Genomic DNA, 139,414 nt, shown 5'->3' with positions numbered 1-139,414 from the left:
CGTGGCTACTGCACGAGGACCTTGTTCGTCCCCCTCTTCCAGAGTAACAACCACCCTTCTGTACACAGAGCTCCCCCCAAGCTCCCAAAAGTCCCTGCTCCTTCTTGGCCCAGAGTGGCCTTTCTGTCCGTGCTCAATGCTGCAAAGATGTGCTTCACCGCAAGAGAAACAGGAAGAGCTTTGGAGCGTTACCCAGAGAGGCAAGAGGATTCCCCCGGGAAGGGTTCACCCTTCACTGCCCAGTGCTGCCCCAGTGCTGCCCAGTGCTCTCCAGGGCCCTGCCCTGCACCCTGCTTGGCGTGCAAAGGGGAACTGCAGCTGCAGTTTCAGACACCTCATTTCAGCTTACAAATTAAACAAATAAATGCAATCCAGGAAAAGCTACAGAAGGCTCATTTTTACATTATTTGTAAGTTTTCAACAAAACAAGTTTCCAGGCACCGCTCCTCAGCACGCAGCCCGTCTCTCCTGGCCCAGCCAGCGGCGCTGGGGACAGGGCTGTTCTGCAGAGCCTGCACCCCGCAGGCTGCTCCGAAAGCACCCACCCCGGCACGGACCCTGCCCCGGCACGGACCCTGCTCCGGCACAGCTCCAGCCACCGCCGAGCCACAGTGGTGGGGACACTGCAGGGGACAGCCAGGTACAGCCAGCCCTGCTCAGCACAGGGGAACAAGCCAGGGACAGCCAGCCCTGCTCAGCGCAGGGGGACAGCCAGGTACAGCCAGCCCTGCTCAGCACAGGGGGACAGCCAGGTACAGCCAGCCCTGCTCAGCACAGGGGGACAGCCAGGTACAGCCAGCCCTGCTCAGCGCAGGGGGACAGCCAGGTACAGCCAGCCCTGCTCAGCGCAGGGGGACAAGCCAGGGACAGCCAGCCCTGCTCAGCGCAGGGGGACAAGCCAGGGACAGCCAGCCCTGCTCAGCACAGGGGGACAGCCAGCCCTGCTCGGCACAGGGGGACACCAAGCCCTGCTCGGCACAGGGGGACAGCCAGCCCTGCTCGGCACAGGGGGACAGCCAGCCCTGCTCGGCACAGGGGGACACCAAGCCCTGCTCGGCACAGGGGGACACCAAGCCCTGCTCGGCACAGGGGGACAGCCAGCCCTGCTCGGCACAGGGGGACACCAAGCCCTGCTCGGCACAGGGGGACAAGCCAGGGACAGCCAGCCCTGCTCGGCGCAGGGGGACAGGCCAGCCCTGCTCGGCGTGGGCACGCTGGGCCAGCACAACCTGCAGATGCCCATGGCAGCAGGTGGGGCTGGGACACCGCCAGGCCGCAGAGCAGCTCGCTGTGCTTCCCAGGGAGCTGCTAAGCCCCTCGGCTCACACAAATCTCCTTCGGCAGCTGAAGTTACAGCTCACGTAAGCAGATTGCGTTCTTGGGCATCTGCGCAGCTCGTGTGCAGTTAGAAATAGCACAATGTATGGCCTGCTGGCATTTCCAAAAAACACGCCAGGGAACAGAGAGACAACATACAGCACAAACAGGGAGAAACGGCGCGGATCGAGGTGTCTCCAAAGGCAGTCGCAGCGGTCACAAGCCAAAAGCGCAGGCGTCCTCGGGGACAGGGAGATGCCCCAGTGCAGTTCCAGCGCCCAGCGCTGGGGCACACAAGCATGCAGCGCCGTCTGCTTTGGACTCGTTCTCCCACTTTGCATTCGTATGCAGAGACGCTGACTCCAAGCTGTTTGGAGGAAGACTGAGAAACAGTAATTAAGCTGGATGCTTGGTTTTAGTTGACTGAACCATCTAGAAACCACGCCAAGAAAAATCTCAAGCATTCATCTCCTGGGCTGACATAGTTCACGTGACCTGGCAGGTGTTTTTAAAGATTTAGCTATCACAGCAATCAACACCACAACTTCATATAAAGTTATATAACGTCTTTGTGCCACTGGTACAAGAGGTAAAAGGAAAAAGAAGAGTGATTTATGTTGCTTCATAAACTGCTGGCAAGCGGTACCGGCTACATGCACATACAAAGCCCTGAACATCTTTGGAGATGAAGTCATAACCCGGTGTTCCAGGTTTTACGTTAGAGCTTACTATATATAGCAAGCAAGCAATAAGCTTTGATTTTGCTGTACATAGTAGCAGTGTGCTTTTTGTGATGAATGGCTAAGTGTACTGATACTGAGGGGCTATTAAGCTAACAGCAGTAAAATTAAACCTTCAAAAGCCAGCATTTTCAAGTTTAATGGCTCTGCAGCCACGGCTTGGAGGTAGATGGGATAAAGAGAGAGAAGACGAAAGGATTTTCCAGACTGAAAAAGCAAATGAATATACATATTGTAAACTTGTTTCATGCAGGGACGTATATGAAAATGTACGAGCAGTTTTTATAGGAAGTTTTAGTGCATGGAAGGGCTGTGGGCATGGAGGGGCAATGTGCCATGAGGAGCCATCCAGCAGGATCGGAGAGCAGAACAGACCCGTCCCCGGCAGCGCGGGGCTCGCCAGCCTGCCCAGGGCCCGGCCCCGCACACACGGCGCTCAGCATGCAGCAGCGCCGCTGAAAATGCCCCATCCCGCCATGCGCTGTGCTCCTGGAGCAGGGACAGGGCAGCCTGGCGAACACAGCTGTCCTTCCCTCCAGCACTGGAGCTGCAGCCCTGTCCCGCTTCTCCCCAGCGCCCCGTGTGTGACACCAGCCCTGTGCGGGGTCCCCTCCGGACCAGCAGCACACTCAGCACGCCGCATCGCTCACCCTTCCACGGCACCTCCGGCAGCCGCACGCAACGCCCGGGTGTGCCAGAGACCCTGCCACAAAACCAGAAATGAGCTGGGGTGCCCCTCGCTGCAAGGGACGAGGGAAGAGTAGTTGCTTGGCTCCAGGAGTTTTAAGTTCATGCAGCTTCAAGTTTAAATATGACACGATCATGGAAGTGAACACAAAGCAAAATGCAAAAGCACCTGAGATGTTCTTGTTCCCAAGAACAAAAGATAGGGTGGGAGCACGGGACACTGCGGGACCAGCACTGGGGACGGGACCAATGCTGGGGACAGGCCCTGCACACGGCTCCTGGCCCTGCCCAGATACCTGTGGCACCGCGGGTAGCCCGCACTGGGACACGCTGCTGGGGACAGGCCATGTGCGCAGCTCCTGGCCCTGCCCAGACACCGGTGGCACCACGGGCAGCTGGCGCTGGGCCACGCTGCTGGGGACAGGCCCTGTGCGCAGCTCCTGGCCCTGCCCAGACGCCGGTGGCATCGCGGGCAGCCCGCGCTGGGACACGCTGCTGGGGACAGGCCCTGTGCGCAGCTCCTGGCCCTGCCCAGACGCCGGTGGCATCGCGGGCAGCCCGTGCTGGGACACGCTGCTGACCCCGGAGCCGCCTGCAGACAGGGGACCTGAGGCCACGGCGGGTGACGGACGATGAGCGTTGGTACCCGGGCACGGGACACTGCAGGACGAGGGGCAGCAAACCCCCAGAACCCAATGTGGGGCCGCGGCTGGTCACAGCTCCTGCTGCCAGCAGCAGAACCACAACAGCACCGCGAGCGAAGGTGAGACAGCGTCTGGTGCTGTAACACCAGGTGGGCATCACCGGCGCGGCATGGCAGCGTGTGCAGGCATGGCAGCGTGTGCAGGCACGGCAGCGTGCGCAGGCACGGCAGCGTGCGCAGGCTCCGTGCGGGACACAGCCGCAAAGCAGAGGAAGACGATGCTCGGTGGGCGTCATTCTCCTGACACTCCTCTAAACCAAGCATCTTACAAATGTTACTTCTGGTCTGCCTGTTGTTTTTCCAGAAACCTCGTTTTACCAAGCAGTTAATGACGGGGTTTTAATAAAGTATTTTCATTGCTAAAAAAAAACATATAAGGACAGAATAATAAAACCATAAAATGCTCATGGTAGCTTTTCCAGCCCAAACCAAGCTGGTTTTTTTAAATGCAATTGCTTCCAGTTTCACATACATTCACAAATTACCTGAATTGTTTGCACCGTTTTTCCAGTAACTCCCCTCCATGCTTTGCAGAACAGTGTCACTTGCCAGGAAACAGAAAGGGACAACGGTCACATCCTGCTGCTGTGCCCAGGACCAGCACAGCCAAGTGCTGCCGCTGCCGGCACCTCCTGGGCTCTGCTCTGGGTCTGCGGGTGACAACGAGCCCTCGTGCGGCTCCCCGCGAAGTCACCGCACCGGGGTTTCACAGCGGCAGCGCTACCAGCGCCTGCTCTTACAAACTGCTCCAACAGATAGAAGGTTGTTCTGCCTCGAAAAGGCCTCCAAGCTTTCAGGTATTTAGCTACAGCTCAAGTGCCACTGTGGCCCTAGGACTCGGGAATCACGAACATGAGTGAAAACTTGAGTTGCACCCTTCAGGAAAGAACGGTCCATGAGCAACCGCTCACAATGTTTCGGTTCCACCTTAGGAGAATTCAAGGAAAGCAATACAATTAATTCCTCCTGAGAGCATTAGATACAGGGCAAGTCTCTGAAACAACAAATTGTTTTAGAAAGGCCGTACCAAAACACCAGACATGCTGGTCTGCCAGGGAATCTCAGTAAATGTGACACAAGGAACACGGGAAGTTTTGGGCAAGCGCAGTTGTTTATCCAGCTATTATAACACGTCCAGTCGGGCGGGCGGGGCTGGCAGCTCAGCTTAAACACCTAAGGCAGACAATCACCCGGGGACAGCCAGCTGAAGGTCAATGGAATGGCCATACACCTAAATATATCTATACAGCCATACACACACGCAGAGGTCTGGCCAGGGAGTGCAGAGGGAAGGAAGGGTCTGACCTAATCCAGCCTGTCCCATCATTTTCTTCTTCTCATTCTCAACAGTTCCTTCTTTCCCCCGGTTTCCAGGCCTGCTCCATCCCATCTGTATGTGCAGTTCAGACACCAGCAGGTCTGCGGCAGCCTGCGCTACAGCCGCCCCGGGCTGTGCACACAACACCGCGCACACAACACCGCGCACACAACACCGCGCACACAACACCGCGCACACAACACCGCGCACGGCGGGGAGGAAGCTCTGCTGCTCCTCTAAATAGAACACACTTGGTCCAGGAGCGACGAATGGTGACCACGGCTCTTCCACTGCGTATTCTGGGCACCAGGTTTATTTATACTCAGATCTAGCTAACAGAAATTTGGGTCCAATCCAAATGCTCTTGACATACTAAAGTCTTTAGCCAGGGTTAAGTAGCATTTGAAGGGGCGAGATCAAGGATGAAGCTTAAATGCTGCTGCTGCAGTTTTATGTTTCTACTTGAACAAGCGTCTGGCCATGCAGACACCCCGAGCACCAGGGCAAACATGCCATGCTCCATTAGTGCCTCCAGCCAGGCTTGCTGAGATGGAGCAGCCCAGCAAAGCGAGCCCTTTGGCACGCTGCAGCCACCGGCAAGTCCCGTGACAGAGGGCACAGAAAGCATCACACGGGCACCGAGCATCGCCGGCCTGTGCAGAACCGCTCGGACGGAGGGGAACAGCCCGTCTGCAGCAGTGGTGTTGGCTGGAAGGTTGGGAAATGGTTCTACAGCTTATTCCAGCTGCTGGACTTTCCCATGGACTCAGCTGAGGGCAGTGGGGTGGGAAGCACCAGCTGAAATTGCAGGTGCAATTGCTCTTCCCAGCCACACCACATCCTGTATTTTTAGGTACTAAACTTTCCTCCTGGGCAAAGTTGTTTGCAACCAGCAAAAGCAAAATGTGGAGGAGTTACAAAGAACCAGCTCCCACGTTTATGTTCCCACCTGTCTTCCAACAAAGGGGTTGCGGGTGAAACCCAGAATCATTTCATTTGATGAGCCAGGCCATTCCCCAGCATCACACTGACACCTCGGACACGCGCCAAGCCCCGAGCGCTGGGAGGAATGTCGCAACACGGGTCCCCAGTTAAAGTCAGTTTTTGATACCATCATTTTGCAAGTGACTTTCTAAGAAATCCGTAGCAGAGGGGTCAGAGGAACTGCAGGGGGGCAAAGGTCCTCCAAAGCCCTTCGCTGCCATGGGTGACTGCTGGCCATCGGCACCCAGATACAACAATCTCAGTTCCAAGAAAAGTTTTAGTTCTCCGAAACAAAAGATATCTCAAAGTAACTCGAAGTCTAGGAGCCATTAGCTCTGCAGTCACACAGGATCAGCTTTGACGCAAGCGAAGTGCCCTCAACACTTGCCACATCCTCGCTGTAAACGGCGCAAATACGCAACTACCATTTTATTAGCTCTTGGAACAAGTGGGGCTTGTTTCCTCACGATGTCAACTGCTTTGTACTCCCCTGGGAGCAGAGGCTCCATTCCCATGGTGCCCGCCGAGATCTGGAAATAAAGGTTCTCACCACCTCCGAAATTACCACCACCACCACCAGCCAGCGACTTTGCTTTTGTGGAAAAACAAATGCAAACAAGCAGTGGATTGTAGCTTAAAAAGCACAAGGAGTTTTCTCATGGGAAGCATTAGTCCAGCAAGCACTCACCTGATACCGGAGGCAAAGTTATGTCTCAAACTGCGTTAAGAGATCTCTTATTTCTGGAGTCAGGTGCTCTACTGCCTTTGCAGCTTCTGTGATCGCTTTCCGATACATCCCTTTCTTCTTGCGATTAAACCTCAGTTTGAAAAATTCAGAGAAAGGAGCGAGTTTTGAAACAGACAAGAACGAAGTCGTTGGAGAGCCAAACCAGGACACTTTAGCTTCTCGCCACGAAGGCTCCCCGTTCTCCTTCTGGCTGAGGTTTATGTCAAGAACGCGTGCTGGCCACCACGGAAAACCATGAATTTTACCCCAAACTATGTCCCCCACCGAAACAGTTCTTCCATCTTCCGTGACACACTTAGACACGCTCTGGGTATGCAGTCTAACTGTTAGCGGTGGCACAATTTTACGCTCATCTTTTGAAGACGAAGAGACGGACGCATCATCACCAGGCAAAAAGTCACATATTTCTGGTGATGTTACTTCTGAACTAGAAGACTTGGATTCGTCTAGACTGTCATTACTACACACCGATAAACTAGAAGAATCTGCTTTTCTTTTTCGATAATTCATAAGGAAAGCCAAGTTATCATGTCCATCTTTACCTTGGGGAAACCGTTTAAAGTCCTCATCTTCACCTGAACTCCCTGAAGATATCTCAGCTAAACTTCTGTCCGTGGATTCGTCATTGTAAAACGCGCCGGGATTGGGCTCCCTGCTGTTCTGAAGGACATTGATCTCATCAATAAGTTCTGCCTTATAAATTGAAACACTCTGACCATCGTTTATGCGATGAGGCTTCAGCCGTATCTTTGGGGGCGGGACGTCCGCGCTGGAATGCAGGGGCCGCGTGAGCTTCAGTTTGGGAATGGAGGCGAGCTGGGGGCCCGCGGACTTGTCCAGCGGACACCGGGGCTCCCGGCAGCGCTCCGAGTCCCCGGCCTCCTCTTGGTCCTCCCCTCCGTTCTGCAGCGCTCGCTCCGCACAGAACGGTTTGACCGAGCCGTGCACCCGGGAAGGGATTTTTACCACTTCGCCCTTCCCCTGCGGAGTACTGTAGGATATTTTTATAACTGGCGTTCGATGCACTAGTTCCCCAGCAAACCTGTCATCCTCTCTCTTTTCTCTTTTGTTCCTCTTCTCTGCGTAGTCAGCGTCGCTGTGCTTTTTCTGCTCCTTGTCCTGAATGCTCAGCTTCCTCCTGGTTTTAGCGTTCTGCCGAGCGGCGCCGGCATCCTCGGGGTTCAGCGTGTTCTTACACTTCTCGCAGAGCACCTGCCGCGGCCGCAGCCTGATGGTGCTCATGATGAGCCTGCCCGGGTCCCGGTTCCGCGCCAGACGCCTCCTCGTCCTCTTTATAGTCCGTGGCGGCGGCTGCGGGACCCACTGGTGGTAGGTGTGCCGGAGCCAGAGCGGCTGCGGGAAGGGAGCGCCCTCGAAGTACGGGGGGTAGGGGGGCAGGCTGCCGGGCGGGGGCGCCGGCAGCAGGGGCGGCACGGGCTCGTCGCCGTGTCCCTTGGCGGGCTGGTCACCGCGCAGCTCCGGCTCGCCCACGGCGGCAGCTCCAGCGGCGGCAGCTCCAGCGGCGGCAGCTCCAGCGGCGGCAGCTCCGTTGGCACAGACCTGGGCAGGAGGGTCCTCGTGCTTGGGGAGCGAGGGCGGGAGGCAGAACAACCCGGATCTGTAACGGGGCGAGAAGGACAGGGAAGAGAACGTCAGGAGGTTTGAAAGGAGCCTCTCTGGCAAGACACTGTGCAACAAACCTGCTGGTTTCTTCAAAACAAAGAAAACCCAAAACACACAACCAAAAAACCAAACTAAACAGCCCCCCGCCCCCCACTTCCACAACTGCCACATACTAAGAACACAACGTTTTCCCTTCACTTCTAAGGCAAGGTAGCATTTCAAAACTGACGAAAAGCGTCCTACTCTTCTGCCAGAAAAGGCACAGAGATCAAAACCTCTATTTCCATGAACTCTGTGCGCTAAGTTTTGCTCTAAGAACTTTTAAGTTTTATCGCGCAAAGCACTTTATTTTGTTGACAGGCTGGCAAAGGCAGGAGGGCTGCGACACGGGCCACACGAGCCTCCCGGAGCCGCGAAACCGCCCTTCCGTGTGCTGTCCTGGCCTGGCCCGGCTGAGCGCTCGGCGGCTCCTCTGCATCCCAACGACCCCAGCTGGCGGGTAACCCCACGTTTGAGCGCAGGGTCACCCGTACGCAGCTCTGCTCCCCTCGGCTCTCCCTGCACAAGGAATACACCACTACTTGGGAACAGCAGGATCACGAATGACGATGTACTACTGCTCAGTGCCAACTCTCAGGCAACCAAAGTCTGCACACAGTATCTTGCAGAGATATTGGCAAAAGCAGATCCACCGTAACACTGGAACTCACAACTGCAATTCACGTCTCCGGGTTTCTGCACCAGAATTTATGCCCTTGGCCTGACATAGAAATATTATGCTAACACAGCACTTGGACAAATATTTGCCCTGAACCAGTGACTCAGAACGCGTGGTGCTCGCTGTCTTCACTCTGCAGAGACACCTCTGTGGAGAGCGCACCAGCAGTGAAGCCTCGGCGCTTGTAATGACAAAATGCTGTACGGGTGAGCCGTGAAGAACCCACAAAGAGATGCAGAGTGGTTACAGACCAAACCCCAGTTTTAGTTTCGGATCCTGCATTCCCCATTGCCCTCCCCAGCAGCCCGGTTCTCTCTCCAGGCCTGGGGAGGCTGGAGCGAGGGAGGAGTTTGCTGGTGGAGCTGCAGAGCAGGACCCAAGGAACCCTCGTGCAGGGCTCAGGAACCGTCCGAGACCACACAGAGGAAAGAACGGAGCTTTCTGAGCATCTCACAGGAGAACGGGGAACACGGATGTCATTTAACACGCTCTGAGCCACCGGCTTCATCCCCTCATCTCAGACAACCAGTCTGCACCCCACTTACCCATTTCCACGAAGGCTCCCACCGAGTTTAGAAGGAAAGCTTGCAAAAACTAAGCAAGGAATTTGGCTGATTCTGGTACCAAGTCCCTGCCCTTCTCTGAAATCAAAAGAGCCACTGAGCTACCTGGACTCTGAAAAGTCCTTTCCCGCTATTCAGAGTAAGAGGGCAAGAACTTGGTGTTCAGATGGCACTTTAGTTTAACTGGGAAGCTCTAGGTTCAAATGTTAGTGAGTCAAGAGGATTAAGCTGCTGAAACCACATAATTTGGAACAAAATGTTTATGTTCCAAGAGTTATTTTTTTCACTTTAAACAGACAACTGAGGATGTAGGTGTCTTTCGAACGACAACCAAAGCCAGCACAGTCTGTACAGCCAAAGACGTCAGCATCATCCACAGAACAACTCAAAGCGGTATCACTTCCAAAGCTCTGGCTATGAATTGTGGTTATCGTATGCAGTGAGATGTGGGCCGGGGTCACCGGGAGCGTCCCCGGGGACACCGTCTGCAGGGACACGGGGCAGCTCCTGACAGGGCTCCCGACAAGCGCCGGGGCCGCGGAGCCACGCACCCAGCGGCGCTCAGACGTGCCGCAAAACCACCCCGGTGCTCGCCCGCCCAGCCTGCAGCTCCTCCTAAGAGGATTTGGCTCCCGTCTTTCCACCCTCTGCAGCAGGAGAAATGTCCACCGGACACACTGCACCGCCAGGAGCAGCTCGCTTCTGCCATGAGGAGAGAGATCAATTTCAGCAGCCCTCCCCACATCCCCCAGGCTTTTTTCCACAAATCTGGATGTAGTTAATCTATTTCTTCTATCCACTTACTGTCAGGACTGACTCTGCATATTTAAACCCGTGCAACTAAGATGAAGGTGCCGGAGCTCCTGGGCTGGGGCATGAGCCCATACGCAGGTATTACAAGCATCAGGAAATACTGCAGAATAAAATTTCACCCTGTTCGTAATCCCCCTTTCTGGGGCAGATGTAGCCAAATGGACCAAGTTACCTCTATCCAGCCTCTGTCTGGAACAGAAGACACCATCCTCTGGTTTCTGCTCACGCATAATTAAAGAACAACTAATTATAAGTTCAGCTGCAACAAAATTGCCAAGTCTTATTATCAAAAACACCGTAACTGCAGTCAAAATGCATTTAAATCTCCTCATCAGCATGGATGCCACGTAGCTTACTGCCCAGAGAGTGAATTCACTAGAAGCAAGTAACGGCCAGTCACTGGACACCCAGCGCTGGTGCTCGGGCAGAGCGGGACGGCTGCAGGAACCCAGCAACACGTCCTTCGGACCTTCCACGGCTGCTGGGAAAGACGGGCACGTGTCTGACCACATCCCCGGCTCCCGCAGGCAGGGGCAGGCAGGGGGCACTCAAGCACCTGTCCCCAGCCACTCCTGCCTGCAGGCCCAGCCCCTGCAAACCCAGGCAGGTGGGTCTGGGTTCAAACCTGCGGCTGCTTCTTTGTGCCTCGAGTAACATCAGTCCAAGGGTGGCAGGTGGACAAAGGGATCCCCTGGCCCGCCTCCTGCCCAGCGCCCCACAGGAGCTGCTACAGTTTTGGAAAAGCAAAACAGAGTTGTGCTGTAGGTAACACTAAAACCAGTTTAACACACAAAAGAAAGCTGAAGAGACCCATACAGGCTTCCCTTCCTTTTAGTGTTCCCCCTCCTTCTGTGCAGACACAATCACCTCCTCCAGCTGCTCCTCTCCCGCCAGTCCCATCCCACCACCCCGCATGTCCCCTCTCCGGCGGGCTGGCACACTCAGAGCACACGGTGACCACCGTCCCATCACAGCAGCAGGGACATGGGGAGGAGCAAGGAAAACATCTGCCACGTCTCTGGTTTGAGGCCTTCAAAGTTCAGCACCAAGCTGACAAATTCCTACTGCCTTCGGGACACATCTCGGCCTTTACCTTCCAACCATCAGCAGAACAACTCCCGTTAACGTGGTGGGAAAATCCCCTCTTCCCTCTACATCCCACATTCGGGGTGGCTGCAGCGGAGGGGGTGCTTCCAGCCTGCTCCCCATGCTCCCTGAAGCCACCAAGGTCCACCAGGAGCCAGGCGCTACCCTCACATGTGACACTTCCTTCCTCTTGACCAGCCACGAGTCGGTCACCACGTCACAGGCTCCCTGTGGTCACCGTGGGCCAGCCTGCGCTGCGGATGGGGCCCCAGTTGCTCTGCGCAGCACCTGAAGGAGGAGCCCCCTGGCCCCCGCACTGTGGGGACTCACGGGAGCCCAGCTGGCCCCCAGGAGCCCAGCCGGCCCCTGCAGGCTCCTGCAGCGGCGTGCTCCCCGCAGCCAGGCCTGCCGCGCTCTGCCAGGTGGCACACGGAAGCCAAACTGCTTTTCTTTGCGTTTCCCCACCCAAAGCAGCACTGCCACCCCACCAACGCGCTACGGACCTGTCCTGCTCGCAGATCTGAGCCTCTTCTAAGGCAACGAGAGGGAGCAGCAATGCCACCCTGCGTGACCTCAGCGGAAAGCTGAGCCCATTCCAAGGCTTGCCTTCCGCCACAGGAAAGCCTGACCACCAGAGTCAACAGACGCTGGGGCAGACGGGAGGAGACAGGGGCACCTGTCCCACTCACCAGCTACATCACACCAGCAAACCCCTGCTTTCTGCCCTCCCCACTGCACGTGAAGCCAGAGAGGAGGACGCTGCCTCAGCATCCCCAGCCACAGATCTCTCGGGTGATGGGACAGCAGCGGAAGGGGCACCCAACCCTGGTGACAACCGGGGCCACTGCAGAGATGAGTGTCACCTGCAGCAGAGCCAGGGCAGCAATGGGCTCCAGAAGCCTGGGAGGAAACACCCGTCTGGCTGTTTCTATGATGATCCACTGGGGAGGGGAGACAAAAAGTCATGGAGAAAGGCTGGGGGGAAAAAGAAGGGTAAAAAAAGTGTACGGTGTCACTAATGAGGAAGAGAACTGGAATGTGAAAAGATAGGAACAGCTGGTTTTCTGAACTGGCTGAAGAGATGCCGACCGCTCACTGTTTTGGCTGGAACTAGACACCAAGAGAGGTTTATAGACTCTTAATAGAGTTAGATGCCTGAATACTTCTGAAAATCTGTCTCCAATTTTCTGGGGTAGCCATGTGAAACTAAATAAACGACGAAAATTAAGTTCAGAAGTCTCGCTTCGTACGTCTCCTAAGAAGAACCAGAGAGGTGAAGCTGCCTGCGCTGCTCCCCAGCTCTGACCTGACAATTCACCTATTGAGCAGACAGAAACCAAACCCCGCTCAACTCTAAGCTGCAGAGAGCAGCCGGCCGGCTTTGTTAGTCCTGGGAGGGCAGAACCCGCCAGCAGCGCCTTTAAAAACGCCTTAAAAGTTTAAAACGCTCCGAAGCAAAGCGCTCGGGGCACCGACGCTCCCCTGCCCTTGAGAACAGGCCTCTCATGCCCTTCATCAGAGGGGACCGCGACCTCTGCGGAGCCGCTCGCACCCCCGGGACACCGAATGAAGCGACATCCCCAATGCCCCCCGGGCTGCGGCGGCGGGACGGACCCGAAAAAGCGACCGAACCGGTGCCGCCCCCCCCCCGCCCCGGGCCGCTTTGTTCCCATCGGGCGAACAAAGGGCGAGCGGGGGCAGCGGGGTCGGCCGGGGGGGCGCCGCGGCCCGGCCGGGCCGCGGCGCCCCCCCGGCCGACCCCGCTGCCCCCTGCGAGCCCCCGCCGCGCTCCCGTTCACCCCCCCCCGTACTTCTTGGTGCAGTCCAGCAGGACGCCGGTGAAGCGGCGCTCCCCGCAGCTCAGCGTCACCACCAGCGTGTCGTTCACCATCTGCTCCACCAGCACCGGCAGCCACGCTCCCACCCGCGGCGACTCCTCCGCCGCCTCGGCCATGCTGCTCCTGCTGCCGCCGCCGCCGCCGCCCCCCGCCGGGCCGCGCCGCGCGATGACCTCACGGAGCGTGCGCCCGCCGCCGCCGCCGTCGGTAAGTGACGTCACGGCACCGCCCCCCCCTCCGCCCCGCCCCACCGGCACCGGGGCGGGGCCCGCGGGACCGGACGCGACGCGCCGAGCCCGCCCCGTCCGCCCCCTGGCGGCCGCGCCGGGCGCAGCCCCGTGGGCACGCCCCTTTCGCCGGGCCACGCCCCTTTCGCCAAGCCCCGCCCACCGCGCTGGGTTTTAAACCCGAACGCGGTTTAGCGCGGAGTGGCGCTGGAATGTTACACGCGTGGGAGGTTATTGGTGCGGTTGGTAATCCCAGGATGTCAGGGTTGGAGGGCCCTGGAAAGCTCATCCAGTGCAATCCCCCCATGGAGCAGGAACACCCAGCTGAGGTTCCACAGGAAGGGGTCCAGGCGGGTTTGAATGTCTGCACAGAAGGAGACTCCACAACCTCCCTGGGCAGCCTGGGCCAGGCTCTGACACCCTCACCATGAAAAAGTTTCTTCTCAAATTTAAGTGGAACCTCCTGTGTTCCAGTTTGCACCCACTGCCCCTTGTCCTAGCATTGGTTGTCACCCAGAAGAGCCTGGCTCCATCCTCCTGACACTGCCCCTTTCCATATTGATCCCCATGAATGAGTCCCCCCTCAGTCTCCTCTTCTCCAGCTCCAGAGCCCCAGCTCCCTCAGCCTTTCCTCACACGGGAGATGCTCCACTCCCTTCAGCATCTTGGTGGCTGCGCTGGACTCTCTCCAGCAGTTCCCTGTCCTTCTGGAGCTGAGGGGCCACAGCTGGACACAATATTCCAGGTATGGTCTCCCCAGGGCAGAGCAGAGGGGCAGGAGAACCTCTCTGACCTACTGACCACCCCTTTCTAACCCACCCCAGGTACCATTGGCCTTCCTGGCCACAAGGGCTGGCTCATGGTCACCCTGCTGTCCCCAGGACCCCCAGGTCCCTTTCCCCTACACCACTCTCTAAGTGGAACTAAGGACACATCCAAGAGCTGTGTTGCCCGAAAGGGGGGAATGGACATGGCAGGGCAGAGCGGCTGGGGGACATGGAGACGCTGAGGGGAGACACAGGGGGCTGGGGGACACAGGGACACAGGGGAGCTGGTTTCAAGTAGAGACTTGCCAAAAAGGGCTAGTAAATGTTCACTCACATGAATAGTACTACTTGTTATTTTCTCTGTTAACCTGGACAGAAAAGTAAACCCCAAAGCCCTGAATTGGTATGTGGTATTATTTATGATGGAAAGTTTTAATGTTGCAATCGCAGTGTCTCGAGGACGGGACAAGCTGCAGTTCAGAGGCAGCCTTGACTTTCTGCAAAACCTTGGAAATACATTGAGAGGAACACGTAAGTGTAAAGCTCTGGAGTCATCAAGGACAGAGAAATCGGCACTAATTTTCAGAAGGAAAATGACTTTTTGAAGCATCATCCGGAACATTTCACAGCAAGCGTACCTGCCGAACTGTGCGGAAATCAATGAGGCAGCTTCTGCTGCCACACGCGCTCACTAAACCCAGCGCCATGCACGTGCCGACATTTAAATACGTGTATGTTTAAAATACCTGAAAACGGGGGGGTTAATCCCATTACTGCAAACACACACATCAAGCAGTTTGTAGGTCCGGAAGCATTAAAGCTCCACAGATTTTTGAAAGCAATAGACAGTAATTACATGTACTGCTAAACTTATTGCTAATAAATATATTTGTGAATAGTCTCAACTATATATGTACTTTTTACCAGATTAAAACTCATGTTCATTCACTTAGGTATTTCACAAAGTTGTATTAAATTGAAAGCTGATGTAAATTCAGTAAAACTCTTCCAGTCTTCATGAAAACATCCTGCTTTTTAAAAATACAGCCAGAGAGTTTAAAACATTCTCTCTCTTGTTATTCGGTATACGCAACGCAATACGGTCTTGTTCGAAACACAGTAGCCCTGGGGGTTCCAGGGTACCGGGAAGGCATCATGGCACGTTCCATACGCAAAGCTCGCGGTGCAGCCCGTGATCTCCACCGGCTCTGGCTCCTGACAGCCCGTCCCACCGCCTGTTCTACAACAACCTGACAGAAATGAGCACAGTCAGGCAATAGAATGGGCGGCGTGTGGTGTGTGCCCGGCAGGCTCTGCCAGCTCGAGGCTCGGTGCACTCACGGCACACCGCGGCTGGCACTCACTCAGCTTTGGGGCATTTGGGGTCTCCTGGGTAGCCCCAAGGCTCCCAAACGTCTGCTTGGGCAGGCAAGAGGCACCCAGCCCATCCTGATGGGGCTGGGACAGCAGCATCACCCTCCCCGAGTGACGTGGGACAGACACACAGAGCACAGGGAGTCCCCTCTGGACGTGGGGTGACATTGTCATGCGTGACCCTCATACCTGGCTCGAGGAACCAGCTCCATGGGGAGCGCAGCTGGCACGGTGCTGAGCGCGACGCTGTGGAACGAGGGGGACACGGTCATGTCAGAACCGTGTCACGCGTCCCTGGCGCGGGGACAGACATTTGGGTCCGTGTGTCACCTGGTGGCCCTGCTCTCCATGGCAGGGGTTGTGCTTCCAGCACATTGCATCACTCCGGTTTGGAGGGCAAAAGATGCTTGAGCGGAATCAGGGTTTCTTTTCTTGGAAAGCACCCGTGCTGTAAAGTGCTGCAAACACCACAAATACATAAGGCCATGAAATGAACAGTGTTGACGCGGTCAGTTCACACAGCGACAGCCACGTGTGGCTGCCGGGACCCCCAGGACCCCGGCAGGGTCCGGGCTCAGGGTGGGTGGCTGCAGCAGCCACACGTTGTCACCACCGCACGGGGAGCAGCTGCAGGGGAACGGTGTTCGATGGACCGCTGCTCCTCTTTGAGCAAGCAAAGCGTTTTGGAACCATTTCATATTCCCTCTGCATTATAGAAGGGGTTTGTTTATCACTACAGCATAGTTCTTTACTGGGAAAAGGCTTTACCGAGTTTAGTACCATCAGCAGTACCTCAGCACCTCATTGAAGGTGATTTCTTGCTTCATGAGAATGCACAATACCTTCCCAATGTGCCGTGCATTCTAACACCCACACAGACCGTTCACACTTGCTCTGCCCTCAGGAAACGTATTTCTAAGGCACTTTGCTGTTGTGGATCTGCCCCACGGTCACTTGAGCCCTGGCAGAGCGGGCGGCAGAGAGCGGAGAGGGGACGGCGGCTGAGCCGTGGGCGCGCTGACCGGCGCCTGCGAGGGGCAGACACAGCCCGGCTCCGCGCCCACCGCTCGCTCCCCAGACCTGCTCCTGGCACCCGGGGCAGGCGTGGGCCCTTTCTCAGAGCTTCCACCAAAAGCCATGCAAAGTGTTGGTTTTGTTCTGCCAGGTTGGACGCCTTTAAAAACTGAAAAGTATCCTGTGAAGCCGCAGTGTTTCCCAGACAAAGCGTCTTACCTGTGCTTCCAGTTAATACATTGCCAAGGTTTTGCACCAAGAAAAATTATTGCAGCAGATTTGAAATATTTTACAGGCACTTCATTTTTCTCGGTGCAAAAGTCCAAACTGGCTTACAATAAAACTGCCTGTTACATTTTAATAGTATTGCCTATGGCTACGCTTCTGTAACCACATTGCTGCAAAGAAAGCCAATTTATCGACTAACAGAAGGAGGACCATGGAACAATCCCATCCGCAGGCTGTGCCGGTGCCGCTCCCCCAGCGCAGAGGTGACACGGCACGGCACGGTGACCTGGCGCACCGGCACAGGACGAGTGTGTGCTCTGGGGAAAGCCAGGTGTGCAACGGCAACCACGAGCAGCCGTTACTCACCTATCCGTGCCTCTATCAGCGCCAGCCAAAACGGCGGTGCTAAATAGAAGACAATCCCAGAATTTAAGGAAAAATATTCCCTTAAGGAAGGGTAGCTGCCCTGTGTTTTCCCTCTCCCCTTTCCCCCTTCCAACAAGAGCTATTTCAAAACTAAAATCCTTAGGGTTCAATAAAGGAGTATTGTCTCTGCCACCCATGATGCTGGGCTGCCACCTCCTGTCAGGTGCCAGCTCACAGCTCACAGCCTGCACAGCCCGCACAGCTCAAACAGCACAGCCTGCACAGCCCACACAGCTCAAACAGCACAGCCCGCACAGACCGCACAGCTCAAACAGCACAGCCTGCACAGCCTGCACAGCCCGCACAGCTCAAACAGCACAGCCCGCACAGCCCGCACAGCCCCCACAGCCCCCACAGCCCCCACAGCCCCCACAGCCCAAACAGCCCCCACAGCCTGCACAGCCCGCACAGCCCAAACAGCCCGCACAGCCCCCACAGCCCCCATAGCCCGCACAGCCCGCACAGCCCGCACAGCCCACAGACCTCGCTGGGATGCACAGACTGACCAGAACCTCCGCTGCACCAGGCAACCTCTGCTGCACCGAGCAATCTCCACTGCACTGAGCAACCTCCGCTGCACCGAGCAACCTCCACACAGCCCAAACAGTCCGCACAGCCCGCACAGCCCACACAGCCCGCACAGCCCACACAGCCCGCACAGCCCACACAGCCTGCATACATCGAGCAATCTCCGCTGCACCGAGCAACCTCTGCTACACCGAGCAACCTCCGCTGCACCAGGCAACCTGCACTGCACCGAGCAATCTCTGCTGCACTGAGCAACCTCCACTGCACTGGGCAACCTCCACTGCACTGGGCAACCTCCACTGCACTGCTGCACTGGGTCTGCACACACATCGGCAGTGCATTGCACTCCTGGATTTGTTCAACTTCCATGACAATACCGGCCAGCAATGAATACTCACAGCCTAAGAAAATCAAGTTAAAAGTCTGGGAGCTGAAGTGCAGGTAACAACTCTGCTGAAGACGCACAAGTGGAATAAAATCCTGCATGTTTCGCTTTGATAGCCGTCGGTTCCACATCATATATAGTATTGCACAGAAAAAAATCTGTTTAAATCACACTGTCTCTTCTGCTAAAGCAACCAAACTGAGTTTCGCACGGCGCTGGCTGGGAGGAGAGGGACTGTCCCCATTAGAGTTCTGCTGTCAGGCCCAGAAATACCATTGAACTGGTGGAAAACGTCCCACTCAGGTGAGCAGGAAGGAGAAAGAGGGCTGTATCAGCCAGAAAGAGGGTTGTATCAGCCAGAAAGAGGGCTGTATCAGCCAGAAAGAGGGCTATATCAGCCAGAAAGAGGGTTGTATCAGCCAGAAAGAGGGCTGTATCAGCCAGAAAGAGGGTTGTATCAGTGGAACAAACTGCCCGCGTGAGCAGTTTGGGCTCTGCAGGGCCAGGGGACACGGAACGTGGTTCAGACCCCTGATGTGAGGTGCCGCTGTCACCCCCGACACCCCCGGCAGTGCCTCTGGGCTGTAAACCTGTGCAACCCCTGCTTGACAGGCTGCAGGGCAGAAAGGTGCTTCTCCAGCACTGGTGCGTTTAGGAACACAATGTGGCCTCATTCCAAAAATCTGAGGTTAAAAAACCCACCACCAAAACCCCACGACAACAAAAAACCTACTAAGGTGGAAGCGTGGCTGCTTTGGGTTTGTTTCTAAAATAGATACAAGAAGTTGTTTGGTTGTGTCAGATGTTGAGTTGCACATTTTCCTGCATTTCTGGAAAAGCTGTAACCTGTAATGCAAGGGTCCTTCTTTATTGTTAGAGCACCAGCTGTTGCCAAGCAGCTACGAATGAAATTTAACAGTAAACCTGGACAATTTCCCTCTCTATCACTGAAGGATATAATTCAACTTAAAAGCGGCCGAGGTTTCAGACAAAAGTGGGTTTACTTCCACATTGCGAGGGGTGTGTACTTTGGGAAAAACCCTTTCTGGGCGCCTCACACACACCAAGAGACCCAGGAGCCAGCTCCCTCCTTCGCTCACCAGCGCCTACAAACCCTGGAGGACCCAGAACATCCAGCCCACTGCAGATTCGGTTTGGCAGAGGTCACATCTCATACTGGAGCCACTCAATAATTCCAAAGCCCGTATTTCAGCACAGCCATAATAAAAGTGAATGTTACCCCTCCTGTTCACACGTTCAGCCATTGGCAGCTGAACCAGATGTGATGCTCATCAAACCCAGCAACTGCTAATAAAGAGAAACAAACCACCAGGGGCCTCTTCATAAACAGGAACTTACCGAAGGAAGACAAGAACTGCAGAGACTCGGTTCCCACTTCAGTGCAGGGAAACAGCAGCAAAGAGCCGGACACAGATTCACCCAAAAGCCAAGCAGAGTAATCAAGCTGCTGGGAGGACTGGTGATGAGCTCCATGGTTCACCTCGGGACTGCAGTTCAAACTCAGCACGTTTAGACACTGAGTCAACGCGAGTGAACACGAAGAATCGGACAGCCCTGCCACATCGCACTGGATAACATCACCTGACCTGTTGCGTGTCTCAGGTTCATCAATGGAGCTCACATTGGGATGATATCCACTCCGATTCTGAGTGTCTGCAGTGATTCTCCAGCTCTTCTCTCCTTCGGTCCCAAGTTTCAGGCTATTTCTCCTTGCACTGCCCTCGTCTGGCACAGAAACAGAGCACTGCTCTCCATTTCCACTGAGTCTTGAGGAATACCTGTCAGCAATAATGATGCCTAATAAATGAATGCTTTAATAAACAACAGGCATTGTCCCCAGTCTCCTGTTGGGGACACTATCCTGACGTCTCCTAGTGTTTTCCTCCTGCTCTTTACGTTCCGTAGCAGGTCACACAGGTACAGAGCGCTCGGAGCACACGTCTCGGTGTCTCACCGGGGAATGGGGGCGTCACAACTCAGAGCCCCGTCCCCGGTGCCGGTGTGCGGAAGGGTGGCTGCGCCCCGGGGCCGCGCTGTCACCGCGCGCGAGAACGGGCACGGACAGCGGCTCCTTCTGCGGGCAGGGCTGGGTCAGTGCGTGACTGCCACCGCACATCGCAGCTCACGGCATGTGCAGTTTGCCCTCTAGCTGCGAACTGCCGGCAGCGGAGGCAAACCGAAGTGTGCACACGAGGTATGAACCAGCTGCAAAGGGTTTATTTCCCGCTCAGTTCATGCAGTTCCATGGCCGAGTCGGTGAGCAGCGTGGGAATTCACCTTGCCCGTTTCCTTGGATCACTGGATTTTGTGAAGTAAAGCACTCTTTGTATTTCCTCTTGTAGCGCAAAATGTGTGAAACTACTTCTTTCCTTATAAACAACAAACTGGACAATCTAATAAGAAGCTAAGTAACGACTTCTAAAAGACAACGACATTGTAATACCTGATCTTTCCTTTCTCCAAATAGAGCTTGTTCCTCTCGCAGCTCCTTTGCTGCTGCTGATGTGCACTTTTCATCTCACTTTGCCTGGATTGTCCCATCATAGGATAGAAACTCATTACATCTGCTTCTGTGTAGAGATCCCCCTTTAAAAACGGACATTCTGATATTGTTAATTAAATACTACATAGGAAACTAAGCACATTCAATGATGAACACACTCAGAATCTATTAACTATGATCCTGCATATGAGCAGTCTGGTTTATCTCAATGTATTCAAATATTTCAAGGAAAAAACCACGTTAAATTTACCAAGTGAATTACTTCACAAAACCCACTGCAAGCCAAGGCTGTCTTGTGAGGACAAAACCTAAGCATAAACCAGGGATTCTACAGGATTTATTTCTATATTCAAACAAACGAAACAACCAAAGCAAACAAATGTGAGAGTATCAATATCAAACCCTATGCAATATATTCCATAAAATGCAGAGAATAGTTTTTTATCATATTGCATATACTAGAAATGAAAAACCAAGTTACCTGCAGAATTCTACAGTCCTTACTTGTTCTGTATTCTAGAATTCCATTGGTTTTCAGTTGAATTAATCTGGGCATTCAATTATCAAAATAGGAATATAAAAGTAAGTACATGAGAAAATAGAGAAGATTGATGGTGCGTTTTAATTTTGGAGAAAACTACTTAAACCAATAGAACATACAACGGTTATTTTGTGATCTATATACTTATGTCAAAAACACCATTTATCCATCAAACACGCGTTCGCCAACGAAGACGATGATCCGCACTGAGACGATTTGTGGTTTCCTGCAGCAGTGCTGGGTCCCACAGCCCCGGCGGGGTCCCCGCGGCGAGTGGTGTGTGCCGCGGTCATCCCCGCGGTGAGCGGCGTGTGCCGGTGTCATCCCCGTGGCGAGTGGCGTGTGCCGGTGTCATCCCCGCGGCGAGCGGCGTGTGCCGGTGTCATCCCCGCGGCGAGCAGCATGTGCTGGTGTCATCCGTGCGGCAAGCAGCATGTGCCGGTGTCATCCGTGCGGCAAGCAGCATGTGCCGGTGTCATCCGTGCGGCAAGCAGCATGTGCCGGTGTCACCAGGGCGGCCGGGCCGGGCTGGTGCTGCACTGCTCCCCGCGCTGCGTCCCCACCACGGGCCATGTCCCGTCCCCACCGCGGGCCGTGTCCCCACCGCGGGCCGTGTCCCCTGCAGCGCTGCTCCGCTCGGCCTCTCCAGGCTCGGCTCTTCCTCTTCGTTGGGCCACTCGCCCGACAAATCCAAACCGCACTGCAGCAGCTCGCTCCAGTTCAGCTGTCCAACAGCTGCCGTTCCTGTTGGACGGGAGGGAAGGGAGACTCTGTCATCCTGCACACCAATTGAGTTGGATTTTTTCCTAAGCAAAGAACAGGATTTAGATAACATCAATCGATCAATCAGTCTAACAGAGTGGGATTTGTTGGGCTCTTTTTCTTTTAATACATGTTTTATTCTCAAGGATTTTTCACAAGTTTTAAGCAATCTGTGTTCTGGAAGAAACCACCTGTCTGTTGATGAATATGAACACAACAGCGGTTTGATAATCCACATATCTCATAATGTGGTCACCCTCCACCCAGCTTTTGATCAATTCCACCATGCAGAAGCCAGTTCAACGTTACGCTCACCCCTGCTCACGCTCAGTCCCTCGGAGGCACCCCGAGCGTGAGAGCCGCGCGTCCTCGCCAGCCAGCAGCCCCCGTGGCCTCGCTCTCTGAAGGTCCCTGTCCCTGTCACGGGTGGAGGGACCCAGGAGCGCGGCCCCGTGCCGCTGCCGGGGCCACCGAGCCCTGCGGCGCCGGCCCAGCACCGAGCGGCTGAGCGCAGCGTCCACGCGGTGGCGCAGGTTTGGACGCGGCCGTGACGAGTGCTGGGGGAACAAGGGTGGTCTGAAACAGGACACGCCAGTGGAAAATCCCGGCTCAGACTGGGATCTCTGCTCCGAGGGAAAAAATACATTGGAAATTCAGACTCGTAACGCACACACATCTAAGGATTGAGTTAAGGCTGGATATAACCCTCACTTCTTCTCTCACTTCATTTTTATAGCCTGCCAATGTGCGTTTGGGTATAAATAAGTATTACATGAGCTGCATATGACTGAATTAGAGTTCTCTGCATGATGCATAGGAGTTAAAAATATGTGCCATACATTGGAGGAAGTAAAAACCCAAAGCAAAGAGATACAATAATCATTAACATACTACAAGTGCCCAAACGCAATCTGTGAGTCAAAACAGGAAAGCTCTTCTAACATAATCAATCTAAATATGCAATGTAACGCGATGACTAAGACCGAAGTACTGATGAGAGCTTCAGCACACCTTGGGTTTCATCCCAGCTGGCATCTTAGGTTAAACACACCTAGTGTTAGCTCAGATTACATCTTTATAGGTATTAATCTTCACGTGGAACTGAACTTTGGTATTTGCGCGAAGCACGGGGAACACGTGCACCCTGCTCACCTTCCGCCGCGTGCGGACCGTGAGACGCACAGGGGTTTGGCTCCGTATAAGCGACAGATTCGGGAGGTTCCCCGACTCCTGCAGAAGAAACGCACTGGGTTTCATTTCCCCCTTCTCACACATGAGAAAAACCCCCACATCATTCCAGGGTACATCCTGTCATCCTCTCCGCGTGGCGTGCGCAGCGCTCCCGACACGCTGCTCTGCCCAGCACAGCAGATGGGCCACGGGGGAGGGAGCGCAGAGCTCCTGCGCGTTACAGAAGGTTCCCAAACTTCACGTGCAAGCCCACAGATACTAAATATTAAAGCCCATGGAATTATTTTTCTTTAAATACACCACTCTCTAAATTAACATTAAACATGGCAACACGATTAAGTTACAACACTGTTCCAGAGCATAATTTATAATGGTTTTGTTGATGCAATCTATTGTGTTTGAATTAAGCAGGACAGAATGCAATCCCACATTCTTCTGCAGACAAAAATCAGCAGAGAAAAGGCTTTTGATTAGCGGTTTTGCAGAATACTGACCAAATCCTCAAAATGTTCAAGACTGCGGATCCTGAACAGTTTAACTCCCCAGCCCACCGAGCTACTCGATCTCTCTAACGCATCGTGCGAATCTGCAGATTGCACAGACAGATTTCTCTTGCAAGTATGAAAGCCAAGCTGGGAGGACAACACAGGCGCTGCCTGAGATCCTGATGACTCAAAACGTTAAGTAAGCAGATTTTCACATACTATGTGTGCTAAAATAAATGTCCACTAATATGGAAACAATTATATAAACATGAAGCACTAGTAATGCAGCTAAATCTTGGCTATATAGAAAAATGCACTGCTCGCTCTCAAGTCATGCCAAAACGTGACATTGGAAGGTAAACAGCGGTAATTAAACAACACTACTGGGATATAATTTGTCACAAACTATAAACAAGGCCTTAAAACATGAAGATAATAATTGCATGAAGTTCTGGAAACGCATGGTTCCCTTTAAGGACATCATACATGGAACTGATATTAATTAAAAAAATCTAGTCATTATCTTTACACCCATATTTTGAGTTCATTTCCAGGGTCACGGCATCTTGAGCTGATATTTTCACATTCCACCATACAGCATTGCGTGTGGCTCATTCGTACTCTGAATCTACTGCGTTCCCGTTAATGAGCTCACGTTCGCCATCCCTGGCCCCGTCTGATACTCATGGTACCCACGCTAATTCGCCTTCATTGCAGCAAAGCATAAGCACGAGGAGAGTTCTTCTGCGGGAGCGTGCCCAGTATTCCTGTTATTAATGACTTCTGGATCTATTGGACCATAAGTAACGCAAGTTGTGTTGCATCATTTCCCCTCTGCTGACAACTCCTTAATTTTACCCTCTTAATGTAAATTTATAACTACAATACTGTGGGAAAAAAAAGAAGAAAGTGTGATAAAGAGCAAATTGTGTTTGGAGAACGAGAGCTCAAACGCAACATGGAAACACAAGCAAACGCTGTCATGCTTTGGGTAGGCGGATGAACAGTATCGAGCAGCTTGCAGAACTCAGCTCTGGTGTATGGTGTATCCAGAGCATGCTGAATCTATCAGAAGCAGCGGGTCTGTGCTTCGGGTGCTCGAGCCGGCCGGTGAGGTCCCCACGGGCAGGCAGAAGCAGCTCCCCCCGTACCCGGTGCCGTTTCCTCGGTGTCTGCAGCGCTGTGAGACCCGAACCGCTCTGTGGCCCCAGGCAGGAGCTTCGCTGACCATCTGGACTTGTTTCAGCTCCGCTTTTTTCCTGCAAGCCTGGTGCTGCGTTTCCATTGTTTGCCCACAGTCTTCTGCTAATTGAATGTCCTCTTTCATTTCCCAAACATCTCAGCTTCCCCAATATCCCTTAAAAAACCTCATCTGCCTGGGTGCTCACCCCTCCACTGCTCGTACAAGCGTCCGGCCCCTCCACGAGCCGGTTTCCCCTTAACGAAACAGCCCAGCCTTCCGCTCACGCTGCTGCTCCGCTCATCCTAAACAGCCCCTGCTGAAACTCCGTCTTCTGCTCGAACCACATCACGCCTAATTAAGGCTCCTCTCACACAAATACAACCTCTTCTCCACTCGGCGGTTTCAGGTTCGCGGTTTGATTTTCTATCACTACACTGGAGCATTTCTTTCTCCTCGTTTACCCCTTCAGACGCGCGGCTGGACAAGCCTGTTGGTGAGAGGCTCGCCAGGAAAGCCGCCCTTGGCCCGCACCGTTTCGGAACAGACCCCAGCGTACCCGGGGCGTCCGCGCCGCGCGGAGCAGCCTCCCGCGCCCAGCGCCCCGCAGGATGGGCCTGAGTCCCCTCCGCACCACGGCTTTCGGTGGAAACTCAAGGGGACAGTGTCTCAGGTTCAAGGCGGTCAGCGAAGTTACGTTTCCTGTGAAAACAGCACATTAATGATTTAGCAAACAGAACCACAGAACAGCCCAGGCTGGAAAGGACCTTGAAAGGCCATCGAGTCCAACTCTCCAGCGTTTTGAAAGGCGGGGATTTTCGGAGATATCGAGCAGCCGAGTCAGGTGAATGACTGGTATTTAGTGTGTTCTTGATTTCTATGATAATTACTATTATTAAATACGCAAATACTCTATACTCTTGTATTTCTCCCCCCGCTCGGGCTGAGTCTGCACACCCTGCCAGGCCAGGACTCGCTGGCAGCCCCCGCTCGCTGCTGAGAGGGGAACGCAGCGCAGAGCAGCCCAGACGGCTTCGGGAATCAGGTTTATGGTGGTTATTTGTATTTATAAATATTTATTATTTATGTTTCATAGAAGTAAAAATTAAATTTACAATTTTCTCTTCCTAACTAGATTTGTAGAATTAAGCAATGCTTTCAGTCAGTTTTGATTCAAACAAAAGCACAACGGTTGAAATCCATTAAATCTCTCAAAAAATAAATATATCGAGTCTCTAGAAGAAAGGTAATATCACATTTTGTCCTAACACATCTTTTCGATTGACACACGGTTTGCAATAACGTATTGAAGAAGCGCAGCACTGAAAACCACATGGAGAAGCTGGTAAATCAGAATATATGTGTCGCGTTGTACTGCTGGGGTCAGATTTCAGCCTCCACTCACAGCCCGACCGTGCAGGCTGTGCAGGTTCATCTCCCTCCCTGTGTCCGCCTGCTTCACGCAGCACGGTGTGAAAACGGTGTGCTTGCTCTTTAACGTGTTCTTGTCAAACCCCACCTGCAGAAATGGCAAAGACAATACTGATAGCACAGCTGCTGTTTGATTTTAAATTACCAGGAATTAAAGCTGAAAGGAATGTTACTAAACAAATCTTACAATGTGATTAATGACTCCATTTGGTGTAGCTTGTCTAGAAGTCGCAGCTCCAGCAGTGCTGACAAATAACTGATCAGCAGGTCAGGAAATCGGGTGTTGCCATCCCAACACCCACGAGATAAGGAAAACTCAGCTCGAATCTCAGAACCATTCTACACTTCTTTCCTCACAGACCACGGCCGGAACTCACTCTGATGTTTTAATCAGAACTATTGCTTTGCAGTCCGCTAAGGCTGAACTCAGACTGGGAACCCACGAAAGGCAGGACTGCTGGGATCGTTATTCTGAAATCGCACTGGAATTGCAGCTGAGGTGATTTAGAGAGACTGAGCAGGGGTGGGATGGAGCCACGATGTGCTGGAAGCCCTGGGGACGCATCCAGATGAAAGCGTAACCGCGCCACACGTGCGCCGCACGCCGGCTGCACACCGGACGTGGCCTTGTTTGGCTGGCAGTTCAGTGTATGAGGGAGCAATGCGGAACCAGCCCAGCAGCAGCGCCTGCAAGGACGAGAGCTCTGAGATCAGAAACAGGAGTTACGTGGTGCCACGGATCAACAGAAGCATCCCAGACAAACTACGTAGGACTAAGAAATGTGCATCAAACTGAAAATCCATGCGCAGAGACCACCTGTGCTGCTGTGCAACGATTGCTGCTGGTTCTGTGGGGAATCTGTCCAGCCAGCTCCCCCACACCGGGTGTCCGTCCAAGCAGAGCAGAGCAGAGCAGCCCCGCGCTGAACCGCCCTCTGATGGCTGCACCGCGGCCCTGACGAGCAGGAACCCCAAGACCTGGAGCAAACTGTCTGTGTTCTAGCCATCCGAATCCAAACCATTGCTACAGTTACCAGAATGCCTTCTCATACAGTCGTGATTCACAAATCAGAAAATTACTTCACACAATCGCAAAATGCAAACGCAGAAATGGAAGGACTACATTATTAACAAGAAGAAATGGCTTTGAAAATGCGCCTTGGAAAGAACTATTTGGGAATACAATTAGATTTAAAATAGTTTAGTGTGAAGAAATGGAATCTATTTTTAAGCAGAAATGATCAAAATGAATCACACAGATGACTTCAGGACTGGCAAAATGAAATCTCTTTTTGTCTCGCTGCAGAGCACTGGGGTTTGCAGCCGACGGAGGCAGCGGGGAGCCAGCCAAGCACGCAGCTCGGGCACCGCGCCGGCCGGCCCGGGGACAGCAACCGCGCCGGGGTCGTCCTCCGCAGCATCGCTTGCTTACGTTCAAACCACATCGCCACTGAGATCCCTCGGGCTTTAGCACTGCTCCTAAACCACTCTTAGGTAGGTGCAGCAATGGCTGGCGTGGGCAGCCGGGTGACCCACACTGAGCCCTGGCAGCACACAGCGTGTCCCACGGCCCCGCAGCGAGCGCACAGCACGCTGAGTCTGAGAGCACTGCTGCAAACACGGCGACTGGCAAGGAGCTCTTCATCTTCAGTAACGAAATTCAGCACACACGATAAGTGTACACAGATCAGGTGAACCAGTGTAAACACCGCAGGAACAGACACAGGTGAATAACAAAGCTGGTTTGTTACCATTCAGACTTCTGCTTCCCTTCCGAAGATTTTTCATTCATTGAACAAGCAGCTTTTAACAACAACAAAAAATAAATCCATGAATGAAGGCAAACACTGCAAATTCATTCCAGGCCTCAGTGAAAAACACACCCAAGAAAGGAAGACCAACAGTTGAGCTCAAGTTATCACAGATCATCCTCCAAACTCATCCCGGTTTACATGACAAACTTTCTGTTTGGTATTGGTGATACCGGCATCACGACCCTGGTGTTCTAATGAACGCTGCGGAGAGCAGACAAAGGACGCTGGAGCGGTCACTGCAGGATGGTGGCTCCAGCGCGCGGTGGTGCTGGCGCTGCCAGCATCACCTTCTCCTCTGGTTTTTGATGCAGGTGCTCAGGATGGCAAGTGTATGGATGAGAGAGCGATGGGGAAGGGTGGGAGGATGAGTGGGCTGGGAATTAGCTCATGAAACATGATTTTGTCAGGAAAAGCTGTCTTGTCAAAACATGAGTGTTTTGTAAAGATATATGAGATTTTGACAACCCCTTGCTGTGTCACAGCACAACTCCCAGGCTTTCTCCTGGCTTACTGGGGGGACCCCTCGCTCATCTCCCCAGGTCCCCGTGACCGAGAAGCCTGTGCTGCCTGGGACATGCAAGGGACGGTTCCACGCAGGGAAAGGAGACGCCTCTGGTACCCTGGATTAAGGCAATCCCTGCGTTGGCTCTGCGTGCTGCAGCTACAGCTCAAATCACTGCGCTGGTCCAAGTCTCACGCTGTCCACCATGGCGGGAGTCAGGTCCAAAGCAGCTCAGCTGCTGTGAGGCAGAGAGTTGTGCACGGCTCTGCACATCAGATGTGTGTACGTATACATATACACATACACACACGCATCTGTCTATATTTATTACACAATTGTGTACATGTAACTCTAGGTGGCAATGTCACGGACATACAGGCTGTGTCAAAGGAACAGACAATCCAAAGTAGGGCAGACGGCAGGACAGCATCGCGCCAGCACAACCACGCTGCCAGCCCCGTCCGGATACCTACGACTGTTAGGAACGCTGAAGTGGATGCGTGTGAGTGATGAAGGCAAACAACGCTGCGAGCCACGGCAGCAGAGCTGGCGGAGCGACGGGCCTGGCTCGGGCCAGCCCCGCAGTCCGGGCATTGCTGCGGCCGCGCTGGCGAGCGCGTGCAGGACTCGGGCAGCCGCTGCCTCCGGCCATCTGTCAGTGCTGCCCAGCAAACCCACCCGCAGCCCTGCTGCTGCGGCTGCAACAGGACCCGCAGCACTGCAGGAACCAGTGCTGCCCAGCAAACCCATCCCACAACCCTGCCGCGCTCCTGCGGCTGGAACAGGACCTGCAGCACTGCAGGAACCAGCGCTGCCCAGCAAACCCATCCCACAACCCTGCCGCGCTCCTGCGGCTGGAACAGGACCTGCAGCACTGCAGGAACCAGCGCTGCCCAGCAAACCCATCCCACAACCCTGCCGCGCTCCTGCGGCTGGAACAGGACCTGCAGCACTGCAGGAACCAGCGCTGCCCAGCAAACCCATCCCACAACCCTGCCGCGCTCCTGCGGCTGGAACAGGACCTGCAGCACTGCAGGAACCAGCGCTGCCCAGCAAACCCATCCCACGACCCTGCCGCGCTCCTGCGGCTGGAACAGGACCTGCAGCACTACAGGAACGCTGGCATCCTTTTTTGGTACCTGTCATCCATAGAGCCAGGAGAAATGGATAAGTGTCACATATGGCAGGAATTCCCTCATCTCAATACCAAGCTGGAAACCTGTAACAATCAAACTATTATGGTATAAGAGAGCCCTGATCTGTCCAGAAAACCGCAACAGATTGAACACATTTTGCTGCAGGAAGGCCACCAGTGGCCCACTCTGCTTCGAGAGACACAAGGATATTTAAATCAGCACACAATATTGTTTTGATGCAGTCACCACTGAGCTCGGGGTACGAAGAGCAGAGTTATCCCAGGAGCAGGCTGCCTATGTGAAGCACCAACTGCTGCCCTCTGTCCTTCCCTGCCTGGGCCACCAGCCATGCCTCTCCAGCAGCCGCACAGGCAACAGCGGGGCTGCCGGGGCCGCCAGCCCAGCTCCAGTTCAAGGCCACTTCCCTGCACTTTTACATGCTCTGATCCCCTGTTCAAAGCTCTCCTTCAAATAAGTTTCCTAGGAGATAGACTCCCCGTGAATGAGCCCCGTGCCAGGACGCAACCACGAGCTGAGGAGCAGGGCAGGGCTGGCAGCGCGGGTGAACTGAGGCTGAGTTGGCAGCGCCTGGACCGCAGGCGGTTCTTCCTCCCTGGCACGTACGAAGGCATCGCAGGCGTGCGGTGCACGGCACGCGGGCTGCAGGTGACCCAGCGCAGGGCTGGGAAAGGCCACAGGGATCCTGGCCTGAGCAACATGGGACCCCGAGAGCTGGAGGGGGCAGCTCTGCATGGGGAGCTGCTGGGAGCCTCACAGGGACCAGTCCAGGCTGCCCTAAAATAACCGCTAGGCAGAGAGCAAGAGGGGCAGCGTTATGGCAGCAACGCTTTCTGCAAAACCCGAGCCACGGCTCAGAGCTGGCACGGCTGCGGTGCAGCGATACCACAGCACGGAGCTTCGCAGCTCAGGCAACACCCAACGGGGATTGAAAACCCAACACTGAAGCATCCCAGGAATCCATTCTACCTGCTGTGTCTTCCTCAGCAACATTTGGTTTGGAAACACATATTATTTCAAAATACTAAAGGAGTTAGCGAAATGAAGTTACAAACTGCAAAGACAACCTCAACTGTAAGAAACTGCTGTACAAGTTCTCAGCTCTAATCATTGTTCATTATTTACGTGTTACTGCGCAGATGCCTGAGACATCTGACATTTGAGAGGTATTTTTTACTTCAGCCTTACTCAGCAGAACCATATTGAACGCTACAGGCATTTTAATAACATTTGCCCCTCTTATCAAATAATATAAGTAATTTTTCCCCCCCGTCATGGCACATTTGTGGTAAATTAAAACCGTTCTTTAGATTAATATCAAGGTATTTTAAAGTCTAACCACAGAAGTAAGCAGTAAGAGCCAAAATATATCTTTGATACCTTCAAAAAAGCAGCGAGTACTTACCAAGCTCTGCGGGCAGCTCTTTTACGGGATTCTTCTCTAAAAGCAGTGTTTTCAATTGCCTTTTCAATAAAACAGAAAAGAGTAGCAACTGTACGAGCAAAGTTCATTTATTCAAGTAGAAACACAAGAATACTTTTTCTTGCTCGTGTTTCCTGCTGCAGAACAGACCCCACAGCCCAGCCCACGCTTCCCACCGCTAACACCGCCGCTGGGAAACTGCACAGCCCAGAGCTTCTGGTACGGCAGCCTGAAGTTCGCATTTATGCCATTTATTGTACCCTGCATCAACAGTCAGTGTTTGATCTCCTTTGCAAAGCCTGCTCTCGCTTTAAAGTCTGATACGGACTGTTCCAATTATAAACACATCATCTTCAGCTGGTTATAATTTTGCTGAGCTTCAGCTGTTTGGGTCGTTGAGCACATCCCTCAGACTAAATTTGAGCTCAAACTGCTCAGCCGTTTTTGATAATGAGATGAGGAGGAAACATACCCTATTTGTATTTAATTTTGTCAACCTGTTTTTTTTAAAGCTCCAGTGTTCCTGCCATTGCAAGCAGCGCAGCAGCTTGGCATGGGTCACACACCACATTTATGTCACATAGGAGATCATTTGTTTCAATGTATATGAAGATCTCCTAACATTTAGACAAATCGCAAGCTCCTGAGCAAATATCAGTATGGCCATGGCCAGAAAACCCCTGGCATTGGTTAGTGAGCAAAACACCCAGCGCCGCTGCACGTGCTGCTGTTGGTGGGAACCACCGGGCTGTGTGTGCAGGGTCAGGGAACCCCCGGGCTCTGTGTTCAGGGTCAGGGAACCCCTAGGCTCTGTGTGCAGGGTCAGGGAACCCCCGGGCTCTGTGTGCAGGGTCAGGGAACCCCTGGGCTCTGTGTGCGGGGTCAGGGAACCCCCGGGCTCTGTGTGCAGGGTCAGGGAACCCCTGGGCTCTGTGTTCAGGGTCAGGGAACCCCCAGGCTCTGTGTGCAGGGTCAGGGAACCCCTGGGCTCTGTGTGCAGGGTCAGGGAACCCCCAGGCTCTGTGTGCAGGGTCAGGGAACCCCTCGGCTCTGTGTGTGCAGGATGAGGGAACCCCTGGGCTCTGTGTTCAGGATCAGGGAACCCCCGGGCTCTGTGTGTGCAGGATCAGGGAACCCCTGGGCTCTGTGTGTGCAGGATCAGCGAACCCCCGGGCTCTGTGTGCAGGATCAGGGAAACCCCAGGCTGTGTGTGCAGGATCAGGGAACCCCCGGGCTCTGTGTGCAGGATCAGGAAACCTCCGGGCTCTGTGTTCAGGATCAGGGAACCCCCGGGCTCTGTGTTCAGGATCGGGGACACTTTGCCCAAGCGCAGGGAGGTTCCTGTGTCCCCACTGCACACACAGCTCTGAGATGGAGACGAGGCAGCCACCACCCTTCACCTGGTTCCTAATGTCTGACTGTCTGGCAGTCTTTGAAATAGCTTTTAATATCCAGCAACACACCAGGTCAAACGGTATTCTAGAGATAAGGTGCTGGTTTTATTTACTGGTGTTGCAATTTGACTTGATTCCTGTTAAATTTCAAAGAAAACCCAAACAAACAAGGGGAAAGCTTGTTGGTTTCTGTCATAATATTTCTCTACCTCTAGGAAAGCAAACAAACTCAACGTTTTGGCAGCTGCTCAACACCGGATTAACATTTGTGGCAATATTCTAAAACATTTCAATGCAGTCAAAAACTGAAAGCAGCGTATTCATGTTCCCATTTTCGAAGTGGAGCATTGAATCGCATTTAGAGCAAAAAGAACGAACTGAAAGTCAGAGGCAAAAGCTTGTTCTTGCCAGCTTGTGCCCCAATGCACTGTCTGCAGCAGAGAAGCGTTAGTGGTACCTTCACTCCCTATAGGGAGAAGTGTTAGTGGTACCTTCGCTCCCTATAGAGAGAAGCGTTAGTGGTACCTTCACTCCCTATAGGGAGAAGCGTTAGTGGTACCTTCACTCCCTATAGAGAGAAGCGTTAGTGGTACCTTCGCTCCCTAGAGAGAGAAGCGTTAATGGTACCTTCGCTCCCTATAGGGAGAAGTGTTAGTGGTACCTTCGCTCCCTATAGAGAGAAGCGTTAGTGGTACCTTCACTCCCTATAGAGAGAAGCGTTAGTGGTACCTTCGCTCCCTATAGAGAGAAGCATTAGTGATACCTTCACTCCCTATAGAGAGAAGCGTTAGTGGTACCTTCACTCCCTATAGAGAGAAGCGTTAGTGGTACCTTCACTCCCTATAGAGAGAAGCGTTAGTGGTACCTTCACTCCCTATAGGGAGAAGCGTTAGTGGTACCTTCACTTCCTATAGAGAGAAGCGTTAGTGGTACCTTCACTCCCTATAGGGAGAAGCATTAGTGGTACCTTCACTTCCTATAGAGAGAAGCGTTAGTGGTACCTTCGCTCCCTATAGAGAGAAGCGTTAATGGTACCTTCGCTCCCTATAGGGAGAAGTGTTAGTGGTACCTTCGCTCCCTATAGAGAGAAGCGTTGGTGGTACCTTCACTCCCTATAGAGAGAAGCGTTAGTGGTACCTTCGCTCCCTATAGGGAGAAGTGTTAGTGGTACCTTCGCTCCCTATAGAGAGAAGCGTTGGTGGTACCTTCACTCCCTATAGAGAGAAGCGTTAGTGGTACCTTCGCTCCCTATAGGGAGAAGTGTTAGTGGTACCTTCGCTCCCTATAGAGAGAAGCGTTGGTGGTACCTTCACTCCCTATAGAGAGAAGCGTTAGTGGTACCTTCGCTCCCTATAGGGAGAAGCGTTAGTGGTACCTTCACTCCCTATAGAGAGAAGCGTTGGTGGTACCTTCACTCCCTATAGAGAGAAGCGTTAATGGTACCTTCGCTCCCTATAGGGAGAAGTGTTAGTGGTACCTTCGCTCCCTATAGAGAGAAGCGTTGGTGGTACCTTCACTCCCTATAGAGAGAAGCGTTAGTGGTACCTTCACTCCCTATAGAGAGAAGCGTTAGTGGTACCTTCGCTCCCTGTACAGAGAAGTGTTAGTGGTACCTTCGCTCCCTATAGAGAGTAGCATTAGTGGTACCTTCGCTCCCTATAGAGAGAAGCGTTAGTGGTACCTTCGCTCCCTAGAGAGAGAAGCATTAGTGGTACCTTCGCTCCCTATAGAGAGTAGCATTAGTGGTACCTTCGCTCCCTATAGAGAGTAGCATTAGTGGTACCTTCGCTCCCTATAGAGAGAAGCATTAGTGGTACCCCCGCTCCCCGCGCACCGTGTCCACACTGAGGCAATGCTTTCGTTTGAGCTGGAGACGCTCTAATCAGAATAGCTATTAAAATCAGTGGAGGTTCATGAATGGCTTGCTCACCCCATCTACCCTCCAGCTAGCACTGTACTTCATTGAGTCTCTGCTTTCGATAAAAACTGACACTTTCGGATGCTTCTAGAAAATAATACCCAGAAAATTCCCAACCATCATAAAATTCAGCTTATTCCCCGACATGTAATAAGGATAAAATTAAACTAAGTAGTATTCAGTGGCTATTTCTGATGGGCATTTTCCAAAAGCTGAGCTGCTGTTTGAAGCGGAAAATCACAAACGAGATAAAGCAGAATACAGGCAGGGACTAAGGACCGACACATTTTGAGGCAGATACACACAGGGAATGTCTCAATCTCGAGGGATTTCAACCGCTTATAGAATGGTGATCATATAGTTACAAACCATACTAAAATACTATTGGTCCTGTCCAATTTAAAAATAATTTGCGGATTTGATTTGAGAACATCATTAAACTTGACATTTTTTGGCTGTTTTTAGAGGCATAAACTTCATTTACTGTATTTTTCTATGTCATGATTCACAAACAAGGGATCTTAAAACACCTTTAAGTACCTCGTTCAAGCACACGATGCCATGACGTTGTTCTTGTTTTGATTGGGGAAAATCCTGTCGCCTATGCCGTTCAAGGCGGCCTCCTCTTCCTCCTCATGGAAAGGGTTCTTCTAGAACCACAGCCACCAGCAGACTGTCCCGTGCTGCTCTGGTTTTCCTCCCAGTAACAAAATCCTTTTCTTTGTTGCTGTTGATTACCATGCATTGTGATTCTTGGGCTTCCGGAGTGAGAAGCAAGGAATTGTCCAAGGGCAATAAAAAACCTGGTGAGACGTTGGTTCTGGTGATCGTGGCCAGAGCCCCTCTCAGGGTCACAGCGATTCGGGTACGTTCTTGGACTAAACCGCCCTCCGTTGTCACGCAGGAGCGACAGGAGCTTTGCAACTGCAGGTCCCCGCTTTCACCTCACCCACAGCACTGCAGAAGTCATCTACAGCCATTGCACCCAAAACGGTGCGGAACTCGTGGAAAGAATAACAGGTCCTACATCTCTAAGTGTGAGAGAGTTCAGAAATTCGCCATGCAATATTAATTGGAACTTTCGGTTCATCTGAGCTCTAGTAAACAAAACTAAGCTTATTTACCTCTGTCCTGCACTGAGGTCGACATGAAACAAAAGCTTACAGAACTCTCGCTGCTATAATGAAATTACAGTAAGACAAATAGGAGACAAATACGATTGTTATTAAATTATCTGCATGGGCAGTGATCTTACCTGTGGTGCCCCGTTCCAGGAGGAAGAGCTGTAATCTTGTTATACCGCAGATCCAGCCAGACGAGATGCGGCAGCTTTTGAAATAAATCCTGGGAATCGTTGATATGACATTTCTTTCCAGATGAAAGTACTGAGAGAGAAAAACACAAACGTCTTCTAAACCCAGAAAGACAAGGGCCATTCCTTGCAGTGCGAAATGTCTGATGTGAACACTGGAAACTGCTCTGTGTTTGTGGAGAGGACACTGTTAAAGGGGATTAAGGAGCACGACTCCATAAATTACAAAAGGAAGTGATTTATTGAAGTTTTTCTTAAAAACCAAACAGGGATGAAAGCTCACAGCCGAGAACCTGTGTCTTTTCCACGCACTGACAGAGCAGCGAGCCCGCCCTGCCCGGCGCGGTGCTCAGGACCACTCGGAACAAGTGCCTCACCTTTATGCTGGGCTGTCTATAGATTTCCTCAGTAAGATGCTTAATATTTTTCCTGCTGACATCGAGAGTGCTTGAAGATGACAACAGACACTGTGCAACAGCTTTCCTGATCTCTCCTGGTGAACTGGAACCCGGCGGGTTTCCCTTCTCGAGGTGTTCACCCCTGAAGTTGTCCCCGTGGGCGCTGAGCCCCTCAGAGCCGCTGTCACCCATCGCTCAGCACCCCCAAACAGCCCGAACTCCAGCCGGCGGGCTGCAGGCTGGAGCTGAGAAATACGGCAGTGTGCTCTGGAAAGGGAACACGCACACAGCAAGCCTCTCGTGTAGATCAGACATTTGCAGATTATCCCCGGTGACCAGCATTTTCATATGATGCAGCCCGGGTGCTCGGCTGTTCTGCTCGCCTGCAGGCCCGGGAGCACACACCGCTCCACCGAGCCCCCCCGGCGGCTCCGCGGCTCCGGCTGCCCGGGCGGGAGCGGCTGCGGGGGGCGCCCCGGCTGGCGGCGGCTGCGGGCTCGCCCCGGCCCCGGCGGCCTCGCACGGAGGCGCCGCCCCGGCCCCGCACAGCGCCCGTGCGGCCCGGGGCCGCGGTGAGCTCCTGGGGCAGGCCGGGCCGCCGCGGGCTGCGGGCGGCTGGAGGCGCCGCTCGCCGGGCCGCGTCCCTATGGCAACGGGCAGGGCCGCGTCTCCATGGCAACGGGCAAACGGGCAGGGCCGCGTCTCCATGGCAACGGGCAAACGGGCAGGGCCGCGTCTCCATGGCAGCGGGCAGGGGGCAGCGGGCAGGGGGCAGCGGGCAGGGGGCAGCGGACAGGGCGGCAGCCGTCAAGGGGCAGCGGACAGGGCGGCAGTGGGCAGGGGGCAGCGGGCAGGGGGCAGCGGGCAGGGCGGCAGCGGGCAGGGCCGCTCCCCGGCCGTGCTGCATTCCGGGTACGGGCACCGGGTTCCAGCGCTCCCGCGCACGGCCAGCGTGCCCCGGTACCCAGCCCGTGTCCGGGGAGTCTCCAGGCAGGGACGGGCTGTCGGGGAAGGAGCAGCCCGGGGCACCCCCCGCTCTGGAGCCGGGGCGCTCTTTGTGCCTGCTGGGATGCAAACCGGCGCTGGCTGCAAGGGCAGTGCGGGATCTCCCGCCCAGCCAACCAACCAAACACGAACCGAAATCCTTGTATTCTTCCAGAGCTCGCCCGAGCCCTTTGTCCCCAGCCCGCGCTCCCCGCGTCGCTGTGGCCGCCCCCTCCAGAGCTGCCGTGCCGGGCAGCCCCACCGCAGCCTGCCCGCTTCCTACAGGCTGCTTCTGGACGGTTTTCCCCCGTCTCCCATTGTGGCTCGGTGTCGGTCTCCAGGGCCCATGTCCCCCGCATCCCTCAGCCCAGTCCAGCTGCCTCTCTGCGGGTTTCCCTGCTCGGGGAGCCCGGGCGCAGCTGGTGAGCGGCACAGCAGCGTGAAATGAAACGTTCTTGGTGAGCATGCTGGTAGAAATCCATTTCTGGGACATGAAGAGTACTTCACTTTACAAATCCAGATAATTTCGTTGCCAGTGACGTGAAGTTGGATCAGCATGCTATTAGGGTGTAAAACACATGACGTTAATTTCAGAGTTCAGATACATGATTTTTTTTTGCTGACTTACACCATACTTATTAAATTAAATGAGAAAACAAAGCTATTTTATTGGCAATCCTTTAGGAGCTATTTCCTTACAGCAGCATTTTTTTAATTTGTAGAAGAGGAACCGATGTTTTATCTCAGTCTGTAACCTCAAACGCATATTGCACTCTGTAGGAAAGAATATCTCGCTAACTGTAAGAACTGTTCCATGGCAAATACACAGCCTTGGCAACAATATTTTGAGGCAAATGGGCAAACTTTTTGTTAGATCCTGTGCATATACAGTGGCTTTTGTAGCAAGTACAGCTGGAGGCTGGAACGTCTCGAACTGCCGGAGATACTGCACTAGTGCAAAGCTTTGGTTCTGGTTTAGAATCACCTTACCTCGGCTCACTTGAACAACCCCCGTGGTTAGGAACCTCTGACCTCCAAACAGCAGAGCATGTTGAACCTCGAAAACTTCAGTTTTATAGGAAATCTCCAAATTCTGAAAGAAAAAACCTGCTGTTTGCATGAAGACGGTTGGCTGAACCGCACAACTATGTAGGCCTAAGTCTGCTCGTTGGTTTTGTTACAGGGCCACAGGCTTTGGAAAACACACCATTCCCTGGGCTGAATCGGACCAAGCACCTATTGCTCAGCTCGAATGCGTCTCCTCTTTGAAAACACGGGTTCTACTAATTAGGCTATCACTGCTGATTTTAAGAAAAAGCAGGTATGACCAGTAATTGGATTATACTGCTCCTGAAATAGATTTTCTCTGGGGCTGCTTAGGTGATTAAATCCTAATTATGAGCAATACTTGCAAGCCAGAAGGCAAAATTTATGAAAATTAAGACTGGATTGATGACAAAGCTGTACTGAAAGGAGGATTGCTGTGCATTTGTTCATGCAAAACATAAACTATTTTAGGATAATTTTATTTAAGGTGACATAAGAAAAAAACATTAGGATTGAAACCAATAACATAATTCCATTAATTAAAGAGGGGATTGTTTCTGCTGGCTTTGATCTCAGGACTCTCTGTAGAATCCTATGACACAATGGTGATGGAGAAAGACATTGAAAGGAGAATTTCCCGCAGGTGCTGGGGTGCGTTTTTCAGTCCGTCAGCTGCAGCAGCACTAACGCAGTTTACAGTGGACCAAAGCGACCGTCGGACCATCTCCAGAGCCACGCACGTCCCTGCTCCTGGGCTCGGCTGTTCTGCTGTGTCAAGCGTTTCATTTGATCGAGTCACAAGACGTTTTCCCCGTTCTTCTTTCAAAGGATGCCCATGTCTGACAAGATGGAGCGAGGGCACTGAGCTTCTCTGCCCAGCCACTCGCTTGGGTTGGCAGACACCCATGTTACGTGGGCTTCACTTGCGTTTGACTTCAGATGAGTTAGGAAGCAAAGTTTTTCTCATCTTTCTAAGGTAAGAGACATTGAAGAATACAATAAAAGACATTGATTTCTATATAAAACTACTCTCTATAGCTTTATGTAGATTTTTTTAAATACTCCCATAACTGAAAGAACTAGATGGGTGTATTCTAAGAATGAGTCTTATTAAAATATAGTAACATATGTTCTTAATTCGTTAGCGAAACATTTGGTTAACCTAAATAAATAGACAACATAGGCAGAAAAGTGAACAGACACACAGATGAAAGGAAACCAAAGGAAATGAAAGGCGGCAGAAGGGCAGAATTTAAAGGGTTGATTTGCTCAAATAGTACCAGAAATAAAAATCACTTTTTCACGGGATTAAGCAAGAGAAAGCGTGATGGTGTGCAGAAAATGAAGCAAGATCTATATTTTATGCCGTAAAAGGCTAAACCAAAACAAGAGAGCAGTGTAGGGGAAAGGGACCTGGGGGTCCTGGGGACAGCAGGGTGACCATGAGCCAGCACTGGGCCCTTGTGGCCAGGAAGCCAATGGTACCTGGGGTGGGTTAGAAGGGGGTGGTCAGTAGGTCAGAGAGGTTCTCCTGCCCCTCTGCTCTGCCCTGGGGAGACCACACCTGGAATATTGTGTCCAGTTGTGGCCCCTCAGCTCCAGAAGGACAGGGAACTGCTGGAGAGGGTCCAGCGCAGCCACCAAGATGCTGAAGGGAGTGGAGCATCTCCCGTGTGAGGAAAGGCTGAGGGAGCTGGGGCTCTGGAGCTGGAGAAGAGGAGACTGAGGGGGGACTCATTCATGGGGATCAATATGGAAAGGGGCAGTGTCAGGAGGGTGGAGCCAGGCTCTTCTGGGTGACAACCAGTGACAGGACAAGGGGCAATGGGTGCAAACTGGAACACAGGAGGTTCCTCTTAAATTTGAGAAGCAACTTGTTGGGGGTGAGGGTGTCAGAGCCTGGCCCAGGCTGCCCAGGGAGGTTGTGGAGTCTCCTTCTGTGCAGACATTCAAACCCGCCTGGACACCTTCCTGTGGAACCTCAGCTGGGTGTTCCTGCTCCGGGGGAATTGCACTGGATGAGCTTTCCAGGTCCCTTCAACCCCTGACACTCTGGGATTCTGTGATCGTGTGAAGCAGCCGAAGCAGCACCAGCTCCCGGCGCAGGAGCAGCAGCCGGGGCAGCGGGCGCAGGAGCAGCAGCCGGGGCAGTGGGCGCAGGAGCAGCAGCCGGAGCAGCGGGCGCTCTGCCAGCCGCGGGTGCTGGGGAGCGCAGGGGACCCCGCGGTGCCGCCGCTGCCTGGGGGGACCCGTAGCCTGTGCCCCCAGCCGCTGGCGGGCTTTCTAAAAGCTGCATCAGAGCCCTTACTATCAGCATCCGTAAAAATAGAATTGGCACTGTTTACAGAAGCACCGATGATGGGAAAACGTGTGAAGTTTCCCCCCTATGTAATGTTTACTGAAAGAATTCTGTGTTCTTTCAGGGGAACTTTTAAAAATAAACATAGGCTTTTCCCTGTAGGCTTGAATGCATGTGAATTTTAGGAATCACAGTAATATTCCCTTCATCATCTTAAACATGTTGCATTTATAGCCATTATATTTAGTAAAGGGCTTTTAACAGCACTGCAGTATCATGGTGTATTGCCCCCCTGGTTTCTATGCCTCAATTAGAAGTGTCTTATAATATTTGCCTCCTTTGCAGTTTTATGGTAATTGGTAGTGGTTTTGTTTCGAAACCATTCTCATCAGCTCACTGAGAAGAGAGAACCGTAAAGAATGCAATGCTGCTTCAGGCAGCTCCATTTCCATTTGTGCTGGTTTTACTCAGGATGACTTCATTGACACCAGGGAACTTGATCCTGATTTCCACTGATGAAGGAAGAAAACGATCACTGTTCATACAGCCAGCAAAAGACAGGAAGGAACGGTAAGTGACAGCTGCCAGTAGAGAAGAGCATAAAGAGGTGAACCGCAGGATCCATTCTGCTCAACCGAAGCGTGAGATTAACAAACAAAAATTGAAACATTATCTCTGGTTTCCCTCATACTAATTTGACACAATATAAAATACACAGCTCACAATGCTTGGGAGTGAGCGTGATCAGCCATTCCCCAAAGGACACCCATTCACTCGCAGAACCGAGGCATCGGAGAACAACTGAATGAAGTAATTCCTGATACAAATCCTTTGATTAAAGTAATAATCCTGGGATTTCATAAAGAATTTATTTGTCCTGTTCCAGACTAGAACAGGTATCACCTCTCCCAGCTAAATTAATGCTTGTAGGCTTTGCCTCTTGAATGTCAGTGAAGTTTGATGAGACATAACATAGGTTGTATTGACTATAAGAGAACCTGATACGTTTGGTTCAGCATATGTAATTCTGTAACATCAGAGATGATTTCATGAATCATGAACCGGTGAAATGAAAGAAAACTCCAGCCTCTTGAGCTCCATGAGAAAAGAGAGAGCATGCACAAGCAGCCACGGAGGGGAGAAGACAAGAAGTGTCCGCTCTCCGTTTGCAGGTGTCCCCTCGCCTGGCGCAGGTCCCTGCACGCCGGTGACACCGTCCCGCCAGGCTCCTGGCTCTGAGGCTGCAGCAGGGCTGTCGGGAGGCAGCTTCTCACCTGGCGCCTTGTCAGTACTCGCATGTATGGTTTGCCACTGCCTTGAAGTGCTAGGCTCACACCTCTGAGCTCACACTGCTGAGCACACATCACTGAGCACACACCACTGAGCTCACACTGCTGAGCACACACCAGTGAGCACACACCACTGAGCTCACACCGCTGAGCTCACACTGCTGAGCACACACCACTGAGCTCACACCGCTGAGCTCACACCTCTGAACACACACCGCTGAGCTCACACCTCTGAGCACACACCTCTGAGCACACACCTCTGAGCTCACACCTCTGAGCGCACACTTCTGAGCTCACACACACACCTCTGAGCTCACACACACACACCTCTGAGCTCACACACACACCTCTGAGCTCACACACACACCTCTGAGCTCACACACACACCTCTGAGCTCACACACACACCTCTGAGCTCACACACACACACCTCTGAGCTCACACACACACCTCTGAGCTCACACCTCTGAGCTCACACACACACCTCTGAGCTCACACACACACACCTCTGAGTGCACACCAGTGAGCACACACTTCTGAGTTCACACCTCTGAGCTCACACACCTCTGAGCTCACACACACACACCTCTGAGCTCACACACACACACCTCTGAGCTCACACACCTCTGAGCTCACACACACACCTCTGAGCTCACACACACACACCTCTGAGCTCACACACACACCTCTGAGCTCACACACACACACCTCTGAGCTCACACACACACCTCTGAGCTCACACACACACCTCTGAGCTCACACACCTCTGAGCGCACACCTCTGAGCTCACACACACATCTCTGAGCTCACACCTGCTCCGGGTGGGACCCTCGCTGCCCGCTTCCCCGCCCGCTCTTCCTGCGCTGCCTCTTCAAACCTCTCAAAGACTCTGGTTCTGTGCTGTGGATTTGATTGTCCGAATATGAGTGGGGAATGCGGCAGAAATGACAACGGGTGGCAGATGGGCTGGAGCCGTGCGACGGCACCGTGCAGCCTCCCTGCGGGGTGTGAAGGCAGGAGAACGGGAGCGGAAGCTGATAGCTCAGGGATTTGCACCGTATTTAAAAACAACCTATCCCTAAACAAAGCAAAAATTACTGTCTTGTAGAACAGTGTTCTTTGTACTTCAGAGCGAGTCTTTCTGATTTCTCACAGAAATTTTCTTTAAGAACTATTGTTTGCCCTTGGAAAACTGTTCTTAAATTACATCCTCCCATTGTAACGCTTCTACAAGTTTCAGGCTCTTTAAATAATGACTAACTCCTAGCAAATTTTCTGTGAAGAGTACAATAACTAACATATCCATTTCAAAACATGCTAGGAAAGAAAACAGCATAAATTTTAAATTAAACCTTAGGAAGCAGCATCTCAGAAATCATAAAAGTACTTGCTGATGGCATAGCAGATACAAGGTAATGGCTAAAGACTCGTGTCTCGCCTTGACATTTCCGATGTCGTCTGGTAGCGGTGCAAGTTATTTCTGAGAAATGCATTCAATTAGACGTTCCACGAGACATCTCAGTTCAACAAGCCATAAAAAACGGCGTCACGAGCACGTTCCAGCTCAGCATCCTGAGCATGTTCCAGCTCAGCATCCTGCAAAGCCTGGAGCGACTCGGGATGAATTCTGCCCTGAGGAGCTCTGCAGCAATCCCGAGTTATCACTGACAGAGAGCAGAACTCTAGAGCTAGAGACACTCGCACCGGTTGTTTAGGCAATGCGGCTTTTCCCTTGCGTGGTGCTGCACAGAACAAAACTGCAGCACACGGCTCCCCGTCAGAGCTCGCTCTGCTTGTGTGCTGGCAGCTCCTGCCGCCGAAGGAGCTGGTGCAGGTTGCTGTTGGTGTGCAGGCAGGCGCTGTGGCAGCGGCTCTGGGCCGCACATCTCTCCTGAGTGCTCCAGATAAGGTCATGGGCCCAGCAGTTTACGGGGAAAGCAGAGATCTGGACGTGCTGCTGGGGAAACAAGGCATCGGGTACCGCTGGGTTAAAGCGGTGGAGCAAGGCTCATGGGCTTCAACCCGTGGAGCAAGGGATGGGGCAGTGTGGCAGGAGCAGCGGTTTTCGGGGTGGTGGAACATCTGGTTCTGTCTCTGCTCCTCCTGGGCTCCCTTGGTGGCTGCTTCCCGGCAGAGCCTGGCGGTGGGGGGTCCCCAGCTCTGTCCCAGCGGTGGGGGGTCCCCAGCTCTGTCCCGGTGGGGGGTCCCCAGCTCTGTCCCGGCAGTGAGGTCCCCAGCTCTGTCCCGGTGGGGGGTCCCCAGCTCTGTCCCAGCAGTGAGGTCCCCAGCTCTGTCCCGGTGGGGGGTCCCCAGCTCTGTCCTGGCAGTGAGGTCCCCAGCTCTGTCCCGGTGGGGGTTCCCCAGCTCTGTCCTGGCAGTGAGGTCCCCAGCTCTATCTCAGCAGTGGGGGCTCCCCAGCTCTGTCCTGGCAGTGAGGTCCCCAGCTCTATCTCAGCAGTGGTGGGTCCCCAGCTCTGTCCTGGTAGTGAGGTCCCCAGCTCTATCTCAGCAGTGGGGGGTCCCCAGCTCTGTCCTGGCAGTGAGGTCCCCAGCTCTATCTCAGCAGTGGGGGGTCCCCAGCTCTGTCCTGGCAGTGAGGTCCCCAGCTCTGTCCCGGTGGGGGTTCCCCAGCTCTGTCCTGGCAGTGAGGTCCCCAGCTCTATCTCAGCAGTGGGGGCTCCCCAGCTCTGTCCTGGTAGTGAGGTCCCCAGCTCTATCTCAGCAGTGGGGGGTCCCCAGCTCTGTCCTGGCAGTGAGGTCCCCAGCTCTATCTCAGCAGTGGGGGGTCCCCAGCTCTGTCCTGGCAGTGAGGTCCCCAGCTCTATCTCAGCAGTGGGGGGTCCCCAGCTCTGTCCTGCTAGTGAGGTCCCCAGCTCTATCTCAGCAGTGGTGGGTCCCCAGCTCTGTCCTGGCAGTGAGGTCCCCAGCTCTATCTCAGCAGTGGGGGCTCCCCAGCTCTGTCCTGGCAGTGAGGTCCCCAGCTCTATCTCAGCAGTGGGGGGTGCCCAGCTCTGTCCCGGCTGGGCTGACCCCGCTGCGGGGGACCCGCAGGGACCAGCCCCGGCCGCGCTGCTGAGCATCTGTCCCGGGCATTGGGCTGGATGGGGTGACCATGTCCTGGAGAAACCTGGGGACTCCATCTGCACCTGTGTCAAGGGCTCACGTTCTACCTGAGGAAAAGATGGAGGTTCAGACACTAATGGTTTTTGTAATTTTGTTTGGTTTCTTGCATGGCACCCATCGCAGTGATCAGTGAGAACCAGCGTTTCAGGCCTAAATTACCAACCTCAGGCTTGTTTTTCTTCTCTGTACCGAAACCTCCCATATAACATCTTCAGACACAGCGCAATAAAGATCTCCATGGCGAGGGAGCTTCTGAAACGCTGGGGAATCTCTATACAAGAAAAAACATTGATTTTCCAAGTGGCTCACTAATTTAAATAAAGTCCTTATTATATTACAATAGCTGAATAAAAATCAATGTGGCTGTCTTCACATTAATAAGATTAAAAATCAGTAGCGAGTACTAGTGACTAATTTAAGATGAGCTACTTGCGCTTTCATAAATAACAACCGAATGCTGGTAAAAGACTTGGCCATAATACAACCTGATTGCCTTTCATAGCGGCTGCGATGTTTATGTATGAGGTTAAAAATAACGGAACCGTGCGGGATCGCTGCTGGCGGCCGAGAAGCCCCGGACGGAGCGGCGGCCGTGGGTGCCGGGGCAGGGCCGGACCGGCCGCGGGGCACCGGGCAGCGCGGGGCGCAGCGCGGGGCTCAGCGCGGTCCCAGCCCCGGTGGCTCCGCAGAGACCCGCGCTGTGCGCGGAGCTGGGGGAGCGGGGACCGGCCCTCCCGGAGACACCCCGCTCCGCGGCCCCGGGCCGGGCTCAGGCGCAGCGGGACCCGGCGGGACCCGGCCCGTTCGCACCTGCGGGCGGCGGCGCCGCTGCCCTCCCGCCCCCGCAGGGGGCGCTGCGCAGGGGGCGGTGCTGCCCGCCCCGCCCCGCCCCGCCTCCCGCCGCTGCGGCCGCACGGTCCCCGCGCTCCGCCGGGCTCCGCTCTCGTTCCCTCCGTTCCCGTTCCCTCCACTCCGCTCCGCTCGGCTCCGCTCCGCCGCGGCAGGCGCCGCGGGCGGGAGGACGGGAGGCGGCGGCCCCGGGCGCTGCCATGCGGGCGGGCGGCTCCGGGGCGCGGGGCGGGTGAGGGCGGCGGCGGGCGCTGGCGGCGGCTCGCAGCGGCTCCAGCGCCTGGTCCCGCCCGCGGGAGCCGCCGGGCCGGCGGGGAGCGGCGCGCAGGGCATGCCATCCGCCTCGCCCCAATGTTTCACTGGGGCAAGTGGAAGAAGAGGATGGGAGCGAGCGCCTCCTCCTCCAAGAGACCCGTCTTCGACGAGCGGGAGGACGGTGAGTGCGGGCCGGGGTGCGCCGGGATGCCGTTCCCCGGGATGACGTGCTCAGGGATGCCCAGCCCCGGGGTGCCCAGCCCCGCAGCTGCTGAGCGCCGCTCCGCTCGGCGGGGCCGCCCACCGGCCGGGTGCGCGGTGCGGGTCCCGAGGGAGCGGCAGGGGCTCTGCGGGCAGCGGGGGCTCTGCGGGCAGCGGGCGCGGGCCCGGGGTGCGGGTTTGCCGGCCGGGTGGTGCCTCCCGCGGGGCGCAGGGGCCGCGCAGCCCCGGCCGTGCCCTGCCCGGCGGGCAGCCCCGCAGGAACGGGGCGGCTGTCGTTACCCGAACGGGTTCAGAGGCGGGCAGCGAGGGGACGGTTTAGCAGTGAGGTTGTCGATCTGTGCAAGGAAATACCTGGTTTTAACAAATAAAGATCGAGTGCAGCTGGCCATCGAACTTCTAAAACTACTTGTCTTTGCAAAAAACGCTGCCCTTTTTTTTTTCCCCTAAAATTCAAGGGTTTTTGTAGAAATACACTATGAAGTGCCACAACTGCATTAGACTTCTCAGATGCAGATGACTTTGATCCTGGCTGGGGCAAGTCTCAGGACGGGCAGCAGACCGGCAGCCGGTGCTGGGCGGCCGGGGCTCTCCCGACATACGGACAATGCTGTGTTAGCCTTGGGACACCAGCCCAGCGCTGGCACAAATCCCCGGGTGCTCGGCGTGCTGCACCAGATAAACTGGGAGTGAAATCTGTGTGTGAAACTGGGAGTGAAATCTGTATGTTAATTTGAGTCTTCAAGGCATCGTGATGCTCTGGTTTACATGACACCTGGGTGAGGGTGACCCAGGCTGAGCCGGTCTGTGCTGTGCTGGCAGCTGAGGGGCGTTAGAGCAGCTGAACCTTTACTGGAGTAGCTAGGATATCACCAACAAGTGTTTATTAGCAATTCAGAGTATAACATTGAATTGTTAACCCTTGCATCTTCCACTACAGAAGTGTGGAGAAAATGTGTGAGAGGGACGCCTCACTGGCCAAGGGGCATCCGTGGTGGGACTGAAACACAAAACTAAATTGCTGTTGGAAAGAACTGCAGAATCCCTCCAGACCCGTGTCCCTTTACCCTGCGGGTGTGCGTGAGGTTGGGACAGTGTGACTGCTGGCTGCAGAGGGGAAAGCGCGTTTCGTCTTGGATGTGGTGGGTCGGCAGGCGAGACAAGTAAAAAAAGCTTAAACTGGAGGCTTTACTCCATCATTCAGAACACATTCCGTTCTGAACTGAGCCTGTAGACAGCCAGTATAGGGAAACTGAGCTTTGCAGGTGAGTGGCCGTTGACTAAACCCAGATAACATCTCATAAGGTATTTGCAAGCAGCGCTTTTGCAATAGTGGAGACTTAGGACATTACTTTCTTAATACTGCCTGCTTTTTCATCAGTGCTTGTTAGTGTGTGCTCAGAGCAATTACAGTGTTGTTCTGGTGAACTCGTATTTACTGGCACAGCATGGTTGCTATGGAGATCTTAAGACATTCCAATAACTTCCTTACATAAAGAAGCCGGTTAATACTTTGGTTTTGTGTGTGACATAATGTGGAAGAATTACTAGTGCTGCCAGTTAGAAGGTAAATAAATTTATAAAACCGGAAAAAGATAGGTTAGCATGTGAAATTTTACCCCTAGGTGGTTCGCAGTGGTGGATGTACAAGAATGAGCTGGACTGTCTAAATCCAATGGTTAATCCCTTTTAGTTGTGACAGGTGTATGTAAACAGAAGGTTAGCATTTATTCTAGTAGCACAAGGCCCAGTATTTACTCACACAAATCAAACTCCCGATATGTAGATCCGAAGGTGTCTTGCTGACTGTCCTGGGCCGGGTGTCGGGCTTTGCTGGGCTGCTGCTCCAGCCTGGGCGCTGTGGCCGAGCGGAGCGTGGCGGGTCCCCGGCGGGCAGCGGCGTGTCTGCCCTGCCTGTAAACACCCGCACGAGGAGGATGATCTGCTTTTAACCTTGCGGTCAGAAACTGCCCTTTCCCTCCGGTCTGCGCCTGTCCAGCCTCAGCTCCCCGCTGTTGGAGCTCAGCTTGATGGGCTCCTGCTGCCAGCCCTGCCTGCTGTAGCGTGGGCCGGGGTCACGTCCTCGTTGGGGATGCCTGACTGCGAGGGTACACTTCCTATTCCTGAGTGTGTCCTCTGGATCTTCTCTCGGCTCTCTCTGTTTCAGCGTGGTTTTTGTTAGCACGGGAAGTGGGCTCATTGCTGAGCGGGGGTGGGCGGGTGCTGGTGCACCCATGTGCAGCGCTGGCTCCTGGTCCATCCGGGGACAGGATGGTGTGGAGCTGTGCCACGGACAGTCCTGCCGAGGAACAGTGATCCTGTGCCCTCCTCGCTTCCTTCCTGGGTGCTGCGTTGTCCTCTGTCCCCCCAGCTTCCCCCAGGTCAGATAACTGCTCTTGACCGGGAAACCGGCGCAAGCCAAGTGCGACTGCTCCGTCGTGTCTCACCTGCGCTGCAGGGCGGACGGTGCATCTCTGACACCCTCGGAGCTGTGCTCGGCTGCAGCGTGCGCGTCCTGCTGCCTCACGTGTGCTGATACAACCTCCGAAATATGTCTGAGCGTTTAGCAGTTGGGATTCAACTGATAGAAAAGCTGACTTTGGAAGGAGCGTGTCTGCGTGTTTTGTGTGTGCTTCCAGAGAGCAGCGGTGCGCGAGGGACTGGTTCCCCTCGCGCTGGGAGCTTCGGCTTCAGCTGGTTCCACTGACACAGGAAACCTGGCGTGTTCGTAGCTGCTGCATACGCGTCACTTGGCCAGCTAGAGATGCTGCCTAGTGATGGCTTTTCGGCAGTTTTTGGCGAGATTTGTTGTACTCTGTTTCTGAACAGAGAAAGTTAATGGATGAGCAAGGGGATGATGAAGAAAAGTAAAGGGAACATTAAAAAGGAGGAGCAGGGCGCAGGGCTGAGCGCTCCCAGGGTTTCGGTGGCCTCGGGAAGCTGCAGGGAATCCAGTGGGCTTGGAGACGTGTCAGTGTCACCGTGTGCTGGTTGCCATCGGGAGAAACAGGCCTTTGTCTGTAAGGGCTTTTTAGGGCTTCTTATTTGTACCTGTAGGAACCTTTTCAGACCACCTCACTTGGCGGGGTCTGTTTGCTGGGGGCAGGACGGGTGCCACGAGGAGGGCTGGGACATGGCCAAGCAAGTTCTATTGACACCCCCCTCCTTTGTTTATGTATTTTAGTTATTATACCGAGTAAGGAAAACCCCTCATTGTGAAGCCAAGGGGGCCATTTCAACCCAAACATTTAAAGTGTTCAGCAGAGTTGCCAGGACTTGGGGAACAGGGCTGAGTAACAGGGGGTACAAGGCCCTCCTGCACTCAGTGCCGCCAGCGGTGCCCGCGGGTGTGTCGGGGGGACGGGGAAGCGCAGCGTGATGGGTCTTTGTATGGGTCTTTGTATGGGTCTTTGTACCCAAAGAGGAATTTCAGGAGCGCGTGTTGGTTGTGGCTTCTCCTGAATCAAAGTGGCTTACTAAAAAAGTGTATGAAAATAGACATGAGAATATGTAAAGCCATCTGCTGCTTTCTGTGGAGCTATTGCTTCCTTCGCTTACAGCGAGGTGAGCGGTCCGAGGGCTTTCTACCTCTTTCCTAACAATACATTAGATTTCCAGCTGATTTACAAGATTTTAATGCTGCAGCCCGGTTATTTTCATTGTGATTTCATCTTAATCGCTTGTTTGCCCATCCCTTGTTTGACTCTGGTAGAATGCAGATGGCTTTTGGCAAGGGGGCAAGCGCAGTCTCCTGGGTTTATCCTACTTCAATCAAAATCAGCTTGTTACAATAAGTTTCCAGCCCACGGGCGCAGCTCTCCCAGTGAACCAGCCCGACTCACAGCAGCGTGTGCTGGGGCTTTGGGCCAGGTGAAGTGACCACGGGTGGTTTTGTGTCCCCTCTTGGGGAACAGCCTGTGTTCCAGACTCTGGCTCAGGTGGTAGCGGGAGGAGGCACCGGGCTGGGCTCTGGGGAGCAAAGCCCCGGTGCAAGGGCAGGGACAGTGCTGGGGGGCCGTGCAGGAGGAGGGGAGCCCCGTGTGGGGTTCGGGGGCCATGGGGTAGGTGTGTGCTGCTCAATGCCTCCCGCTGGCGTGGGCACGTCCGGAGCCCGGCCCGCGATGCCCGTGTCTGCCGGGCTGGTCTCTCCTGTGACCTGCACACATCGGTGTATGTGGGTCCAAAGCTTCCTAAAGAGCTGCTCTGCGAATGCCCGCTGCGAGTTTCCGAGCTGAGAATCACTACTTTGTAGAAACGCCTTTCCGTGGTGAGGCAGGAAAGCTGCTACACGTCTTGAAGCTGTTCCGCAGCCGCTGGGTTTGCTGGAGTGCTGCAGCCTCAGGGTGCGCTGGACCGGGGGTCTCGGCGCCGCACGGTGCTGGGGGGCGGTCCCCGCTCTGCATCCCCGCCGGCCTCATCCTCGGGGATGCGGGAGGCTGGAGAGCCTGGCAGCTGCTCGGCACAGCGCCCGTCCCCATGACAACGGGCGAGAAGCTGCAAAACCTGGGGGAGCGTGCTGAAAATAATCCCCATTTTACTTTCAAACCCAGGGCTGGCAGGCTGCGGGGTTACACGCGCAGCAGAGCGCGTGTCCCTCTGCCTCGCCCCATGTGTCTGGTGAGTAAAACCCCAGTGCTTCATCCCTGGGCTCTTGGTACAGGGAGCGAACCGAGTGTGCTGTGCTGAGCCTGTCCCCACACCGACCTGTCACCTGCACACCTTCCACCAGGGCTGGGGGACTGAGGGGCTGCGGGGGCCGGCTGCCTCCACAGCAGCTTTGGGGAGCACTCCCAGCCCCACGTGTCATAGAATCGTAGAATCATTTTGGTTGAAGTCATGGAGTCCACCCATAACCCACCCCTGGCACTGCCCCCTGTCCTGAGAACCTCATGTCCGTCTGTCCAACCCTCCAGGGATGGTGACTCCAGCACTGCCCTGGGCAGCCTGTTCCAATGCCCCACAGCCCTTTGGGGAAGAAATTGTTCCCAGATCCAACCTCAACCTCCCCTGGGCAACTTGAGGCCGTTTCCTCTGCTCCTGGCGCTTGTTCCTGGGGAGCAGAGCCCGAGATTGCGAGGCAAAGTTGTTTCATCGCCTGACTCTTATGTGACTGTGGGTTGAGAGCACAGATGCCTTTCCCTGTTATTTAAAAACAAGAGAAAAAAGCCTTTATGTACTACCAAAGTGGTAGCTAAGTAAGTGAGCAGAGAAGGGAGTGGGAATAAAAGGAGGTGTCAGAAAAGCTGTGTTTAGTGTTGTCAGCAGCGCTTTGTTTTCCCCCGGCCCCGCGGCTGTCGTGCGCGCTCTGCCCGCTCTGCTGCCCAGCCCGGCCGTCCGGAGCTCCGTGTGCCCCCCGACACAGGAGCAGGGGACAGCCAGGGAACCTGGCAGCTGCAGTCGTGACAGTGTGCGTGATAAGTGCGACATTTGGGTTACCATCTCTTTTTCTCCTTTAGAAATAATTAATAGCATTGCTGTCACTCTCCACGCTGAAGTCCGTGGTTTGTTCTCAATGGCACTGGGAGAAATCTGAAGAAAACCCGTTTGGGATTGTGCTGGTGAAGGGACAAAATGTCTCCTTCGAACAGGGAAAATTGCAGCTATGGAAAACCACTGCTATTGCTCACCTAAAAACATGCTGTACCTTTCACTCGTGTTGGCTTAAGAACATACATTTTTGCTTAAATATTCTCATTTACAACTATTTGCAAAACTAAACTGCCTTTCATAGGGAGAATGCAGCGAGACTGGAAATGTTACGTTTCCAGCATTTCATTGTGTGTCTCGTTCTTTCAAGTTTTTGCGGTGTTCTCACGTTGCCGTTTCTGGGGGTGAGGATGGTGATGCTCTCGTTGGGGGCTCCCAGGGTGGGTGTTTGAGCACCACTGGGTGGGGATGTCACGTCCTTCCTCCTGCAGCATCCCCCCATGTCTTCTGGAGGTGGGAGGAGAGGTCCCATGAGGCCCCCAGGGCTCACGTCTCTGTGGGGGGTCTAGGGAGAGGAGATGGGGTAAAATAGACCCTGAGGGCAGCTGAGGATGTTTGCAGGGAGCTAAGTAAGAAACAATGAGCAAACCCACCAGGATGCTTGGCCGATAGGGAGGGAAAGAGGCAATCAAGAAAAAGTGATTTGGAATAGAGTTCAATGAAATGTGAGACCAGATTAATACTTGGTCTGTCTGTGAAGGGCACAGTCTTCATAACTGAATTGAAACAGGCTTTCTGTGAGTTCTGATTAATGTGCGAGAGCGCAGGGATCTGAACAACTGAGTGACCGCGTCCCCGCTCTGCTGGTGTGACCGCGTCCCCGCTCTGCTGGTGTGACCGCGTCCCCGCTCTGCTGGTGTGACCGCGTCCCCGCTCTGCTGGTGTGACCGCGTCCCCGCTCTGCTGGCGTGACCGCGTCCCCGGTGCTGGTGTGACCATCCCTGCTCTGCTGGCGTGACCGCGTCCCCGGTGCTGGTGTGACCATCCCTGCTCTGCTGGCGTGACCGCGTCTCCAGTGCTGGCGTGACCGCGTCTCCAGTGCTGGCGTGACCGCGTCCCCGCTGTGTTGGTGTGACCGCGTCCCCGCTGTGTTGGTGTGACCGTCCCCGCTGTGTTGGTGTGACCGTCCCCGCTGTGTTGGTGTGACCGTGTCCCCGCTGTGTTGGTGTGACCGTGTCCCCGCTGTGTTGGTGTGACCGTGTCCCCGCTGTGTTGGTGTGACCGTGTCCCCGCTGTGTTGGTGTGACCGTGTCCCCGCTGTGTTGGTGTGACCACGTCCCCGGTGCTGGTGTGACTGCATCCCTGGTGATGGCGTGATCGTCCCTGCTCTGCTGGTGTTCCCACCCATGGGACACACGTGTGTGTGCTGGGGAAGGTGGTGGAGCAGATCCTCCCTGCCCAGGGTCCGCATGTGGGCTTTCTGCTCACCGTGGTCTGGAGCGAGTCCCCGTCAGGGTGTCCCGTCGGATGTACCCAGGCAGGGGACAGTGCTGAGCCCCTCGTTCCCGGTCAGCCCCGGGGATGTAAAAGCAGGTGCGACTTTTCCCATTGCTTTCCCAGGGACCTGCTCCCCGGCCACGGTTTCAAACACTTTGTCATTCACCAGAGTCTATGAAACACCTTAAAGCCGTGTGCTTGTTAGCATGTGCTTCCTACCACCTCATCCCAGGATCCCGTATTGAGGCACCTACATGAATGCTGAATAATCTCTCGTGTGGATGACAGGCTCCAAGTTGTAGGGTCGTAACGCGGGGCGCGGTGTGCAAATCCGCGTGCAAAAGCTGGAGCACCGGTCCGTGTGCGGGAGGGCGAGCAGCGGCGGCTCAGCTCCATTTGGCATTTGTCTCCCCGGGCACGGAGAGGCGGGATAGCTCGCGAGCGGCTTAGCTGCTCCTAACGAGCAGATAAATGTCAGTGTCCTCTTTCCCTCTCCCACTGTTCCTCAGGAATTAAATTGCTTTAGGTGACAGTTATGGAAAATTAAAAGTGCTTAGGATGTGTGGGAATAGACGGCTCTGAATGCAGCTAAGCAATGAGATATGACAGTGTGTGAATGCTGATGTGCTCATTTACATCCAGGCTGTTGTTCAGGGTCTTTTCCAATACTCAGGACTAATGAAGAGATGCAGGCACCAAACGATGTTCTGAGGTCGGTGGCTCACGGATTTGACGCTGTGCACTCCGTCCTTACAGGCTGATGGTTCGCCGTGCCGTGTAATTAAATTAAACGTCGATGTAATGTGTTTACAGCTCAGCTGACAGTTCTGGAAGCTGATAATTTCCATTTCTTGTTTCAAAACTGACACTATTTGGTTCTAGTGGTACCAGCAGAGAGCTGATGCGCTTGTGAGGCCGGTGATGCTCCAAGCAGCTTTGGGGTTAACGTGCAACAGGCTGTTCCACCATAGAAAGTTACCTCATTGGCCAAGGTTTTCGTTTTGTTACAGCCTGGCTGTCCAAAGATTTCGGTGATCGTTTGCATTGATGTGAGTAATGTGCTGGTTACAGCGCAGTGGAGCGCTGGAGAGGTGCAGCAAGCAGCTCCGAACCAGGGGCCGAGGATGAGGGTGAGGAGGGCACAGCAGGACCCGTAGCTGCTGCGTTGCGCTGGGTCTCCTGTTTCTGCACGATCTGTACGGGGGAAAATACCGCTGCCTTTGCTCAGAAAACATATTGATTTCTGCCTTTCATCATTTCAGGTTAAATCCTGATCAAAAAAACCAGACAAAAACCTCCTAACAACAACAACCAACCCCAAATGAAACCCCCAGCTAAACAAAAGTTGGCATCACTCCTGAAAATACCGGCTGGTAATTCGTGTGAATTCAGAGGAGTTACCTGGTGGCTACACAAGGCCATCGTGTGTGTATTTCAAATACGTGGAGGGGGGAAAGGAGGAAGGGAGCGGGGAAACTTGGGACTAAATGGGAAGAAACTTGGATTGAAGAGAACCCGTCACTGTGTGTGGGAAGTGACCAGCCACGACACCTGTAGCATCACCACTTCATGGGATTGGCGTGTAGGCAGGATGCTGCGTGCAAGAGCGTGCGGAAAGTACTGACACAGATCCCCTTTTGTGGTAGTTTGAAGAATTACCGGTGTGTTTTTAACCCTAGTACCTGAGTGTACTGTCAGAAGTTGGAAGGAAGGGGCTCGGAAGGGCTTGTGCCGTGGCTCAGGTTCCTCCTCGAGCAGCAGCTCTGCCGAGGATGAGGTGCAGGCTGCAGCCGCGGTTACCAAACCACGCAGTAAACGGTACGGTTGGGAAATCTCCTCCGTTAGGTGCCAGGTGATCGTCCAGGAGACCAGCAGGGTCAGTCACGGTCCTTCCAAATCTGCTTTCCATGGGCTGCAGGAGTGGCACGGTAGGTGTGCACAGCTCGGGGGGCTCCGGGTGCCGGGCTGTGCGTCCCCGGCTGTGCCGGTGCCACGGTGCAGCTGGCTGTGCGTCCCCGGCCGTGCCGGTGCCACGGTGCAGCCGGCTGTGCATCCCCGGCCGTGCCGGTGCCACGGTGCAGCCGGCTGTGCGTCCCCGGCCGTGCCGGTGCCACGGTGCAGCCGGCTGTGCGTCCCCGGCCGTGCCGGTGCCACGGTGCAGGATATTGCATCTCTTCTGAAAGGCGTTTTTTAGAACTGTGGTGTGTAGCGTGCTAAATGACCTTGTAAAACAAATGTCATGTAATGTACTGGAAAGCTGTGTTCTGCACTCTGGCTTTGTGTTATACTGGTTCCCCAGTCTTCATGGAAACTCACAGGCAAGACCAGAAAGTAGGAAACACAGAAAGTTATATATATTAGACTTGGATTGTTTGCACTGTAGGAGAAGGTGCTTTATGCTTTGCAGAAAATAAGGTCCCAAAAAATTTGCACTTTAAAGGCTCAGTGCCGCACGTTGTAATCAGATGAATAATTCATACACATTCCAGCAGTCCCCATAACTTCATATTTAAGCCTGATTCTAGGTTTGCTCAGAACTGCGGTCGGTGAGGAGCTCCTCCAGCACAGCAGCTCGGCAGGACCGTCAGCGGGGTGTGACAGTGACGATGACAATGGCAATGTGAGGAGCTGGTGCTCGTGTGTCTCAGTACGGGCCGGGAGCGTCCCCGTCCCTCCGCTCGGGCGCTTCCTGGGTCTGACCTTGACTCAGTGTTGTTTGTTTATTTGTTTTGCTGTCCCTGCATGGCAAATGGTGCTGGTGCCAGAAATGGTGCGGTGGGGAGCGGTGCAGTGCAAAGCAGTGCGGGGCAGCACGTGAGGGCATCACGCTGCACTCGGCTGTCCCCTCCAACACCAGTGAGCCACTGGGGTTCTGGGGTGACCCCAAGCCCTGGGGTTTCAGCACAGCTGTGCAGACGATGTGGGCAGGCGGCTGGGTGGAGCTGGTGGGCCAGGAGAGGGTCCCGTGGGGATGCTGGTGGTGGTGCCACGCGGCCCTGCTCGGGCATTGCGGCCGCCCACGGCTCTTTCACGGGTTAGATCCACCAGCGATCTGGAAGCTGCCCCAGGTCGCCGGTTATCGGTGGGACACAAACGCGCTGGGGGTCTGTGAGAGTCCCTTGTAGCTCCATAAACCCCACGGCAGCTCCGCTGTGACCCTGGACGGTGTGTGCGGCGCGGGGCGAGCGCCGGGGCACTCGCCATCACTGCTCCTTTTGTTCGGTTGGGTTCTATTGCACGTTGAACGCCACAGCAGGGAAATTGCAGGCAGGTGTCAAAACAAGCACAGTTGTGACGAGGAGAACTTAAGGACTGATTAATGAATGTTTTGAGCGTGTTGTATATTTTTCTACATGGCTTTCTGATGTAAAGATCAACGTGTGAAATCATTTAAAAAAATAACAGGTTTCTTTTAACTAGAACAAATTGCTTCTGTTTAACAAAATGTTGAGTGACATCAACAAACAATTAAATCACTGATTGCCCCTCAGTAATACTTCAGAAATAATTTTATTTAGCGTCTCTTCTAGGCTCGGTTTGGAGGTTTCTGTGCACGTAGTTCGGCGTCTCCAAAGGTCCCCCTGCCTTGTCCCCAGGGAAGCCTCTGTCCTGCTCTCCTCCCTGCTCTGCCCGGGGTCTGTTCCTCCTGCCCCGTCCACCACTGCCGCAGACACGAGGTTTCCCTCTTCCTTGTGTTTTCAGTCTGTGTCAGGAGATGTTGTCTTTCCAGAGTGAGCTGGTACGTAACCATGTCCGTGAGAGTTTCTTATCACAGAACTAGGATGTCTGCTTTCCCCAGATGGGTTAAACTCGGTGAATAACTCTGTCTGACATCCCCACTGCCTATGAATTTGGGTTTGCTCCCTTGTTGTTGTGCTGAGATGAATCTTGAGCAGTTGTGGTCGTCGTGGGCAGGCAGGGTCCCCGCGGTGCTGGGCTCGCTCGGGTGTGTCGGTGTAGCCTGTCTGTTCTGACACCTCCAAAACACAGAACAGGTTTGTTGTTGGCTTCAGGGAAGACCGACGGGGATTGCTGCTCCTGCCCGGCGTCAGGCCTACCCGGCAAAAATATCCTCAAGTATTCATGAATCCTCTTGTGGCTCTTTTTTCCCTTTCCAGATTTATCTGTCTCCCAAGCCTGTGTGACTAACAGCCGCTCATTTACACCATCTCGGTCCTCATTTTTCTTCCTTTGCAAAAAAAAAGCCCTTTCCATCACCAGAGCTTGCGGAACACCTTGTTCAACTCCATGTGTGTCAGAGCCCAGGGGGTGTGCGGGGACACCGGCAGTCGCAGGGACACCGACGACCAGCTGCAGGAGCGAGCCCTGTCCTGCCGGTGCCCTGTGCCTTCACCAAACGGACCATGACACCCGGGCTGGTGTCCATGGGGCTGGTGCCTCCTGGCGCCCTGTGCTGCTGGCCTGGTGTCCGTGTGGCTGGCAGGTCCCGGTGCCCTGTGCTGCTGGGCTGGTGTCCATGGGGCTGGCAGGTCCCGGTGCCCTGTGCTGCTGGGCTGGTGTCCATGGGGCTGGCAGGTCCCGGTGCCCTGTGCTGCCGGGCTGGTGTCCATGGGGCTGGCAGGTCCTGGTGCCCTGTGCTGCCGGGCTGGTGTCCATGGGGCTGGTGCCTCCCGGCGCCCTGTGCTGCCGGGCTGGTGTCCATGGGGCTGGTGCCTCCGGGTGCCCTGTGCTGCCGGGCTGGTGTCCATGGGGCTGGTGCCTCCCAGCGCCCTGTGCTGCCGGGCTGGTGTCCATGGGGCTGGTGCTTCCCAGCGCCCTGTGCTGCTGGGCTGGTGCCCATGGAGCTGATGCCTCCCGGTGCCCTGTGCTGCTGGGCTGGTGTCCATGGGGCTGGCAGGTCCCGGTGCCCTGTGCTGCTGGGCTGATGTCCATGGGGCTGGTGCCTCCCAGTGCCCTGTGCTGCTGGGCTGATGTCCATGGGGCTGGTGCTTCCCGGTGCCCTGTGCTGCTGGGATTGTGTCTGTGGGACTGGCAGGTCCTGATGCCCTGTGCTGCTGGGCTGGTGTCCATGGAGCTGATGCCTCCTGGTGCCCTGTGCTGCTGGGCTGGTGTCCATGGAGCTGATGCCTCCCGGTGCCCTGTGCTGCTGGGCTGGTGTCCATGGGGCTGGCAGGTCCTGGTGCCCTGTGCTGCCGGGCTGGTGTCCATGGGGCTGGCAGGTCCTGGTGCCCTGTGCTGCTGGGCTGGTGTCCATGGGGCTGGCAGGTCCTGGTGCCCTGTGCTGCCATGCTGGTGTCCATGGAGCCGGTGGCTGTCACACAGCGTGGGGCAGCCGTGTTTCCCGTGGGCATTGCGAGTGCTGCCCCTGAGCCTTGGGACAGAGACGGGGCCCTGAAATAGCGCCCTGGAGCCACGTGCGCGGTGCAAACCCCGCAGCGGCTGCTCTCCTCTCGGGAAGGAAATCCAGAGTTTGTTGTCACGTCGTCATGGCTGTGTTGACAGGGCTGTCGCGGGGAAAGCGATCTCCCTGGGAATGTGTACATTAACTCCAAGCATGAGGTACACACGTGGGTACTGCACGCTGCTCACAGAGCAATGTAAGTAAGGGACTCGTTAGCTTTTAGATCTCTAGATAACGTCCTGCCTCGCTGTGGTGTCACTCAGGACACGCTCCTGTCCCCAAGGCACCGCCCGCCCGCCCCAGCCTGAAGAACCAACCCCAAACCACGCATCCACTGGGTTCCCATGGTGCTGATCCAGCCAGTTGCCAAGAAATGAATGTAGCTGACATCTCCAGCCCTTTGTCATGAGGGTTTGTTTGTTTGCTTTTTCCTGTTCGATTTTGTTTATGGTACTCAAGTGAAAGGAAATGCCAAAGCAGAGACCACCCTTAAGTGCTGTAATTGTGATGTAAGCAGCAGCACTAGGCTTACCTATATGTGCTAAAAAGCAAGAAAACTGCATTTCATTTTGCAGTGTATCCTCCACTGCAGCTCTTGCAAATGAAATGTTTCTTACACCCACAGATGATAGAGCGTATCTGTTAATGGAGCTGCTGCTGGGCTACGGGCTCCTTACCTTCCCGCAACAGCCAGAGGATTTGCGCCGTGACCTGACAGGTTCACTGCTGCGCTGGAGAAGCAGACAGACCGACCTAGCCGGTGCATGAACACTTTTCCTTGGTCTATGTTCCCAGTGTTCCGATAGTCGCTACCAGCCGTGGTGGGACGGCAGGAGAACAAGACCGTCTTTCATGGCCCGCAGTGGATTTGCTGGCGTGGCAGGCAGTGAGAGCCTCTTTTGATAGAAACCAGAAGCAGCTGATGGTAGGAAATATTCTTGGAGACCTGTCGTTACAAAGAGTTCTTGTCTCGGGGCTGTGGCACAGAGTCCGCAGGAAGCTAACGTTTCTGGGTTTATTTGGAAAAAGCAATGATAGTCAGGAAACAAAACAAATAATAGGATGTGTGATATTGAACAGAATAGTGAAGGTTGTTCTGCAAAAGACCCGTTTTTTCAGTGTCAGACCTCTTAAAGGCTCTCTTGTAATTTAAATAACTGATGGTAATGCTGAATTCGGTCTTGTTCTCAGCTATTTTTGAGTTCTTGCTTGAAACCCAAATGCTCCCTGTGCTCATCGGGGGTGTAATAACGGGTGGGAAAGGAGGGAGCGTTGGAGGAAGGACACGAGGGGTGACTGAAGAGCCACCAACACAACTTGAGTGGTGTGGTCGAGTTATGGCAAGGCCAGGGAAGCCTGGCTGAAATGGGAGAGAATTGTGCAAAGAGAGACGATTGCGGTTCAACAGACATGAGGGAGCAGAGGAAACAGGTGCTGTTCTGGTGAAACTGGTGGAAAGTGAGCAGAGCACCAGGGGACTGGAGACAACATCCCTTGGGCAGGGGACCCCAGCGCTGCGGGGGCTGCAGGGGCGCGGTGCGACCTGCGGCCCTGGGACGGGGATTGGAGCCCCAGGATGGGAATTACAGCCCTGGGATGGGGATCGTGACCCAGGGACGGGGATTACAGCCCCGGGATGGGGATTGGAGCCCCGAGATGGGAATTACAGCCCTGGGACGGGGATCGTGGCCCTGGGACGGGGATTGGAGCCCTGAGATGGGAATTACAGCCCTGGGATGGGGATCGTGGCCCCGGGATGGGGATTACAGCCCTGGGATGGGGATCGCGGCCCCGGGATGGGGATTGGAGCCCCGAGATGGGGATTACAGCCCTGGGACGGGGATCGTGGCCCTGGGACGGGGATTACAGCCCCGGGATGGGGATTGGAGCCCCGAGATGGGAATTACAGCCCTGGGACGGGGATCGTGGCCCCAGGATGGGGATTACAGCCCTGGGATGGGAATTACAGCCCTGTGACGGGGATCACGGCCCCGGCATGGGGATTACAGCCCCAGGATGGAGATTACGGCCCCGGGATGCTGTGGGGGCTCCGGGGCTGGTTCTGCTCTCGCCGGCCTCGTGTGCGTGCAGCACAGGGCTGGCGGGGAGCGGCAACTCCCACAGCACCAACTGCCGCAGGGCTCTTTATCCTCAAAATACAGGGGGCTTGTCCTGCTCGCCTGTGATCAGTCACACACCAGTTGCTGCTGTGAGCCCAATAATTTTTTCACAAAGCCTCAGCGTTAGTTTCTGCATAAAACATGAGGTTAAACAAGAAGTAGGTAGCTGCTTTTCTGTTCTGCTCGGAGCAGCCTTTGTTGCTCTCCCTAGGTACACAGGAAAAATATGCCAAGTCTGAGGACTTCAATTACCTACAGTTACTGGAGTTAATGTGGCTCGCTCTTTCTTGGAAAAGCATTGTTAATTATGAATATTGCTAATTTTCCTATTAATTAATGTTTAAAATCTTCTAAATGTGGTGCCTTTCCAAGTGATGTGGTACTAAGATTAGTGATCGTCTGTCTACTTTGAATATTCTTGTAAGCCTTTTCCCTCATCTTTTAATACAAAGCATCGAGTCTTTTTTGTGTTGGTGGTTTAGGTTTTGTTTTCCGATTCCAAAATGGCTTCGTGTCTCCGGGATGTGTTTGTGTGGTTGCGTGTCAGGAGCTGGGGTCTCGTTGCAGCCTGGTGGAGTCGCTGGGTGCCACGTTAGCAGCTGGCGCACCCCTGCCATGACCCTTGTGCTCACCCGTGTCTGCACAGCACGGCCGCGCTGGCCCTGGCGGGAGCGCCGGGCGGTCCAGCCCGCTCCTGGGGAGTGGGGCTCTCTGCGTCCAGCAGAGCTCCATCAGAACTCTTCCCGTCTTCTAAAAAGCTACTGAAACTTTAATTTTCCTCATTTTTCTTAGCCAGATAGCAGCGCTGCTTGACTTTCCGTGTGGTTGCTACTCCAAATCGGAGCTGTGAGCCACCCGGATGACCCATCCCTACGCGTGGCCGCAGCAGCAGCGGCTGCAGGAGCCCAGAATTGTTCCTGCCCTTCCCCGTGCGCCGTGACAGAGACGTGCGGGCGTCCCTGTCGCGCTCAGCCCGTCAGCCTGGTAGTGGTAACGCGACCTGACAGCCCTTAACAAAAACCCGACCGGAAAATCTGTTGTGCTGCAGTCTCGAGGCGCTGCTTTCCACAGGTTGGCTGTTGCTATATAAAGAAACAGTCTGTTGTTTCTAAATTTACTCTGTTAATGTCACAGAGCATAAAGAAAAATATCAAGAATACGTTGACATTTCCGGCGAGGAGCGATCCAGGAGCAGGCCGGTTGCGGCCGTTCCCGTCTGGCTGGGTGCTGCCCCTTTCTCTGTTTGGTGGCTCCGGTCCCTGCCGCAGCCGGCGCTCCCCGGCACTGGGAGCACAGCGGCATCGCCCTGGCTGCGCCGGACTGTGCGGCCACTGCGTGGGAAATAGACGGGGAAGGAATAGCCAGAACAGGGAATGATACCTGATTCTTCTGCTGTCTGGAGCTTCTGTGTCTTGTGCACCTAGCAGTGGTTATCCCTGTTGGTTTGGCTCCTTCCCCGGTGCAGTGCCTGTCACCAGCCGTCACCCCAGCCCTTGCGGTTTCACTTGTGTTTTGGGGACCAGCGTGCCCGAGCGAGGCGGCACACACAAATCCTCCTTCTATTTTCTGTGCTCCCTGTCTGTGCCCGGCAGCTGTGCCGGTGCCGTGGGTGCCGCGTCTCGCCCGGCCGGGATCAGCAGTGATTAAAACGCCCGGCGTTTGGAGGGGAGCAAGGAGCCGTTTGCAGGCACTGTGCTGAGGATGCTGGGGTGGTGCTGATGGCTGGCGGTTGGTTACAAAGCGAGTCAGAGGAAGGCTCTGTCGGGGCCTGGCGCAGGGGTGACAGCTCCTTCGCTGTGCCATGGTTCTGGTGTCACTGCGCTGGGGCTCGTCCATCTCAGATCATCGCCCCTCCTCCCGTCCACCTCCACCCGACACCTTCATTTCTCTGTTTCTGCTGCGAATCTATATCAGCAAATGAGCAAAATAAATGTTGCTTGTTTGTTTTGACAATTACAGTACAGATTTAATTACGATCCCTCTTCCGCATATACTGCTGAATGTTATGTGGTATGTTTGGCGTAAACAAAGATGTTCTGCTAATGCGAGATGCGGTTATTAAAGACGCGCTGTTGCTCTGAAACCGAATCGCTGAAACCCGAGTGAGCCAGAGCGGAACCAGAGCGTGTGCATCTTCATTTCTACAGCCGGCGTGCTGGGGGTGCCGGGTGTGCGGGGGTACCGGGTGTGCGGGGGTACCGGGGGTGCTGCGTGCCGTGCGGGTGCTGTGTGCCATGCAGGTGCTGCGTGCCGTGCGGGTGCTGCGTGCCGTGCGGACACAGCCGAGCGCGGCCATGGGCCTTTGGGAAGCGAGCCGAGGAAACCGGGAGGGAGATAAGACAAGAGAGAGAGAAAACCACTTCCGTGTCTTCATTTATTTTGAGTTTGCAGCTTCAGATATTAGAGCAGAAACACAATATTGAATCTCGGAGTGAGTTCTCTGCTCAAAACAGAGGGTATCTTCAATTGTCACTTACCATGAAAAGGGCCTGATTTTCCTGCTAATCACTTACCGCCTTTGAAGGATCCTTTTTAAAGCCTGAACCTATTGTGTCGATATGAAAGCAGCTGTAACATTGTCTTGTGATGGTAAATTGGCAATGACTTTGCGCTTCGTAATTAGTTAACAAGGCATCGCTTAGGATGTACGTGTCTTTCAAAATACCATTGAAATCTGCAGCACGCATTTGACACGCTATTAATTAAGAGAAGGCTTTGCAAAGCCCTGGGGCGGCAGCTCCCCGTCCCCTCCGCAGCTGCTCCATGCACAGAGGTGGGGATGGACTGAGCCAGGGGCTTGCATTTCTCTCTGAAAACCGCTGTGGGACTCAGGGTGATTAAGGGGGGTTTAATATCCCCCTGACCGCATCTGGGGTACCCCGGGTGACACCCCGGGGGTGTTCGGTCCCCAGGGCCCTGTGAGCTCCTCCGTTACCGTGAAGGTCGTTCTCTCCATTATGTTGTGTCAGAAAACCTCTCAAGGAGCTGATTCGAGGGAGAAATTATTTCTAGAGATTCCTGTCAAATTACAGAGAGTCTTTAATTAAATGAGTGTCCATTACTTAATGGCAATTATGGAGAGAAAATCCTTCCTTCTGAAAGAGGCAAATCTCCACTTTCCTAACAAATACTCGCTTTTAAAAATAATAAGATGAAAGTAGCTTATCCTGCTCCAGAGCGGAAGCCTTAGAGAAATTAATGTCTATCCTTGGAGGGATTTAATTTGGAAGGTGAAAAGCGTTCGTGTTCGCTTTCTGCACACGTGTGCTGTGGAAGAGGTGGTGGCCACGGGGCGAGTTTGTGCCTGGCTCGCTTGGATGCTGGTTCATCGGCCTCTGTGTTCTGGGGGCGCCCACCTGTTCTGGGGGTCCCACTTCTTCCCCTCATGCCCCCGGCGTTCTCCTGCTGGCCTTCAGACCGGCGGTGTCACTGAGGGCGGGATGCAGAGCGGGGGACACAGCGCTGTCCCTGTCCCTGTGCGGGCTGGGGGGCCGTGTCCCTCGGGGCTGCCCCCACCTCGTGTCCCATCGCAGGCTTCGGGTGGGCACGAGCGGGAGGACACGGCGCGACCCGTCCGGTTCAGGACCAAACGAGCGTTTTTGAAACCTGCCTTTCGTCTTTTGGGTATTTTTATCTTCTGCCTCATTCTCCCGGTCTGGTCTGAGTCATCTCATCCCTGGTTTAGATGTTTGTTCCTTGCTGCGCCTGCTCCCCCGGCCTGGCTGCGGGGCCGGGCCGATTCAGTCGTGTGGGCGCTGGACTGGGGAGTTAGGAATACTGATATATTTTATTTAGCAGCCTTCTGAATTGAATGAGTGTCCATAATACAGTAATTCATAATTTATCATAAATAAAGACAACAAATCAGGGTGCAATTTAATTATTGCCTGTTCTTGTAGCTGTTGTGGGTTTCGCGCGGCAAAAGACGTACAGGAAAAGCGACCCTTCTGAAAGTAAGTGCAGCCCTTCTGGAAGTAAAGTACGGCCCTTCTGGAAGTAAAGTACGACCCTTCTGAAAGTGCAGCCCTTCCTTTGGCAGCGCCCTGGTGCTCCGGGAGGAACGCCTTTGCTCCAGGAGGGTTGCGGGGTGTTCGGGTTCCCGTGCGCATGGCAGCGCTGTTACCGCTCACCCCGTGGCCGCGGGCTGTCCGTGCGCTGCTCTCCTTCCACAGCCACTCGGTTTCTGCTTGTTCCCTGAACAAAGACCCCTCCGAGCGGGGACAACGGCCAGCTGTACTGCTCGGTTTATTCCAAATGGTGAGTATTGTATTGATGGCAGAGAGCTCCAAATATGGTCCATCTGTTAAGTGTTATTAAGCTGTTCACTTCATCGAGAAGAGAACGTTTCCGTATCGTGTGATGTTCACATGAAGAGCTGAATTTTTTAAAGCTGTTTAATGTTTTTCTTCAGGGAGTGGGTGCTAAGACATGAGAAACTTCACAAAATCATAGAACCCAGAAGGGTTTGTGCTGGAAGGGACCTTCCCAGCCCGCCTGCCATGACAGGGACATCTTCACCAGCTCAGGTTGCTCAGAGCCCCGTCCAGCCTGGCCTGGGGTGTCTCCAGGGATGGTCCATCCACCACTCTCTGGGTACCTGCCCGGGCTCTCACCCCTGCAGCTGGTACAAAAAGCTTTAAGAACTGGAGGAGGAGGTTGTCGCCAGAGGACTTCAACGTTGCATTGAGCATAAGTGGATTAGAGTCAGGCGTAATCAGGAGAGAACTAGAAATAGTCCAGAGGTGATGTCCCGTCTTTCCCTCTGGAAGTATGAAGAGTTTTATGATTGATTTCAGGGAAGCAGCCCTGGAGACTAAAATGAAAGAAAGTTGTGGAAGATGCAGCAGGTCAGGGATGAGGTGATTTAAAGGATCGCTGAGCTGAGAGCTGCTAAGAATAGAGCCTGGAGAGAGCGGGCGCCAGGCTGGCGGGACGGATGCTGCGCGGGGTGCTGGGCCAAGAGCAGCTCCGAAGGACGGGAGCTGTGCCTGGAGCTGCCGTGTGACGGGCAGCGGATCCTCCCCAGCCCAGACCCCGCGTTCGCTGGTTGCTTTGATTATCTGGTGGTGCTTCAGCAAAGTCCCGTCTCTTCCTCGGCGCGGTGCTGAGCGGCTGGGCCGTGCTGGACCTGCCGGACAAAGGCTTGGACCCTTGGCCCCTTCCATGTCCCTTTTGATTTACCTTGACTCGGTGTGTTCTGCTATCCCGCCTGGCCAGAACCCAGCTACTGCAGTGCAAGGCTTGTCCTGTACTGTGTGTGCAAAGCTTCTAGCTTAGCAGAAACCTTGCCTGACTTTGGAACTCCAATGATCGTTATTCTGATAGACTGATCATAGAGAATCAGTGACGCACTGGCACAGATTTATAGCATTTATTCTGCTTGCATTGACTGGGAACCTGTTCATATATTAAAAACTGTTTAGTGTTTAATGTGTACAACACATTCTTTCCATACAAGCATTAATTTTTGGGGTGGTGCTGGCCAAAGCCATTGGGTTGAGTTCACGGCGAGATGCGTGTTGCTCCGTGGCTCCAGGCTGGATTGCAGACCCACAGGGCCAGCGGTCCCTAACGACTCCCCGTTTGCAATGAACAGCGTTGCTGGATGTGGTCCCCGTGTGTGAGGGTCGCGGGGTCTCCCCGTGGACGTGTCCAGCAGGGAGAACAGAGCTCTGCAAGCGTACCTGCCAGCTCGCTTTTCCTAAAACAATCATTACTGCTTTTTAGAAACTAATCTTCACTGAAAATTTCCTCTGAAGAATTCTTGGTCGCCTCCGTTAAAAAGAAGAAAAAGAGAAAGAATTTGGGCGCATTTCAGAAACACTGGCACGAGCGGGGTTTGCGCGTGCGTGAGCAGCCTGCCCGCTCTGCCCCCGTTGCCGTGACACACACTTTGCATTACGTTTTGATTCACGTCTCTGACATCGAGAAAATTGCTCTTTAACAAAAGGAGAGTAATGCTTGTGCTATGAAATACAGGCATGGTCTGGCCACATTTTGGATAATTCTACCCTATTCTTTAGAAAATTGGTTTTATTACTGGTAATTGGGCTAAAAGGAAGACTATTTAATCCTGGCCAACCCAACTTTCTGGGACATTAAGTTCTAATAGCCAGATAAAAACTGGTCTTAACAGATGAGTCTGACATCATCTGGCTGCTTATTAACTATTAAACCTTGTTTCAGTAATTCTCTTGGCAACTATGCGCGTGTTGCCATAGTTTCTTTGTTAACAGAGAAAGGCATTAATGCATTTTGAGTACTTCTTGCCCAAAAGACATGAAAAAACACCTTCTGTTTAAGGATGGAACTGGAGCCCGTTCCAAGCGGTGTGCGGAGCTGGCGTGTCACCGGCGGCAGTGTCGTGTCCCCGGGCGCTGCGTTTGTGGGACACGGGACGGGGTCTGCGCCGCGACAAAGCGTTGGACATCGCCCCGGAGCACTCTGTGCTTTGCACTGTTGGACAGTAACCGGGAGGTGTGTGTGTTCTGGATTTGGACACCAAAGCGGAGACTCCCCGATGCCGTAGGGTGCGTTGGGCTGAGGACGCTGCAGTGTGGGGTGGGCTGGGGCGTTCCGGGGGCGCTGGGGGCTCACGCCAGCCTCTGGTGCCATTCCTGTCTGTCACTGGTGCTTCTCTGCAGGGGGAAGACCCAAATGAGCTGCACCCCAAATGAGCTGTACCCCAAATGAGTCACACCCTTCGCATCCCCTCCCACGTCAGCTGCCGGGGTCTCCTCTGGCCCCTGGTGTTGGTGGGCAGTGTGGAGCCCAGACCCGCACGGGCTTGTCTTGAGCTTTCCCAGGACCTCCAGTAAGCACAGGCAGCACAGATTTCTTCTCTTCTCATCCTGGCGGTAGATCAAATAGGAGGATAAATAGGCTGAGATAATTTCACACCGTCTCAGATGACGGTCTTCAGGTGCAGCCTGAACTTACTTGGGGAGAAATCTGCAGGAGATCTGTACAGTCATAAAAGGCTTTTGGAAGGAATTACAGGCTTCAGGGGAGTTGTAGCATTAGATAGTGACAAGTGGTATTTATTCCATAATGTGTTCAATGTTATAAATTACATACTTACTAAAAAATAAAAGGGCAAACACAGAGCTGGCAAAGGTTCGAAGCCCGGGTCCCCGGGAACTTGGGGAGGAACTTGGAGAGCCCGGCTCCCCCTCTCCTCCCGGGGCTCGGGGGAGTCAGCCAGCAATTCGCACAGCAGCTTTAAAGAGAAAACGCCGAGGCCAAATTCTGTTTTAATGCAATGCTCCTGCTTCTTTCAGAACCTCTTCTCGCTGTTTGGAATGCTTGGTGGTGCAGAGGGCTGGTGAGCGGCGCAGCGAGCGGTGAGGAGCAGGGGGAGAGCGCGGCCCATTGGGGTCCGGTTTGGTTGTGGTTCCCAGCGCAAGCCGTGTGACGGGCTCATTCTGTGCGGCACTGGCGCAGAGCTGGCGGCTCCAGAGCCTCCTGGACACGCAGCGTGCCGGGGAGGGAGAGGCAGCGACAGTACGGCATCTGGGAAACGCAGAACTGGTGTTTTCCGCCTTTTTTCTCGCGGCCCCACGGTGTCTTCTGCGCTGAATTGAGGCTGTGGCAAAACAGCGATTTTAAAGCTGGAAGGGATGAACAGGTTGTGTTCTCGCAGCTTTTCCAGTAAGGGTGTGTATATATATATATATACATCTATGTATTTATCTGTGTAGGGCCTGTCAGACAGTGGCACTGCATTTATACCACGAGCAGATCTGGCCCCTCCGCTGACCATGAGTTCTTTTCCCCCGCTAATCAAGTATGGTATGAATATAAATGTATATTCTCCATTATATGGAGATATATATATATCCATTATAATGGCTTTTTGAATATTTCTGGATACTATTAAGCTAATTTCGGAAATATTTAGTCTTTCTTTCCCTGTTTCATAATCAAAACGAAGCAGATTTTGAGCAATTTTTTTCCCCAGGAGATAGGAAAGTACTATTTGCCTTCAGGGAATAAGGAGAGAACACTTTCCATTCATTAAATCTATCTGGAAAGTGCTCAAGATGTCAGGTGTGAGAACGGAGGCTGAGAGAAGGGAAAGGTGCTGATTTTATTCAGTTGACTGTATCATCCGTGGGAATGGTTTTGAATCGTATAATGAAGGGAAAAGCTGGATGATCTCTTCCCAGCAGGTGCACAGCAGCTGGGACACGGAGCTGCGGGAGGGGTTGGTGGCACTGGGACGGGCTGGGGAGGGCACAGGGGGTCGCCTGCCCTCGCTGGGGCGTTTCCATGGCAGAAGGAGCCCCCGGCGCTGCCCCACCTGCTTGTTCCGATCGTCTGTTGTAGGGATGAAACCCACCCCCTTGTCCTTGGCGACCTTGTACTGGTTGAAGACAGGACTTCATTGGTGCGCTGACGGTCTATTTCAAACTGATTTTTATGGCAGTTCATAGAGAATCATTGCTTTGTATCTCGGGTGCTCCTGACATCAGTTATACGCTGTTTTGGCTTTTTTCTTCCGTATTTTCAGGCGTGAGTCTCAAGGTGGCTGCACCGTGCGGCTCCCAGCGGCCAGCAGGGTCCCCGGGTCCCTGCCTTGCGTGGCAAGGGCTGAAGAGGCTGCTGGGGCGGTGGTGAAAATCCACTGATTTACCGTGGTGCTGTTTTTAATGAGTCTGGTTTGCTTATGGTGGGAGTCAGGCGGCTCCAGCCAGGGCTGCAGCCACCAGCACCGGGGCTCAGCTTCCCCGTGCCGGGGCTCAGCTTCCCCGTGCTGCCTCGGCTTGCCTGAATATCTTTAAATTAAAAGGTATAGGTTTTTAGTGCGTAGTGGCTGCACAGGAATGACATCCAACTTTAAGGAGTTGCTTTAAATCCGGTGCATCAGCAGATAGATGATGGTGACACAGAGCCAGGAAGCCCGTCAGCTCCAGATGGCACGGTTTTCTGGTTTGTCACCGTTACGTTGATGCTGGTTTTTCCCTGATAGGTCTTCAGTCCCGCTTGCCGTGTCCTCTCTGCCGCGTGGGCTGTGCGGGGAGCGGGTCCGGGGGTGACAGCCCCGTCACACACTGCCATGGTCACGGTGATCCCGGCATCTCCTTCCCGTGCAGCCGGGGCTGCCCCGTGTTCTTTATTAACAGGTCGCTTTATTCTGCAATAGATGTACTTCAATTTTTTTTTTCTCCCTCCAGGGAAAAAAATCACAAAAGTCTATTTACTCTGATCTGTTGGATCAATTTTAATCAAGGATAAATGGATGTCCAGTGGCAGACAGGTACGTTTCCTCAGGCCTCAGAAATGGTCCAGCATCATTGCACCAGTGTTTACTTGACCCAAGAGCTGTACTGGACTCTGGGATTTTATGATTCTACTTCGTTAGGTATAAGTGAGATATAGTGGATATCTTTACATTTACTGGTGCCATCATTTCAGAATAGCCTAGTTAATATTCATATCTATACTAAGTAATAATACATATTCACATACGCATTCTGAGCCCCGTGTTTGCAGTGGGTTGGTACCGCAGGCCGTTCCGTTGCACCAGGCCTGTCCGGAGCTGCTCGGGTCCCCGGGCTGGTTCTGCCGCCGCCAGGGCTGCTCTGGTGTCCCGCAGCCTCACCGGGCTGCGCTGCCAGACCCGCCACCGTGTGCAGGGCCAGCCCCTTTGTCCTAAGCAGGAGCGAGCCTTGCATGATTATTAGCGGTAAGTTAATAATGACTAGTTTGAGTAGCTCTCTCTGCGGTAGTGTTGGAAATAAGCGTCACCTACTGTGACAGAGAGCCGTTTCTGTAGGAACACCAGAGTCACTTGCCTCGAACTTCGGAATGATCCTTTCCAACTTTCTCTTGCTGGTGTAGAGAAGTGGAAGGGATTTTACATGAATTAATACATCTTGATCAGTGTGTTTCCAGCAGAGCTGAGTGCCAGCTTGTCACAGCGTTTGAGTGGGAGGAAAGAAATGTGACTGTGAGTGAAATAAAGCGAGGGGGGGATAAAATACAGGCAGGGGAATGGCGAGGATGAGAGGAGAGCTTAGCACGGGGATGCGGCTGAGCCTGGGCTCCCTTTGGGTACGATTCTGCGGTCTCACCATCTGATGATTTCACATGGCGTGAACTTTCTGCTTTGAGAAATGACGGAAATGGGGAGTTTAGGTTTCCAGAAAGAGAAGGCTGGTGTCTCCTTGACGGGCATGAACATTTGCAGCCCGCAGTCGTGTCCTGGGCAATACCTAATGGGGCTGACCTAGAGGATTTGCACTCAGGCCTTTAACAATGCTGTAGAAATAATTACCAACGAGTTGCTTGTTGGAAGGTTGGGGTGACCGTGTGGGGAGATGTCGGGTGTCCCGGTGCCCACCGGAGCCTCCGCAAGAGAAACCACACGGTGAGCGCTTGTGTGTGAACAGCGTGGTGAGACCGTATGATCAGGTTGGTGAGAGATGAGCTCGCGTCCCACCTCACCTTCAGTACCAAGCCACGGATGGAGGAATTTATTTGGTTTATCACTTGTATCTTTAAATTAAGTTTTTATTTTATTTAGCTTTTAGCATAATCCATTTCCAAGTACATAAGCAAGGTTTCTCTTTGGTTCCTGGTTTGATCCTCCTGAAGCTGGAGTCAATGGTGAAACACTTTGAAAGCCCAGGAGATGGAGCGGTTGGTGTTTTGGGGTATTTTCCTTTTCCCCAGCAAACACGGTTGTGGTGCTGTAGATGCACAGGAGCGAGCGGTCTGCACGGAGCCTGTGAGCCCGTGCCGCCCGGAGCCTGTGAGCCCATGCCCGACAGAGCCTGTGAGCCCGTGCCGCCCGGAGCCTGTGAGCCCGTGCCACGCAGAGCCTGTGAGCCCGTGCCCGACAGAGCCTGTGAGCCCGTGCCTCCCGGAGCCTGTGAGCCCGTGCCCGACAGAGCCTGTGAGCCCGTGCCGCCCGGAGCCTGTGAGCCCGTGCCGCCCGGAGCCTGTGAGCCCGTGCCGCCCGGAGCCTGTGGGCCCGTGCCGCCCAGAGCCTGTGAGCCCGTGCCGCGCGGAGCCTGTGAGCCCGTGCCGCGCGGAGCCTGTGAGCCCGTGCCGCCCAGAACCTGTGAGCCCGTGCCGCCCGGAGCCTGTGAGCCCGTGCCCGACAGAGCCTGTGAGCCCGTGCCCGACAGAGCCTGTGAGCCCGTGCCGCCCGGAGCCTGTGAGCCCGTGCCGCGCAGTATGGCTTCTAGAACATTTTGTTTGCAATTTAGACAACGCTGGAAAAGTTGAGCTCAGCCCTACGGGAGTCCTAATTAGCTCCATCAGCGTATGTGCACCGAAATCATTAAACGCGCGTTGTCGGGTTTAGCTAAGGAAGAGGGAATATCAAGCGCCACCTGACTGCACATAATGAAGTTTAAAGCACGAAGAGTTAATCCTGCTGTGCATTAGAATTTGTGCCATTTCAGTGCAAACTCTGTTTTTCTCACTATATGGGTATTAAAAGTTAGTAGGAATTAGCGTAAGCTGTTTGCTATTGAGCTGAACAATCGGTTTGAATTGAATTCTGGAGTAAGATTGTGAGCAATACTGTTATTAGCAGTTGTTTTCCTCAGTTGGTAACGATCACTTCGACCTGCGACGGGCGCAGAACGATGTAATTAATCCACCGCGTGTGGCCGGGCAGGTTTCGCTCCGTGACCAGCATCTCTTAGTCGGGTGGATCAGAGGATCCCCTGGCAGGTGCGATGCTGAGGGACCCGTTTTCTGTGGCTTTGCTGCCATCCTGTCCGTGGCCACAGTGTCACTGTGAGTCTGGCTTGAGGCAGAACCCTGGTGCTTAACAAACCCCACACGCAGCTTGTGCAGTGAGACGGGCAGCGTCCAGAGCTTGGCCAGGAAAACCCCTGTCTAACTAAAGTCAGCTGGAGAACCTCCTGTTGATTCTGCTGGGCCAAAATGTCCCCAAGCTCTGCTGCTGCCACTGTGAATAGGGTTGAATTTGGACCTTAGAAGTCCCAAGCAACAGTTCCTGGGCCTCTCACTGTTGTCCCCGCTCTCTGTGCACACGGGAGCTGCGGGCGCTGATCTGCACGCAGCAGCTGTCTGCTCTGGGTGCGATTCTGCTCCCACATCTGTGCACAGCTGCAGCTGAGCGCGGACACCGTGCTGCTCCGGTGTGCGACACCCAGCACAGCTGTGACACCCAGCGCGGTGTCTCTGCGCTGCACGACGGGCTGTGCAACAGGGACAGTTCACCGTGATCAGAGCTGGAGCCGGAACAGGGCACGGGGCTGGCTGTCCCCGTCCTCGGGAGCAGAGCGCGGGGCTGGCTGTCCCCGTCCTCGGGAGCAGAGCGCGGGGCTGGCTGTCCCTGTCCTCGGGAGCAGAGCGCAGGGCTGGCTGTCCCCGTCCTCGGGAGCAGAGCACGGGGCTGGCTGTCCCTGTCCTCGGGAGCAGGGCGCGGGGCTGGCTGTCCCTGTCCTCGGGAGCAGAGCACGGGGCTGGCTGTCCCTGTCCCTGGGAGCAGAGTGCGGGGCTGGCTGTCCCTGTCCTCGGGAGCAGAGCACAGGGCTGGCTGTCCCTGTCCTCGGGAGCAGAGCACAGGGCTGGCTGTCCCTGTCCTCGGGAGCAGAGCGCGGGGCTGGCTGTCCCTGTCCTCGGGAGCAGGGCGCGGGGCTGGCTGTCCCTGTCCTCGGGAGCAGAGCGCGGGGCTGGCTGTCCCTGTCCCTGGGAGCAGAGTGCGGGGCTGGCTGTCCCTGTCCTCGGGAGCAGAGCACAGGGCTGGCTGTCCCTGTCCTCGGGAGCAGAGCGCGGGGCTGGCTGTCCCTGTCCTCGGGAGCAGAGCACGGGGCTGGCTGTCCCTGTCCTCGGGAGCAGAGCGCGGGGCTGGCTGTCCCTGTCCTCGGGAGCAGAGCACGGGGCTGGCTGTCCCTGTCCTCGGGAGCAGAGCGCGGGGCTGGCTGTCCCCGTCCTCGGGAGCAGGGCGCGGGGCTGGCTGTCCCCGTCCTCGGGAGCAGAGCACGGGGCTGGCTGTCCCTGTCCTCGGGAGCAGGGCGCGGGGCTGGCTGTCCCTGTCCTCGGGAGCAGAGCACGGGGCTGGCTGTCCCTGTCCCTGGGAGCAGAGTGCGGGGCTGGCTGTCCCTGTCCTCGGGAGCAGAGCACAGGGCTGGCTGTCCCTGTCCTCGGGAGCAGAGCACGGGGCTGGCTGTCCCTGTCCTCGGGAGCAGAGCACGGGGCTGGCTGTCCCTGTCCTCGGGAGCAGAGCGCGGGGCTGGCTGTCCCCGTCCTCGGGAGCAGGGCGCGGGGCTGGCTGTCCCCGTCCTCGGGAGCAGGGCGCGGGGCTGGCTGTCCCCGTCCTCGGGAGCAGAGCACGGGGCTGGCTGTCCCTGTCCTCGGGAGCAGGGCGCGGGGCTGGCTGTCCCTGTCCCTGGGAGCAGAGTGCGGGGCTGGCTGTCCCTGTCCTCGGGAGCAGAGTGCGGGGCTGGCTGTCCCTGTCCTCGGGAGCAGAGCACAGGGCTGGCTGTCCCTGTCCTCGGGAGCAGAGCACGGGGCTGGCTGTCCCTGTCCTCGGGAGCAGAGCACGGGGCTGGCTGTCCCTGTCCTCGGGAGCAGAGCACGGGGCTGGCTGTCCCCGTCCTCGGGAGCAGAGCGCGGGGCTGGCTGTCCCTGTCCTCGGGAGCAGAGCACAGGGCTGGCTGTCCCTGTCCTCGGGAGCAGGGTGCGGGGCCGGCTGTCCCTGTCCCTGGGAGCAGGGTGCGGGGCCGGCTGTCCCTGTCCTCGGCAGCGCCGCACGGTGCTCTGCTCCCCTCCATCCCCCCGCACCTCCCAAAATCACTTTCCCGTTCTCCCCTGAACACACACAGGGCTTAGAGCTTCATTTTCCTCTTTATCATCCGTTAAAGATTTCTTGCTTTGTCCTCTGTGCCGTTTATTTCCTCATAGCCGAATCCCGTTTTCCGGAGGCTGGAGACACCAGTGTGATTGCCATGTAACCAAGTGCTGGCAGGAGCCAGCTCCGCCTGTGCAGAGCAGAACGGGAACCGAAAGCCCAAATGCGGCCCTGGTTCTGTGCTCCCCAGCGAGGACGATGGCTGGAGCAGTCAGCAGCCCGGGCTTATTATGGCTAACAGCTGGCTGGGGAACAGTCCTTAGCAAATTGTGTTTAATTTGGAAATGTGTAAAAACAGAAAAGTAAACGTGCCAGCATTTTTTTTGTTAAATGTCAAGTTAAAATCTGTTTCTTTTGGAGGTTTGTAGGTAAAGAAAAAGCAGAGCAACACACGCGCGGCCTGCACCCTCCAGGGCACAGCGCACCCCGTGGCTGCTGGTGGTGCTCAGCCCCACGCAGGACCGAGCTTTCTCAGGCTGAACTGGTGGCGTTGGAAAACTGAGGTGGGATGCTTTGCAGTGATCATTGAGGCTCTACCCACCGCCTGTGTGAACACCGGGCAAAAGTTGGTCTATTAATCTTTTTGCTGGTTGTGGTTTGTTGAAAGTGTGAAGTCAGGGCACATTGTGGAGACTGTGGGTTTGGCGTGATGGAGCAGCATGAAAAATGCAGACGGTTTAAATTGGGCCCATCCTCACGTGGAGCGGAGCTTAAAAATGGAAACGGGGCGGGAGGCACACGAGGTGTATGTTAATTCTTCTACGGGATGAGGGTGACCTATTTCTGTAAGTCATTCTCAGTTGCCAACTCTAGGCAATGAAAATGTATTTTCTGAACGGTGAATAATTTAGCAGCTTTAAAGTGATTAAAATAGAGAAGCAGCTGTAACGTGAAAGGTAGCATGCTTTGGAGCAGGATGCGTTCCTTGCGAGAGGGCAGCCTGAGTCCTTTGCATCCTGGAAATGCTGCGAGTTCGCTCGTGGGAGGTTCCTGTTGAATGAAGATGGGAGGATTGGGCTCATCCGCATGACAACGGTGAATTAAAGACCAGAGGACCTGAAGCAGTTTGCAGTATCAGACCCACAAAGGTGGCTTTGTCTCCATTCAACTTTTGTTTAAATTGTGGGTTGAAATGATTTAAAGAATTAACTTCTCATTTCACGGTTTCACTTGTACAGTCAGAACCACAGGGTGAGCTAAACCCATGAAAATGAGCAGATTTTATTTCTGATATAAAACATTTATTTATTACACTGCAAGTTCAAGGCACTAAATTAAACCATTACTGTGGCATAAATGTTGAAAAATTTTGTCCTTGCTATATTAGGCAGGACTGAAAAATGGTTAATGCTTTTGAAACTGTGCCAGACAGCCACAGCTCATCCTGCTCTTAGTCCACTGGTGTGAAATGAGGGTGCTGAGAGCCCGGGCCCCCAGAGCGGACGAACCATCCCTGGAGACACCCCAGGCCAGGCTGGACGGGCTCTGAGCACCCTGAGCTGGTGAGGATGTCCCTGCTATGGCAGGGGGGGCACTGGGGAGCTGGGACGGTCCCTCCAATCCAAACCGTTCTGTGGTTTGATGTTTTATTGGCACATACAGAGCAAAGCTGGGCCTGCCCATGCTCAGCACAGGGCCCAGCGCCTGCACCTGACTGGGGCTGCTGCGCTTTCTAGACATTTCAGCCATTTACATTTGGTTGACAGAATTGCTTCCCCACAAACCAGTAAATCTGGCATTCATGATTTTCCTAGTTGCCTTCATAAGGGAACCCCAGAGAAGGTTCCTGCTCTGTGTGCCCAGGAGGAAGGTAAAACACACCGGCTTGCAGGTCCCCATGATAATTCTGCCCATGTGCCCTGAGCTGTGTGACGCTGGTCTCTCCCCTCTCCTCTTGGGTTCTTATCCATCCCAGGTCATACCAGAGTGGCTGCCAAGAGAAAAAGTAGACAGGAGAATTGCTGTTGAAGAAGTTGCTGGAAGAACAGCTGGTTCGGGTCCTCCCAGCTGGCAGGGCCTCTCCTGCGTGCCCGCGGGCAGAGCCCACCGCGGCGTCCTCACACCGGCACACCTGCTCGCCGGCTTCTGGAGACTCTTCCTCCTTCCACTTCAGTGAGATTTTGCATCAGCTTAGCTGGAAACCCTCCTGGCATGCCCGTGTTTTCAGAATTCATCAGGCATCACTGCATGGGCTTAAATATTTTACAGTTCTGATACAGCTCAGGGGTGCAGTGCGGGTTTTCTTCACAAGCGTGGAGGCTGAGGAATCTGCAGTGTCCGTTTTTGATGAGGTAGCAGGTCTGATGAGGAAGGTGATCACGAAGTAGCAAGCCCCCCTGCCGCTTAAACACCTGCAGCGAGGGACAGGTTCTGCAGAACCCTTCCCCTCTCCCTGTCCCATCCCCTCTCCCCATTCCATTCCATCCCCTCTCCCCATTCCATTCCATCCCCTCTCCCCATTCCATCCCATTCCATCCCCTCTCCCCATTCCATCCCATCCCATCCCCTCTCCCCATTCTATCCCATCCCATCCCCTCTCCCCATTCTATCCCATCCCATCCCCTCTCCCCATCCCATCCCATCCCATCCCATCCCATCCCCTCTCCCCATTCCATTCCATCCCATCCCCTCTCCTCTCCCCATCCCTGCCCACCCAGCACTTGTCCTTCTGGGGAGGGAGAGAGATGAGGACTTGGGCATTTGTCATCTCCAGGTCTTGCATGTTCCTGGCGGTGTGACTAATACTGAAATAGAAAGATGTCCTTGCAGAACAAAACTCAGATTAGTGTATTTTAATTCTTAGTTTCCTTTCTCTAATAATCATAACGAGGGCTCTGTACCCGGGAGATGGGTTCAGCTGAACTGCCACGTGTCTGATGCCGTGTTGGAAGCGCTGCGGCCGGGCCTGCGGTGCTGTCCGCAGTGCTGCCTGCAGTGCTGTCCGCGGTGCTGCCTGCGGTGCTGCCTGCAGCGCTGCCTGCTGCCTGCGGTGCTGCCCATGGTGCTACCTGCTGCCTGCAGTGCTGCCCGCGGTGCTGCGTGCTGCCCGCAGTGCTGCCCGCGGTGCTGCCTGCTGCCCTCAGTGCTGCCCGCAGTGCTGCCCACAGTGCTGCCTGCAGTGCTGCCCGCGGTGCTGCGTGCTGCCCTCAGTGCTGCCTGCGGTGCTGCCCGCAGTGCTGCCTGCGGTGCTGTCCGCGGTGCTGCCTGCTACCCTCGGTGCTGCCCGCAGTGCTGTCCGCGGTGCTGCCTGCAGTGCTGCTCGCAGTGCTGCCCTCAGTGCTGCCCGCGGTGCTGCCCGCGGTGCTGCCCGCAGTGCTGTCCGCGGTGCAGAGCAGAGGGACGTGCACGCAGCAGCGTCCTGACGCGGGGTTGGAACCGAAGCTGGGCGGCTGGTGTGGCTGCTGTCCTGAGGTGGTTCTAGCAGGAAGTCGCGCAGGGAGGATTTCTCTGACTGGGCTGCAGTGACATGGAAACTCTCTTACTGGCTACGTTTATCTGGAGTTACATTTAACAACATAAAATGATGAACTGGGGTCCCATGGGGCCGGGCATGCAACCCTATAAAGGGGAAAACATCCTGTGTCAGAGGAATTCCCGACTAAATGACTTTCTTAGACTTTTAGAAGATCCGTCTCTTTCATATGGCATTTAGTTTAACTTTGGAGATGGTTCTTGCACATTGGTATCCCCGATTTTGTGACAAACTTGTTAATAATTTCCTTCTTTCCCTGTTCCTCATGCTTTCTGCTTCATCACGAGAGTCTCCTGCAGACCTGGGTTCATCTGGAGTCGGGAGCTGCCTTCCTAAGCCCGGTGGCTTGGGGCTGCCGCACTGCAGCGGTCCTAAGTTTCCTCCTGGAAGCAGTGATTTCTGGTTACCAACGGTTCCTGCACTCTCCCATGAGAATTCCTCAGTTGTATTTAAGCTGGCGCTGTTAGCAAACCTTCGCACTGCAGAGCCCAAACGTATGGTTCGTACATAAAACATCAACGTGTTTCCCGTGCGTGGAGTGAACTGAGGCTCACAAAACCCGAACGTCGCTGGTGTGCTGGTTTGTAAAGCAGGTCCTCAGCTTTCAGTTCGGAATGGAAGTGGCAAAGTTGCCCCAAACTTCACGTTCAGCCTTGTTTTTGAGAAAACCGGACCCGTTTTGTGAGGGCTTTGTTTGTTTTTCCTGCAGCCCCGGCCAGGCTGGCGCACAGAGGGATGTGCTGGGGCGGGATTGGGGACAGGACAGCCGTGTCCCCCGACCCGCGGTGACAGGACAGCCGTGTCCCCTGACCCGCGGGGACAGGACAGCCGTGTCCCCTGACCCGCGGGGACAGGACAGCCGTGTCCCCCGACCCGCGGTGACAGGACAGCCGTGTCCCCTGACCCGCGGTGACAGGACAGCCGTGTCCCCCGACCCGCGGGGACAGGACAGCCGTGTCCCCCGACCCGCGGTGACAGGACAGCCGTGTCCCCTGGGCCGTGGTGACAGGACAGCCGTGTCCCCCAACCGGCGGTGACAGGACAGCCGTGTCCCCCGACCCGCGGTGACAGGACAGCCGTGTCCCCCGGCCCGCGGTGACAGGACAGCCGTGTCCCCCGACCGGCGGTGACAGGACAGCCGTGTCTCCCAACCCGTGGTGACAGGACAGCCGTGTCCCCCGGCCCGCGGGGACAGGACAGCCATGTCCCCCGGCCCGCGGGGACAGGACAGCCGTGTCCCCCGGCCCGTGGTGACAGGACAGCCGTGTCCCCCGGCCCGCGGTGACAGGACAGCCGTGTCCCCCGGCCCGTGGTGACAGGACAGCCGTGTCCCCCGGCCCGCGGTGACAGGACAGCCGTGTCCCCCGACCCGTGGTGACAGGACAGCCGTGTCCCCTGACCCGTGGTGACAGGACAGCCGTGTCCCCTGACCCGTGGTGACAGTCCCCCTGGGGGCTGCGCTCACCTCCTGCAGGGGGGAGGACGCGGGGTGCAGATCCCGCAGAATTCAGAGCGCAAATACCCGCTGGGGGTGTTTGACCTGAAATTCACATTTTTCAGCAGAGGAAGCAAAGCTTCATTTTGGGTGAAACATTGCATTCTGTGTAACTGTTCATTCTTGTTATGTTTTGAAGTTAAAGTGCAAAGGAGGTCTCATTGTCCAGAAGGGTGCTGTCCGGGTCAGTTTTGCAAACCCTCCAGACAAGGGAGACTCTCCCACCTCCCTCACGCTGTACAAAATGGAACAAAACTGAGGAAGTGAATTCAATGTTTTGGTAAAGCCAACTTTACCATTTTTATTGGAATGCATTTGTCTAAAGCTGTTTGGCTTTGCTCAGGTGCTCTGTGCTGGATTTAGGGATTTTAGCAGCCGCTGCCCGGCCCCGAACACAACGCACCTCAGTGTTCATGAGGCAGCTAAAGTCATCCGTATGTTGTGAAAACATTAAGTAACATTTAGCAGATGTTTATTGCTAATGTTGTGTTACTATAAACATGTGCTATAAAGACTTTTTTGGTACATCAATTTTAGTTACTTGAAATCAAATTTTCTAAGCTGTAGAACTGGGGAAAAAAAGACAAGAGAACAAGCGGCCTTGAGGAGGCGCTGGGGGAGGTTCGGTTCCTTCTCTTGCTCCCTGTGCCACTGCAAAAACCAAACTTTGCAATGATGGTGGAGCTGTCCCAGAATTAAATGGCTCAAACGACCTTCCTGATCCTCTTGTTCTATTCTGGGATGAAGAGCAGGAGAGGTGAAGAAAGGTAATTCCCAGTGCAGCGGTGCGAGAAGCGGTGCTTACCCTGCAGAGCGGCCGCGTGGCGCTGCCGCGGGGGGAGCACCGCACAGCCCCGGCCTGGCTGGTTTGCTCCCGTCCTCCTCCTCTTTTTCCTCTTTCACCACCAGCACCATCTCCATTTATTTCCGTGGTGTGTGGCAGTGCCGATGGAACCTGGGGCAGTGGCTCCTGGATCCCGTCCCTGCACCCCCGTCTGCTCTGTCCGCGCCCCCAGAGACTGGGACATCAGGGGACGTCGCAGACGAGCTGAGCCTCGGGTAGCGCTGACCTGGGCGATCCAGGCGCTTTAGGCTAGACTTAAATTATGTGGCATGGAAAATGGGCTCAGGGCCATGAAGGCTCCTCTGCCGGTAGGTGGGAGGTGGAGCTGGGGCCGGGGTGTCCCAGGAAGCGCGTCTCGGGTTTGTTACAGCAGCACATCCGTGGAACGGGGATGGAAGCGGCGTGTTCCTGCCGCTCCCGCAGGGCTCTAATTGGCAGCCCGTTCAGCCCGCGTCAGACGATGCTGTGATCAAACGGCTTCGGCGCCGCTCCGCTCCAGGCTCGGTGCGCTGGGGGAGTTTGAGTGTTTGCCAGGGAGATTTAATGCCAGCTGCATGTGAAGTTTTCCATTGCGAATGTGAGGCGATGGTTCTGCCACCCAAGCTTCTGCTCGGGAGCTTGTTCAATAAAACCAGAGAGTTCTGCTGAGCAGCAGGACCTGTCCAGAAATGCTGGCTGGGCATGCGGGAGCACGGAGGAACAAACCCATCATCATACTGGTCTCGGGGCGGGGGTCACTGGTTTTGGGCGGTCCGGGGGGCTCTGGCCGTCGTTAGGTGTGGGCTGCAAAGTAACACATTTTTTCTATCAGAAATAGCATCTTCAAAGCCCGCGGAGCGCAAGGGACAGGCTGCGGTGCTTTTCTCCGCGATCCCAGCGCCCCGGGAGCCGTTGCTGGAGGAGCAGCGAGCGTGATAAGCTCGCACTCCTTCACACGGGCTCCTGGCCAATGCAACCGTGCTTTTGCACTGATTAGGAACGGTTTCTGGCCAATGCAAACATTTTTGTACCCAGTATCAATAACTCAGTCTTCCTAAAATGACTTTGCAGTTGCTTTGCATGGTGTATTTGATTCCTTACGGATTCACAGAGATTCATTTTTAATCATACGCTGATGCGCTGTTTTTACACGGCTTCAGACTCGCTTCCTAATAGTATGTTTGAATCCTTAGTTTCTAAAGGGGCTCATTTGTAGCACTGGGCTTGTATTATACCTTTAATTTCTTTCATTATCTACCGGCGTTCCGTGAGTTCCCGCGTAGTTAATGCTCACTTGAGTTTCCTGACAGCCACGTTATCCTGTATTTCCATTTTTCTCACCTATGTAATCTTCTCCGTGGATGTGAACAGGCAGACGGACCGCGTTGCTCGTGCTGTTCCAGGGGTGCAGAGCAGCGGTTCCTCCGCCGGGTACAGCCGATGGGTGCCGACTGTTGGAGGGCCCCGGGCTCGGGGGGATTGTGGGATCGTTCCCCATCGCCCCGTGCTCCCTCTCCCCACCAAATACCTGCTTTTTCCCGCAAGTTGCTTGCAGAAGCGGCTTTTCCTCCCCAGCTGGAACCCACGTGTGCCGTGGCTTTTACATCTCAGCCAGAACCCTTTGCCATGAGCTGAAACTCCGGGCGTTTTGTGGCAGCAAACTTGTGGTTACTGCGGCCACGTGCTGACGTTATACGTCGGTCACCGTGGTGCTTGCTTCCAAAGCCAGATTGCAGTAATAGGATAGGCAGACAAATGCTATTAATTATACCAACATATAGACATGCATTGACAGAAAAAGTTGATTGTTTCCTGTAAATTTCCGGTCACAAGACTCAGAAAAGGATTTCTTAGGTCTTTAGTGTTGTAGAGTCACTCTTGCAGTTAAAACTTCCCTGTTTCTATTGGTGGAGCTGGAAGACAGGCAGATAAATACTGAAAGGTTGGCTCAGTTCTTAAAATGTGATTTTTGATCATCCGTTTTCCCCAGATTTGAGGATATTGGATATGGAATTTACTAACTGCATCCATTGTTTTCCCACTATTGGACATTAATACCAGGTCCTGATGTCAAACCTTCACTGGGTGTTCATTGTGTATCTAAAGTTTTATGGTAGCTTCGTCTTGCCCTGCTTTTGGATATCTTGTAAATCAATGCAGAATGAACAGCAGATCACTGCCACCATCGCTCCTGTGTGCTGGACACCGGAGCAGATCACTGCCACCATCGCTGCTGTGTGTGTGCTGGACACCGGAGCAGATCACTGCCACCATCGCTGCTGTGTGTGTGCTGGACACCGGAGCAGATCACTGCCACCATCGCTCCTGTGTGCTGGACACCGGAGCAGATCACTGCCACCATCGCTCCTGTGTGTGTGCTGGACACCAGAGCAGATCACTGCCACCATCGCTCCTGTGTGTGTGCTGGACACCGGAGCAGATCACTGCCACCATCGCTCCTGTGTGTGTGCTGGACACCGGAGCAGATCACTGCCACCATCGCTCCTGTGTGTGTGCTGGACACCGGAGCAGATCACTGCCACCATCGCTCCTGTGTGCTGGACACCGGAGCAGATCACTGCCACCATCGCTCCTGTGTGTGTGCTGGACACCGGAGCAGATCACTGCCACCATCGCTGCTGTGTGTGTGCTGGACACCGGAGCAGATCACTGCCACCATCGCTGCTGTGTGTGTGCTGGACACCGGAGCAGATCACTGCCACCATCGCTCCTGTGTGCTGGACACCGGAGCAGATCACTGCCACCATCGCTCCTGTGTGTGTGCTGGACACCGGAGCAGATCACTGCCACCATCGCTCCTGTGTGTGTGCTGGACACCGGAGCAGATCACTGCCACCATCGCTCCTGTGTGTGTGCTGGACACCGGAGCAGATCACTGCCACCATCGCTCCTGTGTGCTGGACACCGGAGCAGATCACTGCCACCATCGCTCCTGTGTGTGTGCTGGACACCGGAACAGATCACTGCCACCATTGCTGCTGTGTGTGTGCTGGACACCGGAGCAGATCACTGCCACCATCGCTGCTGTGTGTGTGCTGGACACCGGAGCAGATCACTGCCACCATCGCTGCTGTGTGTGTGCTGGACACCGGAGCAGATCACTGCCACCATCGCTGCTGTGTGTGTGCTGGACACCGGAGCAGATCACTGCCACCATCGCTGCTGTGTGTGTGCTGGACACCGGAGCAGATCACTGCCACCATCGCTGCTGTGTGTGTGCTGGACACCGGAGCAGATCACTGCCACCATCGCTCCTGTGTGTGTGCTGGACACCGGAGCAGATCACTGCCACCATCGCTCCTGTGTGTGTGCTGGACACCGGAGCAGATCACTGCCACCATTGCTGCTGTGTGTGTGCTGGACACCGGAGCAGATCACTGCCACCATTGCTGCTGTGTGTGTGCTGGACACCGGAGCAGATCACTGCCACCATCGCTGCTGTGTGTGTGCTGGACACCGGAGCAGATCACTGCCACCATCGCTGCTGTGTGTGTGCTGGACACCGGAGCAGATCACTGCCACCATCGCTCCTGTGTGTGTGCTGGACACCGGAGCAGATCACTGCCACCATCGCTCCTGTGTGTGTGCTGGACACCGGAGCAGATCACTGCCACCATTGCTGCTGTGTGTGTGCTGGACACCGGAGCAGATCACTGCCACCATCGCTGCTGTGTGTGTGCTGGACACCGGAGCAGATCACTGCCACCATCGCTCCTGTGTGTGTGCTGGACACCGGAGCAGATCACTGCCACCATCGCTGCTGTGTGTGTGCTGGACACCGGAGCAGATCACTGCCACCATCGCTGCTGTGTGTGTGCTGGACACCGGAGCAGATCACTGCCACCATCGCTGCTGTGTGTGTGCTGGACACCGGAGCAGATCACTGCCACCATCGCTGCTGTGTGTGTGCTGGACACCGGAGCAGATCACTGCCACCATTGCTGCTGTGTGTGTGCTGGACACCGGAGCAGATCACTGCCACCATCGCTCCTGTGTGTGTGCTGGACACCGGAGCAGATCACTGCCACCATCGCTGCTGTGTGTGTGCTGGACACCGGAGCAGATCACTGCCACCATCGCTCCTGTGTGTGTGCTGGACACCGGAGCAGATCACTGCCACCATCGCTCCTGTGTGTGTGCTGGACACCGGAGCAGATCACTGCCACCATCGCTCCTGTGTGTGTGCTGGACACCGGAGCAGATCACTGCCACCATCGCTCCTGTGTGCTGGACACCGGAGCAGATCACCCCAAACTGCGCACATCCGGCTCGCAGGATGTGTCTGCATTTGTGATCCATGGTTTTCACTGGACGCCGACGAGAGGCACGTTTCCCGTCGCAAATACCGATGTCCAGCAGTCCACTGAGCTGAGAAGGTGCGATATCGATAACGAGCTGTTAGAGGAGTCAATAGGAGTAATTAGCGTAGTTTTTTCACAAGGAGCAAACGGAATACCCGTTGGGGCATTTCAGCACAACAGATGGCATTGGATTGTGGTGCGACCGAAAAGTCGGTGTCCTTGTGCCGCCTCGCATTGGTACGTTGCAGATGGGGATGGGATGGGAATGGAATGGAATGGAAGAATAGAATAGAATAGAATAGAATAGAATAGAATAGAATAGAATAGAATAGAATAGAATAGAATAGAATAGAATAGAATAGAATAGAATAGAATAGAATAGAATAAGCATAGCTCAGCTCGTTGGCAGGTGGGGTGTGCCCCGTGCTGGCCGCAGCGTGTGCTGAAACCCTCCCGTGTCTGTGACCGGACTGTCCCCATCCCCAGTGCGCAGGTCCTCGGCCGCAGGTGACCGGCAGCTTTTGCTGCCAGCTCATGGAAACCGGAGCCTCTGGGGCACCCGGAGTTGTTCCAGGCAGCTCTGGATTTCTATTTTAGGGTTAATCATGTATTCTGTAGTGATACGTTGTCGTTTTCAGAAATCCAGTGTGTTGTGCGCAAAAAACAACGGGCTGCTACTATGATTTTCTTCCTCAAATGTTGAGGCTTGCTTTTTCTGTAATGGGATTGCTTACTGCTTCCTGAAGAAAATAGTGAAACTGAAAAAGATAGTCAGTGCCTGTGCATCTGACATCACCTGAACTCAAACCAGCAGAGCTGTGTGTCTGGTTTATTAAAAGTGACGTGTTTGCTGGTAGGTTCAAGGGCCTGGTGAATATTCATATCCAGGTTTGTCTCTTGCCTGCTGACTAGAGGATGCTTTCTGCAGCACTTGTAGCCATGGATACATGGAAATGACACTTTTGGTTTTGTTTTCTCCACGGCGATGCTTTCTACACAGTGTTCCAAACAGTATAATAGAGGATTGTCCGGAGCTCTCCTCCTGGAGCGGCTGTGGATCTGAGCCCTTGGGGCGGTTGCATGGCCAGGGCGGTGCTGCGGTTGAGGCGCTCTCTGGAGCTGGGGTCCTGCGTGTGTTTGTGGGTGACACGGCTCCGTCGCTGGGTTTGCTTGCACGGGGCTGTCGGAGGACAGGGCAGCTCTGGTTTCCCCACGTGTTGTTTCACGGCGTGTCCTGGAGCACCGGGGAGGAGATGGTGCAGCTGCCCTTGGCGTCACTGGCGGGGGCCCTGGGGGTGTGGGGGCATCTGTGGTAACGCTGGCCCAGACCCTGTTTTCCATGTCGTTTGGCAAACTTTTCCTGCAGAAAATGTCCCGCAAAAGTGACAATAACAATATTTTGGATATCAGCCTAGCACAAAAGGGTAATAGGAACTCCAGGGGCATGCGTGGGCTTTTGATTCATCCTCAGAGATGACAGATGTTCATTTATTTAAGGTCTGTGAGTGGGACTCGGAATATTTATAGGGAATTCTTTGCTCCCACTCTTCCTGTGTGCCTGTGGTCTGCAGTGTCAGTCAGACGGGAGGTCAGTGCTCCCTGACCAGCTCCCGCACCATTCAGCCCCCGTGCCCAGCGCTGCTGTGTGTGCAGCGCTCACGGTGTGCTGGGCACACGGCGCCCAGGGCTCCGGGCACGACCGGGCTCTCGGTGCCGTGTCAGCGCTGACGGGGGCAGCTGAGCGGGGGCACCGCAGCACACCGGCCAGCTCCTGCGCCCTCCGGACACTTGCAAACACACTGGGCTTAGAGTAGAGCAGCGTAGAACAGGATAGGAGTAGAACAGGATAGGAGTAGAACAGGATAGGAGTAGAATAGGATAGGAGTAGAACAGAATAGAGTAAAGTAGAACAGAACAGAACAGTTGGTTTGGAAGGGACTGACAACGATACTCTTGTCCAAGTGCCTGAGCACATCAGGGCTGTGCAGCAGCTCAAGCCTGTGCCCATGCAGGATCTGCGTGTGCACCAGGATCTGCGTGTGCACCAGGGGTTGCGTGTGTACCGAGGGCTACGTGTACACCAGGATTGGCGTGTGCACTGGGATCTGTGTGTGCACCAGGGGTTGCGTGTGCACCAGGGGTTGCGTGTGCACCGAGGGCTACGTGTACACCAGGATCGGCGTGTGCACCAGGATTGGCGTGTGCACCAGGGGTTGCGTGTGCACCAGGGGTTGCGTGTGCACCGAGGGCTACGTGTACACCAGGATTGGCGTGTGCGCCAGGATCTGTGTGTGCACCAGGGGCTTCGTTTCCAGCCCTGCAGCTCACGGAGCTGGGAGGATGTGAAGGGACTGAGGTATAAAGAGGCAATTTGTAAAATGGCAGTAATGCTGGGTCCTTTACACTGGCTTTTGTGACAGTATTTATCTGTTTGTGGGGCACTCCAGCTCTGTGGCAAGGGGCGTTATCTCATCATTGGTATATATAGACCTATCTTTTTTGTGTATTTAAGACTGAGATTAGATCGCAGCAATAGTTTAGCAGTGATAACTTTGTTTGCTGGTGAAGGCGGCAGCTGGAGTGTTGTAGCTGTGCTGCCGTTCCTTGCCACGGCTCCGCACCACGGCTCTGCGCACCAGCACCAGCACCAGCAGGGCTGCAGGGCTGGGCTTGCGGGTGCACGCAGCGGCTGAAACAGGGGTCCCGCGTCTTCCCCGGGAGGCGGTGACTTCCAATAAAAGCTGGACCGGTGCTCTTTAGTTGTCTTGCTGTCTTATTTTTAAACATAAGATCTTTGCAATAAAGCATTTGTAATTTTATATATTTCTTTTTTACCTTGTAGTGAACTTTGACCACTTCCAGATTCTCCGGGCGATCGGGAAGGGCAGCTTTGGCAAGGTAGGCTCAAGCGCCCGGGCTTGGCTTTGCTTGTGTGTGTTATCAGGTGCCTACTGTTCTGTCCTTACGATTCATTGAAACGGTAACAGTGCTGGAATGGGCTGTTCTTATTGTCAGATGACGGCTGCTCAGTAAACGCAGAAAAACACATTCAGGAAAATACCTTGTTGCCGTTTGGCATTGCTTTAATTCTTGGCATCTTGATGAAACAGCTGTATTGTAAACTACCAGCGCAATTGTGACCATTTCATGGTGAATATTCGTTATGTGTTGTTTCCTGAGAGGATCTGCAGGTTGTGAGGGTGCTGGTGGGTCGGGAAGGCGCTGGGAGCTGGTTTGAGTGGTTGAGCTGGTTTGGGTGATGGAGCTGGCGTGGTGTGGTCAAGAGGCTTCTCTGAAGCCCTGGGCTGTTTTCCCACTCAGAAATGAGTGATGCTGAAGCTATTGCTGTTTATTTTTAACAAGTCTTTTATGCCAAGCGTGTGGGAGAAGGTGGGAGGTGATGATCAGAGAGCTGGATAGCTCTGGGAATCAGTTACTGCTTGGTTTCCTAGGTTTATTCCTTTTTCCCTCCCTTTCTCGCTGGCTCTCACTCAGTCCCTGTGTAGATAACGTTTTGCTGCTTCTGTCACGGCTTTTTACACCATTCGTTTGCACTGCGGGCACGAAGTTCGGGGTGCGTGTGTGTGCACGTGCGTGTGTCCATACACGTGTTGCAATGCAGGAGACTTGGCTGCGTTGGTGCTGCTCGGCGGTTATTCCGTCCCCTGCGCTTTGCTGTGCCCCAGCAGTACTTGTGTCCCTCTGTCTGTCCGAGGTGTGTGCACCAGTGGACAGGAGCGGTGTGACCCATAACCCTGGTGACGGTTCATGAAAATGGCTCAATTTGGCTGTCCCCATCTCCTATGTGATGGCCGCGGGGTGTGGGGCTTTGTGATAGAGTGGGACAGGGAAACGGCCTTGGAAGTGGTGCAGAATGTGCAATATCAGCCTTGTGGGACAGCAGGGACGGGTTCAGATGGTGGTGGCGGTGTCTGCACGCGGTGGGACGGGCACAGGACCGGCTGGGCGGTCGGAGGCAAGCTGGGTGCCCTCTCGTTGCTTGCGGCTCTGTCCATCTCGCTGCGCTCGGCAGCTCAGACCACGAGGGTGAGAAGACGCGCCCCGGCGCAGCCGTGAGCCGTCCTGCCCCTTCCCGCTGCGCTCCACGGTCCAAACTTCCTTCTGCTGCTCGGAAACCTTGCAAAGGAGAAATTTCTCAGGAGATCTGAGATCTGAGTTGCTGAAAATCTCCTCTTGAATACTCCCTGGAGCCTTGGGAAGCAGCAGCAGTGCAAGCTGCAGCGCGGTCTGGACGAGGTGAGTGCGGCTCCGGCAGCCAGGAGAACGGGCACCATCCGTCATGGTGCTCTCGTTAGCACCGCTCGCTAATGACGATGTCTCGTCACAGCCTCCGTTAGCTGTCCAGCACCTGGGTCTCTGTGTGCTGGGCACAACTCCCCCTGGTTTGTTGTGGCTCCACGTGGGATCAGGGCTCATGAAAAGGCAAAGCCGAGCAGTGTGCGAGTCATGGAGAGGGTGGATTTGAATAGTAACCCGGATTTGCAGCCACGTCTCTTGAGGAGAGGAGGCAAAAGCTGTCAGAAGAGCTATGTCAGGTTTCTGAGGTAACTTTAGATGATGGAGAATGGTGAGATACGAGCTCGGGTCCTTCCTCGGGGTAGTGCTTTGAAGATAAGGCGAAGAGCGGAGGGAGGGAGGTCTCCCCAGACAGCCCTGGTGAGAATGGTAACTCGCAGGTCTTCTGACTCCTGCTCATCATCAAAGACCAAAACTTAACTCAAAATCTTGCCAAAAAATAGCAGCTAACTTTTGTTTTTGAGCTCATATGAGAAGACTCATAGAATCACTGAATCACAGCTCGTTTGGGCTGGAGGGACCTTCCCAGCTCCCCAGTGCCCCCCCTGCCATGACAGGGACATCTTCACCAGCTCAGGTTGCTCAGAGCCCGTCCAGCCTGGCCTGGGATGTCTCCAGGGATGGTCCATCCACCACCTCTCTGGGCACCCACACTTCCAAATATCAACTTTCAGGAAAAAAGAGGTTTTATTCTGTTGAACAGCAGCACCTCGTGCTGGAAAATTAATTCTGCTCAGAACATGAAAAGGAGAAAAACATGTTCTTGTCCCAGGGCAGGACCTTTTTGGCTTTGACGAGAGCTGCTCCTCATGGCTGCTTCCTCTTCTGTTGACGGTGCAGCGAGGTTAAGTCTAGCCTGGAGCAGTCTATCAGGCACCAGAATTGTATGTACACTTTCAACAAAACGCTGAAATGATTCATCTCTCATCTTTCTGGATAATTATGTCAATATGCTACATTTCCTTTGATACCAAGAAAGGCTTTTTACATTTACAAAGTAATTTACGACTGGCGTTCAACTGCAGAAAATTTAGAACTATTAATACCTACCTGGCAACTCTTCCTTGGCAGATAGGAGCAGTTTAGCTGCTTTGGCTGATTTCGGCGCTATGTGCCCCATCGGGACGGTGCTGCAGAGCCCGTGTCCCGTCCCCTCATCTTTCGGATACTGTTGATCACATGAAGGTCACGCTCGATTCCATGTTCACTCAAATTAGCAAATGTGTAATATTTTCCATCCGCATTAGAGGTGATGTTATGTGATTGTCAGCGTCGTGTTCCGGGGTGGCTCAGCGTGGCTGGGCCGGCGCCGTCACCTGCGGAGCAGCGGCCGGGAGAGGGTGTCCGGGGGGGATGTGGTTTGTGAGCCCCCGTTTCAACGCGAAACACGCTGCCGGTTTCATTCTGCTACACGGGGGCTGTGATGAGACCCGGAATTCCGGGAAGGTGTTGGTTGGTATCCCGAGGTGTCCCTCTGCAAACCCGCCCTGCCCCGGCGCACAGCGGGGAGCCCTCAGCCCTGTGCCCCCCCGGGCTTCCCTCTCGATTGTCCCTCCACTCAGACACCTTTTCCAAGTGACAAAGAGCGGGATAGATGGGAATTCACTATCTTCACTGTACCGCTGAACATCTCTGAGGTTCTTCAGCACGGATTCACGTCCTTGTCCACTGTCGGAAACAGGGGATTAAACCCGGGGATGGGGCTGGAATGAACAGCAACGCAAAGTGAGGTTTTCCAGAGAGAACGGAACGACACGTGCGGGCCGGGCGGGCAGCGCACAGGCAGCTTGCACCTTTCTTGTTTTCCTCTTTGCTTTGCGTGGTTTGTGAAGTGCTGGTGGGACCTGCGGAGGTCGAGGGCGCGCAGCGGCAGGGCAGCGCTTTTCGGAGCTGCCGGTGGGGCTGGGGAGCCGGGACCCGTCACCCCCGGAGATGTTTCCAAAGAGAAGCAGTTTGCAATGTGGTTTGCTTTGCAGAGCTACTTTAACTTCAGTATTCTGTTGCTCTAAGAGTTCACCCAGCCTGAAGCTGGGTATAGAAAAACTTCAATCCGTTTTCTAAAGGTCACAAATGCCCACTCAGTAGATACAACATAAATAAGGTTCCCATAAAGTCTGTTCTCAACTGAATATCTCTTCGATCTCAACACAAGCTTGATATTTTGTCCTTTTTTCCAGCTTTATAAATGTTGGGTTTTTCCCCAGAAGAAAGGCTAGAAATGTAACCCTTTGATACTGAAATCCCAGGGGTGTGCTTTGTCCTGGTGTTTTCCCTTGCTGGACGGGAGCTCGCGTGGGGCTGGGGGCTGTCGGGAGCTGCGGGCGGGCCTCAGGACACACGTCCCTGCCGGACACACGTCCCTGCCGGACATGGTCCTGTCACTGTCCGTACGCTGGCGATGGCCCAACCCTGGCGCCGGGGGGCGGCGGGAGCACCCTTTACCATCGGGAAATGCCGCAGGAGAGAGAATGCCAAGGAATTAAAAGCCCACCTGGCGATGTGGTCCAACAGCACCACCCTGTCCAGATCTCGGGTTGTGGGGCAGCAGCGGGAAAGTGGCAGAGCAGAGAATGCTGCTGGGTGATCTGGAGTGACAGGGTGGGCAGCGACTGCGGCTGGAAGCTGCCGGGGCTGCGATACCGTGCACCCCCGCCGAGGGCCTGTTCGGGGCTTCTGCAGGATCAGACTTCATAAGACAGTGATTTATAGTAAAAGCTGCCCACTTTTGTTATTAATATATACACAGTGCCTTATTAACATTTGCCTCAGAAGCTGCCTGGGGTTTATTTCAGCCCCCGTCATTCCCCGTGGATGAGTCACGGTGGTGTGGGACGGGAGGTGGCACAGGCGGTGGGACGGATGCTCCTGCAGCAGCCGCAGGCTGGGCAGGAACACGGTGCAGGAGAGCGGAGGAAGGAAGCGCCCACGTCCAACCCAGCACCTGCCCATGGCCCCGGGCTCGAAGCGCCCACGTCCAGCCCAGCACCTGCCCATGGCCCCGGGCTCGAAGTGCCCACGTCCAGCCCAGCACCTGCCCATGGCCCTGGGCTCGAAGTGCCCACGTCCAGCCCAGCACCTGCCCATGGCCCCGGGCTCGAAGTGCCCACGTCCAGCCCAGCACCGGCCCATGGCCCTGGGCTGCCCGGGCAGGGACTCGTTAGACAGTGCAGAGCGCGTGGTGGGCAGCATCACCACCCTGGCACCTTTACGCTGTGTGCTGGGCTCATGGGGCAGGCTGGCTTTGCTCCGTGTGCTGGGCTCATGGGACAGGCTGGCTTTGCTCCGTGTGCCGGGCTCATGGGACAGGCTGGCTTTGCTCTGTGTGCTGGGCTTATGGGACAGGCTGGCTTTGCTCCATGTGCCGGGCTTATAGGACAGGCTGGCTTTGCTCTGTGTGCCGGGCTCATGGGGCAGGCTGGCTTTGCTCTGTGTGCCGGGCTCATGGGGCAGGCTGGCTTTGGTCTGTGTGCCGGGCTCATGGGGCAGGCTGGCTTTGCTCTGTGTGCCGGGCTGGCTTTGCTCTGTGTGCTGGGCTTATAGGACAGGCTGGCTTTGCTCTGTGTGCTGGGCTTATAGGACAGGCTGGCTTTGCTCTGTGTGCTGGGCTCGCCCCACACTCCTGTGGTTTCTCAGCTTGCTCAGACGGCCTCTGTTCCTCCCGCATCCCAAAACCTGCTGGTTCCTCATCACCAGGAGGCTTGGAGGAAAATGGGATGCTGTGTGCAAATCGTGGCATTTGAACGCGATGCCTGTTCTCCAACAGACTCTAACCCAGGGCTCGCCGTAGCCTGTGCACTGATTCATTGCATCCTGTGCCGGGGAAGCCGCCTGTGTATTTTGCTGGAGCCTCTTCGCGGGGTCAGGATGGCTCTTGTGGCGCAGTGTGCGACACCCAGCCGTTAGTCACAGCCACACGTCCCTGCTGTGCCTTCCCCAGCCGGGGGGGCCGGCAGAGCGCCCCGGCTGTGCTTGCTGGGAGATGAGAAATGCACCGCAGCTCCTGTGCATGGCCCAGAATAAATCTGTGCACAAGCCAGCCTCTCTCTTTAATCCACCACAAACCAGCCCCTGAATTGTTTTCGTTGCTTTGCTGCCCACCCTTTGCAGACTGCGGGGCCTCTTTACTCCTCACTTTAGTCTTGCATTTGCTCTTGTCCAGTTGCGTTTGCCATCCAAGGGCACCAGCACCAATGTGCCTTGTTGCCAGAATGAAGCTCATCTCTCCTCACACGTAGGAGTGCAGCCTGAGTTGGTGTGAGGAATTAAAAAGGATTCCCTGCTGTCTAATAATACGGTTTAATTAACGATGGAGCCTTTCCCTCCTTCTGGATCTCTGTCTTTTTTCTTGTCTGATTGGTTTTCACAAAGCCGAGAGGAACTTTCACATCTTTGAGATGTTCATCCATCTATAAAATCTGACTGAAACTGGCCAACAGCCCTGAAAGTCGGTAGGGAAAAGTATGAAAAAACAGTCCCTTCACCCCATTTCGTAGGAAAGCAGACACAGGTGTTTAATTCCTGAAGCCATAAGCAAGTCCAGCAGGCTGGATCCGTGCTGGCGCAAGCCTGCAGTGCAGCGCAGCGGAGCTCCTGGGGACAGCCGGAGCTCCTGGGGACAGCCGGAGCTCCTGGGGACAGCTGGAGCTCCTGGGGACAGCTGGAGTTCCTGGGGGCAGCCGAAGCTCCTGGGGACAGTCGGAGCTCCTGGGGACAGCCGGAGTTCCTGGGGACAGCCGGAGCTCCTGGGGGCAGTCAGAGCTCCTGGGGACAGCCGGAGCTCCTGGGGACAGCCGGAGCTCCTGGGGGCAGCCGGAGTTCCTGGGGACAGCCGGAGCTCCTGGGGACAGCCGGAGCTCCTGGGGGCAGCCGGAGCTCCTGGGGGCAGCCGGAGTTCCTGGGGACAGCCGGAGCTCCTGGGGACAGCCGGAGCTCCTGGGGACAGTCAGAGCTCCTGGGGACAGCCGGAGTTCCTGGGGACAGTCAGAGCTCCTGGGGACAGTCATAGCTCCTGGGGACAGCCGGAGCTCCTGGGGACAGCCGGAGCTCCTGGGGGCAGCCGGAGCCCCGGGCTGGCAGGAGGAGCAGGTCTAGCTGTGACACCGGCACTGTCCCCCGGCTGTCCCACCGCGGCTGTTGCTAGGGATGGCAGTGGTGGGCAGGGGCGGAAGCGGGGAGAACAAAGGGTGCTGAATGGTCCCACTCGCCGTTTCCTCACTTCTGCCTCCCTCTCAGTCTTCACTGTTGCTGCTGCGGGGATGTCAGCAGTGCCTGCCTCTGGTATCCACCTCCAAGCTGGTTTTTTCCCTCCCTCCCTCCACCACGTTTTCCCTTCCCCTGCTGCCTCGGAGCTGTACAAATCTCTGCCTTGTGCCTGAGGAGCGCGTTGCACTCAGAATCACTTTGCCGTTTGGAGAAGCTGCTTTTCCCTTGCTCTGCACTGCACAGCAAGGACCTGTGCACCAGGCAATGCCCAGAAATAGCGCAGGAGATGAAGATGCTGCTGCTCGGAGGCAGCCAGCCTTCCCCGGGCCCTGCACCTTCTCAGGGCCGTCTCAGCCCCGGAGTCACCCGGTAACAGGCACATCTGCTGCTTTCCTACCGCAGTTTGCAGAAAGGTCGATAGTGGGAGGAAGCCTAGACAGCAAATCCATAATACATCTTCCACATGACATGTTTGTGTAAAGACTATGAAGTTTGCTATAAAGAGTAAGATGATGCTGTGCCGTTACAGCCTCGGCAGGAGCAGCAGCTCCCGGGGCCCCGCTCAGTCCCCTGAGCTGGAGGCACCAGGCCAGGCTTGCGTAGGCGCAGCTTCTCTTTCCTCCACAGAACCCTCTGCCGCGGTCCCACGTGTGTGTCCAGCTGCCCAAAACGAGAGTGGCAGTGAAGTCCCTACAGAGGGGAATGTCCGGCATGCTCTCTTTTAAAAACAAGGCGTATTTCCAATTACTTGTGAATGTTGCAGGTGGCTGTTTAGTTATTGTCATTATTAATCCAAGCCCTTTCTCTGACACTGTAGGAGCGCAGGCTGGACCCTCTAGGACATCCCTCTGCCATATTCTTCGCCTGGCCTCTCCACGTTATCTCTGCCCGTTGGACCCTTAGCTCCTGTTTGTGCCGAAGTCCGTGGTGTGTGTCCCCGCTCAGAAGGCAGCACAGCTTTTGTTTCCCATTCCCCGCTGTCAGTGCTGTGTCCCTGTTTGCACAACCACCTGCAGATGGGGGAGGCATCGCGAGGGGGCTGCGGGGCCCCGGGGCCGGCAGCCTGGGCTGGGAGCGGGCGGCGCGCGGCAGCCGGATCGATGGCGCTCGGTGCGCGTTCCCAGCAGCGCCGCGCCGGCTCCGCCGAGTCTGGAAGCGGGAGCAGCGCCCCGAGCTGAACCACGGAGCTGCTCCTGCCCAGCGATGCCAGGACAGCTTGCTGTGGCTTGTGTCAGCTCCGGCGTCTTCTCACATCATTTGCTGCGTGTGCATCAAGGCTAAATAGCTATTTCCTGCTCAGATTCTTCCTACTTCTCACGTGTGACATTTTTCAATATTCAATTCTAACAACAAACCCCCTTCCTCCCTCCACCTAAGCCGCAAATGCCATCTGGTCTCCAGGTCTTTGATTAAGGAGACCTTTTTGTGGATTAACATATGCTGTGTATTGGGTGGCACGTGGCTCTGGATCAGACACCGGCACTTGTGTTCAGAGGGGCCAACCCAGGGGTGGGTGAGGAGCGGGGAGCTGCGGGTCTTTGGGGGAGCCGGGTGTGCTGCGCACCCCTGTGTTGCACACCCGTGTGCCATGCACCCATGTGTTGCACATCCATGTGCTGCACACCCATGTGCCGCGCACCCATGTGCTGCATACCCGTGCATTGCACACCCATGCGTTGCACACCCATGTGGCGCACACCCATGCGTTGCACACCCATGTGGCGCACACCCATGCATTGCACGCCCATGCATTGCACACCCATGCATTGCACACCCATGCATTGCACACCCATGCATTGCACACCCATCTGCTCTACACTCATGTGCTGCGGGGCTCCCACCGACTCGCACGAGAACAACAGTGGAGCAGGAAAGGGCAGAGCACCAATGGACTGACGGTCCATGGCCGGTGTGAAAAATCTTGTTATTAAAGACGTGCCCTGCTTTGCTGATGTTAATGATGAATTTCTCAGTGGGTTAAATATGACCAGAATTGGATATTTTTTGTGTTGTTCTGACAAGCCATCAGACAGCACACCCCCACAAGCTAATTGAACCAAGAGCAAGGGAGGGATGTTTCAGCATCAGATGCAGGATTTGGCAACAATAAAATCGAAGCTACATTGGACGTCAAAATCATCTACAGGTCCTTAGAAGCTGCAGCTTATGAGTTTGGGATGTTCTGTTAATGCTCATGGTTGGACAATCCAGTTACAAACCACTTAATGTCATAAATGATAAGGAACAATGTCCTCTGTTCTAATGAAATTATGAATATATCAGCATGATGCAGCAAGTATTCCCCAAGCGCTTTTATAATAGTTTATTAAAGTACGTATTGTCTAGCTGTACAGAGCATGATGGGTGTACCCGTTCTGCTGCGCTGGCAGCACCGTCACTCAGTGATGTGTCCTTTTCTTCCCGTGATGTGTTTCTGCCTGTGACTTGGATCCGTGTTCAAAGAAGCCTGAAGTTCATGACTCGCTATGGAAGTGTCCGCACGCTGCTGAAAACCAAACCTGTAGCTCACAGCAATGGAACAGACACAAATCCAGAAAGCTGCCCTGGCTACAGCTGTGTTCTGGGTTTTCTGTGCTGGGGGATTGGACTAGATGATCTTCTGAGGTCCCTTCCAATCCCAAACATACTTTGATACTGTGATACTGTGATACAGGAGCTACCCACAAGCACTTGGGATTTTCTGTGTCTCAGCAATGGAGAAAAGATGGAACATGAGAAAAGTAAACTGATGCAGCTGGTATACAATTAACTACAGAAACTCTTCTTTCTTCTTCTTCTTCTCCTTCTTCTTCTTCTCGTCTTCTTCTCGTCTTCTCTTCTTCTTTTCTTCTTGTTTTCTTTTCTTCTTGTTTTCTTTTCTTCTTGTTTTCTTGTTTTCTTCTTTTCTTCTTTTCTTCTTCTCTTTTTCTCTTCTTCTCTTCTTTTCTCTTCTTCTTTTCTTCTTTTTCTTCTTCTTTTCTTCTTCTTCTCCTTCTTCTCTTCTTCTCCTCTTCTTCTTCTCCTTCTCTTCTCCTTCTCCTCTTCTTCTCTTCTTCTCTTCTTCTCTTCTTCTCTTCTTCTCTTCTTCTTTTCTTCTTTTCTTCTTTTCTTCTTCTTTTTTCTTCTTTTCTTTTCTTCTTTTCTTCTTTTCTTCTTCTATTATTATTATTATTATTATTATTATTATTATTATTATTATGTTATTTGCCATAATTCTACCGCAGTGGGAGGGCGTCCCGCCTGTGCTGTGCACCCAGCTCAGCTCAGCACCGGGCCGGACCTGCCGTGGGACAGAAACTGCTCGTGAGCCGGGCTTACTGCAAAGTGTCTTTCCCGTTGGTGAGCACACAATGGGCTTTTATTCTTCCCAGCTTGCCTGTCTGCCTTTCTCTTTGGAAAATGCCTCTTCCACAGTCGTTTGAGGATTAGGTGGTGATTTGCCTTGTTTCCCACATGAACTGCTTTGATGGTGTCTGTGCTGCAATAGCTGTCATGGTTTCTTTGCAAGACCTTGGGCCGGGTGCTGATGGCTACCAGGGCAGGTCCCTCTGGAGCCGGGTGGTGTTGAGCCCATGGGCGCGCTGCAGCAAGTGCTGCCGATGGGAAACGGAGCATTTGGCCGCAAGAGGCGTTCGTTCCTCCTGAAGCTTTTACGCTGTGAAACGTGAGCGTCCCCTTCTTTCTCAGCTGAAAAATGATACCTGTGTTGATTTGCCTCAGCGCAGAATGGAAGCTTTGGTGCCTGGGCCACACGGCTCTCAGCGCCGTTGCCGGCAGTGCTGCTGCGAGAGGAGCGATGAGCTGCTTCGAGCACCACAGTGAGCGTTCTTGTCTGGGACCAGGGAAAGCTTCAACCTTAATTTATGTTCAGAGATTAAATAAAGCCCTCCATTCTTCATTGGGAATAATTAGATTTCTCTCTGTTCCCAAGTTTTATCAAATATGGAACTGAAAAAATCGTTTTGTCTGCCTCTTCGACCGGCGCATAAAACATCACCGAATGTAATCATAACTGTAATGTGAGTCCAAATAGAAGACTTAACTCAACACTGTAGCACGACTTACTTTCCACTTTTATTCAGAAAAGACTCATCAACTGTAGCTGTACAACGGGGTCCAGACCCTCATGTAAATCCGTGGAGTGCTGCAGAGCTGGAGTGAATGGCAGGTCCGGGTTTGGATCCCAAAGGCAGAAAGAAGGTGGGTCATGGCGTCTCCTGGCATTTCTGCAGGTTGCTCTGATTTTTCATCGTTCTTTAAACGCTATTAAAGCCAGAAAATCCCAGCAGAGATGTGAACTTGTGATTGAAGCTCCACAAACACGTAGATGCCGAGCAGCCTTCCCGCAGCAGCGCGTGGCCCCGGGACGTGTGTCCTGTCCGCCCCCCATCCCGCGGGCTCCGCTCTGCTCGGGTCGGCGCGTCTGCACCAGCGCTGTGTCCAACACACGTGGCCACGGCCGAAGATGAGCCAAAATCCCTTCAGTTTTGTTTCAGTATTCAGTAGCAATAGCCGATTTTGAGATAGCTGACTAAAATTGCTATCAAGTGATGAATGGCTGGCATGCAAGAGGGGAGACGGTGGAGAACGAGGACAAAGAAAACTAAAGAAAAATGCTCCTTTTTCTTTTTTGTTTCTTAGGCTTATGTGCCGTCACTTCTTTAGTTTTTGCTTGTTTATTTGGATTAATGTCTCTCATGAGGTGAAGAAGTCAACATGTTTTTGGAGCTGCAAGTCAAATAATCACCCATATCCAAAACTCAGTTATAGAAACATCTGCTTAATCTCTGACGAGACGTTATTTTCTCCACACGACATTAAAAGGAATCGCTTAATACGAATCACCTAAAATTGCTCAAAGTCGCAGGATTCAGAGCATGTGGCTGACATTCTGCACTCCCCTCCCACCAGTTCCTGCAGGGATTGGGGATACTGGACAACAGACACCAGGGAGGGCTTGGCTCCCTGCTCGCCGTGCCGGGAGCCGGTGAGGAGGGTTCCCTGGTGCGGTGTCGCTGTGCTGGTCCTGTGCCTTTTGTGCTGACAGCAAGAGGGAAAGGTGGCTCGTTCTGGAAGAAAACCACGGGCCAGCCTGGTTTTGCGTGTTCTGAGCAAGGTGGGTTTGAGTTTCCCCCTGGGTCTGCGGGTTTGCCGGAGGTGGGAACACGGGCGCAGTTAGGAGCGCGGCGCCGAGGTTGCTGCTCTATGGCACGCCGAGGCGCCACCTTCAACAGCAGGTTTTATTTTGGGCCAGAAGACGTTTCCGTCCCTAGCATAAACAACCGAGCAAGGGATTTTTAATGGAAGTGTTGACACGACCTAAAAACACCAACAGGCTTGCTATGAATTAAAGTTTTATCATCTACTGTTCCAACTTGGCTGTAGCAAACAGCAGTACTGAATTAAAGAGATTTTAATGATTTATGGTGCTCTGACAAGCCAGTCCTTCATCAGTCTTGTGATAAAGCACAACTTTTCAGCAGGGAGAAAGTAAAGTTGTGAGACTCCGCAAAAAATATTTGGAGGGGTGAATTGTGGCGAGGTGTTTGGAATAGAAAATCAGATCAGCTCTCGAAGATGTGAGGGCAGATTGGTGGAGCTGTCGGTTTGCACTTAGGGCACGGCTCCTCAGAACCGCAGCCATTTTCCGTTCACCGCAACGTTACACCTTTTAATTTGCTTTATCCAGGGCAGACAGGTTCTGGTTTGGACCTTTGCCTCTGAAGGGGAGACTGTGTTATGAAAGTACTTGTTATTCTGAGAGGTGGAGCTGTGAAGTGGTCCCTCCTGGCTGGAGCCGTTAACGGCAGAGCAGCTGCCGCAGTGCCGCGTCCTGGGGCCGCTGCCGGCACGGCCCCCGCTGCTACCAACGGGACCTGTTCGTGCCACATGAGCCAGTGTGTGCCCAGGTGGCCAAGAGCACTGGTGTGGCCAGCAGGCCCAGGGCAGTGACCGTCTCTGTGCTGGGACCTGGGGAGGACAAACCGCCGATCCTGGGGGTGGTTTTGGTGAGGGGCTGGAGCACAAGTGTGATGGGAGCGGCTGAGGGAGCTGGGGGTTCAGCTGGAGAACAGGAGCTGAGGGCAGACCTTCTGATCTCTGAACTGCCTGAAAGGAGCTTGGAGCCAGGGGGGTCGGGCTCTGCTCCCCAGGAACAAGCGCCAGGAGCAGAGGAAACGGCCTCAAGTTGCCCAGGGGAGGTTGAGGTTGGATCTGGGAACAATTTCTTCCCCAAAGGGCTGTGGGGCATTGGAACAGGCTGCCCAGGGCAGTGCTGGAGTCACCGTCCCTGGAGGGCTGGACAGATGGACATGAGGTTCTCAGGACATGGGGCAGTGCCAGTGTTGAGTCAGTGGTTGGACTCGATGATCTTAATGGTCTTTTCCAAGCAAAACAATTCTGTGATTCTGTGTTCCCGGTCTGTAAGCGCTGCCGTCTCACCTGGGCTGCTGTGGGAGCGGCGATGTGAGCGTCACACCTGAAGCGTCCGCTGTCCTGAGGCCCAGCTGAGCACCCGGACGCAGGGCAGCACCCGTGTGCCCGCAGACCGGAGCCTCGGCCGAATGATGGAGACGTGGGAGCAGCCCCTGGCCACGGCCAGCGTGGATGTGTCACTGACCCTGGTTCAGCGTGGCATCATAGAGATTGCTGTGCAGATTGGTGCTGGGACCAGAGCTGCAGATGTCCCATTCTTTCCAATGGGTCTTTGTGTGCTGGCGATAATAGCTGGGAAAAACACTGCCAGAGACACCGCTGTCAAAACTGTTCCCAGAACAAAGTTCTGGTTAAATAGGCTGCATAATCAAGCAGTGAAGGTTTTTGATTGTCTCGAAGTATGTTTCTGTTCGGGATCAGACAGTATTACAGTACGGTGTCCATGCTGAGCGTGGGGCGAGCGTCACGGGTACTGTGTGCGCAGCTCCAGCCCTGCTCCCAGGACCTGCGCCCCGCGGTGGCACAGCCGCTGCCACCGGGGCTGCGGGGCGAGCGCAGCGTCCGAGCAGCGCTGCTGGGGACAGGTCTGGCATCTCCCGGCTTCCCGGAGCCCCCTCCGCCGGGAGCAGCCCTGAGGGGATGGTGAGGGGCTGCAGGGGGCGGTGAGGGGCTGCAGGGGGCGGTGAGGGGCTGCAGGGGGCGGTGAGGGGCTGCAGGGGACGGTGAGGGGCTGCAGGGTCCGGCGGTGCCTGCTGCTTTGACATTTCCAGCCCCTTGCGCCCATGGAGCCACACTCTGGGTCAGTAACCACGGGGGGAACCTCTTAGAGGGCCCAGCATCCTGGCGCTGGTGGGTGCCTCTCTGGTCCTGTCCTTGCGGAGGAGCTGCTCCTGGGTGGGGTACCCGTGGGCTGCAGCCCGGCCCTTGCCCTTACATCAGCTGATATTACTGTCCCCTGTACCAGATAATTATCAATTTACTTTTTATTTGTGATTCATCCTGCTCAAGGCACACAGCTTTGTGCTGCCTGTGGCTGCACTTCCAGCGGTGTTTGAAAGCACATCTGTCTGTCTGTCTGTCTGTCTGTCCTTCCTCGTTTGCTGATGGCTGGGTGTTGGGAGAGGAGAACATCTGCAGAGCCAAGCCGTGGTGTTGGGTGCCCGGGACCCGGGTGCCTGGGACCCAGGTGCCCGGTCATTGCTTTTGTCAGAGTCAATGCAACTGATGCCTTTCTGAGAACTTTCTTTATCAATTAGATAAATCCGATTTGACAAACGTGAGGTGATTTTGGGAGGAGGTAGTCGGCGTTTCTCACCTGCGCTGCCCGTGACTCGCGCGTGTCTGTGGCTCTGTAGGAGGCGCTGCCTTCCCTGGGCTGTCACAGGGCACTACCTGGTTACAGGGATCACAGGAGCGTCCCCAGGGGAAGGCAGGGGGTGGTTTTGGCACAGCCACTTCAGTTGCTGGTGGCGCTCGGGGCGCCCTGGCCAGACAGGGAGGACTTGGGATGGGGTCCCATGGCTTGTGACGAGCCCCTGTCCCCACGCTGGGCTGGCCTGTGCGAGGCAGAGCTTCATCAGCTGCTCACCATGGATCGTGTGCTTAATGAGTCCCGGTAGTTTAATTATATCCCTGCAAATACACCGAGGAGGCAGCTTTAAGCTTTGCTATCTCGGCTATGCCTAAAAAAAAAAGAATAGCTGGTTTTATCCTTACTGCTTATGAGAACTGTAGAGCAAGTTAATATTATCTTTTTAATTACAAGTGTTACACAGATGTTAATTACCAGGCAAAGATTGTGTTTCAATTATCATCAGTGCCATCATAATACAAAATGGATACGAAGATTGCTTTTAAATGACAGGGTAACTGATACCGTGTCCTGTGCAACTGACACCGTGGCAAGTGCCTTCGGTTTCCCTTCCCTGTTTGTTCCTTCCCTGATGGCAGCCGAGGGTTGATTTCAGTTTTTTCTGTATTACTGGCGATACTCTGTGTGCAGCTCTGGGTACAGAGCCGCTCTCAGGCGCCGAGGCAGAGGCTCCCCCCTTGCTCGATGAACTCACGTTTGCAGGAGACCAGTAATGCCAACCCTCTCGCTCCTCTGTGCGAGGAGAGCTGGCTGTCCCTGCTCCTGCAGCCTGGCTCCGAACCCTCCCAGCACCTGCCCCGGTCTCCAGGGCGCTGGGGTGGCCGGGGCGTACGGCGGACGTGCCCCGTGGGCCCAGGCTCGGCTGCTCTGGGCAGACGTGCGGTCAGCGCGGGCTTACGTGGCGCTCTCAAAAGTACCAGTTCTTTCTCTGTTTTCCCCGTTCCTGCTGTAACATTTAGTGATCAAAACCGAATTTGGTTCTCTAAAACAGCTCAAGCTGTTTATCCGTCGTGCTAAGTGCCTCCTTACTGTTTCTGGTCCTTCAGAACAAAGAGCTTAGTTCTTCCTGCTCCAGAGGCTGTGAATCTCCCATTTCCTCGCTGTCCGTCACGCTGCCCCTGTACCTACTGATGTTTTTGGGTGCCACAGCAGTTTTATGTCTGGCTGAGCTGTGCAGCAGAAGTGCTGCTGAAACAAGGTTTTTGCCCAATTCTTCGTGCACCTGCGCCCGGTTCTGGGCCGGGGCAGCGCCTGGTCCCAGGCACCAGTGCAGGAGGTGGCCCCTTTCGGAGTCACTGGGGTTTCCTTCGCTGGCTCAAAGCTTAGGGCCAGATTGTGCTCGTGATCGTTCCTCATGACTCCATCAGGGCTGGCTTGTACTTGAGAGCTGGAAACGGCTCCTCTGGGTGATGAATGGCGGGAGAGCGCTGCGGGGATTAAATCAGCGCTGCCAGAGGGATCGATGCATCATCCCCGAGCCGCAGCCGCTTCCCTAATGGCCACTTATGATACAACTGCAGTGCTTCATCCCTGGAGAGGGGGAAATAGAGACTTTTTAACCGTTTCAGTATCTTACTGGAGTTTTGTGGGTGTTCCACGGTGGGAGTCCAGACAAACACCCAAGGGGAGTCAGCAGAAGTTGGAAGGGAAATCAGTGTATGTGGGCAAGGTGCAACCACTCCAAAGAAGCATTTTTATAAGCTAGAGCAGCCTTCAGCTGTGGTCCACTATCGTGTGGGATTAAGGTGTTGGACGTTGGTGTGCAGCGCTTGCTGATGCTAAGCCTTGGCTCTGCTCTAAAAACAAAATAAGCAAAATCCAGCTTTGTACGCTGAAACTTCCTGATGGCTCTCAGCCAAAGTCAATAGATGTCTGTGTGCGTAAGGATTACAGGGCATTTGTCTCATCTTTCAAAGGCAGAAGCCACCGAGACATTCAAGAATAAAAGCTACTGCTCGCAGCTCGGCAGCGAAAGGAAGATCTTGGCCCAGCTGGGGGACAGGGCTGCGGGGACAGGACCGTGGGGACCGTCATTGAAGATGACATCTGCGTTTGCAGAAGGAAAATGTAATCTTTGTGCAGCCAAGATGAAGAAAGCTCAAGCATTTATCAGCTCTGCAGATCCTGCCCGGAATGCAAACCACTCGCTTTTGTTTGAGCCCAGAGAAATTGCGCTGCCCCTTTATAATTAGTTTGAGATAAGTCAGGACATGCTATTAAATGATTAGATGACCTTTCATCTGAGTGGGGATTTCAGTCCGCTGGATTCCTTCAGAATCAGCAGGAAAAAAGTTACTGGGTTTGTAAAGGAGAAAAGGCGAAGGCTGCCTAAGAGAGAGCAGGTTGGACGGGAAATGTGCAGAGCAGCAGAAATGTGAGTGGTTGGGGAAAGCATCCTAAATTAACAAGAACAAAAAAGAACTTCCAAAACTGACGTGATGTCTGAGTGCCCAGGACATGGGAAAAGCCCCAAAGCCCAGCTCTGTTTCCATGCCAGCTCACACCACGCTTGGGTGGGAAATAGAAATGACTCTTGTAAGCCAGAGCTCGGTGAGTGATGCAGGGCAATAAGAAGCCAAGTAATGCCTGGCAGGTTAGGGTTTGTTTCTGCTTTTGGTGCTTAGTCCCTGGTGTGACGGAGAGCGCTTCGATGCTGCAGAATCGGGTTCATCCTGGGGCTCTATCCTGACGCCGGGTGTGTGTTGGTGTAAATGGTGTGCGCGCTCCTGCCGAAAGAGCAAGCTTCACCCTGCAAACTGCGGGCACGGAGCGGGTGGGAGCGCAAGATGAACCAGTCGGGAGTGCGAGTCCCTCGGGTGCCTTCTGCTTACTTAGTCTCAGTATTATTTTTTCTTTGTTTGTTTTGTTTTCTCCAGTTGTGGTCTGATAGTCGGAGTTCTTGCTGTTTCCCTGGAGCAGCCGGTGAGAACAGCCGCACCACACCGACCCAGGACGCGGTTCGGAGCCGTGCCGGCTGTTCCGCTCCAGGCCCGCTCATCCCTCCTTCTCAAAGCTTGTCGCTTCGTCCCCCAGGCTAACTTCTTCACCGCTTTGGGTGACAAAAACCGTGCACAAAGCAGGGACACGGCTCTGAACGCTTCCGTTCGTGTGCTGCGTTTCTCAGTGACAGCTCTTGCCTTAAAGAGAGGTGTTTCGAAGCCAAGTGTCAGCTTTCCTCCCCATTACTTTTTTAATATAACCGAGTTCAATGGTCCTCAGAATTAATGAGATGGTAGCTGGGGCCGTTGAGTGAAGACCAAGACTGTCCCCGGTGCAGGTGGGGAGCTGCCGGCTCCGGTGACAGTCGGGGGTTGTCGCTGCCTGGGGCCCCGTGACGCGGGATGGCGCTGGACGATGTTAAATGCACATCTCATGTCCTGAATCGCAAACGCGAGCTCCAGAGCCTCTCTGCCTTCAGCGCAGTGAAAGCAAAGGCAGCTGTACACAGAGCACTTGGCAGCAGCTGAGCGTTCAGGGTATCTGGGGCTCTATTAAATCTTTTATGTGCCATGTCTTGAGCAATATCCTACCAGCTGATGCCTGCCTTCTGCTTCACGAATCTGGCAGCATCGCATACCATTTTTCCTAATGGCTGTATTTAACCACTGAACGTTTCCTTTGTGTGGCGAGGGACCGCATTATGCGGAATGAGGACACTGTAGCCTCTTCTTTCTGCTTTCTTGCGTGGCTTCGCATTGTAGATGGGCTCGAAAATGGGTTGAGATTAATTTTGAAAACCACGCTGAGTTGTTACCAAGTCGATGTTTATTCCCTCCCCGGGAACAGATGTGCAGAGGAGGAGCACAAAGGAACAGACGGGTGCTGGGGCCGCGTGTCTGTGCGGGGGCTGCGTTTGGGGCGTTTCACGGGGTCCTGCCCGCGGCACAGGGTCCGGGTGGCCAGGACTCCGCTCTGGCGCTGCTCCGGTTGCGTTGGGTCCCACCAGGTGCCGTATTAACGTGGTCGTTGATTACCGATGGCCGCGGTAACTCCAGCGGTACAGACACGTGCACGGAGCGGCCCCGGCGCTGCCCCCGGCGCTGCCCCCGCTGGCACGGGGACGTTCCCATGGCCGCCCACGGGCCTCTTATGTTCCAGAAAACCCAGAACAAACATTTCCAGAGCGCCCGAAACTGCCGTTGCTTTGTATGTAGGTGATGCTCTTCCATTTCGGGAAACTATTTATTATGATCACAGAGTACAAGAAGTTTTCGTCATTTGCTGATTTATTATACTAGGTTTCTATTTTCCCTGCAGAGAAACAAGAAGCAACATAAATATAAAGCACAATACCTGTTAAGATATTGCAAGTCACAACCTACAAAAATAAAATGAAGTAGACATTAATGAGCTTCTAGCCATAATGTGAAATAAAGTGACATCAGGAAAGGATGTTGTTCAGTGCCTAGAAGGCTGTTATTCAACCGTTTGTTTTTAGAGGAGTTATACAGCAATGACCATGTTTTAAAGGGATATTCTTATGTCTTTTCTGCTTGAAGAACTTCTAAAATATGAAGTTATCTTTGCCTGTTTTATGAAATGTGCAGCCAGTTTAGCCTGCTCGAGGCAGGGGCTGGATCCTGCTGGTGCTTGGCTTTGCGGCAGGGTCATTATTGCCATGACGTGTGCAGGAAGCAGAGGTTTCACCGTATGTTTGGTGTTGTGGACAGTCCCTGGCAGTGCTGGGGACACTGTGTGCCGTGCCCTGGGGACACTGTGTGCCGTCCCTTGGGGACAGCGTGCGCCGTGCCCTGGGGACACTGTGTGCCGTGCCCTGGGGACACTGTACCGTCCCTTGGGGACAGCGTGTGCCGTGCCCTGGGGACAGCGTGCGCCGTGCCCTGGGGACACTGTGTGCCGTCCCTTGGGGACAGCGTGTGCTGTGCCCTGGGGACACTGTGTGTCGTCCCTTGGGGACAGCGTGTGCCGTGCCCTGGGGACACTGTGTGCCGTCCCTTGGGGACAGCGTGTGCCGTGCCCTGGGGACACTCTGTGTCGTCCCTTGGGGACAGCGTGTGCCGTGCCCTGGGGACAGCGTGCGCCATGTCCTGGGGACACTGTGTGCCGTCCGTTGGGGACAGCGTGTGCCGTGCCCTGGGGACAGCGTGCGCCATGTCCTGGGGACACTGTGTGCCGTCCCTTGGGGATAGCGTGTGCCATGCCCTGGGGACAGCGGGGCTGCGGTGGCCCAGCTGTGTCACCGTGGCCATGGGCTGTGCCGGCTGTGCCAGAGCAACGCGCGTCTTCCACCGGAGAGACCTGCTCGGGGGAGGCTGCTCGAGAAGGGAGCCCTTACCCTCAGGTCTGCACCGAGCCTGGAGATATTGCAATGCAGAGTTCTCCGTTCTTACTGTAATTGTGATGATGACTGCAAAATTGTCCCCGTAATTTCGCAGTGTGCTTCGCTAATTGGGGTGTTTTTATCAGGCTAATGATAACCACCTATTATTTTGTCACCTTCTTGCGGTAGCATGTCCTTGCTGATATGATATTGTGCGCCATTAGCACTTGCAAATGGTTATTAATGGCAGCGATTGAGAAGCGCGGAAGAGTTCTGCGGCTCCTGTCTGTCTGCGGTGCTTTCTGCCCCCCAGAGTCCCGTGTCCTCGCTGGAGATGTCACCTGCTCAGCCTCCGGTGCTGCTCGGGACGCAGGCTGCACGGCCAAAAAAGCCAGATTAGTTCTTTCTCAAAGAAAATACATCCAGCGCATTGTAATCCAGAGCATGTCTGGTAATTAAAAGAGGAGAGATGTAATTATACCAGATGTAGAAATGTCATTATTTCATTTAAAAATAGTTACCTTGATAACTAATTAGCTCTTTTAAAAATAGTGACCCTGCTAATTAGGGCATCGCTGGTGCCAGGAGAACGGGTGGCTCAGCACTGCTGGGCCCAGGGGCCTGGGCTGGGTGTGTGGCACTGGGGCCGTGACACGGAGCAGAGGGTCCGTGCTGCAGGGACAGAGTCCCGCCGCATTGCTGGGGCGCGGCGGTTGTTGTTGGTAACGAATGTACATGCTAATGGCTTTCTGCTAAAACAAATGGGCTTGTTTTGACCTTTCAGAGCGCAGCGCTGTGCGCAGCAGATGAAAACCAATCTGCCAGAGGTGGGGAGCCATGCTCTGAGCAGAATGGAGCCGGGGCTGGGGGAGAAGTGCTCATACCTGTGCGTCCCAAGTCACAGCCCGGGGACCAGGAGTATTCGATAGCAGGGTAGAAGTGCTGGGCGCTGCGGGGCTCAGCCTGGCAAAGCAGCAAGTGAGGATATGGAACATTGTGCTAAATCTCCTTTTTCCTCCCCCTCTGCGGTGCTCTAGGTGTGTATCGTACAGAAGAGGGACACCGAGAAGATGTACGCCATGAAGTACATGAACAAACAGCAGTGCATCGAAAGAGACGAGGTTCGCAACGTGTTCCGAGAGCTGGAAATCCTGCAGGAGATCGAGCACGTGTTCCTGGTGAACCTCTGGTGAGCGGCTCCTCTCCCCGCCCCCGGTGCTCACACCGCCGCGGTGTCCCCGTCCTCGGGGTCACGGATGTCACAGTGCCGCAGTGACAGCCCGCGGTAACGTGACATGTGTTCAGGAAACATGGCACAGGAGATACTGAACGTTATGGCATCAAACGTTCAAATGGCTTAGCTTCTCTTTTTCCATGGAAAGCCTTTGTGTGTTTTCACAGCCTCCTTGCTGATGCCACTGTCACATCCCTCCCCAGGGGCCCCACTGTTAATACAAAAGCTACACAGAATATAGTGTTTTGCACAGTATTTGGTCCCTCTAAAGGGCTCGGTCTCACGGAGCTTGGCTAGCAGTTTAAACACACAGAACTGCTCCCAGCCGCAGCCAGTGTGCTCAGTGGGGCGTTACTGGGGTCGGTCCTACCTGCAGCGGGTTTAGGGCTGGTTTAGAGCTGTCCTGAGCCCAGCTGGGCCCTGCAAAGCGGCCCCGCAGCCCTGCGGCGAGGGCTGCCGGCTGGGGGCGTCAGTGCGGTTGTGAGGCGGCCAAGGAGATACAGCGCCCGTCAGGTTGTGCTACACGGGGCCATTTCCAGAGCATTACTAAGGTGTTGGTTGGATTTCAGCCGGATTTGAGGGGATTTTTTAAAATGCGATCCCTCAGCGTTACCCAGTAACAAGGATGGTTTCTGCCAGTGCACACACAATCGTGTTAGTATGGAGCGATGTGGAATGTAACTGGTTTTACTGACCTGTGGCTGAAATAAAGTTATGAGATTTATTGGAATTATCAGGCGCATGACTTTTGCTGGAGAGCGGCTGGGGGCAGCAAGCGCTCTGCAACAGGTCCGCTGGCCAAGTCAAATACATTCCCAGAGAGCTCAGGTATATCATTATCACATTTTGCATGACAGGTACATTTACAAGCTTTGGAAAATGGTGCGTTGTATCCTCAGATCGCTGGTTGGGTTGGGATGAGTGTTTCAGTCAGCCTTTTCCCTGCCGGCTCGTACTTATAGAATATGCCTACGTTTAAGACGAGAGCAGGAGTGTGTGATTCATAAGGATTATACAATCCCACATACGCTTTCCTCAGGAACACCATCACCAAATATAACAACTGAACGCTGTTGTGTGGTGTGTCCTCGCTGCTGTCAGTCTGCTGCAGGATCCGCTGCACATTTAGAGAGGCGTTTTACTCTACAGTAAATATCAATCTTTTTCTGGTTTTTACGGTTAAATTAGCACTTGTGTTTTCCAATCCTTTTTCAGGATAGGCAGAAATATTTTCAGTATAGGTTTATCAGATTGTTCCCCATTGAAAACGCAAAGTGTCTTTGCAGTGGCTGGTTAGCAAAGCCTGCAGCGCTGCAGTTAATGGGGGTGCGCGCTCTCCAAGGGCAGCGTTGCTCAGGGCAGCCAGAGGTTAAAAAGCCAGACAGCGTCTTGAGCCGCGCTCGCTGCATTAGAAAGGTGTGACGTGGGAAGGTTTGCAGCTGCGGTGGTGAGGAGAGGGACCCGGGCTGGGTCTGACTCGTGCGCCCCCAGGTACTCCTTCCAGGACGAGGAGGACATGTTCATGGTGGTGGACCTGCTGCTGGGCGGCGACCTGCGCTACCACCTGCAGCAGAACGTCCAGTTCACGGAAGAAACGGTCAAACTCTACATCTGTGAGATGGCGCTGGCGCTCGACTACCTGCGGAGTCAGCACATCATCCACAGGTACCCGCCAGCGCGTTATCCACCAGCCCAGCGGGTTGTCCGCGGGTACCCGGCGGGCGCTCGCTCGCCGGCGGGAGCTGCCCGTGGGTGATGCTGGCTCTGCTGAATGCCACCAGTGTCCCCACTCAGTGCTGTCCTGGGCAGCCTGTGCCCCCCGTCCTGCCCCATCTCTCAGAGGAAGCCTGACTGCTGAGGCCTGACGGCTCCTCCCAGGGCAGCTTTCAAAGCCATTGAGGGCTTCATAGAAATAGGCCCAGTATTGTGTTCCTAATTTTCCTTGGAAACGATGCCTGAACAAGTCTGATGCTCCCACTTTTTTTCCCAGTTGCCCAGGAAAAGCGTATTTCTAGTGCATTATAGTGAGGCTTCTCTCATGTTAGTGTATTTTTCTTTTATTTGTTCCTAGTTTTTGACAGATAAGAAAGCTGCAGGTTTGTTGTTAAGGTGCATCCTTCCGACTGCGCTTTCATCTTGCTGTAACCTTGCTTCTTTTTCCAGAGACGTCAAACCAGACAACATCCTCCTCGATGAGCAAGGTAGGTTGGACCAGGTGATCCTCGTGTCCCTAACAGCCTCGTATTCTGCATTCTGTGATCTATTGGTAATACTGTCTCAGTGGCCTACATAAGCAAATATCATAGGAGATCCTATAATGACCTCTTTTCCAGCAGGAGACCTTATAAAATGAAGATATAATCCCTCAGGCTCCAAACCTTCTGAGTTTTATTGCAAAGCCTTGGAAAAACCAAAGCTTGTACTTGCATGGAAGTTCATTAGAAAATAGTGCAGGGTATAAAGCCCAAACACAAATGGGGAAAGAGGAGATGTCAGGGAAGATTCCATAGGACAAGGTGGTCAGGGCCAGCCTGAGATCCTGGGAAAGCCTCAGGGCTTATGGAACAAATGTATTAGGTTGTTATTATATTCTGACTGTGCATTGCTGCTGTTCTGCGCTGTGATTAATTCCTTCTTAAAATGCGTCTTTGTTTAAGGTCATGCACATTTAACAGATTTTAATATTGCAACAATAATTCGGGACGGTGAAAGAGCAACTGCACTAGCTGGAACAAAGCCATACATGGGTAAGAAACAACAGCTCTTCCTTACATCTGTATTTTACACTTCAAGAGCGCTCACCGCATGTTGCCTGACAGTCCCTGTCTGTGACAAAGCCCCCGAATTAATTTATCACGTTAATGCATGCGCCTCGTCGTTCGGTGGAGCCTGACGGTTGGAGAAGTGAAACTCTGGAGCGAATGAGTCGCTGTCAGCGCATCGTCCCTGCCCAGGGCTGGGACGTGGTGGTCCTGGTGGGGCTGGGACGTGGTGGCTGCGGCGGGGCTGGGACGTGGTGATCCCAATGGGGCTGGGACGTGGTGATCCCAATGGGGCTGGGACGTGGTGATGCCGATGGGGCTGGGACGTGGTGGTCCTGGCGGGGCTGGGATGTGGTGATCCCAATGGGGCTGGGACGTGGTGGTCCCGGCGGGGCTGGGACGTGGTGGTCCTGGTGGGGCTGGGACATGGTGATCCCAATGGGGCTGGGAGGTGGTGATCCCAATGGGGCTGGGAAATGGTGATCCCGATGGGGCTGGGACATGGTGATCCCGGTGAGGCTGGGACATGGTGGTCCCGGTGGGGCTGGGACGTGGTGATCCCAATGGGGCTGGGAGATGGTGGTCCCGATGGGGCTGGGACATGGTGATCCCGGTGGGGCTGGGACGTGGTGGTCCCGGTGGGGCTGGGACGTGGTGATCCCAATGGGGCTGGGAGATGGTGATCCCAATGGGGCTGGGAGATGGTGGTCCCGATGGGGCTGGTACGTGGTGATCCCGATGAGACTGGGAGATGGTGGTCCAGATGGGGCTGGGAGATGGTGGTCGTGGTGGGGCTGAGATGTGGTGGTCCCAATGGGGCTGGGATGTGGTCGTCCCCACAATGCCAGGTTTCTGCTGTCCCTCATGTGCTGGGCTGGGAGGGCTCTCCTGGCGTGTGCCTGGTAGCCCAGTGATGGCAGGGACGCTGCTGTCACTGCTGTCACTGCTGTCACTGCTGCTCACCCTGCTTGCAAAGCCTACCCTCGGGCACTAGTGCATAGAAATCACCACAAGGTTTACATACTGACTTAGGTGAAATACTGAAATAGAAACAAATGGAAGTCAGCGAATAATCTCTTGCGTTTTGTCCTCTGTTCAGCCCCGGAGATTTTCCATTCCTTCCTGAGCGGCGGGACGGGCTACTCCTTCGAGGTGGACTGGTGGTCTCTGGGAGTCATGGCTTACGAGCTGCTGCGGGGCTGGGTACGGCCTCGGGACGCGCTCTCGGGCTCACCGCACACAGGACGGGGAGCTTCGTCTCACCTTGCTGCTCTTGTTCCCCCAGAGACCGTATGACATCCACTCCAACAACCCCGTGGAGTCTTTAGTTCAGCTCTTCAGCACTGTGAGCGTTCAGTACTCATCGGCGTGGTCAAAAGAGATGGTTGCTCTGTTGAGAAAGGTAAGTGGTCCTTACGTTGTACATTAGCTGCAGTGTGTGTGCGACAAGCTGCAAAACTGTCAGCATATTAATTAATAATGTAAAATTGAGATAGGACTAATTTTTATGGCTTTGATTAATCTTGTTTTGTTTGTTTATTATCCCTGTAATAAGATGCATTACATTTGACAGCAAGGGAAGGAAAAAAGCTGGTTTTGGTGTGACACTGCGGTTCCTACCTGGGCCAGCTGTCCTTGTGCTGCCGCACAATAAGCTTGTTGGTTTGGCCTGCAGGCTGCGTTTTGGCTGCTGCTTGCTTGAGAACTTAGAAAAGTAGCTGATGAGTGTGCTATAAAAAAGATGTACACAGTGCTGACAGCAAATAAGTGGCTCTGATGTCAGCCAATGTTGGGTGGACATTTCCATAATGAGGTTTTGTTTCAAGGAGGCGCAGCCTGTGCGCTGGGGCTGAGCACATTCAGCGGGCTGGCATTGCCATCTGCTGGGCTGCCGCAGCCGGGCCGGGAGACCTGCGGGGATTCAGCATCTCCCAGGAGAATGAATGCCAGCAGCCACCTCGGCCCGGGGGGCCTGTGTCCCCCCGAAGCGCTGCGGTTCTGTGCTGGGGACACCCCGGCCCTGCTCCTGCTGGGGCAGCCCGGGCCACCGCTGCCGCTTTACCTGGGGACTGGGAATTCCCCCCTTTTTGTTTTAAAGATGGAGATAATTTTATGCCGTGAAAAAGCAGCAGAGGAGCTCCCCAGGCAGCAGCTGCTGATCAGGGCTGTCTGTACCTCGCACCCTTCACGACGTCCCCTTGCTTGGGCACCTGGCTGTGAGCACAGTGACCATTACCTGCTCTTGCAGAGCTGCCTTTGGCGTTGGAAAAGCGCACCATGCTGACTTTATTTTCTGCAAAATGTTGTAACCATCTATAAGCGTGCCTAGAATTAAAGGAAACAGCTCTAGCTGGGCATTTTGTGGAGGTCCTACCGCAGACGTCCATCAGCTGGGAGAGTGTTTGTGGATGCCCAAAACCGAGCTGGGGCGGCTGGAGGTCAGGACTCAAATTGGAAAATGGGCAGAACTGGTGCAGAGGTGGGAGGCAGCTCGTGGAGGGGGTGAGGGTGACTGTCACACCGCGGCCACGGTGGCACCAGGAGCGTCCCGCGTGTGGGCGAGGAGGGACACCGCGGCGGCGGAGGATGCGCTGCAAAGGTGGCAGCAGCTCAGCTTCCGTGGGGAGACCAGCGCACAGGAGCTTCTGGAAGCCCAGATCCTGTGTTAGCTATGCCTCCCCGTTAGACATATCTCCTCGTTAGATGTCTCCACCTCAGACACCCCCCAGCAGTCCTGGAAGCTGAAACTCAGGTCAGCTGAGCACAGTGCATGGTGCTGAATTCTTTGAAGAACCATCTCTGTCCTCAAACTGGGGTCCCAGCAGATCAAGCGGTCATCTGCAGTTTCTTTCTCAGTGCTGAGTAACCTGTGTGTGCGATAAATGGAGTAGTATCAGTATCCCCTGGTGTCACAGAAGTGGTAGTGAAAACAGGACATGTGCAGATGGAAACCGAAACGATGAGCCCGTGGGGGAACCGCAGGAGAGCGAGGTCTGTCCCTGCGTGGGTGGCAGTGCCAGGGGCTGCCGTGAAGGGTCCTGCGTCGCGGGTGGGCACGGGAGGAGCAAACCTGCGCCAGGCAGGAGCTCATGGTATGGGGTTTTTGGCCATCTGGTTTCGCAACCTCCAGAACGTTTTTCTAATATTTCTTCTTTGAGTAAGTGACCAGTTTCCCACGCCAGAGAGGCTGCTGCACAGCCGCGCCACCGGAGTCCTGCGCGGTGATGCTGCTGGGCTCCTTTTCTCTCTCTGACGGGAACGCTCTTCCCTCCCAGCTGCTGACGGTGAACCCCGAGCATCGCTTCTCCTGCCTGGCCGACGTCCAGGCCTCCGCGTACCTGTCCGGCGTGGCCTGGGGCGACGTCAGCGAGAAGCGCGTGGAGCCGGGCTTCGTCCCCAACGTGAGTAGGAGCGAGCTGCGTCGGCCCCGGCGGGTCGGTGCTTGTCGGAGGAACCGCTGTGTCCGGCAGGGGCTCTCTGACGGGGAGCCGGTGTCGAACCGCTGTGTCCGGCAGGGGCTCTCTGACGGGGAGCCGGTGTCGAACCGCTGTGTCCGGCAGGGGCTCTCTGACGGGGAGCCGGTGTCGAACCGCTGTGTCCGGCAGGGGCTCTCTGACGGGGAGCCGGTGTCGAACCGCTGTGTCCGGCAGGGGCTCTCTGACGGGGAGCCGGTGTCGGTGTGTGTGGCGCCTCACGCGCGGTGCCCGTCTGTGTCCCGCAGAAGGGCCGCCTGCACTGCGACCCCACCTTCGAGCTGGAGGAGATGATCCTGGAGTCCAGGCCCCTGCACAAGAAGAAGAAGAGGCTGGCGAAGAGCAAGTCGAGGGACAACAGCAAAGACAGCTCACAGTCTGTAAGTAACGGCCAGCTGGGAGAAAAGGCTGTCCTGCAGGGTTTGCGAGGGTGTCTGCAGTCAGCGTGCTGTGCCAGGGAGAGCAAACGCGGGTCACCCACTGTCCCTGGGTCCCCTGCGTGTCACCCACCATCCCCGTGTCCCCCACCATCCCCGTGTCCCCTGTGTGGTGCCTTGGAGCTGCACAAACCCCAGAAAAGGGAACAAACGTTTCTCCCCCAGTGAGAGCAGGACCATGGCCTGAGAGCAGCAGGGGATGCCAGCAGGGTTTTACCTGTCCCATTGTCCCATGCCCTGTCTGAGAGCAGCAGGGGACACCGGCAGGGTTTTACCTGTCCCATTGTCCTATGCCCTGCGTTTTACTTGTCCCATTGTCCCAGGCCCTGTCTGAGAGCAGCAGGGGACACTGGCAGGGTTTTACCTGTCCCATTGTCCCACATCCTGTCTGAGAGCAGCAGGGGATGCCAGCAGGGTTTTACCTGTCCCATTGTCCCATGCCCTGTCTGAGAGCAGCAGGGGACACCGGCAGGGTTTTCCCTGTCCCATTGTCCCACATCCTGTCTGAGAGCAGCAGGGGACACCGGCAGGGTTTTACCTGTCCCATTGTCCCACATCTTGTCTGAGAGCAGCAGGGGACACTGGCAGGGTTTTACCTGTCCCATTGTCCCACATCTTGTCTGAGAGCAGCAGGGGACACTGGCAGGGTTTTACCTGTCCCATTGTCCCACATCCTGTCTGAGAGCAGCAGGGGACACCGGCAGGGTTTTCCCTGTCCCATTGTCCCATGCCCTGTCTGAGAGCAGCAGGGGACACCGGCAGGGTTTTCCCTGTCCCATTGTCCCATGCCCTGAGAGCAGCAGGGGACACCGGCAGGGTTTTCCCTGTCCCATTGTCCCATGCCCTGTCTGAGAGCAGCAGGGGACACCGGCAGGGCTTTCCCTGTCCCATTGTCCCATGCCCTGAGAGCAGCAGGGGACACCGGCAGGGTTTTCCCTGTCCCGTTGTCTGTGCCAATTAACTGCAATGCATCCCTGCCCTCCTCAGTGGGAGTTAGTGCTGTGATGAGTGACCCTTACCGTAAAGGAACAAATCGGGGAGTGAGGGAGGAACAAAAACCAGAATAAGCAAATTTGCAAGTACCTGTCTGAGGTTTTGCTGCCAGGAGAGCCAAGGGCAGTGCCTGCACCACCCAGCGCGGGGCTCCAGCACCGGGCAGGGCTCTGTCCCTCGCCGTGGCCGGGCTGTGTGGGTGGGTGACACGAGGGCGGGCGAGGTGGCCTGGGCTGCAGACCGGTGTCCCTGCGTGAGGACTCGGGCAGGCTTTGTGCTGGTCTGTCCCTGCGCTGGCTTTCCTTCCTGCGGGCAGATCGCCCTCCCAAAGGCACAATGCACAGATGATGTGTTGTGTGTATCTGGAGAACGGTGTGCTATCCGTGTTTGATGGAAAACAGCTCCTCACGGGTGAAACATGCCTCTGGTGGAAGCCGTGAGGGCAGAGAGCTGTGCTGTTCCCACCAGCTGTTTCAGCTGAGGTTTTTGGGGAGGGAGGCTCTTTGCACACAGCTGGCAGCAATGCCATGGGTTTGGGACTGCTTGTGCACAGATTGTTTCTCTTCAACAGGAAAACGACTATCTCCAAGAATGCCTTGAAGCTATCCAGCAAGACTTTGTCATCTTTAACAGAGAGAAGTGAGTGTGCAGAATATATTTTTTAAAGAAAAAGTCCTCATTTTCCTGCCTTCCCTTGGGATCGGAGTTGCAGCGCCTGGCAGCTGGGAGCATCTGCCGGTGGCTCAGCCCCGGGGACACGTCAGCTGGGAGCTCAGGTGCTGCCTCTGCATGGAGAGCAGTTCTGACCAAAAAGGGAGACAAGATCAGGGATTATTAAATAAAATATGCTGCAGAGACACTTCTGGGACTTAACATATGTATGTGATACTGCTTCAGTTTCCCCGTGGCATCTTCTCACCCATCCTGCTTTCAGAGGGTGATGTTTTGGAAAATGAAGGCGAAGAACGTGCTAAAATCTCTGCAGGGCACGAGTGGGCAGTGGAAGCGCTGGAGCTGGAGCAGCCGCTTTCCCGGGGACGATGGATCCTCAGGGAAGCAGGAGCTGCCGCGGGGCTGAGCGGGGACCCCGCTGCCCGGCCGTGGCTCCAGCTGGCGGGCAGCTGAGCCTGGAGCCTTGCAGGTCATTGCGGAGAATTTCAGAGCGTCTCAGTGTGTTTTGCTGATATGTTGGCCCCCGTCAGGACCTTTTCCGTGCTCCGTGTGTGCTCATTCCCCACGGGTGTGCTGTAGGCCCCTCTCAGGTGCGGTGCGTGGGCAGCACGCTGACTGCTGCAGGCCATGCTCATCCGCTCCTTCTGCGGGCATTTGGCCTGGGGGTGCCCGGGTAACACCCGTTCCTCTGCTCCACACAGGCTAAAGAAGAGCCAAGAGCCGATGAGTGAGTCCGTGTCCCTCCCCGAGACCACCGACGAAGCCGAGACGGAGGCCGAGTCCGAGACCTCCAACCTGAACATGTGCAGCTCGGTCTGCTCGTCGGGCAGCAGCTAGGCTGCCGAGCGCCAGGGCCGCCGCGCCGAGCACCGCGGGCTGTCCCCCGGCCACCGGGAGCACCGCGGGCTGTCCCCCGGCCACCGGGAGCAACCCCAGCGGCCTTGCAAGCTGTAGCAGCAGAGATAGTTCCTACAGAACTGCGCTCCCGCATCGAACGCATCTCCACTTCGGCACATGGGCTGCCTGGCGTGGGTAAAGACACTTGCTATGCAACTGGTCGGAGGAGACAGATCAACTTCTTTACTTGTTCTTTTTTAGCGTCAGGTTGCTGATCTGCACGTGTTTTTAATGCAGTAAGGTGACAAGAAAAGAAGTTACATCCTTGAGCACTACGAGGGAGACAGGGAACAGGTGTGGCAAGGGAGGAAGGCTGAGCAGGTGGTTTGGATCTTACTTGGGTGTTCTCTGTTTGTGAAGGCTGCTGTAGGGACAGGCAATCCTCGTGTGAGCTGGAGCAGCCCTGGGGCCTCCCGGGGCTGTGGTGGGTGGCACAGGCTCCTGGGAGCCCCGAGCTGCTGGGTCCTGCAGCATAAGGACATCCCAGGTACGTCCTTGTCCTCTCCTCACCTCTCAGAGTTTCTTGCCCGACGTGGGGCAAATAAGTGTCTTTTGTGCACTCCATGAATTCTCCTGGGGCTGGATAATGATCAAACACGTAACCGAGGTGCGGAATGTATTTAGAATACTTTCTTTCTTCATATAGCTGCTGTGAGTGGTGAGGAGCTGTGGAACAACCGGAGCGTTCGGTTGTTTGCCCAGGTTTGGAGGACACAGCTTATCACAGGTCCAGTCTCTACTGGAGGCCAAGTGGGTGGCCTTGCAATGCTGCTTGCTTATGAAAGAGGGGAGTATCTTATTTCACCCTTCCATTTACTTTATTTTTAGTGTAAAGTACTGTATATAGTTTACCAATACCTGTTTTAACTTAACAAGACGGGCGGTCTCCTTAACTTGCTCCAGCTGTGGCTGTTGCCTCTTGTTTCAGAAGCCTTCACTATATTAGTTGCTTAATCTGCTGTGGAGTGGCTTTTGGTTACGGTTGCTAGAAACGAGCCCGGGGTTCTGCTGCGGCTGTTGAGACACGCAGGGGTTTCCTTAGGGCTGCGTTCGGTTCAAACCGTCAGCATCCGTTTGCTGTCAGGCACGAGGAGGCTGCAGGGTTTGCATCCTCACTGTATATTCGTCATGCAAAAATGGATAGATGTTTTTTAGACGACGCGTTTTTCGTTTCCACAAATAAAACAGAGAGGTGTAACTGATCCTAAACAATTTTATATGAAAAATGACACGATGCATTTATTTTCCACAGTTTTATGTGGAAATCAGCACGTGGCTGAAATTGTGCAGAACGAAAATTTCGTGGAAGTCTTTGAGAGGAGCGCTGAGGGGTGCGGGCGCAGCTGGCGCGGGTGCCCGGCCCTCGGCCACCCCCGTGTCCCTGTCCCCAGCCCGCGCAGACCCAGTGTAGTAATAACACTTCAATCTCAAGTCACAAAACCACATCAAGAGCGGCTCCGGTTTGCCTCTGCTCGCCTGCCAGGGCTCAGCTGGGGCAGGGGGCGCAGAATGAGCACCAAAACCACCTGTTCATTCAGGATTTATAGGTTACAGATGATTACTCCACTGGTACCCATAGGGTTTTTTTCAGTAAACTCCATTGCACTATTTATCATCTTTCTGTAAATAACGACTGAAGTTTGGACTGTCAGAATAACAAGGAGCGTAACTTATTTTTTTGACCAAACCATCCTGTCTGTGAGAGATGCAAATAGATCCTATTCGACCAAAAGCTCTCGGGCCGGAAGAAATGTTGGCAGTTTGGTAGGACAGGTCTAATCAGACGTTTTCGTCACTTTCTTGAGGTTGAGGCTGGTGTGCGTAGGGAGGAGCTGGCTCCTGAAGTGGGTGTTCGTCACCCAAACCCTCTCCTTGCTGGTCATTCACGTGCCCTTTTCAGCACTGCTCTTCCTGGGTAGATTGTGCAAAATACCCTCAGCAGCACGTGGCAGGGACCAGGAAGGCTGCAGTGGGGACAGTTGGTGACTGCTCCTTCCCGGGAAGGCTGCAGTGGGGACGGCCGGTGACTGCTCCTTCCCGGGAAGGCTGCAGTGGGGACAGTTGGTGACTGCTCCTTCCCAGGAAGGCTGCAGTGGGCACAGCCGGTGACTGCTCCTTCCCGGGAAGGCTGCAGTGGGGACAGTTGGTGACTGCTCCTTCCCGGGAAGGCTGCAGTGGGCACAGCCGGTGACTGCTCCTTCCCGGGAAGGCTGCAGTGGGGACAGTTGGTGACTGCTCCTTCCCGGGAAGGCTGCAGTGGGCACAGCCGGTGACTGCTCCTTCCCGGGAAGGCTGCAGTGGGGACAGTTGGTGACTGCTCCTTCCCGGGAAGGCTGCAGTGGGGACGGCCGGTGACTGCTCCTTCCCGGGAAGGCTGCAGTGGGGACGGCCGGTGACTGCTCCTTCCCGGGAAGGCTGCAGTGGGGACGGCCGGTGACTGCTCCTTCCCGGGTGGAATGAGCAGGCGCAGGTTCTGGCTGCCAGGGAAGCACCACGGGAGCCCAGGAACGCATCTACACAGGGAAACTGCTCATCCAGAGACCCCCAGGACACAGACCTCCAGGATCACTGTGCTGAGCAGCAGAGATGCTGTGCACACACTATAACTGAGGTACTCGTCATCTATCTTAATTAATGCATGGGCATAACTTCCCCAGGTCCCGCTAAGTTACTGACGCCTGTTTGTGCCTGGTCTGTGAAGATGAAGTTACAAGAAAAGACAGAAAAATAGTAAGAAACAGATTTTGCTTCGTTGTCAGGCTCCCCGTGACGGGTTTCAGTGCGCCGGGTCCTGCTGTGCCGCTGCCATCCGGGCCCTCTTGTGCGTGTCCCCATCGCCGTGTCCCCATCGCCGTGTCCCCGCGGCTGTCCCAGGGCCGGCGGTGCAAAGCTCAGCCCCTTGCGCCGCTCCTGCGGGTGACAGGAGCCCCTGTGCCCCCTGCGTGACGTGCGGTCAGGTTGCTGCTGCGAACCGTGCCCGGTGTCGTCTCTTGTGGCAGAGCCTGGTGCAGCTCCCGGTGTGGGTGTGAGCAAAACTCACGGTGAAGTCGTGAAACACTCCTGGCACCGACCCCCCGGGCAGAGCTTAAAGGAGTCGGTAGCCGCTCTGGTTTACATCTCCACCACAACCACAATACAATAGTTTTCTGTAGATAAATACTTAAATACACGTATTTTTTGTATGACAGATTTATACAGGGTGTGCCATTATTTGCTGTGAAAAGCCTACATTGCCTATAAATTGTTCTCCTTAAACTCCTCGCCATAAGTTTGTTTTCTTACCTCTGTTGTATTATGAAGTTTTGCAAAGTTGCATATTTTTAAGTGTTTCCATTGAATTCCACAGACTTCACTGGGAATTTTGCCTAGAAAACAAATGTCAGATCAGGTCCTGATGTTTCTTCTGTTGCCAGTTTTTTATTACTCTATACCTTGCCAAAAAGAGAATACGAGTAATAAAATAATAGCAAAAAGGCCAATAATAGGCATTTACTTGCCATTGGACAGTGCTGGAATCCTGATGCCTTGGTAGGGTATTTTTTTAAAATATTTCAGTGGAAATATATATAAATATATCTTTGTATTTTATGTTAATACATTCCTGTAATTTTATTGCATGAAAATTTTACCATGTCACAAAATATTTAAGTTATGACACGTTTGTGTTTTTGCAGATACTGCGAGAAGCCATTGCATATGTGGAGTAATAAATGTGTATTTTTAACACTGTCAAGTGTCTGTTGTCATTTCTAGGTTATGGAGCTGTAGGTAAAACCAGTGAGTCTTGCAACAAGTGGATGTTATAATTGCATTTCTTGTTTACGTGGGGCAGACTGGAGCTGTTCGGCACCCTTGTTACCTTGTTGGTGCAGCAGCCGGGACGTGGTGATCCGGGACTTCACAGCCCCGTGGCCAGCGGGGTCAATACGCCAGGTACGTTATTAATTTGCTGGTGATTGCGCGTGCGGTGCCTGGCGAAGCCGGGCGGCAGCTGATGGTTGTGAGAGCGGCGGCCGCAAAACCATCGCAGCGCCCAAAGCTGCAGCCCCAGAGCCGCCGGGAGGGACAAAGCTGCGGGAACGCGGCCGTCGAGTTGCAAACCGGGCATTACAAGGGCAACAGCTGATTCCAGCCTTTCCCCAGTCACTTAGAAGGTGTTTGTAGCTCCCTGGGGAGAGCTGATCTCCGCAGCAGTGGGGCTGAGGGCCCCTTCCATGGTGGCTTTGGGGCGTTGGTGAGGATGAGGAGGGCACGTCCCAGTGCCCAGCGCCTGCCATTGAGCACCCACAATTATGGCACCCCGTGTTTTAGCATTTCACTGCACAACCCTGCATTTTGTATCTTTAACTCGATAAAAATGGCCCTGGGGAACTTTCAGGAGGTCTCTGTTTTTATTCTTTCGTCCCTCATCAGTACTGGGAATTATTTATTACAGCTCTTGGTGCAATGTGCTGGCAGAAAGCACCTACAAAGGCTCTTCCTCGCTCCAGGAGTGGTAAGTGAGCGGGACAAGTGTCTGCAGAGCCCTGCCGGGGGGGGGGGCAGCCCTGTCCCCGCTCCCCCCGTGGCAAGGCTGGCCCAGGGAACGGGGGCACACAGCCCCTTTGTGCCCCGGGCGCTTTCGGTTCCCTCTGTCTTTCCCATACCTTATGTAGGTTCCACTGCCTTCATTTAAAACTACTGAATAGGCATTGATTTTCTTTCTAAGTAGGAAAGTTGTTCTTGCAGGAACAACTAGTAAACCAACAAATTAAATTAAATAATTTTTAAAATTAAATAGAAATTATAAGAACAATATATGATTGATGTAGAAAGTACTACAGGTTATTGCATTAAGCATGAACCACTTCTATTGTTTTGTGAGTTCCAACAAACTTTATTCAGAGCAAGGAAGAGAAAAAGAATGGCGAGCCATCCTGTTAGAGGTACATGCATAGCTTTGTGGCTTAGAGGTTCACCTTTACTGTACATACCTTTAAATAGCATAAACGGGCTATAATAACCTTTATAAAAGAGTCTGTCATATGCAACTGGCCTTCAAATGAGCCTTGTTATTGGTTATAAGACTTACACTCGGTTCCTGAAAAACTGTATAAATAATCTTTAAAAAAGCAAGCCCAACAGAAAGACTGCAGCCCGCTGGGGGACAGAGGGACGTGCTGCGGGGACAGAGGGACGTGCTGCCATCCTGCACAGCCACGCGTGCCCCCGGGTGCAGGGACAGGGCCCAGCGGGGCAGGAGTCTGCTCGGGATGCTGCGAACAGACGAGATGCAACTCACCGTAATAAAACCAGAGTCGGAAACCTTCAGCGGTTAAAAATCCTTCGACTAGAAAGGGCATCACTGCTACTGAAAGGAGCGGATTCCAGCCGAAACGCACCTCGGTGGTGGTGCCGGCCCCGAGCGGGGTGCCCACATGCACAGGGTAAGGGCTTCCCAGGAGCTACGGGGGAAACACAGACGGGGACACGGGGACGGGAGCGCTACCTCTCGGGGTTGCTCTAGTGTCTACCTATGAGAAGAAGGGGCTGGGGCAGCCGACAGACGCTCGGTTTCACCCCGAGCTGTAAGGTGACCCTGTCCCCTTCCCGGCCGGAGCAGCGCCCGCAGGGTGCCGGGCGCGGGGGTGCGGGGGCGCGGGGCCGTCAGGACAGCGAGGTGATGTTGGAGCGCCCGCCCGGGGGGGCCATGATCTTCTGAGCCGTGCGCCTGGCGATGTGGTCGTCGGCCTGCGAGCCTGCGGAGACACCGGCGTTGGCACCGCGGGGGCCCCACGCTTCACACGCGCATTTTAAAGTGTGCCCTTTCTGGGAAAAACCAGTGTTTTCCATAGGTTGTTTCGGACACTGCATCATTATCACAGCACGGTTCAAAGTGGCTTTGCCTGAATATCTTGCTATTCTATTGCGCCTTTCTGAAAAGCATTGTAAGTGGCTTTCCTGTAATTACACAGTTTCTATATAATAAAATGTGGGACCTTGTACATTTGTTCAAACCCCCAGCCTCCTCCTCCTCCACACCCGGAGCCACCTCGCAGCCCCCACCGGGCCCTGTGCTACACGTCCATCAATGCTCATACACATTTCTGGAACACATCGAGAGATTTCTGTGCTGCATTTCGTCCCTGGGCTGCAGCAACAGTGAGCATTGCTGTTTACTGAGCACAACCCAAGTCTCTGTTCCTCAGCTTCACCCCGCTTTGTGACAGCCATGCAAACCGGGCACCCACCACCCGCAGCCCCCCTTAACTTTCGGAGAGCCCCCGGACCTACCGGACAAGCTGAAGCCGGACTGATGGAGGTTGCGCACGGGAGCGGCGGGGGCTTTGCTGGCGCAGGGCGCGATGCGGGAGGCCGGCGCGGCCACGGCTTTGGCGCTGGCCAGGACCTCGTGCACCGGGCCGTCGTACAGCCCGCGGGGGACGCCGTGCACCTCGGCCAGCTGCGGAACGCACGGGTGTCAGCGCGGCTGCACCGGGACGGAGCCCCCGCGGGGCGGCCCCTCTGCGTCCCCGCTGCGGGCGCCCAGCGGCTCTGCCCACCCTGCACACCGCGCGTGGGACGCAGGGACGGCAGAGCTGGGCAGAAGCTTTTGATGTGCTTGAGCGGCTTTATCTCCCCCAAACCAGCTGGGCCAGTGCACTGAAGGATTTCTCTATCTTACTGCATTTCCAGTAACCACCAAACGCGACATCCAGCGCCCCCCGACAGACGCAGAGCAGGCACTGGTAACACTATAGCATGAACCTTCCCAGTTCAGGCAGGACAGGACTCCCTCCCTTCTACCTCAATGCAAATCAAACAAAACCAGGTTTCCTAGAAGTCATGTTTTTGCTTTATAACTTTATAATAGGCAAACAGTACTAATAATGGTAGCATTACCAGCTGTAATGCTAAAATACGCATTACTGATTGAAGTGCCGAGCCACACACCAAAGCAATACATGACAACATTACAAATCTCCAAGGCCTAAGAAGAAATAATATTAATATTATTGGTCCTGTTGCCTATTCCATCAGGAAGCTTACTACAACAGTGACTGCAATGCAGTAATGCAGAGAGATTGCAAGAGAAATACAGGATTATTGCACATGAAATTCTCCTTACCCTGTTTCTTGCCTTTATCCTTTTATAAACAAAATCAGGGAACGTCTTTCTGGGAATGAAGCGACCCGAGCCCTGGGTGACACACAGGTTTCCATCTTCAAGAACAACTTTCCCCTGACTTATGACCACGGTAGGACCCCCATGACACTCCGTGCCTTCAAATATGTTGTATTCCACGTTCTGGAAATACACAAAACCAAAACAGATATTCAATACAGTTAGGATTTAAGAAGAGCAGGTGACAGCCCAGCCGACTGCACGCAAACCCCACTTTTGTACATCGCTCCTCGTGCACAATCAGGTGTACTCCACTAACCCTTCGTATTTCAAATAGTAAGGTGCTTCTGACTGATGAACTAAAGCGAACGGAATGGAGAAAGCGGATCCTCAGACTGGGCCTGGCCCGGCAGCGCCGCAGCAGTCCCGGGCCAACCCGGCTGCTCCTGCGCACCGGCACCCGCCCTGCCCGGCCCCTCGGGGCACACGTTCCCATGGCTCCCACGTCACTGCAAGGCTCCCACCGAAACGGGTACGGGGCGCAGGGCTGGCGCGTGGGAGATGCAGCATCCCAGCACTGTCTGCAAATGCTCCCATTACCATCACTAACGAGTCTTCTAAACAACAAAGTTCACACCGAAAAAAATGCAGCATTATAAAAAAGCAAAAGTTAGTTAATTTCCCGGATCAAAAGAAAACCTGTTGCTGTTTATTTTTTTAAAGAAAACACTTGAATACTTCAATCAGAGTGGGAATTTTCTTCAATAAAAACCATTTTGGTGAAAAAAAAACACCCGGGTCAAAATGTTTCCCCATGAACTCCAATCAGCGCTATCACCAGCGTCCCCCACTGGTACTTTAAACTGTATTAGTAGCTTAATACATAGAACAAGTTCAGCACTGACACTGTTCTAGTCGCCAGCAAATATATTAAGATTTCTGTACTGGATGCAGTGTCTCAGAGCAGTCACTGCTACTCAGTTACGGTTCTACCTTTTACAGTAACAAAAAGATATTTTCATTGTATTTTTAAAAGCAAATGCAAGGCCCTTCATCCCTTCACCCACACCAACAGCCCTCCCTTGCTGAACGAGCTGAGCTCTCTGATCTGACTACATGGCTTTCCTACTCTCTTCCGACCCAAAAGCCAGCTCAAGAAAGCAGTTTTTAAAGCACTTCACCGAATGGTGGGTTTTTGCTGAGATGATTTTCGTAGCCTTGGGGTTCCACACGACCAGGTCGGCGTCGGCGCCCACGGCCACGCGTCCCTTCCTGGGGTAGCAGTTGAAGATCTTGGCAGCGTTGGTGCTGGTCACCGCTACAAAATCGTTCTCATCCATCTTCCCAGGGACCTGTGAGCAGACGGACAGAGGGACGGTCACCAGTTCGCGTCCCAGTCCCAGCAGCAGCCCCGTCCCCGCTCCCCCCAGCGGGAACAAGGCACTGGGACAAGAAATCACAGGGTCCAACCACAGGACCGCGCGGGGTGAGGATCCTCGCTGCGGCAGGTCTAGGGACATGGGGGACGGCTGAGCCTTGTCTCTGTGGGCTAAATAGTACAGCAGAGGTTTTTAGTTTCCCTGGACTCTGTGACATTTAAGGTCTCTGAAAAACAAGCCCTTCACTGGTAGGTCCCAACTCCCTGTACAGGCATCTCATGTTCACTAAAGATGGTTAAGGACATTTCAATGAAGAAGGACAACAAATGAACATAAATAGTGCTATTTATATTTATCATCTTAAGACAAATTCAGTTTATCTTTGACAAAGCCTAGCTAGGACAGAGACTCCAGGGTGGCTTGGTTGCCACCTGGCAGCCCACCCAGCAACGTCTGCTCCGCAGATGCAGATGGGAGCCCCGGGGATGCTCCCGGGACGGGGATGCAGGTGGGAGGCCCGGGGATGCAGGTGGGAGGCCCGGGGAGGTTCCCAGGACAGGGACGCAGGCGGGAGCCCCGGGGATGCCCCTGGGACGGGGACGCAGGCGGGAGCCCCAGGGTTGGTTCAGGGCAGGCAGGGCACAGCCTGGGCAGGGACACAGGACTCGTTCCAGACGCTCCTGTTCTGAAGCTCTGCCCAGCAGACACGGGGGTGCCACAGGAACCCGTCCCCACCGGTGGGCCTGGGGCAACCATGCAGCTGGCAAGCATGGCCATGGCCACAGTCACCTAGGGAGATTCCCTGTCCCCACCACCAGCCCTGGCCTCCTGTGAGCACCAGGGAAGAGGAATAGCGCATCTCACCCTTCGGGAAATTCATCAGAGAGTCTTTCTCTGTGACTGCAAGCAGAAGTGGGGCGGATGATCGCTGCAGAAGCCTTTGAAGACACTCCAAAGGCATTTGGGTGTCACACTGTCTCGCATTAGCACGCTCCTCTGAAGCAGCAGTCTAGACAGTCACACCTCCGGGCTCGTTTGACTTAACGAGGACGCTGACATCACCCGGCACAAGCACCGCGCACGCGTCCCTGCGCCCACCCCAGCTCCGCGAGGCCCCGGCGGCGCTCGGCACCCACCACGCACTGCTCCCAGACGACGGCCATGCGCTCCTCGATGCCGTTGGTGCCCTCGGGGATGAGGGTGAAGTTGTCCTTCCCCACGGCCTTCTGCGCCGTGCTGAAGGTGCAGTGAGCGCTGCCCGCGACCTGCAGGTCCCCGCTGGGCACAGCACAGCAGGGTCAGAGGGGGACCCGCGGGGACACCAGCACCCCCAGCACCCACCCTGGCAGCCGCGTCCGGCACCGATGGGCTGTCCTGCCTGCTCCGTCCGCTCGGCACAGACGGTTCCACCAGCAAAGGCAGGCGGCTCACATCCCTGCATCCCCAGGGAAGGCAAGAGACAACTTTTACAGGTGCTTGGAGGCATCTCTACAGATTTATACAGGAATTAAGCACTGGAATCAACTGAGAGATGTAAACAGCAGCCTCTTGAGCACTCTTCTCTCCAAAGCTGGCCATTACTTTTACTATTTAACCCAACATTTCAATCCTAGAATCACAGAATACCAGGCTGGAAGGGAGCACAAGGAATCTTTGTTACCTTCCTTTTGAATCTGAGATTATTTTAGGAAATGGTTCTCCAGCCAAGGTTCTTTGAAAGCAAGGATGTGGTTAAATAAAACAAGACCCTGGATAAACCCAAGCGTTATACAGTATCGTATATCACAGTTCAAGAGCCAGACGCACACCGGCAGGCAGGTGTGTGCCCGCTGAGCTGGGGAGCACGCGTCCCCACTGACGGCAAAGCTGTGCAGACTGACCTATGTCTGTACTTTATTGCTTCCTTTAAGAAAATACTAAATGTCTTGAGATATCTTTATATACTATCTAAGATATACTAACACGAAACACTCCTCTTGTTAACAACTGTCTATCCTTCTGAGAAAAAAAATATCACATTTCAGGGAATGCTAAGAAATGTTTATTTCTTCTTTAAACTATATATCACTGCTTTTTTTCTCTAGCAGTTATCTGGATCTATAAACACCTCTCATCCCATTCAGAAAGTTCTTCCTGCGTGACTTCTGGCCCCGACTTTTCTAACGCCACCCCACGCCTGCTCAGCGGCGCTGTGGCCGCAGGCGGCACCGGAAGGGACACGGGGTCCCACGGCCGGACTCACCAGGCGAGCAGGGAGGCGAGGTGCTCGGGCGTGCTGGGGTCCGGGCTGAGCGGGGGGGACGTGACGAAGGCGGCGGCTTTGGCCCAGTTCTTGCTCCAGTAGTGCGAGCCGTCGGTGCCCAGGCTGGCGGTGATGGGCTCCCCGTACACAACCGTGCCTGTGGAGCAAGGGGTTAATGAGCGCCAACGAGCCTCTTCACACACCGCAGACAAACGCTGCGAGGGCTTCACTGATCTGCAGCCGTCTCGGTATTTCAGCTTTTAAAAGTCACATTAATCCCTCAGATTATCTCATACGACTGGAAAACACTGTCAAAACAAATCCTGAATCTGTCTGTTTTCTCCCTAGACCAAACATAGGTTTGTACGTGCAAACCAGCAGGCCTGCCCTGAACCCCACAGCGTGTCCTGCTGGGCAGGGGGCTGTGCGTCCCTGCCCCGAGCCCCACAGCGTGTCCTGCTGGGCAGGGGGCTGTGCGCCCCTGCCCCGAGCCCCACAGCGTGTCCTGCTGGGCAGGGGGCTGTGCGCCCCTGCCCCGAGCCCCACAGCGTGTCCTGCTGGGCAGGGGGCTGTGCGCCCCTGCCCCGAGCCCCACAGCGTGTCCTGCTGGGCAGGGGGCTGTGCGCCCCTGCCCCGAGCCCCACAGCGTGTCCTGCTGGGCAGGGGGCTGTGCGTCCCTGCCCCGAGCCCCACAGCGTGTCCTGCTGGGCAGGGGGCTGTGCGTCCCTGCCCCGAGCCCCACAGCGTGTCCTGCTGGGCAGGGGGCTGTGCGTCCCTGCCCTGAGCCCCACAGCGTGTCCTGCTGGGCAGGGGGCTGTGTGTCCCTGTCCCGAGCCCCACAGCATGTCCTGCTGGGCAGGGGGCTGTGTGTCCCTGTCCTGAGCCCCACAGCATGTCCTGCTGGGCAGGGGGCTGTGTGTCCCTGTCCTGCTCTGCTTCCCATGCAGCTCCCAGCTCTTCCCACTCACCCCCACGTCCATTTGGAGCTTGCTCCAGATTCATTTTTTATTTAGTTCATGACAAGTGATTGCAACTGAATTATTTCCTTCTTTCAGCTGCATCTGCTGAGGTTCAGGTGTCAAAGTTTCAAGCACATCTCCTCAAATCTTCCCAGCTCAGAGCAATTAGCTCTGGCACACTCGAGGAAAAGCCAACACCAAGTTTTAGCGCCCTTGAAATGCGAGAGAACCTGGCTGATAACAAGTTCTTAAACCTCGCAGCTAGAACGATATTCTTGGACATATTTAAACAGGCTCACTTAGTGTGCAAATATGAAACGCTTTACCTTTTCTCTTCGCTTGAGCTATGACATCCGCCGCGCCTTTGCTCATGACCTTGGTGATGTACAGGGGGCAGTTGGCCTGTTTGGCGATGGTGATGGCCCGGTACACGGCCTCCGCCTCCACCTGCGACACAGCGACCGCGGCACAGACGGCTCAGGGCTCCTGTGCCGCAGCCGAGCCCGGGCACTGCCCAGGGACGGGGCCGTTACCTCCTCGGGGCGGCTGAGGACGTGTCCCTCCGGCCCGCTGATCCCCAGCTCCAGCAGCCTCTTCTGCTCCTGGGTGGATGGAGATGAACAAAAGAGCAGTCAGTGGTACCCACAGCCTGTCTGCAGCACTGCGGGGACAAAACAGCTTTTCAGAGGCACCTGAGGGACGATGGAAACGCAGGAAACCTGTGGCACTCCAGAAGGCACTGCAGCAGACCCGCCCCGTGTGGGGACACCTTTCTGGGCTGGGCACTGCTGTGTCCCAGTGGCACCTCTGGACCCTCCCCACTCTGCACCTCCATCACTGCACTCCCGTTGCCGCATCCTCCGAGTTTACCCCGGGGCTCGAGTGCCAACACGCGGGCAGCTTAAAGACAAACTTCTGAGGATGCTGAGCTCCCTGGAATCACGTTGATTTTCACAGCCAGCTGGAGAAAAGGTTTCTCAGGTAAAACCCGGGCAGGCGGGAATTAGCCTCTGTCCTGTTTGTCCCAATAAGCCCATTTGCAGGATTGGGATTTTGCTTTCATCTTAAACTCTCCTCCCACACCACTTAACACTTGTGTGACCATAAACTAAAAGGAACTGCAAGTCTAGTTCTGCCTCGTGTCACCTGTTTGCACTATGCACCCAAGATCTTAATTTCTAAAGGTAAAAAAAGAAAAACAATGCACATGAGCATAATTAGATACACGGAAGAGATTCTTCCCCCTGAGGGTGGTGAAAGCCTGGCCCAGGTACCCAGAGTGGTGGATCCATCCCTGGGACATCCCAGGCCAGGCTGGACGGGGCTCTGAGCAACCTGAGCTGGTGAAGATGTCCCTGTCATGGCAGGGGGGGCTGGGGAGCTGGGGAGGTCCCTCCAACCCAAACCAGCTGTGATTCTGTGATCTGTTAAAGTCAGCACGTGGCCTTAAATCAAAATACTCCACTCACCCTTTAACTTCAGCGAAAACAAATCCCGTACCTCATCGATGATGTCTCCGTTTTCAGCATGCACTTGGGCAATGGCCCCCAGGTCTCGAATAATGCAGAATATTTCATACATCTGCCAAGAGACAGCGGGGTGCCCAACGTCAGGGAGTCAGAGCCGGGCCCAGCGTGGGGGCGTGAGGGTCGCCGGGCGCCGGCTGCACTACCTGCGCATCGCTGCACTGGAGTCTGTCCTTGTAGGCCATAAAAACCAGGAACGAGTTCACGCCTTGAGGAAAGAAAATCAAACGTGCATTTATTGTCCCAGCTGAGAGCTCAGAGACACGGCACGGGCCGAGCGGGGGCGCTCAGAGCAGGGGAGTGCAGGCTGGGCTGAGATGGAAAGCAAAGCAAGGGGCTGGAATGGGAACTGACCCCACCAGAGCTGAACCCCAAAGCTCGGGAGCCATGACAGACAATACACCCCGGCTTTGGATGTACCTGAACCAAAGAACCCCAACCCACTGCCCATCTCTGCTTTGAGGTCCTCTCTGTAACTTGGTCTGAACACAGTCTGAGTGTTCCCTCCAGTGGTGGGTACAATCTATGGTTTATCCTCAGTTTCCTTCTGGTAACAGAACTTGAATTAGTGCATTAGTGCTAAGACTGCATTACAGCAAAAGATGAGACTAATATTAGAGCACTGTTATTTAGTGCCTTGCTATTTAGCTAGAGAAAGAGATGGGCGGTACTGTGCATAGGGCGCTGCACACAATCCCCACTTCTATCATTTCTGTCTAACACAGAGGATGATTCATGAAGCACTGAGTCAAAGCCAGGGAATTGCTACTGTATTTTATACGGATAGAGGCGACAACTAATCCCAAACTACAATCAAATTACAAATAAACTGTATTTTATGGGAATGTACATATGAAAAATACCTGCTATAAGCTTGGAACGGCTGCATCACTTCAGCCACTCTGCATTTTAATAGGAAATTCACTGCAAATTTCTATGTTAATTGACCAATTAAGCCCTTGCTTGCAAGGCTGCAAATTACACTAAAGTCGTTTAGTTCTGCATTAGCATATCTGAGAGCAAAATGTAGTTCCAAACATGGAAATAAGTATTAGTGAAATGCAAGAATTCCTGGCTCATGGGCTGCTTTCCCGTAAGCCGCGTCCAGCGGACACCTCAGCATGGGCAGGAATTACAGGCACAAACGGAGTCACTGTGGAAAGCCTAAAGCTCAGTTCTATTCTACAAGCCCCATCTTGAACGTTTTTAGTTAAATACATTTCTGTAGAGCAGGCAGCCTGAATCAGGGTGCTGATACCATTCCTTCAGCTTCCAGAAGGGATTTCCATGTACACCGTGCAAAGGTGAGAGCACACGAACAGGACATCATACACACAAAGAAATTTAACTCACGGATGCTTATAAAACATAAGGTGCGAGGAGGTGGAAAACCCAGCGTTCTTCCCCAAGAGAAGCAAACACACAAGCGGAGGCAGGTGAACGAGTCTGCCAGCACTGTGTTTTCTGCCTTTAAAAAACAAGTCGCTTTCTTTTTTTCGCAAATCCTTCTAGTTTTTGTGATAATGGCTTATGTGAAATCAGAGAGGCAAAGGATGGATGTCCACCCCTCGATAGCAAGGAGCACAGTGCCCCATGCACCCCGTTTACACGGGGTGGGAGGAACACAGCAGCAACAACCACCACAGCCCCCCCTGCATGACCTGCTCGTGTGCATCTGCCCAAATAACCATGGAGCTGCTTAAACACCCGGAGGGGTTCAACAGCTGTACAGATGAGGTTCTTAGGGACATGGGCTAGCGCCAGAGCTAGGTTATGGTTGATGGTCTTGAGGGTCTCCTCCAACCAAAATGATTCAATGAGTCAATGGTGGGGGTGTCAGCAAAGCCCCCTCCTGCGCTTACCCTTGTCCTTGACCAGGGCCTCCATCTCCTCGCGCAGGCCGTCGTGCCAGCGCGGCACGTCGAGGTGCAGCGCGTAGTCGCAGCAGGCCTGCCCGTCGGCGCGGCCGCGCCACTGCTCGTAGGCGCCCAGCAGACTGGAACCGGCGTCCGCGCACACGTGCTCAACTGGGGAGAGGAGAGGAGAGGAGAGACCGGCCCGCGTCAGCACGGGGACAGGGACGCCCGGGGAACGGAGACAGCTTAGTGCTAACGCATCTCTATAGCCTTGGTTAAAGATGAAGAGTAATACATTTCCCACACAAACTGAAACAAATGATGTCCAAGCTGCAGCTGCTATTATCCCTTTTTTCACCCAGCACAGCCTGCAAGAGCCTGGTGCCCAAGGCGCGTCCTCGCACGCTTTTGCATTCTCCAGGGGCAGCCACCCCCAGCCACGGGCTCCTGCACCTCCCGTTCCACAGCAGCAGCGCCTGCTGGCACTGACCCTTCAGCCACGAACCACAGGGGGCCACAACAAAACCAGAAATCACAATTACTTCAACACAAAAACAGAACCCGTGCTCACAAATACCAAAAAACCCTGACAAAAACATACTTGCCAAGCTATTAAAAATATATTAAAAGGTGTTTTAAGTTTTCCTCTATTTTATTCTCTTACAAGGTGAAGCAGGAGCAACTATGTATTTTTAAGATGTGTGTAGCAATGGAAGGAGGTTCTGAAAGGCACATAATGCATTCTGGTTAGCAGCACTTGGATTTCTATGGGAAAAAGTAACATTGCTATGAGGGTGAATAATCTCTGCAAGGATAAATGGCCCCATGTATTTTGCTAAACAAGGTTCTACTCAGAAGTCCGTTGGAATGCTGCTCCGTCTTACTGATCATGGTGGTGCCTCCCGCCAGGGCGGCTCTGGTGCCGTGGTAGAAGTCGTCGGCCGGGGTCAGCCCCAGCACGGGCATCTGCAGCCTGGTGTGCACGTCTATGCCCCCCGGCATCACCAGCTGCCCGTACGCATTGATCGTCTTCGCGCCATCGGGAACAATCAGGTTTTCTCCAATTTGTCTGAAAACGATATTAATATCTCCTGCTAATCGGCAACAACTTTCAAGCAAAGATGCAAAAACAACTCCTAAGAACCACTCATGGGCACCTGGCACCGCCGGCACTGCCCAGGCTGCTCCAGTACTGGGGTCGGGGTCCCACCCCGCGGGTCCCACCATCCCACCCTCCTGGGTCCCGCGCTCGCAGCGGCTGGGGACGCCCCGGCCGCCGTTGCAGGGACCCTGCTCAGGATGGAGCAGCTGCGCTCTCAGCCCTTCGCAAGCCTTTCCAGCCACAAGAGCACGCCAACGGAGTTCCATCTTGACACCATTCTAAAGAGCTGCCCTTGTTTATCAGAAAGGGAACATATTTCCGAGAGAAAAATGACAGAAAGGAACCTTGTTCACATTCCATGGCACTGGATCATGCTTGAAAACTACATTATACAATATACATTTTTAACTTACTTTATTAAACCGTCTTCCACATAGATGTCTGCATAAAATGACTGATCATCGTTGACAATTTTTCCTCCTTTGATTAGAAGCTGGTCACTCTAATGGAAAAAAACCCACACTTTTAAAAAATACTACTTTATTTAGATGTTACTTTACTCATTCTGAGCTTTCATTAATCCCAGGACTTAATATTTGCCCTTCAATCATACAAGTTTAGTTGAATACCCAGACCATTTCACACCAAAGCCCACCTGCATTTTGCAAAGGAAATGACACAAAACCGTCCCAGGAGAGGAGCACAGATGTGCTCTGAGGTGCGGTACCAGCCTCGGGGTGTCCGGGCAGCCCCACAGCTCCGGGTTCCAGCGCGACCCCGCGTCCGAGGTGCGAGCTGCGCATCCCCGAGCGGGGCGGGCACAGGGACACGTGCTCCAGCCCCCGCTGCTCCGCACCTGCCCCCCCAGGCCACCACCAGCTCCCTCGGAGCAGGTTCAGGGCCTGACCCAAGCTCTCAGCAGGTTTGCAAGCTCAGCATCCTGCGGCTCAGCCTCGTTCCTGCCTCCTCCATCAGCTCCGGTTACTGAGACTTCTAAGTGCATCTTATTAACCTGGTAATTTATCGACGTTCGGTAGTTTTCACAGCCTTGTGAAAAAAGATAAAGCCTCAAGGACTTTCCTCACTTCAAAGCAAGACAGTGGCACAGTTGTCAGATCTGCAGAATCTCTAACAAGAAAAATTAGAGAGCAGTGGCATTTATGTAAATGTGGAACCTAATTTAGAGGATGCCTTTCCTGCTCTCCAGTTAGTGCTAGAAAAAACATCACCAAGGCCAAAATGGACAACACAAAGAGCACGGCCTCAGCACAACAACAAGCGATGGATGCAGGAGCACGTGGAGATGACTTGCAACACAGCGATGTGTGCTGGTGCAAAACAGCCTGGAAATCATTTCAGTCTCTTGTTTTAAAGAGTATCACCAGCAGATAAAAAAAAAAAAAAAAAAGAATTGCATTGTGTTTTTTAAACTCTCCAGGATTTTATTGCGTCTTTATTGTTTTCCCTTGTCCCACAAAATCAATCAAAAGAAGCCTCAGTGCTGGCTGCCCCACGGGAGAGCCCTACGGCCCCTCCCCTTGCGGGGCCCACGCTCACCCCATCCTCATCCTCATCCTCACCCTCATCCCAGCCCAGCTGTGCCGCCCCAGCCCCACACGCCCCGGATCCGCTCCCGCACGGTAACGCAGCTCGGCCCCGGCAGCACCGGGATGTTTTCAAGGGAACTCAGTCGTGAGCCAGCAAATCCAGGGAAAACAAGCACCGCCGTCTAGAGGTTTTCCCGACTGCTGCTGAGAAGCCCTGGCACCAGGAGCGGGGAATCCCCTCCCACGCTCGCTGCTCCCGACCGGCAGCGCCGGGGCCGGCAGAGCCGCTCCGCCCGCCTCGCCCCGGCGGCCCCGGGCGCTGCCATCGGTACCGACCGCGCTCCGCGGCGGCCAGGTGCCGGGCAGGGAACAAGGCAGCGGATGCTTCCCCGCGCCCCCAAGCCCATTCCGCGAAAAAAGCGGTTCCGAAACACGTTTTCCGCCCCAGCGCCCAAAGGAAAGTTGGGGAGGCGGCGGGGCAGCCCCGCAGCCGCGGTGAGGGTCCCGCCGGCCTTTGTCCTCGCAGCCGGGCGGGCTTTGTCGGCGGGACCCCGGCTGCGCCCCAGCCAGCGGCAGACAAAGCGCCGGGGCCGCCGGGCTCGGGCCGCGGCCAACAAAGGGAGCGGCGGAGCCCGCGGCGGGGCTGCCCCGCCGCACCCCCTGCCCGGGCGGGCCGGCTGCTCCGGCCGCGCTGACCAACGGGACCGCCGTGCTCCCGAAATCCATCAGCGGACACAAGCACAGCGGCTCTCCCGAGCGCCTCGCTCCATCACCCCCGGCCGGGACGGCCCCGCAAAACCCCGGCCCCGCCGGACCGGCACCGGGTCAGGTCAGGCCGGGCTTGCAGCCCCCGCGCCGCGAAGGGAGCCCCTCACCGTGCTGCGGGGGACGCTCTTCTTGCCCTGGTGCGACATGTTCCCGCCGCGCTCCGCCCGTGTCTGCGGTGTGTTTGTGTCTGCACGTCCCTGCGTGCGTGCGCGCCCCCCGCCCGCTCCCCCCGCCGGCCCGGGGCCGCGCTCCCGGCGCTGAGACAAAGCCGGCCCGGGGGAAAAGGAGCGGAGCGGAGCCCCCGGGATCGGTCCCGCAGCCTCAACGGCCCCGCGGGACCAGCGGCGGGACGGGCTGCGCAGCCCCTGCCCGGTTCCGCTGCCGCCAGGAGCAGCCCTACAGCCGCGGGCAGGGACCGGTAAAAGTTGTGAGTTCGGAATGAGACGTGGCCGCTCACCGACCCTTCGGATCGTCCCTGCAAGCAGCCGCTCCACCGGACTGTTCCCGGCTCCCTTCCCCGCGCGGGGCTCTGTCCGGCGGGGCTGCGACGGGTCGGGGCCGGGAAAGGTGTCAGCCAGGACGGCTCCGCGCTCCCCCCGGGGCTCCACAAACCGTGGGCGGAGAAGGGGCGAGGGCTCATCCCTGGGGAGCTCAGGGCACCAGGCCGGGGCTGCCGGCTGCCTCCTGCCTGCCCCAGGCCGGCCCGGCAGGCGGGAGGGCGGGGAAGGGACGCAAGGAGGCGGCTCCGCCGCGCCTTACCTGCGGACAGCCGGCCGGCAGCTCTCCTGGGGCCGGCGCGGCGGGGCCGGGGTCGGGGGCGCGGCGAGGGCCGCCGGAGGAGGTCCCGGGGCTGGGGGCGCCGAGCGAGGCGAAGTTCAGCGTCTTGTTGTCGAAGGCGTCCTCCACGCTGCAGAACATCCCGCCGCGCTTCTGCCGCGGCCGCGGGCTGCCCGCGCCCAGCCCCGCGAAGCAGGCGGGCAGCGGCTGCTCCCGCTGCCCCGACATGGGGGAGCCCCTGCCAGCGGCCGCCCCGCCGCTCCCCCGGTGCCGGCACCGCTGCGCTCCCGCAGCCGCCTCGCCCTGGGGAAAAGAGCAAAGCGCGTTAAGAGCCGCGCAGGGACCGGCCGCCGCCCCCCGCCCCGCCCGGCCGCCCCTGCCCATCCACCCGTGTGCGGCCGCCGGCGGTTTGCACGGCGGGTTGCACCGCGGTTGCACAGCGTTTCGCACAGCGTTTCGCACAGCGTTTCGCACAGCGTTTCGCACAGCGGGTTGCACAGAGGGTTTCACAGAGGGTTGCGGGGCGGGTTGCACCGCGGCCCCGCCGGGACGGGTCCCAGCGCCCAGCACCGGCCCCACCAGCCGCTCACCGCGCTCGGCAGCCCGGCCCGGGCTGCGGGGTCACCCCCGTGTCCGTGGGAGGGTCCCGTCCCGAGGGTGGCCCACGTGGAGTGATGAACGTCTCACACTGTCACATCTCGCCTGGCACTCGCTTCAGACATCGGCTTCCCACTCATCCCGGTAGGTGCGAGATGGGCTCGTTCCCACCGGCAATTAAGTGATGAGAAAATAAGAAAGTTAGTATTCAGCTCAGTAGGAGGTAAGTTGTTACATTACTGTGGGTTTGCAAGGATATCTTTTTGTTCACTATTTAATCGATTTTTTCAGGTAGAATTCAAAAAGTGGTTAAAAAAAATATTGCATTATAATAAAAAAATCAGTGAAGTTACAGTAACTAATCAAAGGCTTCCTTTATCCAACCTGGGACAAGAACCAAACCAATTTATCTAATTTGAAGGTTTAAAACAGATCTTTTTATTAAAAGTTTACAATAATTTATGTATTTTACAAATGAATAGAAAGTCTCTTGATATATATCATATGAATCACAATACAAAAATATGTGTAAAATTCTGTAATTGAGCCATCAAGCCCTATTTTAGGCCTGTCAATTACTGTTTCAGCACTGACCAAACGTTACGTATTTAGGATACGGTTGTCAGGATTATATTACAGAGCACAAGTCACGGCACGCTGGCCCTTGGGGAAAAAACCAAACATTTTCTCTGGTTTACATTTTGCATAAGTTTACAATAGTTCTTTTTTATAAAATGTACAATACGTAAGTACAGGGTTTAATACACATATTCACAATACAGTTTCCTGAGTCTAAACTAAATCCACGTAGGTGCCGGCGCACGCTGCCCATCGCGAGGTGGTGGCGTTGGGGACACGCGGGGACGTGCCGCGGGTCCACGCAGAGGGACTCCCGGGCGCGTGCCTCTTGGCGTCAGGAGTTTGTTCACAAGCTGTGTAAGGCACTCGCGGATACTCTGAAGGCTACAGATAGTACTAGAGCAGAACACTGTCCGGAACAGCCACAGTCCTCCGACAGAGTACAGGCCTGAGCCCCTCAGTGCGGCAGAGCCAGCTGCAGTTCCCATGGATTCCAGTTTAGACGTGCAGCGCCGCGGCAGCCGGACCGCGGCACGAGAGCCCCCGGGACCAGGCAGGAGCGTCGGCCGCCCCGGTGCTGCCCAGAGCCCCGTCCCGCAGCCGCACCCCGCTCCGGGGCTCGCGGGTGAAACGCAGCCGTCGCCACAGATCGGTAACGCACCCAGGGATACGCTTGGGTTGTCTGCCCCCGTCCTGCTGTTGTTTGGAGGAAATCTGGGGAACTTATGAGATGCTCACCGGTGAGAAGCCAGAGCGGTTTCAGCCCCTGGCTCACGCTGGCCACCTGAGGAGCAGGACGGGGGGGACCCTCCCCAGGCTGTGACCCCCCTTGCTCTGCTGCCTCACACTGGGACTCCAGGATGGGGCTGCAGGAAAAAGCTCCATCACAGAGACCCCGTGAGGGTAATGACCCCTCTGCGGTCCTGTGCCTTTGAGAACATGGTTTTAAAAGCTGCGCAAGAGCCAGCGGTAAGAAGAGAGCGAACGAGGCGTGACACGGCCCGTCCCGCGGTGAAGGGCGGCAGCGTCCCCAGAACGGCTCCGGCACGGCCAAGGACCCATCGCACCGAACCCCAGCGGGATCAAACACAAAGTGACTGGAAATTGAGCGAAAGCCCTGATGTTGGAATTAAGGAGAGCGTTTATGTAAATATGCTGTCTCTGCATTTACAAGAACCAGTTTTGAAAACATTCTTTGAGCCATTTTTTCTTTCTTTCCTATGTACATATCTTTTTACAGATAAATATTAACATATACATAAGCATAATCCCTTATTTACACATGTCCCTGTCCTGTACAGTTAGCTTTTCAACGAAGGAAACCAAACCAAACCCCTAACTAAGTCTAATTAATGGGTCAACGGAAC

General features: G+C 54.7%; 4 protein-coding genes and 1 long non-coding RNA gene across 17 annotated transcripts in view; 1 reads left to right on the top strand and 4 right to left on the bottom strand.

The window, feature by feature from the left end:
- PWWP2B (PWWP domain containing 2B) overlaps positions 1-13,323 on the bottom strand; it is an 18,325-nt gene extending 5,002 nt beyond the window's left edge. The window contains exons 1-2 of the mRNA XM_065844024.2: positions 13,112-13,323; positions 6,438-8,115 (exon numbers count right to left, since the gene is read on the bottom strand). Coding sequence (XP_065700096.1) covers positions 6,456-8,115; positions 13,112-13,254 — 1,803 coding nt within the window. The 5' untranslated portion in view covers positions 13,255-13,323 and the 3' untranslated portion in view covers positions 6,438-6,455. The remainder of the gene's footprint in view (positions 1-6,437; positions 8,116-13,111) is intronic.
- Positions 13,324-21,585: 8,262 nt separating this feature from the next.
- Positions 21,586-36,582, bottom strand: LRRC27 (leucine rich repeat containing 27). Of its 10 annotated transcripts, none has more exons than XR_011740200.1 (4): positions 36,096-36,582; positions 34,947-35,791; positions 31,077-31,135; positions 21,586-21,896 (listed from the first exon to the last, which is right to left on the bottom strand). XR_011740200.1 is itself a non-coding variant. In XM_071811550.1 (3 exons), the coding sequence occupies exons 1-3, from the start codon at positions 36,306-36,308 to the stop codon at positions 21,628-21,630; spliced, it is 612 nt and encodes a 203-aa protein (XP_071667651.1). In that variant the 5' UTR covers positions 36,309-36,582; the 3' UTR covers positions 21,586-21,627. The 10 variants fall into 10 exon arrangements, 1 of the variants encoding a protein (XP_071667651.1); XR_011740206.1 differs by having other exon boundaries at positions 35,662-35,791; XR_011740201.1 differs by having other exon boundaries at positions 21,893-21,958.
- A 9,361-nt stretch (positions 36,583-45,943) lies between these two features.
- Positions 45,944-121,339, top strand: STK32C (serine/threonine kinase 32C). 2 transcript variants are annotated; one of them, XM_065843922.2, is made up of 12 exons: positions 45,945-46,142; positions 87,378-87,433; positions 108,180-108,331; positions 109,868-110,041; positions 110,540-110,577; positions 111,034-111,123; positions 112,238-112,341; positions 112,424-112,540; positions 114,414-114,539; positions 114,860-114,991; positions 116,613-116,680; positions 117,415-121,339. In XM_065843922.2, the coding sequence occupies exons 1-12, from the start codon at positions 46,058-46,060 to the stop codon at positions 117,548-117,550; spliced, it is 1,278 nt and encodes a 425-aa protein (XP_065699994.1). In that variant the 5' UTR covers positions 45,945-46,057; the 3' UTR covers positions 117,551-121,339. The 2 variants fall into 2 exon arrangements, with proteins under 2 accessions (XP_065699995.1, XP_065699994.1); XM_065843923.2 differs by lacking the exon at positions 87,378-87,433 and having other exon boundaries at positions 45,944-46,142.
- A 1,124-nt stretch (positions 121,340-122,463) lies between these two features.
- On the bottom strand, positions 122,464-137,159 carry DPYSL4 (dihydropyrimidinase like 4). 3 transcript variants are annotated; one of them, XM_071812280.1, is made up of 14 exons: positions 136,854-137,158; positions 134,193-134,281; positions 133,562-133,746; positions 132,684-132,848; positions 130,968-131,029; positions 130,796-130,876; positions 129,829-129,897; positions 129,622-129,742; positions 128,337-128,493; positions 127,231-127,372; positions 125,897-126,067; positions 124,719-124,898; positions 123,884-124,052; positions 122,464-123,348 (listed from the first exon to the last, which is right to left on the bottom strand). In XM_071812280.1, exons 1-14 carry the CDS (start codon positions 137,097-137,099, stop codon positions 123,257-123,259), a joined length of 1,929 nt encoding a protein of 642 aa, XP_071668381.1. In that variant the 5' UTR covers positions 137,100-137,158; the 3' UTR covers positions 122,464-123,256. The 3 variants fall into 3 exon arrangements, with proteins under 3 accessions (XP_071668381.1, XP_065699334.1, XP_071668382.1); XM_065843262.2 differs by lacking the exon at positions 136,854-137,158 and adding an exon at positions 136,202-136,321; XM_071812281.1 differs by having other exon boundaries at positions 123,342-123,418; positions 136,854-137,159.
- A 723-nt stretch (positions 137,160-137,882) lies between these two features.
- The window catches only part of LOC139828582 (uncharacterized), a 2,798-nt gene continuing 1,266 nt past the window's right edge, over positions 137,883-139,414 (bottom strand). Inside the window, exon 2 of the long non-coding RNA XR_011740368.1 lies at positions 137,883-139,414. This exon is cut by the window's right edge and continues 464 nt beyond it. This is a non-coding gene — a long non-coding RNA (uncharacterized lncRNA).

Source organism: Patagioenas fasciata, chromosome 8 (assembly GCF_037038585.1).
Source record: "Patagioenas fasciata isolate bPatFas1 chromosome 8, bPatFas1.hap1, whole genome shotgun sequence".
NCBI classification, from domain to species: domain Eukaryota; kingdom Metazoa; phylum Chordata; class Aves; order Columbiformes; family Columbidae; genus Patagioenas; species Patagioenas fasciata.
This window is presented reverse-complemented; position numbering and strand designations above follow the sequence as displayed.

Coding starts and splice junctions, on each gene's coding strand:
- LRRC27 (XM_071811550.1), bottom strand. CDS start 36,308: ATGGGTGACAGCGGCTCTGAGGGGCTCAGCGCCCACGGGGACAACTTC. Junction 35,792..36,095: donor ATAGACAGCCCAGCATAAAG/GTGAGGCACTTG, acceptor TTTCTCTCTCAG/TACTTTCATCTGGAAAGAAA. Junction 21,897..35,661: donor CCTGGAACGGGGCACCACAG/GTAAGATCACTG, acceptor CCCGTCCAACAG/GAACGGCAGCTGTTGGACAG.
- STK32C (XM_065843922.2), top strand. CDS start 46,058: ATGTTTCACTGGGGCAAGTGGAAGAAGAGGATGGGAGCGAGCGCCTCC. Junction 110,042..110,539: donor AGTCAGCACATCATCCACAG/GTACCCGCCAGC, acceptor TTCTTTTTCCAG/AGACGTCAAACCAGACAACA. Junction 110,578..111,033: donor CATCCTCCTCGATGAGCAAG/GTAGGTTGGACC, acceptor TCTTTGTTTAAG/GTCATGCACATTTAACAGAT.
- DPYSL4 (XM_071812280.1), bottom strand. CDS start 137,099: ATGTCGGGGCAGCGGGAGCAGCCGCTGCCCGCCTGCTTCGCGGGGCTG. Junction 133,747..134,192: donor GTGGAAGACGGTTTAATAAA/GTAAGTTAAAAA, acceptor TATCGTTTTCAG/ACAAATTGGAGAAAACCTGA. Junction 129,743..129,828: donor TCCTCAGCCGCCCCGAGGAG/GTAACGGCCCCG, acceptor GCTGTGTCGCAG/GTGGAGGCGGAGGCCGTGTA.